At 53.0% G+C, this 141611-nt stretch overlaps 2 protein-coding genes, 1 long non-coding RNA gene and 1 pseudogene across 3 annotated transcripts; 2 read left to right on the top strand and 2 right to left on the bottom strand.

The window, feature by feature from the left end:
- Nucleotides 1-19212: 19212 nt before the first annotated feature.
- LOC120237320 lies at nt 19213-20231 on the bottom strand. The gene is made up of 2 exons (XR_005529921.1): nt 19803-20231; nt 19213-19377 (listed from the first exon to the last, which is right to left on the bottom strand). It is a non-coding gene; the product is annotated as an uncharacterized LOC120237320 (long non-coding RNA).
- A 7603-nt stretch (nt 20232-27834) lies between these two features.
- On the top strand, nt 27835-34513 carry PPIF (peptidylprolyl isomerase F). The gene is made up of 6 exons (XM_039240546.1): nt 27835-28125; nt 29366-29396; nt 29935-30023; nt 31743-31839; nt 32342-32417; nt 33580-34513. Exons 1-6 carry the CDS (start codon nt 27931-27933, stop codon nt 33713-33715), a joined length of 624 nt encoding a protein of 207 aa, XP_039096477.1. The 5' UTR covers nt 27835-27930; the 3' UTR covers nt 33716-34513.
- A 22888-nt stretch (nt 34514-57401) lies between these two features.
- On the bottom strand, nt 57402-116621 carry ZCCHC24 (zinc finger CCHC-type containing 24). Its single transcript, XM_039240559.1, has 4 exons — nt 116376-116621; nt 104106-104306; nt 65862-66026; nt 57402-59118 (listed from the first exon to the last, which is right to left on the bottom strand). The coding sequence occupies exons 1-4, from the start codon at nt 116619-116621 to the stop codon at nt 59005-59007; spliced, it is 726 nt and encodes a 241-aa protein (XP_039096490.1). The 3' UTR covers nt 57402-59004.
- A 20079-nt stretch (nt 116622-136700) lies between these two features.
- LOC120237298 lies at nt 136701-137256 on the top strand (annotated as a pseudogene).
- Nucleotides 137257-141611: the final 4355 nt, after the last annotated feature.

The following is a 141611-nucleotide window of genomic DNA, read 5'->3' as shown; positions in this document are numbered from 1 at the left end:
CCAGCATCCCAGCCCTGAACTTCACCCTCTCTTTAGCCATCATTGCATACCACCTTGGCTCTCCCTTCCATATCTCTGCCAATGATTGTCCCCTGTCTCTGAACGCCCCATTAGACTTCTGCCTGCCCTACTCCTCCTTCCCTGGAAACCACCACCTGCTGCTGCTGAAGGGCAGCCATGTTTGGCCCACACGACCAAGCCCTCCCTTGCTCTCAGCCAGCTAGACCAAGACGGACACACAACCCAAAGGATTAGCTGGCCAGTGACCCATCACATTACCTCCCTCGCTCAAGAATTTGGCCTGAGATGAAAAGGCTGCAGGGTGGCCGCCTGTGGCCCCAATTGGGCTGGAAGCCCAGCCTCCTCTCAACTCTTCCTGCTTAGAAAGGCTCTCTGTTGTCAGGCCCCGTCTTTGCCTGGAACTTAATCCCTCCCCTCCAGGCTGCATGAATTCCTTGTACCTTCTTATGAATTTTCTGGTATCAAAAGTTAAGTCTTCTGACCCCTGTCACTAGACCAAAAGGAGCTTTCTAGCTTTTAACTGAACGGACACCTGTTATAATGAGAATACATGTCCAACAAAGATAAGGTCTCAGCTTTCCTGGGCTTGAGAGTTTCCGAGGTCCAACCAGTGGCCCTTTCTTCTTCTTATTACTGCTCACCGTCCAGGACCCAGTGGCGCCCCCGTGAGGCAAGAAAGAGCACCCCAGTCAGAACACTGCTGGCTCCTGGAGAGGACGTTTAATGTCCTGCCTTACAGCAAGCACCCCTCCCTTCTGGGCACAGTTCCAGCTTATTTTGGGGAATCATTCTCTTCCTCTTTCTGCCCCTCTCTGATATGCGAGCTGAGCTATGCTGCTATAATAGATAAGCACCGCACAATTAGTGGCTTAACACAATGCCCCTGTCCTAGCTCAGAGTGTGTATTTCTGGTTGGATGCCATCTGTATGGTCACTCAAGAACTCAGGCTCTTCCTCCCTTGTAATTCTGCCCTCTTTCAGTCCTGGAGCTCTCTGCATTAGGCAGAGATGGGAAAAGACAGGGATGTCCCACAGGGAGTGAGTTTGTGGGCCAGGCCCACATTCTGTTGATCAGGACTCAATCGCATGCCTATACCTAACTACAAAGGTAGCAGGAAGGAGTTCAGACAGAAGGGAACAATCTGAACAAACCTAACCTAATTACAGGGGGCTACAAGAGAGAATCCTCGGGACGGAGTCTGCTCGGTCAGCTGGGCTCTGTGCCCACTCCCTGGACCAGTCATGTGGACTGGAAGGCAGGGTTGAGTCAGTACCCATGGGTCTGATGAACACTTAGTCAGTATATCAGTTAACCTCTGCTGTGTAACAACAAGCTATTTATTATTCATAGCTTAAAACAACTACTTATTTTTCCCATGAGCCTGTGGGTTGGTTGAGCACTTCTGCTGATCTCGGCTGGGTTCTTCTAATTTCAGTTGGCTGGCTCGTGTATCCACAGTCAGCGAGCGGGTTGACTTAGGATGGCCTCACTCACAAGTCTGGTAGTTGGCTTGCAGTCACCTGGGGTGATGGGGTAATCGGGCCACATGTGTCTCTTCACCCATCCGGCTAGCCTGGGCTTGTTCAAATGGCAGTGGCAGTTTATGTGAGAAGAACAGGAAGTAGGCAAGACTTCTTAAAGCTCAGAATGGGGACAAATATTATTTCTACCTCATTCCTTTTGTCAAAACGAGTCACAAGGGCAGCCCCAATTCAGGGCATGGGAAAATAGACAACCTCTTGACGAGGAGAACTTCAATGTCACATTACAAGAGGTGTGAATAGAGGGAAGAAATCGCAGGACAGACAACTGCAATCTACCACAGCCACTTTCTGCTACAGGGTTCCATGGAAGTTGACAACAGCCCTACTTTCCAATCTGTAATGACTGGTCTAGGGGCGGGCCCAGAACCACACAGGACCTATCAGAATCCTTCCTTGGATTTTCCATTCTGGTGCTAGAATGGAGAAACTCTTTTCCTCTGGCCCCAAAGTTCTGAGGATGTGAGTCTGGAAGTATGTGGCTGTCACATCTCAGGCCACATGGAGAAGGAAGCCTGTGGTGTGGGACTGTGAGACAGCCCTGCAGCACAACAGAGAAAAATGACACAGAGAAAGAGGCTGGCTTTAGTATTTCCCAGTCACGCCCATGCTTTCCTCAGTTATATGAACCAGTTCTCTTCTCAAAGCTAATTTGAATTGGGTTTCTGCCAGCCACCGCTGCAGCTACTGGAGAAACACTCTGACAAATGCAACCTCTTCCTTTTTGATTGGCCTAAACCTGGGTATAATTGCTGCAGGATGAATTCATGAAGGGGCCCTGAGAGAGATATGGACTGGTGCCAGCCGTCTCTCCCCACAGCTATGGCATCCCACCCCAACAAGGGTGAGTTTCCTGGGTTTCCACAAGAGAGAGGACCTGGGGACTTGGAACCCCCAAGGTCAAACTGGGTAGTCTCAGAGCCTGGAACCATAGCATCCATCTCAGGGCTGAGGATCATAGGGTCCAGCATCCTAGGCTTCTCTGAGTTCTTGCATCCTTAGAAAATTCCACTGCGGCTGGACAAAGTAAGACAACTAGCGTGTATGTGCGTGAGCAAGCTTTGTGTACCGGCAACAGAAACAAACGCTGATGACCTTAACGCAAGGATAAAGGCATTTGTTGGTAGGATGTGGGGGAGTTGAAAGGCTGGGAGGGAGGAAGGGAAACTGAGCCTGTAATAGGCAGGAATACCACTCCAGACAAGCCTGGGAGCAGGAACCAGCACAGCTTATCAGGCACAGCTAGAGGAAAGAATGAATGAATTCCTGTGGCATTTTGTTTCCTGGCCTGGTATCACATCCTTCTAGAGAACATCTGGTTCTTGGTCAAGCCGAGGGCACAGGCAAACCTATCCCCCACTTCTATCTACACAGACCTCTGAGGAAGAGTCTAGTAGACGGTGCTTCGGGGACCTCTTCACTTTATACCAGGAGCTCGTAAACTGTGTGTCCAGAGCCAAATCCCAACCAGGTTCTTGTTTCCAGAGCCCGTAAGCTGAAAATGGCTTTCATATTTATTAGTGGTTACATTTTAAATGATTATATAAGTACTTACATACAGTCTCTATTTTGTCTCTTGGCCCACAAAACCTAAAATATGTATTAACTGGCCCTTTAAAAAACATTTACAGACTCCTCGCTTACACAGTGGGGCTCAGGCATCCGGACATATTGATCCAAAAAGACAGAAGCTATAGTAGGAAAAAGATCTCCTCCAAAGGAAGTCAGAGTGTTGGTAGCAAGGGGAACATTGTGGGAGACCAGACAGACAAATGTCTGCTGTGTGTGTGTGTGTGTGTGTGTGCGTGCGCGCGCACAGGCACGTGTGCACACATGTCTTCAAGCTAGGATGTTCTCCCCACCAGTTCTGTGGTCTGGGACGAAACTTGGGAATTAAAGTGATGTGATTTGGACAAGATGCCCTTCGTTGCCATTGTCAAGTCAACAGGAGAGATACACTGCAATGCAGTTCAGAGCAAGGAGGAGTGGGAGCTCTTTATGCATCAATCAACATCGAGGTTACCGTCAGGAAAAAGGTTGAGTTTATCTCAGATAGAGACACATGGATGTTTCTTACAGCTTTGGGAGCCTTCAGCGACCATGAACAAAGTCCAGCTATCTGAAGCCGCCATGTGGAAAGACCATGTGGAGTCCCACAGAGAAAGTGAGAGCATCCCAGAGAATCCTGGCTATTCCAGTCCAACCTGTCTGTCTCTGCAACCTCAGTGCAAGGCATGGGAGTAAGGAAGTCTTCAAGATGACCCCTGCCCGGCCACCATGTGACTGAGGTTGCAGGAGACTCTGAGAGAGAATGTGAAGCTGGGTCCAGTCAACTCCCAGATCCATGAGCATAGCCAGTGGTGGTTATTACAGAAGCTGCTCTTTGGGCCTCTTTGTCATGTAGCCATAATGGGTCACCAAGCCAACAGCACAAAGGGAAGTCATCTTTTCCATGTAGATGTGCTGGATTTCTATTTTAGAAGAGCATGAGCTTGGAGAATGGAGGGATGGGGGTAACCATTCACCATCCTCCCCATACATGACTCCCAGGGCCAATCCATACAGGCCCCCTGGGATCCAGAGTGGTGCAAGGACTCCAGAGTGATGGCAGCTTCTTCATCAATGTGACCTCTTAGGTGGGCAGAGCACCTGCCCCCAGTGGTGTGCAGATGGAGAAACAGAAGCAGATTCTGTGAGCCCCTTTTCTCCGGGTTCAGGAGTCCCAGGTTTGGGAGTTCCCTCGCCTCTTGCCACAGCTGAAGAAACAGGGATAGTGATCGGACCCCAGACAGGCGATCCCATCAGCCCTTGGGTGCCTGACCCCGGCAACTAAAGAGAAATGGGCTGGAAAGATCCAAGGATGGAGGTCACATAGAGATCTCAGATACCCCACACCGCCTACTGAAGACCCAGGCAAGCCCCTGCTGCCACCAGAACAGACCAGAAGAAACAAGCACAAAGAGCAGCCAAGTATCCACAGGGTCTTGAAGAAGATGTCACTGTGAAGGGTGTTCTGAGCCACCATCCACCTGTGAGCATTAATCACATCATGAAGGAGGCATACTTGCAGTTTCCTCCCCTGTGGCTTTCCTTGTAAAGTGCCTGTCTCCTGGGAGAGGAAGCCCAGAGGACAGCTTCATGCTCAGGTGTTTGTGGCTCACCTGAGTCGGGCTGAGGGCTGGGAAGAAGGCTCAGATGATACACTGCCACCTCTTGGCAATCCTGCCACAGGTTGCCCCAGCTTGAGTGATGGTAATGCCTACAGACAGTGGCTCACAGCACCAGCCCCTCTTCCATGATATTGGTTGGGCCTGGAATCACTTCTTGGTGTAGGGACACCAATCCAAAGCCTTCAGAGCTGGCCAGACCACAAAGAACCTTCCCAGGGTGGAGAGAGAGAGAGAGAAACCAGCACTCTGTCCAAGTATTATAGACAGCTTTGTGACCTTGTACAATCCAGCCATTCTCCAGGACCTCAGTTACTTGATCCAGGTAGTGGGCATTCTGCCTTCTCATCTCTTCTTCACGACTCCCCACTTGAAGTTCAGGACAAGCTGGTGGGCAGATAAGGCCAGGGCTGCACAAGTGGTCTATGAGCTGTGGAGGGCAGTGCACATAGAGGAGGTCTCATCCTTGCTCTGATATCAGGAGAGCTGGTCCTGGGCTCCCACCCCATGGAGTCTCCAACCTTATTGGGAAGGCAGATCGCCCTGCCCCCCTTCTTGTGAAGGTCCAGAGGGGTTAGTGTTCAAACAGAAGAGCATACGGCACTATGGAAATGTCAAGAAAGCCAGCAGGGCAGGGGCTGGGCATAAGTTTCACCTTTACTAACCATTCAATCAGTATTTGTTTATACACACAGTCACAAAAGAGCCATGAGAGATACAGTGCCTAGAACAGGCATCCCCAGTGTATCCCCGGTGCCTAGAATAGAGACTTGGTATCCAGCAGATGCCTAATAAGTACGTCAATGAATGAAGGAACAAACAGAAGAGAGGTAGGAGAAGGCTGTCAGGTGAGCAAACCACAAAGAATGAGTCAGAAGTGATGCGGAGCAACATTTCAGGAAGAAGAAACAGTACGTGCAAATCAGGTGTGTGCCTGTACATAGTGTATCTGGAAATGGAAGAATCCCCACTGTGCCTATAGAAGAGGGAGATGATGAATCTGGGTCTGAGAATCTGGGTCTTTACCTTGAGGGCACTGGGAGCTACAGAGGGTAACTGCCTAATTAAATACGGTTGAGTTTTTTAAACAACTTTACAGAGATACAAACCATACAACTCACCCATTTAAAGTGTGCAATTCAGTGTTTTTTAATACATTCAGAGTTGTGAATCACCACGGTCGATTTTAGAACATTTTCTTTACCCCACAAAAGAAATCCCATGCCCGTTAGCTATCATCCCTCGACCCTCCCATTCCCCCCCCCACCCCCCCCCAGCCCCAGGCAAGCATTAATCTACTTTCTGTCTCTCTAGATTTGCCTATTCTGGGCATTCATATGAAGAAGATCATATGCTAGATAGTCATTGGTGACTGGCTTCTTTAATTTAGCCTAACATTTCAGATTCGTCTGCGTTGTAGCACATGTTGGTACTTGAATTCTTTTTATTGCTGAATAATATTCTAATGTGTGGATTGATTATATTTAGTCTATCCATTCATCAGCTGATGAACATGTGGTTTTTAAAAAGATTTTCTATCAGGGAACCTGGGTGCCTGAGGGGGTTGAGTGTCCAACTCTTGACTTCAGCTCAGGTCATGATCCCAAGGTTGGGGGATAGAGCCCCATATCAGGCTCTGTGCTGAGCATGTACTCTGCTTGAGATTATCTCTCTCTCTCTCTCTCTCTCTCTCTCTCTGCCCCACTACCCCACTCCCTTCCTCTCTCAATCTAAAATAGAGATATAGACAGATGACTGATAGGTAGATAGACAAACAAATTTTTTAAAATAAAAAAATTAAAAGATTCCTCTATGGCTGGAATTACAAGACTTGACAATATCAAATGTTAACATGGATGTGGAGCAACTGGAACTCTCATACATTATTGTTGGGAGTCTGCAATGGGACAACCACTTTGGGTAAGTTTAGCATTCTTTTTTTTTTTTTTTAATTTTTAAATGTTTATTCATTTTTTGGGAAGGAGAGAGACAGAGAGCACGAGCAGAGGAAGGGCAGAGAGAGAAGGAGACCCAGAATCCAAAGCAGGCTCCAGGCTCTGAGTTGTCAATATAGAGTTTGACGCAGGGCTCGAACCCACGAACCGTGAGATCATGACCTGAGCCAATGTCAGATGCTTAACTGACTGAGCCACCCACACACCCCTTAGCATTTCTTATAAACGTGTATCTACTACATACCTGAGCAATTTAACTTGTAGGTATTTCTACAAGACAAATGTCAATATATGTCAAAACAAACACTCGTAGTATTTTTCATAATAGTAAAAACTGTAAACAGCCTCACTGCCCATCAGTAGGAGAATGGATAAATAAATTCAGCTATTTTTCATAAAGTGGAATCTTATCCAACAAATCACAAAAGATGGATGAGGGTGGAAAACATCATGTCAAGTGGAAGAAGCCAGACATAAAGGATTATTATTGTATAATTACTATGAAATTCCATTTTTTGTGAAATTCAAGACCCACAAAACTTATCTGTGGGATAAATCAGAACAGAGGTTATTGTACATGAGATATAGGTGATTTGGAGGGAGTACAAGAGAACTTTCTAGGGCAATGGAAATGCTTTATACCTTGATTGGGGTGTTGGTACACAAAGATACACATTTGCCAAAACTCTTCAAAATCACATACAGATGGCCAACAGATCCATGAAAATATGCTCAGTATCATTCATCATCAAGAAAATACAAATCAAAACTACAATGAGATATCACCTTGCACCGGTTAGAATGATTAGTATCAAAAAGACAAGAGATCACAAGTGTTGGTGAGGATGTGGAGAAGAGGAGGCCCTTGTGCACTGTTGGTGGGAATGCAAATTGGTGTGGCCACTGTGGAAAACAGTATGGAGGTTCCTCAAAGAACTGGAAATAGAATGACCATATGATCTAGCCATTCCACTTCCAGGTATGCATCTGAAGAAAACAAAAACATTAAGTCAAAAAGATATAGGCGCCATTATGTTCATTGTAGCAATGTTTACCATAGCCAAGATACAGAAACAACCTAAATATCCATCAATGGATGAATGGATTAAAAAATGTGGTACATATATGCAATCAAATACTACTCAGCCATAAAAAAAAGAAGGAACTCTTGCCAATTCTGACAACATGGATGGACCTCAAGGGCATTATGCTAAGTGAAATAAGTCCAACAGAGAATGACAAAGACTATATGATCTCACTTCTATGTAGAATCTCAAACAAACAAACACTCTATGATTCAGAGAGTGGATTGGTAGTTGTGAGAGGTTGGGGGTTGTAGTGGGAGAGAAATGGGTGAAGGGAGTCAAAAGATTAAATAAAAATCAGGACCCAAAAAGTGCTTGAGGTTCTGAAATAATGAACTGGAATAAAGAAAAAAATATAAGAAAGATTTCATAGCAAATGATGTCAAGTCTCAATATTAGGTTAAAACAAACATCGGACCAGAAGAGGCTTAAGGATATTTGAATCAGCTCATGTGAAATAAAATAAAACAAAACCCCCTTTACACTCGGGGCACCTGGGTGTCTCAGTCCATTAGGCATCCAATGATCTTGGCTCAGGTCATAGAGAAGGTGGGATCAAGCCCCACATCGGGCTCTATGCTGACAGAGTGGAGCCTGCTTGGAATTCTCCCTCCCTCTCTCTGCTCCTCCCCTGCTCCCTTGCGTGCACTCTGTCTCTCAAAATAAATAAATAAATGTTTTTAAAAAAACTCTCTTTAAGGTCTTAAGGTGTGTGCATCTTATTAATGTCAGTTATATGTGAATAAAGCTAGGGTTGGGGATCATGCCCTGAAAGCCTGAGGAAGAAGGACCAAGGGGACCTAGAGCACACGGAGGAGCCTCCTGCAGCCTCTAAGGCAGGGTTGTGGCCTGGGCACAGGGCAGAACGGGGAGAGATGGTAGATGAGCAGGATGCTTAGGAGAGGGCACTCCTTATTGGCAGGAGGGGGGACAGTGGGGAGAGGAGGAAGGTGAGGCGACTTACAGGCTTCTCTCTCTGCCCCTGTGATGGGTTAGCCCTCAACCCGTTCCTGCTCCTCCCCGTGGCCTTCCTCCTCAGGCTGATCCACTTCTGGGTGTTGGGAGCATCCTGCCCCTTCACCTGTGTCGGTCTTGTGATGCTCCCTGACTCATGGGAGAAGCAGCACAGGTGACGTCTGCTCTGTGAGGTCAGCAGAGTGGAGCAGGCTTTCTAGCTGTGCTTGCTGCTCTAAGGGACAAGGGCGTGGGCCTGGCAAGCCACCTCACCTCCTGTGTGGTTGGGGGCACTCCCATAAGAGCCACCTGGGAGGGGTGCCTGGGTGGCTCAGTCAGTTGAGCGTCTGACTTCAGCTCAGGGTATGATCTCACGGTTTGTGGGCTCAAGCCCCACGTCGGGCTCTGTGCTGACAGCTCGGAGCCTGGGGTCTGCTTCAGATTCTGTGTCTCCCTCTCTCTCTGCCCCTCCCCTGCTCACACTCCCCCCCCACCACACATCAAAAAAAAAAACATTAAAAAAACCCAAAACACCTGGGAGGTATCACCCAACCTCTCCATGTAACAGAGGAGAAGTCTCAAGAGGGCAAGGGAGTAGCTCAAGGCCAACACACCCCTGATTTCGCTGGGGAGGCCCTGTTGGGACACAAGGACCCTTCCATCCCAGTGACCCCGGGTGGGATGCTCCTAAGAAATTACTCTCCCCTCAGAATTGGGGCAGGGAGGCACAGAAACCCCCAGCCAGCTCTCCGTGTATCTCAGCAGGTGAGGTGTGCAGTAGCCTGGGGCAGAGGTGGCAGGAAAGCCCCAGATGTGTGTCACCTTGTCATCACCTACCCTACCTCGTGGACGTCCCCATAGGCGCATCCTCTCTGTGACATCTGATCTGGTTCCTGGTCCCTGGCAAAGACCTCTGAAATTCCTCTGAAATGTTTCATACTGAATCCCAAGAACTGTATATCTTGGAAGGGCCACGGTAATGCTCCCTTTAGGCTCCTCCCTTGACCCCACTCCTATGCCAGCGCACTGCATTCTTCCAGAATGAGGAAACTTGGATGAATTTTTTCATATGTTTTGGGTACCACAAATGTATGCGATAGAAGTTTAATGACGGCACACATCACCGATACAGAGTGCTAGAGCAAGATATAGAGCATTTCCAGAACTCCAGAAGACTACCTACCCCCTTCCCTCCAACCCCACCCCTGAAAATCACCCCTATTCTGACTTCTCTGACCATAGATTAGTTTTATCCAGTCTTGTACTTCTTACAGATGGAATCATACAACATATACTCTGGCTTTTTCTGCTCAGGGCACCATCTGTGAGATTCACCTTTGCTGCTGTGTGTATGTACCAGTATCTGCTCCCTTTGTCTTGCTAAGCAATGTCCCACTGTATGGATGTATCACAACGTGTGTATCTATTAGACTGTTAGTGGCCATTTGGGTGCTTTCCAGTTTGAAGCTCTTATGAGCAATCCTATAAAGTATTTGCAGTTAGACTCACATACTCGTTCCTCCTGGAGATATGCCTAGGACTGGAGTTTCTGGCTCACAGGAAAGCATATTTTTAGCTTTAATAGAAAACTATCGGAGCACCTGGGTGACTCAGCCAGTTGGGCGTCCGACTTGGGCTCAGGTCATGATCTCACAGTTTGTGGGTTCGAGCCCTGTGCCAGGTTCTGTGCTGACAGCTCAGAGCCTGGAGCCTGCTTCGGATTCTGTCTCCCTCTCTCTCTGCTCCTCCCCCATTCTCTCTCTCTCTCTCAAAAATAAATAAACATTAAAAAAAATTAATAGGTAACTACCAGTTTTTTAAAGTGATTGTACCACTTTGCACTCCCACTAACAACATATGAAAGTTCCTGCCAGGCTACATTGACTCCAACCCTTTTTAATTCTAGCCCTTCTAATAGCTGCATAATAGTCCCTCCCTGGGGCTCCAGCTGCCTTTCCCCTATTGAGTAATGGTGTTGTGTGCCCTGTCATATGCTTATGGTCATTTGGACGTCCTTTTTTGTGTGCAAAATGCCTGTTTGTGGCTTTTGACCAGCTATTTACTGGGCTATCTTTTCGTGTGATATACAGGAGTTCTTTATATCTACTGGAACTGAACTTTTGTCAGATCTATGTATTATGAGTATCTTCTCCCAGGTTGTGGCCTTATTTTTCATTTCATTTCCTAATGATGTCTTTTGATGCCCAGAAGTCACTGATGTTGATGAAGTCTAAGTTTTCCACCTTCGCTGTTATGTTTTGTGCTCTTTGCATTCCCAGTAAGAGATCTTTGAGAAGCCTAGGTTTTGTGCTGCTGGGGGTCCGGGTTCCTTTCCGGCCTCCTTCCTGTGCGGGTATTACTCGGCTGAGGCAGGCCGAGGACAAAATACAGGCCGGCACCCTCACCCCCACCCCTGACAGGCGGAATCTGTGTGATATTCCTCAGACAGCTACCCAACAAAGGTCCCAGCTACCCAAGAACAAAGGAAAGGGTTTTGAGCCCTTGCCATGGTGATGTGGGAAACTGAGGCAAATGAAAACTTTAGTCCCTTACTGCCTGCAGCCCACTGACAAGTCCTTGAAACTGGCAGAGTGACCTCCCTCTAGGAGCTCAGCTTCCTCGATGATGACACTTTGCTGGGGGCAAAGGAGAACCCTGACTTAACATTGTCCCAACCTTGAGGATCCTGTAAGTCTACTTCCTTTATCTCAACTGCCCCAAGATCTATGCTGGCTACTATGCTCTAGGCCGTACGCACCCCACCCACCCACCCACCACACATACACACATATACATGGAAAGGGTCTCATGACTGAGGTTTTATTAAGTGGTAATAAATGGCATTTCCATAGCAACAGCTAGCCTCTCAAGGTCCTGGAAACCTTGCTTCCAAATTTCCTTAGAGCCTTCCTCTATCTCTAACCCCCTCCCAACCTGGGTCTTGTCAGGACCCCATGCAGCTCTTCCTGTCCCCGGTTCCTGTCCCCATGCTTTAATAAAATCACCTTATTTGCACCAAAGACGTCTTTAAGAATTCTTTCCTGGTCATCGGCTCTGGACCCCACAAATGCCCCATCACCCCCAAACTTCATCAATCCACCCATTCACTCCTCTTCTGTCCTTCACCACCGTCCGCACACTCATCCATCCATCTACCCATTGATCCACCAAGTACTTACTGCCATCACCATGAGCTGAGTGATGACTGGCGGTGAGATAAGAGATGGTAGGAGTTACTCAGATGAACGGCACCCCCAAGACGCTTAGGATCTGGTGGGAAAAATACAACATACACAGAGGCCTTGACCGCTTTCTATCCAGCCTCGTGTTGTCCTGGAGTCTGTAGCTTTCATTCAGTATCCTCCAAAGCTGCCATTCATCTGTCTTTTGCTCCATGACCCTCCTTCCAGGACTTGTAGATAGACCAGCACCCATGGCTCCGACTACAAATAGCAAAGGCGATTCTCACTTTCTTCATTTTAGATATTTTTAAAGTTTATCTATTTTGAGAAAGAGAGAGAGAGAGAGAAAGCACAAATGGGGGAGAGGTGGAGAGAGGGGGAGAGAGATGATCCTAAGCAGGATCTGTACTGTCAGCACAGAGCCCACCTCGGGGCTCGAACTCATGAACCGTGGGATCACGATCCAAGCCGAAGTCAGACGTTTAACCAACGGAGCCAGCCAGGGGCCCTCCTGTTAGGTAATTTATTGATGTGGCCTGAGATGGTCGGCAGCCCTGGCCCGGCTCAGATCCTGCCTGTGACTAGCCCGCACTCAGAGAAGTGGCCCCCCGCTGGGGGTGGGCGCACACAGCTCCCTGGGGGCCCACTGGGGCAGCAGTGGATGTTGAAGGCTGGCCTTGTGGGACCAGCTGATGGTTTGATCTGGCAGTGGGCCTCAGCAGGAGCATCAGGGGGCTGGTGGAGCGGGCTGAGAGCGAGGTGGGGGTTCCAGGGGGAAGGGTGGGCCACAAACTCCCATGTTGAACGGTGGCCTCCGGCCTGGCTGAAGGAGGTGGACTCCGTTCTCTGCTTGTCTCCTCTCTGGTCACGCTGGGACCGAAGGCCTGAGAAGGCGCACCCCTCCTGGAGGCCCCTCATCTAGCCTCTAGCCTCTAGCCAGCAAATGCTCCGCTGCTCCCAGGCCCAGACCTCTGCCAGCCTGCCTCCCCCGACTCTAAGGGCAGTGGTTCAAAACCAACAAAAACAAAGAAGAGCCTGCCAGCCCTGACCCTAAGCAGCCGGGCCCTGGCCACTCCTCTGTGATCTGACCGCCCAGAGTCCCTGGCAGGCCTGGTCGCCATCCTGCCTGCACAGCACCTGCCCTGTTGAGGACACTGGTCCTTTGTTGGAGGAGACGACTTGTGGGGACTGCCTTGAGGAGGGGCTCTGCCTTGTGGGCCGGGCTGGCGCCAGGCTGGGCCAGGATCCTCAGCAAACAAGGCCTCCTACATAGCAGCCCGCTGGGTGGGGGCAGGACCGGGCCTCACGATCCAACCGCAGGGCCTGATGGGCCTGAAGCAGGCGTGGAGGACGGCGGGGGGGGGGGGGGGGGAGGGCGGTCCCCAGCCTCAGGACCCGCACTGTACACTCACGTGCACGCCAAGTCCCCTCCCCGTCTCCCCACCTCTTCACCTCCGTGACCCTGCCGGGTCCGCCTCAGGGCAGGCCACACCTCCCAGGGGTGACTGAACCCACCTCTCTGGTCCTGCAAAAGGCAGAGAGAGCCTGAGAGTGAACCCAGAAGCTTCGGGGTGACAGAGACCCCCTGCCTGACGTGACGGCAGCCCCTCGTGGCTTTGTGGCCGTGCTGATTGAGAGGCAGGTCTGAGCTGGGAAGAAGGTCATTCTCTGTGCCGATGCCTTACCTGCAGCTTCTCGCTAGATGCCCACAGCTTTCAGAGGTTGTACAGATAAGAACAACCAAAGGGACTTCCCTGAGGCGGCCTAGTAGACAATTGGCCGGGAGACCTGGTGTGAGCCCAGGCTGTCTGATTCTAGATCCCATGTCCCTCCGTGGTTGGTGTGGTGGTGGAGGGCGAAGGCCACGCTGGTCAGCCCAGGAATCTGTTCCTAATCTCGCAGGACGTGCAAGTTATCAGTGGATTTCACAGGCGAGAGATGTGTGTTTTGGAATGATGGCTCCAGACGGTCTGCGCCGAGGGATCAAAGGGGAGGCTGTCTCAGTAACCCGGATACAGCCACGGAGGACGTCCTGGGCTCTCCCTTCGGGAAAGAATTTGAGGTTCGGTGGCCGGGAGTGTGTGAGCCTGCACGATCAGACTGGTCAAGGGCTCACTCCTCTGGGCAGCCCTAGTAAGAACTGCACACGGTGGGGAGACACACTGGCCTGGTCTTTTCAGCCACCTGTGCCCAGGGGCTCCCGTGGGTGCGCCCAACAGACCTGCCCGGAAGCCTGGGGCCCTCCCTGCCCAGTCCCACTCCCGGCTCTGTCTCTCACAGACACAGTCCCCCCAGGGAAAACTTCGTCTCGGCTTCTGCTTCCAGAGAGCCTGTAGGACCTCGGCAACAGCAGCAGCAGAGGGGGAGGAGGGGTGGGCTGGAAGGAAACTCCAGCTCTGTGCTCCCACTTATTATTGCCATCACTTCTGGGACCCCACTCAGCCTCTCGGGACCCCGGTCTCCTCCTCTGAAAAATGAAGTTCATGATCTCTGGAGCTACTTTCTCATTTAGGGGCTTCAGTGATTGAAAGAACAGGAAGGACTTGGCACTGTGCTTAGACTAATGAAGGCACACAGGTATTAAGCTATTAGTGTTTGCTCCACTTGCAATGAATAATTTGCTTTCCTGTAAGCTTCCAGAGAGCAGGGACCTGGTTGGTCTTGTACTCTAGCACATGCATGAATCTTGACGCCAAGTGGCTGCTCCACTAAGGTTTGCTAAATGAATAGACGGGTGGCATGGAATGGGTCAGGTAGAGGGAGGTATCAAAGGCGACACCCAGTTTGCAGCTGGGGGGCCCCGGGCAGATGGCAGCGCTGTTATCTGACATCTAGGAGAAGGGGTGGCCAGGGCAGAGACATAATGAGTCCTCACTTGGCCATGTCGTCTGAAGGTTCCGTAGATCCACGAGGTTAGGTGCCTAAGTAGGACCCCTGCCAGCCGGCCCGGTGTCCATCACAACTCCCCACCAGGCGTTCTGGCTAACTCCAGCTGCATAACAAAGCACCCCAAGGCTAGTGGCGTGAAACAATAGCCATCATTCATTATTATCAACTCTCATGGCTATGACAGGCTGACTGTACTCAGCTGGGTGGTTCTCACTCTGGGCTCCCAAGTGATTGCAGTCAGAGCGGGGCTGGGGCTGGGGTGCTTGCAGGGGTCCCCCTCATGCCTGTGTGTGGCAGTTGGGACCTCAGCATGGACTGTCAGCTGTAATGCCTTCAGGTGGCCTCTCTGTGCGGCCTGGGCTTCCTCACGGCACGGCAGCGAGAGTCAGGTGGAAGCCATGTTGCCTTTTGGCCACGCATAGCAAGACATATGCAGCCTTACTTGTGTCACATTCTGGCAGAAGTGAGTCACCCAGGCCGGTCCATCCTCAAGTGAAGAGGAAGAAGACTCCACCCCTTGATGTCAGCAATAGGAGTGAGATTCGAAGACATATTTTAAAGCTACCACATCAAGGAATCACTGGCAACTCAGCTCCCTCAGACTCCAGGATGAGTCCTGTTTCTTTTTATTTATTTTGAGAGGAAGAGAGAACACAAGCAGGGGAGGTGCAGGGAAAGAGAGAATCCCAGCAGCTGTGCGCATCAGTTCAGATCCCAATGCAGGGCTCGAACTCACAAACCAGGAGACCATGACCAGAGCCGAAACCAAGAGGTGGCTTCTTAACCGACCCAGGTGCCCCTAAGTCCTGTTTCTAATGGGTGCACTTGAGAAGCTCAGGTGATAATGAGCCTGACCAGAGAGCTTAGCATCTGTGTTGTGTGATTGATTCTTAATAATAGCTGCTCAGTGAAGAAGTGAATGCATGAGTACAGAAAAGAAGAGAGAGAGAGAGTGACCCAGGGCCAGGGCAGCCTGGAACCCAGCCCCACCTGACCTTGCCAGGTCACATTTGGACCATGGGTTGTCCCCCAGGCTTCTGTGTTTGAACTTGGCTGGACTATTTGGGCTATTCTGGTGGGAACCTGCCTCCCTCTCCCCAGAATCTGGTCCTGTCCCAGGCCCACATCCTGCTGTCAGAAACTCTGTTATGGAAGACCTTCATTTGCCAGTGGAGGCTCCAATCAAGTCTTCTCCAAGACCCTAGCACAGGTCAGTCAGGACCTCCTCCTCTGCGGGACTTCTCAGGTGCCAGCCAACAGTTTAGACTCTCACAAAGCTGCCCATCCAGAGACGTTCAGCCCCATGCCAAGGCCCCTCCCAGACTGCCCCTTCCAAGCCTAGAGCGGTCCTGGGATTGGGTGAGAGGCAGACAGAGAAGAGAGAGGGCAAAAGATAAAGCCCTGGGAAGTCCACTCAAAAGGTCCAGGCAGGTGGAGGCAGGACCGGGAAGGTTGACAAGAAGGAGCGATCAGAGGGGACAGTGGGATCCCAGGAAACACCCAAGGACAGCCTGGTGCCGGAGAGAGCACCTCTGACGAGGCTGTGTTGAAGGGCACTGGTCAGTGGCTACAGTGATGGCCTGAGGAGCAGCCACTGGAGCCAGGAGCTGTCGGGGAGATGAGTATGGGTGGGGTGAGGAGGGCAGTGAGTGAGCTGAGTGGTGAGCAGAGGTGAGCACACAGAGGTGTTTGGCAATAATTTCATCACCGTCTCAGAGCCTGCCCACAGCGTCGCAGCCTGGAAACCTTTAACTTTCAAGGGCAGCACCCCAGGAAGCTTCTCCAGTTGATGCAATCACAGCCCAGGACATTCCAGGCTGTGTGGGTGTTTCTCCAGAACAGGCGCCAACAGAGGTCAAAAACCCTCTGTGATCCGGGCACCTCGGTGGCTCAGTTGGTTAAGCGACTGACTCTTGGTTTCGGCTCAGGTCATGATCTCACAGTTGGTGAGTTCGAGCCCCTCATCAGGCTCTGTGCTGACAGCACAAAGCCTGCTTGGGATTCTCTCTCTCTCTCTCCCTTCTCTCTGTCCCTCCCCCTCATCTCTCTCTCAAATAAATAAAACTTAAAAAAAAAAAAAAAACTTCTGTGATCTTCTAATAACAGCCCAGGTCCTCAGGTAGGAGAGGCATGCAAGGTCTCCAAGCCCACCCACTGCGCCCCTCATCACCTGATGGGGTCCTGGGTGCTCTGAGCAGTTCCAGACTAGAAGTTTTCAGTTTGCCCCAGCGGGGATCCACAGGTGCTGCACACACTAGGGGTAGAGAGGTGAGGTGGTGCCTACCCCCTGAGGAAATGGCTAGGCAATAACAGTACCAGAAATAGTAGTGGCCACCATTCACTGAGTGCTTAGCATGCCGGACAAAGCGCCTTACCACGTGGCCACATAACGGCCCCGAGGTGGAAAGCAGAGTGTAGTCTGCAGGTATGGAACTGAAGTCTGGGAAGTGGGCTCCCACCTGGAGTCTGAATGGGATTTGGCACATCTGGGACTGCCCGGTGAGCTGGTAGCCTGGCCCACCAGAGGCTTGCGGGAGCTGAGGAGTCTCCCGGGTGAGGACTGGAGCCAGCCCGGTCCAGGAACCAATGTCTGTCATTGGGGGGGGGGGGGGGAGACAAATCCAAATTCGTTCCGGCCTCAGTAAACAGAGCTGGCCCCCCAGTCTTGCCCCTGGGAGGCTCCTGACTGAGTTTTACGGGGTTTAGGAGGCTGACCGTACAAAAGGAGGGGAGACAGTGGGGGTTCGCTAAAATCTCTGTGAGATGTTGAGGCCCAAGGAGCCGCAATAAGGGTTGAATGGGGTCCTTCTCAAATTCATAGGTTGAAGTCTTAACCACCAGTACCTCAGAGGGGGACCCGACTTGAAAATAAGGTTGTTGCCATTATAGTTAAGATGAGGTCATCAGGGTGCACCCGGCTCCATTATGACTAGTGTCCTTTTAAAAAGGGGAACTTTGGACACAAACAGGCATGGGGGGAAGATGGTGTGAAGGCACAGGGTGACGATGGCATCTACAAGCTGAGGAGATTGGCCTAGAACAGACCCTACCCTTGCGGCCCTCAGAAGGAACCCACCCTGCTGACAGCTCGGTTCTTCTGGCCCCCAGAACTGTAGGACAGACTTCTGTTGTCGAAGCAATAGAATTAACAATAAACTTGATAAAAGGTGCAGATGTTTAAAATGTGGATGCCACTGGGGCGCCCGGGTGGCTCAGTCGGTTAAGCGTCCGACTTCGGCTCAGGTCATGATCTCACGGTTCGTGGGTCCGAGCCCTGCATCGGCCTCTGTGCTGACAGCTAGCTCAGAGCCTGGAGCCTGCTTCAGATTCTGTGTCTCCCTCTCTCTCTGATCCTCCCCGGCTCACGCTGTCTCTCTCTCTCTCAAAAATAAATAAAACATTAAAAAAAATTTTTTTAATGTGGAGGCCACCAAAGAGTTTCATATTTTTCTTTCGTTCCTTCCACTGGCTCCTATGCTTCACAAACTTTTGCACATTTTGGACCTAGTAATCGTGTATACCCGTGTCTGCTTCCAGCTGTTGCAGTTTCGCGTTGTATCTCACTCACCAATACGTCGGTAAATGAATTGGAGGCTGTGCCCTGCTCTTTCTGTTTCCCCAAGCTGCCTCCCCCTAGCAGAGCCAAACCATAGCTCAGAACTGGGAGGACCCTCATGGGTCACCTGGGCCCATCACCCACCCCAAGTAAGAATCTTCTCCGTAGCAGCTCTCCAGCCACGGTGAATTTACTATGTCAAGGTACCCCTGTAGGATATCGCTGACTGGGAGAAAACTTTCTTGTCTAAATAAGCCCAGATCTGGTTCCTGCTGCTATTGCTTCAGGCCTAGGGAGTCCCACTGCGTTCCCCGCCCATGATAGTCCTCATCTCCCAGGAAATGGCATCGCGCCCACCCTCCTCTCTTCCCTGGTGAACAACCTCGATTCCCAGCATCCCCTGCTCCCCCTTCCAGGCTGGCTCTTCTGCTGAATTTGTCGGGCGTATCCTCATATCCCTGGGGCCTCCACCGCGATCCCCTGACATGTCCAGACTAGCCCAGTCCCAGGGCCTGTGGCGCTGACATGCTCTTTCAGGAAGAGAGCCTACGAGTCGATCAATTTCCAGAGCTTCTGCTCATCTTTGTTATATAAACTGACACCTCTCCCAACCTGACCTGCACCTGCTGACCTTTTGTGCTAAAATTCGGCAACAGTAGAGGGGAGGGCAGCTGAGTTCTGGGATTAGGCAGAGCCAGGCCAAATATAGCTCAGCCACTTAGTTAACCCGAGGGAAGGCCCGTGTAACCACAGACAGCTTACATAACCTCTGTCAGCTCCAGAGACCTCATTTATAAAGAGCAGTTAACGCTACTACCTGTTCTCAAGGGCTGCAGGAGGATTTAGAAATAACGTAAATTCTGGCTGTGTGCAGTTTATTAAGTATGCAGTAAATGGTAGCAGTTCATACGGTCATCAGGCACCAAAGACTGTAGCTCTTATTTTAATTGGAAGAAAAGGCAAAAGCCTCGTCGTCAGCGATGGGCAACCTCGATCAGAGGGCAGGCAGTTCGCAGGGGATTTATTCTAATAAAAGAGTGAGAAGTATTCATGTGAGTAAGGAGAGATCGACGGTTAAGCCAATAGATGCAAGAAAATCACACAGGTCAACAGGAGACGCAAGACCAAATAAGGAAAAAGAGACTGCAGACACGCAGGCATTCGCCTCCTTGCAACCACACGGCAGAGAGCCCAGGGTTCAGACGAGGTCGGCCCGAGCCGCAATTTCGTCTTGGCAAAGGCTCGAGTCCCACTCCTAGGAAGCCTGACAGCAGGGCCCTCTCCTTGGGACAGCTATGCCATCAGTACGTGGTAAACAAAGGTGGGGACAGGGCATGCACAAAGGCCAACCTGGGCTGTGCTTGCGAACCTCTCATGTCCTACCAGCCAGCTCCTTTGCCCATTGACTCTAGGCAGGGACTGTGTGCATAAGCCCAGTGCATGATTCTCACCTCATCCCGCAGGGCTGGAAGGCAATGGTAGATTCTCTAGGACAATAAGGCCCAGCCGGTTGCAGGGGCGGGGGGGTGGGGGATGGGGAGGACAGTGCAAGCTTTGCAGTTAGCCGGAACTAGGTTCAAATCCAGCTCAGCCATTTGGTATCTGTGTGGCCTTGGGCAAATCACAGGCTCCCTTTGGCCTCAGAGCTATCATCCATCATGGGGAAGGGCAGCCTGTCCTTTGCAGAGTTATCACAAGGACTAGACGGGACCGTGAATCTAAGTCACCGAGCAAGGGGCCAGGCCAGCTGGAAGAAAGGCCACCTAGAGAGAATGATACCTGGCATAAGCCATCTAAGAGCCGCTGCTCGGAGCCCATCAACTCCGAGGAAGACACACAGCCCAGCACAAGTGGGAAGTCACACTAGTCACACGAGTGTGACTTTGTTGTTGTTTTTATTAAATTTATTTTTCATGTTTGTTTTTGAGAGAGAAACAGAGCATGGGCAGGGGAGGGGCAGAGAGAGAGGGAGACACAGAATCTGAAGCAGGCTCCAGGGTCTGAGCAGTCAGTACAGAGCCCAACGCGGGGCTTGATCCCTTGAACTGAGAGATCATGACCTGAAGTGAGGTTGAACGCTTAACTGACTGGACCACCCAGGCGCCCCTCCATACCAGTGTGACTTTGGACAAATCACTTACCCTCTCTGGCCGCCCATTCCCTCATTTGTAAGATGGGGATAATTTTCCCTGTGCAGGGTCCTCCTGAGGATCGGGGTGATGCCTTAGAGCAGAGTTGCTTTGTGCAGAGCTCGGCACGGAGTCACAAAGTGAGGTACTGTCCCTCCCCAGGGGCCAAACCCAGGCTCGGGCCCTCTCCCTGACGACTTCCTCCCAGCTCCCTCTCTCTTGCAGCGTGCATGTGTACACCTTCAGAGGAACCGATATAAAAATAGCCAGCCCACTGCACGTCTTCCCCAGGACAGGGCAGCTCTGTCTCTTAGAGCCAGTTCTTTCCAACCGCACCTGAGAGGTCTTTGCCAAGAGCAGCTGATGACACGGGCCTGCTGAGACGGCGGATCAATGACTGGCTGTGTGTGGAGCTGCGGAATCAGAGCTGGCCTTTAAAGGGCCCTGGCTGGGGGCAGGACGCGTGTGTGTTAGTTATCTGTTGCTGCACGACAAATGGCTCTGCTACCGAGGGGCTTAAAACAACACAGATGTATTATCTCACGGTTTCTGGGGTCAGGTGTCCAGGTGGGGTTCAGGTGGGTGCCTCCGACTCAGTGTCTCAGGGGTTGCAATCAGGCCATCAGCCGGGGCGGCAGTCACCTCAAGGCTCCAGTTGATCTGCGCGATCCACTTCCAAGCTCTCTCACATGGCCGTTGGCAGGCTGCACAAGGTTCACGTCCAACTCCCTCATGTAGCTGCCAGCCAGCCTTGGTGCCTCACCATGGGGCCTCCATAGGCTGCCTGAGTGTCACACCATGACAGCCAGTGAGGAGGGAGAGAGAGAGAGAGAGAGAGAGAGAGAGAGAACCCAATGCAGAAATCATAGTCTCTTTGTAATCCAATCCGGAAGCAGCATCCCATCACTGATGCCTGTTCTGTTTACTGGGAAAGACTCATTAAGTCCAGCTCACATCTAAAGCGAGGGTACTAGAGCAGGCTGCGACTATCCAGGGGACGCTGGGGGCCATCTTAGTGACTGCCTCCATGGGGGTGGGCATGGGGACAGGCAGAAATGGGGGGAAAATCATAACTTTTTTTTATAGTGGAAAGAGCCCAAGCCCAGTGACCTTGCCTCAAATGCTGGCTGCTCTGTGTAGCCTTGGGCTGCCTGCCATCTCGCTGCCCAGAGTGCCAGCCTCCCCTCCTAACGAGCGAGGTAACAGCCCAGCCTCATACACTGTTTGGCGGATCAAAAGACGCAGTGGCTGTGAATATACTTAAGGAAGCTTCCGTACGCGGTTGGTGTGAGCATGGCATTATGATATCATTGAGGGGAGTCCTGGGCAGACGGTAGTGAAAACCCACTCATAAAACTGCTATGGGCACACCTTGGGGCACATATCCACCGCTTACGATATCATTCCCTCAAAATCACCCGTTCTACCTTGACTCTGACTCCTCAGCTGGCCTGAGCTAGACGGTATGCATGCGTACATTCATTCATTCATCCATTCATTCATTCATTCCCTGAGGCCCTAGTATAGTCAAAGCCCTTCACCACGTCATTCTTAATATGGACAATTCTGTGACATAGGCGTTATTAACTCCTTCTTTACAGATGAGGAAACGGAGGCTCAGAGATGCCAAAAGCAAACTCCCTGAGCTCACACAGCTAGGTGAGATTTGGTCCACACGTGTCCTCCTTGGTCAGGCCACACTGGTCCCTCTCATGAAGTAACACTGCTCTCCCCACCCCCCTCCCCGCCCCCGGCCCTGCAGAGCACAGCACCTGGCTTCACCCGTGTGCAGGGCATATCCTACCTCAGAGCATCTTTGTTCCCCTTTTCTTCTTTTTTTATGGTTGTTCTCCCTCTTCCCCATGAAAACATAAGTTTGCTTTCCTGCCTAACAACCACCATATCTCGCATCCCTCGAGAAGCAGTCGGGTACACAGCAAGGGTGCAGAGAAGAGCTGGGGGGTGAAAGAAGGAAAGGGGAAGCCAGGTTGCTAGCAGAGTTCTGCGGTCTCAAAGCCCACACTTTCGGGCCCCCGGAGCTGGCTGGTAGTGACCCCGTCCCCCAGGGCCTGCCTCCACCACCCTTCCAAACTTTCCCCTCTGGGGGCAGCTTCTCAGGAAGACTTCCTCAGCCTCCAGGGCCGCCCACATCATGGCAGCCAGCCCATACATTCAGCAGGTGTGCTTCTTCCATTCCACTCCTTTCTATTCTGTTCTATGGCCAGGTGGCTTGTGCAAGAGCCAAGCAGCTGGGGAGGTGGGGCGGGAGGGTGGGGGTGGTGGTAGTGGTGAGCCAGCCCCGTCGGCTGGCTGCCTCTCCCTGAGGCCCACAGAACCCACATGTGTGACATTTAAAGCCCAGCTGGACTCCGGAAGGGAAGTTTCCCCAGACCTTCCTTGTAAGCCTCTTTCTGGTCACTGTGCCCACCACCCGCCCCGAGCCTTGAGGGAAACCTCCCCTGCCCATCTTTCCCTGCTTCCCATCATGCTCTGCTTCACAGAGTGCTGGGGAGCAGATCCACTGTGCTTCCCCGAAGCCAGCAGAGAGAGGCTGATGCATTCACACTGCTTGGTGAAGGCTGCGAACACCACAGGGAAATGCCCCAGAGTGCAGCCAGCTCAGTGGCCTGTGAGCAGGGTCTTGCTCACTTTCTGAGCTTTCAGCCAAGCACCTCTCTTCCGGGCTCCCTGTCAGCTAACTGCCTGTGACACATACGCTCAGGGATCCCAGCCCCCTCAAATGGAACCAAGAGAAATGAAGTCCAAGGCTTCCTTCTACCTAAGGTACATTGTCCCAGAGATTGATCCTGGCAATAATCATTCATGAAAATCCACCCCTGGCCCACAGCAGAGCCACGTCCCTCCCAGCCCCTCCTGGAAAGGTTTCCAGGACCACCGTGACGTCATCCCTCACAAAGGCCACACCATTCACCCCTGCCATGTACACGGGCTGCCTGGGGAGGCTTACCCGGTAGCACTTACCATCACGTGGCACTGTAACTGCCTGTCCCTGACCTCTTCCTGAATCCCCAGGGCAAAGCTCAGGCCTGACACAGAACGGGTGCTCTGAAAACATGTGTGCTGAGTAGATTTTGCAGAAGGGTCCTAGCAACGGTGAAGAGAGGGGTCTGTCCACCGTCCCAGTACTTCCAGGCTGTGTGACTGTGGGTAAGTCCCTGACCCTCTCTGAGCTCCACTTCTCTCCTCTCTATAGTGGAGATCACAGCTTACAAACTATTAGCCCAGAGGACCCATCTAGGTTGTGGATGTGTGTTTATGGCTCGTTCAGTGCTTAACTTTATTTTAAAAGCAGGTCCCAACATTTAAAAATTGGGAGATTTCATGGGGTGCCTGGGTGATTCAGTCGATTAAGCATCTGACTTCGGCTCAGGTCATGATCTCATGGTTCATGAGTTTGAGCCCCACATCAGCTCTATGTTGACAGCTCGAAGCCTGGAGCTGCTTTGGGTTCTGTGTCTCCCTCTCTCTCTGCCCCATCTCCTGCTCTCTCTCTCTCTCAAAAATAAATAAATGTTAAAAAAAAATTTAATTGGGAGATTTCTACAGAACCTAAATTTTTCAGCTTTTATTGAAAAATGAGAAGATCTGGCTATACTGGGTTCATGGTCTCACATACACAATTGGCTGGCCCGGGCAGCAGCTGCCCCTTTAAGTGGGGTGTTTGGACACAGCACCGCCTCCCCTCACTCCCTAGAGCCTGCCCAGAATGCTTTATGTGTACATTTCACTGCCTGGCCCCCACTCCCGCAGGCACCTGAATTTGCCACCTCAAATGTCAGCATGACCTGGCTGTTCTTTGGCTCTGTGATGCCTAAAGGGTTCCTTCAGGATCCCTAGGTGACAAAAACCGTTCACACTCTGGGTGAGAAATGACTTGGGCTGAGTGGAGAGAAACTGCTGTTTCTGAGGATGACACAGAGTCTATAAATAGCCTCAGAGCCAGGTGAGTGCTGACACTTGCCCAGTGTCACCTGGGCTGGGAGTCCTCGAGGGCTGGCCGTGTTTCAGTTCATGCCTCAGCCCAGGCACTGTCCCTCCTCCTGATGCCACCAAGGGCAGTAGTCCGAGTAGGGTGACTTCACAGCTGAGCCCGTGGAGAAGGTGGAACTTTTCTCTGGCGTGGGCAGGAGGTAGTGACAACACCTGATTTTCCAAAGAGGGTAGAGTAACATGAGTGGAAGGGGCTGGTTCTCAGTCTGGGGTGCTAGAGATGGGGACACAGCACCATCAATGGTTCCCCAGTGCTATCCAACTATGTTAGAGCTCAGCCTGGCCTTCAGGACCCTCTGTGATTGCCCCCCACCCCCACCCCAGCTTTTCAGCTTATGGTCTGTCATAGACTCTGGGTCTGGAATTCTCTGTTGTCCAGCCGGAAAGTGGGACACATGATTAAAATGTGAGAGAGGCTAATGTCTGGGAGGAGACCAGAGCCCCAAGTAAGGATCCTTGCTCCATTTTTACTAGGATCAGAAGGTTTACAGGGTGATGGACATGCACAGATAGACAATGAGCCTATGAACCTTAACTCATGGGTGCGGGGAAAAGGGGGTTTTGGAGATATGTGGTTAGGGGTTGGGGTCAGTGCAAAATAAGATTCTGGTGCTGGGTGGAAGACTGTTTAAAGCAAACATGAGGCCCTACCTCTGTTTACCTAAACTGGCCTAGGGGACAAGAAAGACTGAGCAGTGCTACCTTAGGGTCAACAAGGCACCTTTTTTTGCTAATTAGCACTGCTCTGGGCAACTTCGCCCCACTGCTGTCTATAGCCCTGTTTACCTATTTACCTAATTTGGTCCTTCCTTCCTGTGAAAGCAGCTTTCTGCTCTTGTACTAAATTGGGGAGGCTTTCCACCCTGAATACCTAATCTGGTTTATCTCATCTTGGATGTTTTCATCCTGAGATTCCCTATCCCCTATACCTTTGTGCTATACTGGGCCTCTGCACCGTTTACCTAATCTTGTTTACCTAAACTTGGGTGTGTTCATCCTGTGGCTTTCTAATTCTTTATGCCTTGTTTACCCATCCATGCAAGTTCAGGGAATTCCTAAGCTTATTTCCCACAATGGTCCATGTTGTAGTCTTTCTTTAAAGGTACCCGGCCTGGCTCTGGCTCATCCCCGTCCTGGAATCTCCTTTCGGCATCTTTGTGTCTCTGCCCCTTCACTGTGGTTGTCTCCAGACCAATCCCCTGGGGCAGAAACCATCTACCCTGTCCCTTGAGCTGCACAGCCTCCCGGCTAACTCCTCAGCCTCCCTCTTACTGTGCGGTCTGTCCCTCTTACCATCCCCACCCCATTACCAGCTCCTGGATGGCAGTGAGAAGGGTCTGGCCCAGGCAATAAGCTCTGGCCCTGGGGTCAGACAGATTCATCGTAGTCCCAACACTCCACTCCCGGGCAATTAATTCACTCTCCCGTCTCTTGGGCCTTTCCTTCCCCATCTATGAAATGGAACCGCTTCCCAGGCTACAGTGGGGGTGTGGACAAACTATGGGCTGGGGAAGGGCTCTGAGGACTGAAGTGGCGGAGTGAATGAAGGCATCTCCCCTGGGTGACGGCTGCTCATGCCTCACCGGGGTGGGGGATAAACAGAGGCCCTCCAGGGGCAGACTTGAGGGACAACAGGGCACCACCAATCCACCTGGCATGGCGAAGGGCTGTGTGAGCCGAGGTCCTGGCACTGACGCGTGGGCTGATTCCTATTTCCTCTTTGCATTCTACAGGATGCACTGATACGGGGTGGGGGGGTGGGTGGGAGGGGGACCTGGGAGACTGCTGAGGGCCCGGATGGGGCAGGCAGCAAGCTGGCTGCCCACTCAGGCCTGTTCTACATCAGGGCACAAGAATCGTGAGAAAGGAGCCATTCCCCAGGACAGAGTGAGGCTCCCATCCTGAGCTGGAACCTGGGAGCCTCTGGGCTCCCGGATGCAGCTGGAGCATCACTGAATGACCAGGCTCCTCCTGGGCCAGGAGAGAAGGGGACTATGAACTTTCAGAAAAGGTCCAAGCCAAAATTTCAATGAGCCTAGGACAGTCTGCTCTAACCTCATGAATTTACTTGGGCCAGCATTTTGCTGCCTGACGCCTTCCTAGGAGCAGATTCAGGTCTCAGCTCAAGCCCACCTGACTCCAACGTCCAGCCCCTCAGGTGTTCCCTGGACCTCTGAGCCCCTGCAGCTGAGACCCACTGCTGTCTGAGCCCTGAAACTGAAGCAAAGACTAGAGTCCATCTATCACTGATGCTCAGGGCCCAGTCCTTAACAGCTGACACATTCCTCTCTCTCTCGATCATTTTACTCTTGAAACAGACCTGGACACAAGCAGGGTAAGGATTGCCATCACATCCTTATTCTCCAGAGGGGAAACCGAGGCAGGATCTAGGGTGCTCATAGCCCCAGACAGTGTCTTCCTTACTCTGGGTCCTTGTTTTCCATTTGGAGAGGGCAGATGTTAGCCGAGATGCTCCCCCAAGGCCCCAGCATTTACTTACCGTGGGCCTCCCATACCTACCAGGCTCCTAAGAGGCCCCCCTCAACATGTGGGGTCAATCCTCCAGACCATAGTTCTCAGTTCCCCTTCTCTTCTGTCTTGCCCTTTCACTCACTCATCCCTGCATTACCTATGGAATGGCCCCCATATTCTGCTCTCTGCAGCTGTGCCCTTGGCATGACTGGGGGAGGCACAGAGCCAGCTTCCAGCTGCTCTAGTTGCTGGAAACCAGACCTGTCAGTCTATGGGGTGGGGAGGGGGTAGTCAGACCGAGTCCTGGTGGAGGGCTGGGACCTGGCCAGAGCTCACCGGCCCACGCCGGGTTCCAGTCGTGTGGGAAGGGGATCTGGTGTATAGAAGCATCTGGAGACAGGGCCAGGCTAAGACCAGCCGCCGGAGGTGTCTCTGCCTGCGTCCTCCTGCCATCCTTCGCTCTAATACACCTCTCATCTCCACCTTCTTTGTCTCTCACCCACCGTCTCTCTTGGTCTCCCTGTCTGCAGGGCCTATAGGTGGAGGGGCGTCTAACAGAGGGCTCGAATGTAGCCTTTTGTGATCTTCAAATAAAAACACACGGGTGCTCATCTTTTGGAGTTAACCACGTTTCAGCATATTTTCTGTCTCTCTTTTTTCACTCTGTTGGGACTCTTACAGAACGGAACCGGCCCCCTTTTGCTAGGCCGCGTCTGTCCTTCAGGTCCCTGGCATCGCGGGGGACGCGTTGAGAGCAGCTCACTGGCTGCGCTGCCCGCTGCGGCCGGCAGGGGTCGCCCGCGGACAGGCCCGGAGGGGGCGGGTGGGGGCGGGGCCGCGAGGCGGACCCGGCCGATAAAGGCGGCGGCGCGCGGCTGGGGCTGACTCGGCCCCCAAGGCGCGCGTGACCGTCGTCGTTATAGTCTCTGCCGGGACCGACGCTCTCCCGCCACGACCTGCGGCCGCGATGCTGGCGCTACGCTGCGGCCCCCGCCTGCTCGGCCTGCTCCCTCTCCCGCGCTCCGCGCCGCTGCGCCTCCCCGCGGCCCGCGCCTGCAGCAGCGGCGGCGGCGCCGGCGACCCGTCCCCCTCCTCCCGGAACCCGCTCGTGTACCTGGACGTGGGCGCCGACGGGCAGCCGCTCGGCCGCGTGGTGCTGGAGGTGAGAGCACAGGGCTGGGTCGCGCCGGACTGCGCGTCCGGGATGGTCCTGGAGAGCGTTGGACCCGGGCCCGGCGCTGTACCTGACTTCCTGGGTGACCTTGCCCCCTACACCTGGGCTCTGGGCCTCAGTTTCCGCATCCTTAGAAAGGCGCATCAGATTGGTCTCTTCCGGTCGCCCCTCGGAGGCAGAAGGGAGGGCACGTGTGAAGGTGAAAGCTCAAGGTCAGGTAGTAGACTAGGAGAGGCCGGCCCTGCTGGCTGGCCCCGGGGTAGGGGAGAGGTCCTGAGACTTCGCGAGGTCAGCACCCAGGTCCGGAGCTCAGAGGCGGGTGTCGGGGGGGCTCCGGGGTCCCGGCTGCGGGCCGGTGCTCACGTGGCTGCCCTTGCTTAACGCCGCCCGCCCCGAGCTTGCCCGCCGCCCCGCCCCCTCGGTGGGACTCGCCCCCTGCCGAGCGTCTGGGAGGGAGCCCGGGAGGTTCTGGCCGCCCTCCCGCCCTCTCGTGCGGGGCGGGCCTTGGGCCACCAGGCTGACCCAGGATGGACTTCCTGCAAGTCGGGGGCAGTGTGCCCGGGGGCCCTTCACCCCAGTTCCACCCCCTCCCCCCTCCAGGGGGCAGCACCCCTGTCCTGCCCCTGACTCACAAAGAAACAAACAGCGGGGTAGATAACATCGGGAGCTCAGGTGTAGCCTTCAAGCCCGACCCCATTTTGAACCCAGAGGCCCTAGTTAAGCCTCAGTTTACTTTTTTGGAAAATAGAGAGCACCCTCCTTACTCCCATTTATTTCAATGGTTTGGTGCCAGGGTAGCCCTTGAAGCTGGGAGGCAAGAGGTGGGCTTGGATGGGGCTCTAGCCTCCCCTTACCCACCCTCCCACCCCCCTGCATCTCTAAGGGACTGGGCCTGGCTCCTCTCGGGGCCTGAGTCTTCGTGCTTGGGGCCCAGCTGTAGTAGCTCTGCCAGTTCTGCCCGTGGAAGTAGGCCAGGATGGCATCGTCATCCCTTCTGATAGATTAGGAAATCGAGGCTCCTTCCTCCCAGTTGGGGTTCCGGAAGCATCTGGCAGACATGATAGCTGCCTTGGCCGCCTCCTGCGGAGGGCTGGGACCAACAGGAATGGAGTGGCCCATGGTGCACCCTCCGACTCCCAGGCCACTGTGGGGGTTGGGTGGTCAGGAGTTTCCTCCCGTCACCTGCCTCTGGACTGACCGTGTTCTCTTGTCCCTCCTCTCCCCACAGCTGAAGGCAGATGTCGTCCCAAAGACAGCAGGTAAGATGAGGCTTGGGGCCTTCTGAGTGTGGTGTAGGTGGAAGAGAGGGGGGCCCAGGGGGGTGGGATGGCGAGAGAAGTTGGGGCCCAGAGACCCCTGACCAGATGGGAGTTCCACATGAGGCTCAGCTGCTGCGTATCCTGGGCCAGCTTCCTGTCCCTCTCTGAGCCTCAGTGTTAGCCCTGCCCACCTGTCCACTGTAGCCTCAGAATCAGTAGAAGGCGCATGTCAGTTTCCCCGGGGACAACTTCCTGCCTCCTGGTGGCCGATGGGACAGGGTGGTGGCTACGTGGCCCAGGGCCTCGCTGCCAGGAGCCTGTGTTCTTGTCACAGGGCTTAGACACAGCTTCGAGAAGGAGATGACTTGCCCTGGGTCACACAGCCAGAACAGACTCGGGGGCAGGCCTGGGGTCTTTCCACACATGCTCCTGTCTGGGGCGGGTGGGGAGGGGGTTGAAGAGGCGCTGGCTAGAATGAGCTGTGACCCTGGGGTTGAGGGAGGCCTGGCTCTTGACCTGCTCTCCCTCCAACCCTCAGAGAACTTCAGAGCCCTGTGTACCGGGGAGAAGGGCTTTGGCTACAAAGGCTCCACCTTTCACAGAGTGATTCCGTCCTTCATGTGCCAGGTACTGTGGCCCTGCCTCGGTTCCTCTCCTGTGCGTGGGGGTGGTAACGGGCCACCTCATAGGGGGGCTGTCATGAGGATTAACAAGGGAGCACCTGCCTGGTGTGTGGAGTGATGGGTGACTCTGCAGGCCTGTCTTGTCACCCTGATGGCGGCAGAGCGTGTCTGGGCCGCCACAGCCCTCCCCTGGCCCGGCTGGCGGAGCCTGTGGGGTGGGGGGAGCCGACACTGAGGCCCCGATGCGCGGGGGGGGGTCGATCTTCAGGCTTTGGAGAACCAGCATATTCAGCCTCTGACGGTGTCGCCCTGAGCGCTTGGCATAGGACAGGAGGAGGAAGAGAGACGGCAGGGATGAGAACGTGCAGGTCTGAACTTGGAGCTTCTCTTTCTAGAGAAAGGCCACTTTCTCGGTTGGATGAGTGTTAATCATGTGGGCTGCCTGGCTTCCAAAAACATGAGTATTGGCGATGCCAGAGGTTTGGGGACAGATGTGGACAGCAGGAACCTCCCCAGGGGTCAGGACCCGAGCTATGTCGGCAATTGTCCTCTGTTCGGTCAGACCCAGCTAAGACGGGACTTGGTGTCCTGAGGCCAGCGGACGACAGAGGCAGGCGCATGAGTGTCATGGCCTCTTGGAAGTCCTTCCGGCCCACAGTTCTGTCCCCCATTCCCTCCACCCCGATGTGGGGCTGTCATCATCTTGTGGTGAGCAGCAGTGGGTCGGCTCTGGGTCTGCTGACGTGGTGACTGCGGGGATGGGCGGGGAGGCCGTGGCTGTGGGACAGGCCTGGCCAAGCCTGTGGCTTTCTGCTGCAGAGGCCCTCGCAGCCCTGCCTGTGGCCGGCTGGGGATGCAGCAGGAGCTGATGTGGAGGCCCAGGGCTAGTGCCTTCCTCTGAAGGGCAGCAGGCAGGGGCGGGGCTGCCAAGGCCGGAGGGCTCGCTGAGGCATGCGTTGGGGGCACCACGCCCGGGGTCCTGGGTCTCTGGCACATGGGGAACCACTGGGTCAGGTGAAGGGGAGATGCCGGTCAGGGAGCGGAACTCACCATGTGCCAGCTGCTGCCGCTCCCTGCAGATCAGACTAGGGAGTGGGGACTGCTGGCCCCCTCCCTGTCTACCCTCCAAGAGTTGTGGGTAGAAAATTGTAGGTCACTAGGGATCTTCTCAGAGTGGCCATGAGATCCTTCGAGAATCATTTAAAACCTTGCCCAGATTTAAAAAAAAAAAAAAAAAGGTGAATCAAGGGGTGCCTGGGTGGCTCAGTCAGTTAAGTGTCCAACTCTGGCTCAGGTCATGATGACATGGTTCGTGGGTTCAAGCCCCGCGTCGGGCTCTGTGCTGACGGCCAGCTCAGAGCCTGGAGCCTGTTTCAGATTCTGTGTCTCTCTCTCTCTGACCCTCCCCTGCTCACGCTGTTTCTCTCTCTGTCTCTCTTAGAAATAAACAAAACGTTAAAAAAAATTTTTTTTTTTAAAAGGTGAATCATTTGGAAGGCGCGGTAGTAATGGCAGAAAATACTTAGGCTTTATTTTTGATTATTTTCCTTGTTATTTTATTAGTCCTTATATCCTCGGATGTTTTGTTTTTTGACCCCTTGTGCTTGAGGGGCTTCTGGCTGGGTGGGTGCGAGGTGCGCTCGGGGCTCCGTCCCAGCGCCGCAGCGGTATCCCCCTGGCGGCCCTGGGTGGCCGTGGCTCAGAAGGTGCCCTGTGCTTGCAGGCGGGCGACTTCACCAACCACAATGGCACCGGGGGAAAGTCCATCTACGGAAGCCGCTTTCCCGATGAGAACTTCACGCTGAAGCACGTGGGACCAGGTGAGCAGGGTAGCCAGTCCCCCAGCCCGGAAGCCCTGAGCTTTGATGCCACCACCGCCGTGCCTACTGTGCCTAACACCTGCTTGCTCCCTGTCCGGCAACGCACTTCCCCGACCTCAGCGCTCTGGGTCGGGGTGCTGGGTTTTCCTGGAGCTTTTTCATTCTGAGCTCACAGTTTAAAAAACAGGCCTTTCTTTGAGACACTGGGGGAAAAGCCTTTAAGCAAAACCCAGCATCGTGTCACATTGAGGACCCAAGGGACAGTGGGCACAGTCCTGTTCCAGCTCCGCTATGGGAGCTTCCGCCAGGCCTCCCTGTGGCAGCCTAGGTGGACAGGCCCTGGGGAGCTGGTCGTCCTCCGGGCCCTGCCTCTCCCCTTCAAGCTCCAGGATTTTCAGACTTAAACGTCTTTGCAGCGGTGCGAGCTGTCCCCTCTTGTGAGTGACTTGGCCGCTGAGCTGCCTCCTGGGGCAGCACACCTCACCCCTGCTTATCTTTGCAGGCGTCCTGTCCATGGCGAATGCAGGCCCCAACACCAATGGCTCCCAGTTCTTCATCTGCACCATAAAGACAGACTGGTGAGTTCCCTGCCCCTGGGGGGCAGCCTTGCAGCCAGAGGAAGCGTCGGGTGCTTCTGAGGGGAAGGTGGTGTACGGTGGGACTGTAACCCTGTCCCAGGCTGTGAGTCTATATGGGATAAAGTTCATGGAAGGACTAAGGGAGAATTTGGGTTGTTGTTGGAAGTGCGTCTTTATCAGGTTTGCATTGTTGCTGTCCGCTGGAATTTTCTCCATGTGCCATGCACGCATGCACGCACAAAAGAACTTCTACCAAATATGCTTGGGAAAATTCAGCAGAGCTTCCCAGGCCTCCAGATGGCCTGGGGTAGAAGCCTCTTTGCTTAGTTTAGCCTGTTGTTTCCGGGCTTCACGTTGAGCATGGAACGGCCCCTGGAGCCCCTCTTGCCCACAGGCCCGTGGATTTCAGGGATGTCTTCCCTGGGAGATTAACCATCACCTGAGAAGTTCCTCTACCCAAAGCCCCCTGTGTCCCAGCCCTGAGGCATGGAGGGTTAAGGGCTCAATAGCTGGCCCAGAGCTAAGACTTAGTAAAGCCCATTTTCTGGGACTTCAGGGAGACCTGAGTGGTAGGTGGATACTAAGCTGTCTCCAGCCCCCAGGCCGAAAGGGACGCAGAAGTCTGGGCTGGGCAGGTCACTGCGGCTCTGCCTGCCCTTTGCTCTCTCCGCGAAACCCCTAATAGATCCTACATTGCTGCCCTTGGCTATAGCCAGTGTTGGCCTTGCTGGCACTGACTAGGCTGCCTTTTGAATTCATGGAACTCTCTGATCGAGAGCCTCTCGGGACTCGTTTTCACTGCACTTGTTATCTTGGCTCTTACCTTGCCACTCGTGACCACACACGGACCTCTGATTTCTTGGGACTAGTTCGATACCCTGTTATCTCCCTGTGCAGAATGAGAATAATTCACTTTTCATAGGCAAGGTGACCGGGATGCAGGTTAAGTGGCCCCGGGCAGAGGTCACAGGGCCCGTGAGGCAGAGCATAGGCCCTGGAAGGGAGAGCTCCTCCGAGGAGCCTGGCAACGCTTAGTACTGGAGCTTTGAGGGGTGGGCCCAGGTTGTCAGTGTGGGTCCCCCACACTGAGCTCCCTGCCCAAGCGGCCATGGTGTTGGTCGACCCCTCACTACCTCTCGTTCTTACCTGGCTCAACTCACAGGTTGGACGGCAAGCATGTGGTGTTTGGCCATGTCAAAGAGGGCATGGATGTCGTGAAGAAAATAGAGTCTTTCGGTTCCAGGAGTGGGAAGACGTCCAAGAAGATTGTCATCACAGACTGCGGCCAGCTGAGCTAAGCTGCCGCGAGCAGGGCGTGAGGCTGGCGCAGCCGTGCCTGCGTGGGCCCCCTTGGGGGGCCCCGCCGCGGGCTCCCGCGGACTTGTCTGTCCTTGTCCCACATCGCTGTGAGGATGTCCGATCTCCACGGGGCCCACCCTCCCCCAGCACCCCGTTTCTGGCATCCATCACGGACGTGCTGCCATCCAGCCTTACCTGTGCTCTCCCCAGCCCACGTTCACCTGTGCCTTGGACATTAGGGGTGGCGAAGGGTTAGCTTCAGGTTTCTGCCTTTTCCTTGACCGACGGGGGAAAGGCAGCCACTGCCAAAGGGCCACTGTATCTGTTTCATGTCCTCTTCTAACTGGGATAACTCGATTAACGAGATCACCTGGAGGTGAAGCTGTGACAGCCCTCTCTGCTGTGGAATGACCTCACTCGGTGGCGGAAGCCACCCAACCCCAGAGCTTGGCCTTTGGAACGTAATCGGGGCTTTCGTGAAGGGTCCTCGGCCAAGGCCTTTCGTCCCGGCCACTGTGAATCCTGTTGTTCGCTGCCGCGGTTTCTGAGGAGAGTCCATGAGGGGAGAAGCAGCCAAACCCAGGACAAACCCACTGCGAGCTGTGCCTAGTTGGTGAATCGGGGACAGTGGAGATGGCGCGTCGGTGCCCGGTGCTCCGGAAGACCGTCGGCGTGTATTTCCTAGAGGGCTTTGATCTTTCTGTTTAATAAATCTACTGATGGTGTATATAATTCACTTCTGGGGCATTTATTTGTGTTCACTCTAAATGTGAAAATAAATCCTATTTTCTATAAAAGATTGGTGTCTGGTGGTTTTAGGAAGCAGCGTTTGTTATCTCCCCAGCAGCCACGGAGGGTCCCCTTGTCATCCTTACAGATGAGATGGGCTCAGACAAGCTGTCTTTGCACCCATGGGCTCTCTGTGAGCAGTGGTGTCGCCCTAACCCCCAGACTCCTCCCCGAGTCTGTTTTCCTCTGCCGCATGCTGTAACAGCGATGCCTGGGGTGGGGAGAATCAGGTGCGATCTGCGTGAAGTGCGTAGCGTGGTGCCTGGCACATCATTGTAATAAACTCTCTGGAGGGACCAGAATGATGACGTTTTCCGTGTGTCGAAGTCTTAGGGAAGGATCTGTGATGATCTGAAGTTAGGTGTGGACTTTACCATCCTAGATTGGCCGTTCAGAGGTGGAATTCTAGGGGTTTCTGAAGTCTCAGGGAAGGCAGACTGGGGGCTGGGAGAAAAAGATTAAGAACTCAAACAGCCAGAGCAGGCACCGTCTGAATAATAGAAGAGTCACATTTTATTCGCAGCACGAATGCAGTTATTTCACATTGAGATTCCTGGAGTCTGATGATGTGTGCTCCCTGTCATTCTGAGGTCACAGTGGCTGCAGTTGGGTCCTTTGGAGTCACGGACGGTTTCCATAGTGTCAGTTTCCAAAGTTCAGCTGCATGTATTGGGAGCTTAGCTGGCCTAGCAGCTTCTAAATAATTCTCAAGAGCCGTGGGGGTCCTCAGCAAGGGGGAGACAAGGGATGTGGGTCCCTGAACCCCATTTTCAGGCAGATGCCTTCTTTTTTTCTTATCAGGGCTCTGCAAGGGGTTTCATTTGAAGAATGGGCTCTTGGGGCACCTGGGTGGCTCTGTTGGTTGGATGTCAGGCTTTGGCTCAGGTCATGATCTTTCCATTCCCCAGTTCGAGCCCCATGTCGGGCTCTGTGCTGACAGCTCAGAGCCTGAAGCCTGTTTTGGATTCTGTGTCTCCCTTTCCCTCTCTCTCTCAAAAACAATAAAATAAACATTAAACAAATTAAAAAACAAGGAATGGATTTTTGAGCCAAACAGTATTCATGATAATGGTGATGATAATAATAATTGATCCAAAAGCTAGTCCAACATTTTATATGTGGGTGAACTGAGGCCCTGAGCAGGGTCACGATTCCCTAGGTGACCCTGGGAATCAGCCGGCAGAGCAGGGGCTGAAACTCGGACTCGCCAATGTTGGGGGCCTCTCAGAATGCCCAGGCCCATAGGTCCTCAGATGCCCCCATTCAGAACTCGTGATTTCTGAGGTCAAAGCCACAACTTCTGTCCTTGTGGAGTCTTCTCTTGACCTCTGGGGGATTCTAGGGAAGCAGGGGTGCTGTTGACAAGTTTGAGGGGCAGCCCCTTGAGTGGTGACCTGCTGGCTCCATGGTGATTTCTGAGGGGTCTCAGGTCAAGAGCTGTGGGGCTTGTGTTTGGTTCACAGAGGCTTTCCTTTCCTGAGGGGAGGATGTGAGGGAATGAGCGTGTGTGTGTGTGTATGTGTGTGTGTGTGTGTGTATACACACGTGTGTGCGCATGTACATGTACATGTCCATCTAGCAGAGTCTGATGTGGGGCAGAACTTCCTAAAACCAGTTTCCTGAAGATGGGGCCACTCGCTCCGTTCGCTCCCACGCGCCTTGCTCAGGGGCCTGCGCCTGGTCTTTCTGTATAAAGCGGGAGTCCAAGTAACATACAAAGCAGACAGTGACTTGCTGGCACGTGGCCCCTGATGCACCAATGAAGCGGTGACTCATGCACGTGCTCTCAGATGTAATTGCTTGACGCCCGGGAGGCACGAATCTTGAAACATCTGAAACGACATTTTTCTGAGACAACAACACATGATACCTTTCCAAAGGGACTTCGCCGAGGTGGAATTCACGCAGAACAAAACTCACACGCTTTGAGCGTGTAGCTCGATGACTTGGCAAATTCACACACCAAATGGAGTTCTAGAACATTTCCGTCTCTCTGGAAAGTCGCCCCCGGGCACCTTCCCAGGGCACCCCTGAATCCTGTCGCTGTAGATGAATCCTGCCTGTTGGGGGACTCGGAGTCATTCAAGGTTGACTCTCCGTGCCTGGCTTTTCTCGTGGAGCACGTGGGAGAACATGGGAGGATAAACACACCTCCGGACTCCGGCATGTCGTTCCGTGGAAAGGAATGTCTGTAAATGTTTCCCGGGCCAGGTGAGGCCTGAAGCAATGCTGTTAGGAATGCCGGGGTGCTGGCCAAGCGTGCAGAGTCCTGGGCCACAGCTGAGCCCCTGCTGAATACAGATCTTGTGGGTGAGACCTAGGAATCACAAGGTAAAAGCAATTCTAACTGTTTGATAATCTGAGCAGAGGCTGAGGTGGGCGAGGTTCAAAAGCAAACCACTAGGCCACGAGAGTCGCTGGTTACTTCCAGAAACAGTTTTTGTTCCCGGGAGCTCTGGGAATCTGGAGCGAGCCCTCCACTTTAACTCTTAGATGGTGAGGTGGGGGTAGGCTGTTCGGCCCAAGCTCTGTGGGCTACGGCTCCTCTTAGTGCTGGCTCAAGCGGCTTCCCAGCACCCCAGCTTGGTGAGGTGCCTCTGAGGGGAGGCTCCCTTTGTGGTGGTGTCAGCTCTTCCTTTGTCACTAGGAGGAGGGTGTGGCCTGGGTGGCTCCAGACTAGAGAGCATCTCTCAGTGAGTGGCATCTGGGAGCCGGAACTCAGCTGGGTGGCCCGGGCCAGTGGAACAGGATGCATAGAGAAAGTCTCGGTGCCACTGTGCCTCCCAGATCAGTCTCGGCCTTAAGAAGCTGTCCAGAATTATGATGGTGTTATTATTATTGTTATTACCCCATTGTGATGGTTAATTTTATGTTTCAACTTGACTGGGCCATGGGGGTGCCCAGATAGTTGGTCAGGCATTATTCCGGGTGTGTCTGTGAAAGTGTTTCCGGAGGAGATTAACACTCCAGTTGGTAGTCTGAGTAAAGCAGGTTGCCCTCCCTGGTGTGGGTGGGCCTTGTCCAATCAGTTGAAGAGCAAAAAAGAACCAAAGGCTGAGGAAGAGATGCTCCTCCTGCCTTGCTGTGCTGGAACGTGAGCCTTCTGCCTCCCTACTGAAATAGCTGCTTTTCTTGGGGCCCAGGTCTGCTGGCTTGGGGACTGGAGCTTACACATCAGCGCTCCAGGCTTTCAGACCTTCAGACTTGCACTAGAATTATACCCACAGTTCATCTGGGTCCCCAGCTTGCCAACTACAGATCTTGGGACTCCTCAGCCCCCATCATTGTGTGGGCCAATTCCTTATAACAAATCTCATTTTACACATACATACTATGCACACACACACACACACACACACGCACACACACACATGCTATTGGTTCAGTTTCTCCAAAGAATCCTGACTCTTCTATTTGTAAAAAAACAAAATACACTTGTAAAAATTCAAATGTTACGTAAATATATAATATAGAGAACTTATTTTAAGTTTTATTTATTTAATCTCTACACTCAGCGTGGGGCTCGAACTCACGGCCCCGAGATCAAGAGTTACACGCTCTCCCAACTGAGCCAGCCAGGCACCCCTACAATATAGAGAATTTACACCATCCTTGACCCTCTCATACTAATAGTATGGGTTTCTGCGTTTTCTTAGGATATAGAACACTGCAAAATTATTCCTGCTTCAATAACAAAAAGGCAAATAAACTATAAAGACATGACTTTTCTTGAGTTCATCAGAAAGGGAACTAGGTACTCTGAGTTCCAAGGAGAGAGGACAGCCAAACTATCTTGCCTGTGGCAGGGCACTGTAGAAAGATTTAGCCACAAAACCAGTGAGGAAGATGAAATCAGGTACAGTTTTACTGAGTGGGTAAGGCAAAGAAGGGACTAGTTTGTCTGGAATGGCTAGGGGCCCTCCACACAAAGCAAGTTCACAGGCACTTCCAAGGTCTTTTCCCTAGGCCTTCACTGTCTGCTCAGGAAAAGGGCCCCCGAGACCCGCCTCGCTGATGCAGACCTGCGGTGATCTTTAGCTTCGGGCAATGGATCCTTGCTCACTTCCTCAGATGTTCTCCTATGAAGCAAAATTCTGAATCCACTAGCGGAAGGGCCGTATTTCCTTCATCCCCAAGGAGCAGTAAAAGCTCACCCTGGCCAGGGGAAAGGTAGAAGAAAAAAATCCGATAACCCTCTGGGAGTGGCAAGAAGCCATCCAAGGCCCATGAACCTGTACTGGTAGCAAGCAGAAATCAGCTACCACTGGGGAGGAAAAAAACGCACACCCAAGACGTACCTAAGACTGAAGCCAGAGCAGGATAATAGCATTCCCACCCCCACCCCAAGCGTAGTCTACTGCTATAGGGGAGAAGGAAAGGTGTGGAGAGAGAGAGACCTTCCATGTTGCACAAAGCTGGGAGTGGAGTACGAACATGGAGAAAAACCCTTCTGCACCTTCTGCACCCCTACTCCGCTGCAAGCAGGGCTGGCCCCCACTACAGGAATCTGCACCTGTGGGGCCTCGAAGGTAAGGACAGCAACTGCAAAGCCCAAGCCCAGCTCACCTCCGGACGGCATCCACCAATTTCCCACAATAGATTGGAAACAAGAAGCCACATGGCCACTTCCCAGAGTGCACGCTATACCGCTGTGCCTTCTGTCGCACGGATAATGTGCACCATTCAAGGCAAAAACACTGCTAATAAATAAAGCAGTCAATAGAAGCAGGCTCAGATATAACCCTTCCAGATGGGAACATTAAAATAATTGTGATTAATACGTTAAAGGTATCTAGTAGGAAAGATGGACAGCATGAACAGATGGGGACTAATTTTAGCAGAGAGAAATTATAAGAAAGAGTCTAGTGGAGATCCTGTAAGAAAAAAATATATGCCAAAAATGATACCCACAATGCAGAAGTCCTTTGATGAGCTCCACGGTAAACTCAGTACAGTTGAGGAATATATCTGATTTGCTGAAGGATTCTAAGTACAATCAATAAAAGAAAAAAGAGATAAATTGGACTTCACCAAAATTAAGATTAAAAATGTTTGTGCTCCAGAGAACACCACAAAAGTGGAAACACACCACATGAGGGGAGAAAATAATGACTACTGCTAGCAGGTGAAATAGTCCAGCTGCATCTATGAAGAACTTATCAAACTCAACACCCAAGAAACAAATAATCCAGTGAAGAAATGGGCAAAAGACATGAATAGACATTTTTCCAAAGAAGACATCCAGATGGCCAACCAACACATGAAAAAATGCTCAGCATCACTCGTCGTCAGGGAAATATGATTCAAAATCACAATGAGATACCACCTCACACCTGTGAGATTGGCTAACATGAACAACTCAGGCAACAACAGATGTTGGCGAGGATGTGGAGAAAGAGATCTCTTTTGTAATGTTGGTGGGAATGCAAACTGGTGCAGCCACTCTGGAAAACAGTATGGAGGTTCCTCAAAAAATTAAAAATAGAACGACTCTATGGCCCAGCAAGTGCATTACTAGGTATTTATCCAACAGCTGTGCTGTTTCAATGTTTATAGCAGTGCTATTCACAGTAGCCAAAGTATGGGAAGAGCCCAAATGTCCGTCAAGAAATTAATAGATAAAGAAGATGTGGTATATATATATAGCGTATATATATGCGGCATATATATATATATGCCGCATATATATATGGAGTATTACTCAACAATCAAAAAGAATGAAATCTTGCCATTTACAACTATGTGGATGGAACTAGAATGTATTATGCTAAGCGAAATTAGTCAGAGAAAGGCAAATATCATATGATTTCACTCATATGAGGAATTTAAGATACAAAACAGATGAACTTAAGGGAAGGGGAGCAAAAATAATATAAAAACAAGAAGGGAGACAAAATGTAAGAGACTCTTAAATACAGAGAACAACTGAGGGTGCTGGAGGGGTTTGGGGGGATGGTCTAAATGGGCAAGGGGCATTAGGGAGGACTCTTGCTGGGATGAGCACTGGGTGTTATACGTAGGGGATGAATCACTGGAATCTACTCCTGAAATCATTATAGCACTCTATGCTAACAACTTGGATGTAAATTAAAACATAAATTAATTAATTAAAAATAGTCCAGCCTCTTTAGAATGAGTCTGGCCCTTCCTCACATGGCCACACACAGAGAGTTAACATATGACCAGCAATTCCACTCCTTGGTGTGTACCCAAGAGAAATGAATGTCTACACAACAACTTTTATGCAAATCCTTAGAGTAGCATTATTGATAACAGTCAAAAGGCAGAAAGAACTCAATTGTTTATCAGTGAACAAATGGATAAAAAGTGATATATCCACACAGCTGAATATTATTTGGCTATAAAAAGGGATGATGTGCTGATACATGCTACAACCTGGGTGAACCTTGGAAATATTCTACTCCGTGAAAGAAGCCAGTCACAAAATACACAAACTGTATGATTTCACTTCTATGAAATGTCTAGAACAGGAAAATCTATAGAGACAGAAAGAGATTAGCGTTTTCCTAAGCTGAAGGGGTAGGTGGGGGGTAAGTGGGTGATAGGTAAAGTGTATGAGGTTTCTTTGGTAAACACTTAGGTAAAGTGTATGGGATGATGGAAATCTTATAACATGGACTGTTCTGGTGGTTGCATATATCTGGGCATATACCAAAAACCATTGACTTGTGCACTTTAAATGGATGGCTTGTAGGGCATATGAACCATAGCTCAATAAATATGCTTAAAAGTATGGTGCTTGCTTTGATAGCGCATATAATGTGCTTAAAAATATGTATTAGCAAAATCTCACGATTGTTTGGGTGTAAAGTCTGCTTTCTGGAATTCTCTTGTTCCTCTGGACAATGCTGAGATTTGACTTAGTTATGGGAGAGGCGGTGGTGTGTCTTAGGCACTGCCTCTCAAAGCATCTGCCCTGGGTGAAGTTCTCAGTGTCTGAGCCAAGAAGTCTGTTCCTCTCTGACACAGAAGGGCAAGCTACTCCCAATGAGCAGGGAATGATGGAATGATGTGAGGGTTCAAGTTGCTAGTTTTATGTGGGTCCAACCAGATGTCCCTGTTACACAGTTCAGGATCCCATTCTTTCCCTTTCGCATGAAAAACTCAGTGAGGCTACGAATTTGAATGCTGTAATTCGGCAACCTACACAATTAAATTTTTGTTTGATTTTAAGGGATATCCATCTAGTGTCTGTAAGAATTGAGAGAAACTTTTTAGAGTGGTCACGGAAGGTTTCTGGTTCTTGACCGGAACGTAAGCTGAGAATTTGTCATTTTTCTTTTGGTAAACCATCAGGCATGCTCGAAAGAATTCATCCTACATCCCAACAGTCAAGTGGGGCAGCCACCTGACCTCCCAAGGCACATGCTTCTCTTGTTACTTAATCACAGGAGATAACGTGATTAATTGTGATGTCACTGCATGCCATGCATTTACCAGCATCCCATTTCCCTTAGGCAGGTAGTTGAGCACTGCCTTCAACCCCAAGGGTACAGCCAAACAAATCTCTAAATCCCATTTTTGTGGGGTTATCTCTTAGGACCACTGCCATGTTAATTCTATATTGGTCAGGGCTCAAACAGGATACAGAAACAACACAGCTAATCCTCATAGGGAAAGCTGAATGTAAAATTTATATACTGGCACAAAAATAGACACATAGATCAATGGATTAGAGAGTCCAGAAATAAACCCACACTTTTATGGTCAATTAATCTATGACAGAGGAGGCAAGAATATACAACAAGTATATAAAAGACAGTCTCTTTAATAAAAATGTTTGGAAAACTGGATAGCTACATGCAAAAGAATGAAGCTGGACCACTTTCTTACACCATACACAGAAATCAAGTGAATTAAAGACCTAAATGTGAGACCTGAAATCATAAAACTCCTAGAAGAATACATAGGTGGTAATTTCTTTGACATTAGCCATAGAAACATTTTTCTAGATGTCTTCTGAGGCAAGGAAAACAAAGCAAAATTAAACTATTGGGGCTATATCTAAATAAAATACTTTTTTCACAACAAAGGAAACCATCAACAAAACGAAAGGCAGCCTACTGAATGGGAGAAGACATTTGCAAATGACATATCCGATAAGGGGTTACTTTCCAAAATATATGAAGAACTTATACAATTCAACACCTAAAAACATAATCCAATCAAAAAATGGGCAGGGGATCTAATTAGACATTTTTTCCAAAGAAGACATACAGATGACCAACAGGTACATGAAAAGATGCTCACCATCACTCATCATCAGGAAAATGCAAATCAAAACCACACTGAGATCTCATTTCACACCTGTCAGAATGGCTAAAATCAAAAACTTGAGAAACAACAAGTGTTGGAGGGATGTGGAGAAAGGGGAACGCTCTTGCATTGTTGGTGGGAATGCAAACTGGTACAGCCACTGTGGAAAACAGTATGGAGGTTCCTCAAAAAAATTAAAAATGGAATTCTCATATGATCCAGTAATTCCACTACTGGGTATTTATCCAAAGAAAATGAAAACCGTCCTTTTAAAAGATATGTACACCCCATGTGTATTACAGCATTGTTTACAATAACCAAGATATGGAAACAGCCCCGGTGTCCATTGCTAGATGAATGAATAAAGAAGATGTGGTGTGTGTGTGTGTGTGTGTGTGTGTGTGTGTGTGTGTGTGTGTAATAAAATACTCAGTCATAAAAAAGAATGAACTTTTGCCATTTGCAACAACATGGTTGTGCCTAGGGGGTATAATGCTAAGAGAAATTAGTCAAAGAAAGACAAATACCAGAAGTTTTCTCTCGCATGTGGAATTTAAGAAACAAAACAAACAAAAAAGACCAAGAAAACACAGACTTTTAAGAACAGAGGGTGGGCAATGAGTGAAATAGATAAAGGGGATTAGGAGAGCACTTATTGGATGAGCTCTGAGAAATGTATAGAATTATTGAATCACTATATCTTACACTCGAAGCTAATATAACACTGTATGTTAATTATAATTGAGTAGAAATATGTATTAAACATAACATGAGTTTATCTACTAAGGGAGAAGGGGAGCTCTGAAGCATAGTGTCTCTCCAGGTACCCTCTACTGATGAAGTTTAATATAATTCCAGAGGGTAAGGGAACACTGTTAGAGGATCACAAACAGGGCAAGGAAGAGAGATTGTAGACCTAAGAGACCATGGGTCATATGTGGTGCATTGAGCATTGCTTTCTTATCCAGTCTTACGATCTCTGCCATCCAATTAAATGTCTGAATCATTTATATTTAATGTAATTATCAATACCGTTAGATTTAAATTGACCATTCTGCTATTTATTTTCTCTTTGTAGCATCTGCTTTTTGTTCCATTCTTATCTTCTTTTGGTTTGAACTCTTTTCTCCCAAATGATTCCATTTTTATCTCTACTGTTGACTTCTTAGACTTAATTCCTCATGTTATATTTTTAGTCATTTCTCTAGGGTTTACAATACATAGCTTCATTTACGACAGATTACCTGCAAATATATTGTATCACTTTACATACAGTATAAGAATTGCTGGATCAGATAGTAACTTTATGTTTACTATTTGGAGGAACTGCCAAACTGTTTTTCAAAGTGGCTACAAAATTGTACATCCTTACCAGCAGTGTATGACAGTTTCAGTTTCTCTGGCAACTCACCGCACTTCATTATCTACCTTTTTGATTCTTGCCATCCAAGTAGTATCTCATTTCAGTTTTGATTTGACTAATGATGTCGAACGTCTTCTCATCTGTTTAGTGGTCATTTGTATGTCTTCCTTGAAGAACTGCCTACTCAGGTGCTTTGTTTTTAAGTTGGATTATTTGTCTTTTTATTGTTGAGTTGTAAAAGCCTCTTTATATATTCTAGACACAAGTCCCTTATCAGATATGTGATTTGCAGAGATATTTTTGCTGGGTTAAAATTCTAGGTTGGCAGTTTCTCCTTTAAGTAATTTAAAGATACTCCACTATCTTCTGGCCTGAATTTTTTTTCTTCCTTATGAGAGGTGTGCTACCATTTAAATCTTTGTTCTTCTGTATGTAATGTGCCCTTTCCCCTCTATCTTCTTTTAGGATTTTCTCTCTATCCTGATTGTAAGCAATTGAATTATGGTACAATATATGGTTTTCTTTATGTATTTCTTGTGCTGGGTTTATTGACCTTCTTGGGTTTATAGATTTCATCAATTTTGGAAAATTTTATTAATTATTTCTTTGAATATCTTTCTCTTTTTCATCTCCAGGGATTCTTAATTTGTACATTAACCCAACAGGAGTAGCCGCACAACTCATTGATGCCCCTTTCTTTTTTTTTTTTTTCAGTCTTTTTATATTGGTACATTTCATTTTGTATAGTTTCTGCAACTATGTCTTCAAGTTCACCAATCCTTTCTTCTTTTCACTTGCTGTTCATCCCATTCAGTGTATTTTTCATATCAGTGATACTTTTCCATCACTAGAAGTTTGATTGAGGCATTAAAAAATATTGTTTCCGTGTTCTTTTTGACATAGTCATGCTTTCCTCTACCTTCTTGAAAATACAGAATACAGTTTTAGTAACCTTAATACCCTTGTCTACTTATGCCGTCATCTGGGTGATTTTCCCCCCCTTCTTACAGATCACATTTCTGCTTCTTTATATGCCCAACTTTTAATGGATTCCAGATATCTTACCTTATTAAGTGTCAGATATTGTTGTGCTCCTGTAAATATTCCTCAGCTTTGTTGTGGAATGCAAGTAAGTTATTTGGAAATAGTTTTATTCCTTTGAGACTTGCTTTTGAGCTTTGTTAAAGAGACCAGTGCATCCTTTAGGGAAGGACTAATTTTGTCACTACTGGGTCATAGCGTTCTAAGAATTCTGCCTTATTTATTATGAGGTCTCCCAATCTGGCTGGTGGGAACTCAAATTATTTCTGTCCTCTTGTGCGCTTTGGGGACTTAGCTCTGCCTGTTCTTTTCATCGGCATTAGGTAGCTTCCACACATACATGTGCCCGTCCATGCTCAGCTAACTAGGGCAGGAACCCTCTGCACATGTCTGGAGAGCTCTCTTAGGAGAGAGCTCTTCTTTATGTCATTTTCCACTCTCAGTGCAGCCATCTCCTTTCCAGTGCTCCAATCCGAAAATTCTACATAGCCTCTGCCCCCTAAGTTCCCCAGTCTGTCTCCTCCTGTAAGGGAGCACGCCGGGCTGTGTGGCTCCCCCCCGCCCCTCCTGGGACCTCGAAGTTCTGTCCACAGGACGCATCATTTACTTGCATTTCCTTTTCTCAGGAATCCTTGTTCCCTGCTGCCTTTGTCCACCAGCTGGAAACCTTTGTGTCACATATTTTGTCTGTGGATTTAGTTGTTTAAAGGGAGAGGGTGACTCCAGTCTGTTTCCCCCCGGAGGCTGAAACCTTCCGTATTGTTTGAGCAGCCTGCAAGGAGAATATTTTCTCTTCGTACTTGGGTGAAATACAAGTCGGCCCAGGGTGGGGAAAGCAGCTACAGATGCCCACGTTCCCCTCCTAGAGAAATCAGCCGGCCCAGCTGCCCTCTGCGAGCTGTAGGAGAGGAGCGTGGGTCAGAACCCACTTCCTCGGTCAGCCTTGCCCATTAGGGGGTGTCTCCACAGCTGTCCAAGTCCCCACGGGGCCCCAGGTCTCCTCCCCGCAAACTGTATGGACGATCCCAGTGCCGCCTCGGGGTCACAGCTCGGAAGAATTGTCAGAGTGAAGGATTCTAGGTGGAGCCTGATGCCCTAAGTGTGTGTGTGTTGGGGGGGGAGGGGGACGGGCTTGGCGGGGCACAGCGGTGAGATCAGTGACACTGGCCTGAGACCTGACAGGGCAGACTCTGGCCCTCCTGACCCCAGAGCTTCCTACTTACCATGTAAAACAGAAAGGCGGTTAATAAAAAAGACTGGCCGGTCAACGTGTTACATCACATTAATAAAAGAAAAGATGAGAAGCATATGATCATTTCCATAGAGGCATAAAAAGCATTTGACAAAGTACAACATCCATTCATGATAAAAACCCGCAACAAAGTAGATTTGCAGGGAACATACCTTGACATGATAAAAGCCATGTATGAAAATCCCACAGCTAACATCCTCTTCAATGGGGAAAAACTGAGAGCTTTTCCTCTGAGATCAGGAACACGACAAGGCCGTCCACTCTTACAACTTTTATTCAACATAGTACTGGAAGTCCTAGCCACAGCACTCAGACAACAGAAATAAAAGGCATCCAGATCGGCAAGGAAGAAGTCAAACTTTCCCTATTTGCAAATGACATGATACTCTGTATAAAATAAAAAAAATAAAGGACTCCACCCAAAAACTGCTACAACTGATACATGAATTCAGTAAAAACACAGGATACAAAATCAATGTACAGAAATCTGCTGAATTTCTATGCACCAATAATGAAGCACCAGAAAGAAATGAAGGAATCAACCCAATTTATAATTACACCCAAAACAATAAGATACCTAGGAATAAACCTAACCAAAGAGATGAAAGTCCTGTATACTCTGAAAACTATACAACGCTGATAAAAGAAATTGAAGACAGCACAAAGAAATGGAAAGTCATTCCATGCTCATGGATTGGAAGAACAAATATTGTTAAAATGTCTATACTGCCCAAAGCAATCTAGATATTTAATGCAATCTCTATCAAAACAGCAAGTGCATTGTTCACAAACAATCACAAAATTTGTATGGAACCACGAAAGACTGCAAAGAACCAAAGCAATCTTGAAAAAAATCAAAGGTCAAGGCACCACAATCCTGGACTTCAAGTTATATTACAAAGCTGTAGTAATCAAAACAGTATGGTACTGGCACAAAAATAGACACATGGGTCAATGGAACAGAGTAGAAAACCCAGAAACGAACCCACAATTATACGGTCAACTAATCTTCAACAAAGCAGGAAAGAATATCTAATTGGAAAAATGAAGTCTCTTCAACAAATAGTTTTGGGAAAATTGGACCACTTTCTCACACCATACATAAAAAATAAACCTCAAAATGGATTAAATACCTAAATGTGAAACCGTAAAAATCCTGTAAGAGAGCACAGGCAGTAACTTCTTTGACATTGGTTGTAGCAACTTCTTTCTAGATATATCTCCTTAGGCAAGGGAAACAAAATCAAAGTTAAACTATTGGGACTACATCAAAATAAGAGGCTTGTGCACAGCAAAGGAAACAATCAACAAAACTAAAAGGCAGCCTATGGAATGGGAGAAGACATTTGTAAATGACATATCTGATAAAGGGTTAGTATCCGAAATATATGAAAAACTTAACAACACTGAAAAACTGAATGATCCAATTTAAAACTGGGACAAGGATCTAAATTGACATTTATCCAAAGAAGACATTCAGATGGCCAACAGACACATGAAAAGATGCTCAACAGCACTTATTATTGGGGAAATGCAAATCAAAACTACAATGAGAATCACCTCACACCTGTCAGAATGGCTACAATCAAAAACACAAGAAACAACCTGTGTTGGGAAAGATGCGGAGAAAAGGGAACCCTCAGGCACTGTTGGTGGGAATGCAAACTGGTGCAGCCACTGTGGAAAACAGTATGGAGGCTCCTCAAAAAGTTAAAAATAGAATTACCCTGGGGCACCGGGAAGACTCAGTGGTTTAGCATCTGACTTCAGCTCAGGTCGTGATCTCACAATTTGTGAGTTCGAGCCCCACTTTAGGCTCTGTACTAACAGCTCAAAACCTGGAACCTGCTTTGGATTCTGTGTTGCCATTTCTCTCTGCCTCTTCCCCGCTCATACTCTCTCTCTCTTTTTTTTAAAAAAAAAAAAAAAAAAAAATTTTAAAAACTGGAACTACCCTACAATCCAGCAATCACACTCCTAGGTATTTACACAAAGGTTACAAAATAATAACTCAAAGAGATACACACCCCCAATTTTTATAGCAGCATTGTCTACAATAGCCAAATTATTGAAAGAGCCAAGTCTGCATCAATTGATGGATGGAAAAGAAGATATAATGTATATATATACAATGGAATAAAAAAGGATGAAATGTTGCCATTTGCAAGTTCATGGATGGAGCTAGAGAGTATTATGCTAAGCAAAATAAGTCGGTCTGAGAAAAACAAATAATACCATATGATTTCACTCATTGTGGAATTTAAGAAACTAAACAAATGAGCAAAGTGAAAAATAAAGAGGCAAACCAAGAAACAGATGATAGAGAACAAACTGATGATTATCAGAGGTGAGGTGGGGGGGGGGATGAGTAACATAGGTGATGGGGATTAAGGAGCGCACTTGTGACGAGTGCTGGGTGACTATGAAAGCGTTGAAGCACCATCCCGTACGCCCAAAACTAATATTACACTGCATGTTAATTAACTGGAATTTAAATACAAACCTTTTAAAAAGGAAAAAAGACTAACTTTAGAAAACAATAATGCTTCAAATCCTTCCATAAGGAATGGACAAATACATTATTGACCAAAGTAGTGCAGTCAGCTGTTAGACCAACGAGGCAGATCTCTGTGCTTACAGGGAAAGACGATGGTATAGACAAAGCTGGCTACAGAACAACATGTCGAGTATAATCCCGTTAGCGTGTGTGTGTACATCACACACACAGAGATTTGTGCAAGCAAAAAGGCTGTGGAATGATATGGTCAAACCGCCGACAGTAGTGATCTCTGGGGAAAGTTGGACCACTGGGTATTTTCACATCCTGCTTTCTGTTGTACTCACTTCACATTATGCATGAATGATTTTTTTAATCAAAGGGGGAAAACTCAGGTATTATTACTTAACAGTATTGCTCATAGGTACGTAGGCAGTGAAGCCTGTAGCCCTGTGCAGCTGAGGTCAGGACTTAACCTGGAATTTGGGAGGAAAACAATTCCCCAGCAGGAAGTTGCTGTTTTCAGACATGGCCACCAGAGGGCAGCAGAGGACCGGCCAATAACTGCCAGAGGCCTGCAGGGTGGAGGTGTTCCTGAACTGGCAAGGATGTCAGGGGAGAGGGAGCCTGGCCACAAGGTTTGAAGCCTCCACTGTGGGGTGAGCTGTCATCAGGGTCCAAGGGAGAAGGGGACAAGTTACATGGTAGGCACAGGTCTCTTGCCTCAGCACTGGGGGGAAACTGAGGCAGAAGCCCAGCCAGAACTGAGCTAACAGGATGTAGGTGCCTGGGGAGGGGAGGGAAATGGCCTACTGCCCAAGGAACCGACAAATCCAAGTCCCTTCCCGGAGGCAAGGCATGGGCTCCTCCTCTGCCACCTGGTCAGGGTGAAGGTCTCAGAACCCAGAGTTTAAGGGGCCGACAGGTAGGAGGCAGAGGCAGAGGGGAATCATGGCTGGGGGGGGGGCTTCCAAGGCAGCACGGACCCAGGGGACTGTCACCCCCTCTGTGAGCACTGAAGTCACTAACAGTTCTTGAGCATGCTCTCGATGTCAAGCACTTTGCCTCCTTATGTCCCTTCATCGTTAATAGTGACCCACAGCTAGACCGCCGGCAAGAGAGGACGCCGGGGCTCGGAGCGGGAGGCCGCTTGCCTAGGATGACAGCTGACGAGCGCGAGGCTGCGGTCCAGTGGCCCTTCCGTCTGACCCAGCACCTCTGCCAGGATGAGGGCGGCAAGCAGAGACGGAGGTCGAGGCAGGTGCCACAGCCCTGGACTTGGACCCCGGACTGCCCCGTAGGCCGCGGGAGCTGTGAGTGACCCCGGACTGCCCCGTAGGCCGCGGGAGCTGTGAGTGGAGGGGCTGTGGGGACCTCGAGTATGGCCAGAGGTGGGAATGGTGGCACGTGCAGAAGGCAGTAGAGGAGAGTGCTGCTCGGCTCCCGGCGTGGGTTACGGCGTGGGTTACGTGGCGTCAGGACAGAGTGCCCCTCCTGGACCAAGATGCAGGACGCAGGAAGGTACGTGGCCTGAGTGCATGGCTCTGGGGAGAAGGAAGCGCAGCGTGCGGGGACAGGAGACGGGCATGCTGGGCCTGGCTCGCCCTGGAGGCAGAGGAGGCAGAGGCAGGGCTCCCCCTCTCCCAGCACCTGGGAACGCCCCCCCCCAAACTTTTCAAAGACAGAGAGGCGGAGGGTGGTGTGGGGGCTCTGCGGGGGCGGAGCCGGGGCTCTGACTCGCACACAGGCCTGCAGTAACACCCAGAGCCCGCACGAGATGGTTATTGGCTCTGAGCTACTGCAGGAAGCCTGGTGGGCCAGGCGGGGAGGGAGTGGGGCTGCCTAGGGAGGCCGGACGTGGGGCTGGCCGGCCCGGAGGACACACGGCTGCAGGAGGCAGGGATCATCATCCGGGGGCCGATGTCTCTGGGACGGGGTCCAGAGAAGGGTCAAGTCCTGATGATCTTGGACAAGTCACTCAACTTCCCTGAACCTCCCCCGGCCATCCATCATGCTAGATGCACCTCACAGGGCCGCTGCAAGGATCATAAATGATGGTGCACGTACGTCACAGAGTCCGGTGGCTGGCAGCCAGAGGGCTCGGTGCATGTGGGCTGGATCTTACTCATTTATTCCGCGTTTAACCCTGCCAGGTGCCAGGCCCCGCTGGCACCGCAGATGCATAGAGAAAACCCCGGCTGCCTGTCCAGAGGACCGTGGAGGGCACTGGGTGTGTGTGAGGATGCTGTGGGAGCCACCCCCATCCCTACCCCCACGTACACTTCACCTTGGCCCGGCTCCCCCTGGAGCTCATCCCCGGCCCCGGAGTGGAGAGTGCGGTCCGTCAGGCCCCAGGCTCCCACCTCCTCGCCCCAGCCCTCCTCACCCCCTTGCCCGGCCCATCCTCTGGATTATTTGAATAAAACAAGACAGCGGGCGCCATCTGACTTGGCCCATAAATCCTCCGGCACCTACGAGATGAGGACAGCGCTTTCCCGCCCCGGATGCCATCGTTACACCTTACAAAATGTGGCCTCTATCAACCGTTTGAGATGCGAGAACACGCTTTTGCTCACTGTGTTGGGCTGAAGGCTGGGACTTGGCTTCTCTCACCTTCCAGCTCACGGAGAGGGGCTCTGGGGAAGGGGATGGGCAGATTCCCATGGAGCCCATCACCCTTCTGGGCTGGGGCTTCTTCCTCCCTAAAAGGGGCCCGTGGGTAAGAGGGTCAGGGAGAGGGGCCGCCCTGGGGGCCCCCAGCCTGCAGACACTGCCGCAGCACCTTCTGTCTGGAGAACGTGTCCCAGGGCCCCCCACTCCCACAGGACTCCCCAGGGGCCACAGCCACGCGTGTTGGTAGGTGGGTGTGAGTGCACGCTTCTGAGTACCTGTGTGGCGGGGCGAGGTGAGCACAGGGCCTCTAGCGGCTCTGGATAAGGTGGGTGTGTTTAGAGGGGCCTTTGGGCCTGAGGACAGATTGCTCCTGGCTCTGGAGAGAGTTCTAGAGAATAGCCAGATGCCCGACTCTTGAGGCGGCCGCCGGCCCCCAGCGGATCGCGCCCCTCGTCACACCTGCTCCTGCCCGTTCTCTCTCCCAGAGGCCTGCGGGAGCCCGGCCCCGGGCAGCACTGGCTGGGGAGCAGCCGGGGCCGGTATTTGGATGCCTGACCCTGGGTTTCCCGGGGCCGAGGAGAGAGGGGTGAGGGTGTCTGCGAGCAGGCGGGGGTCCTGACTCCCAGCTCATCGTGGGGCCCAGCCCCAGCTCAGGGCACCGGACCCGGCGGCAGGCAAATCCACTGGGAGTGTGTCGTCAGGATCAGAAACTGCACAGGGTGTGGGGGGCAGAGGGCCCGGCAGCAGACCCCGCTTGTCAGTCTGGGGGCCACAGCGTCTCTCTACCTGCCACATTGGCACTTGTGTCCCCTGTCCTGCTCCCGCTACGACTGTTAGGAACACACACGAGGCCACAGAGCCAGGGAAGACACGGGCCTGTGGCTGGAGGGTTGCCTGGCCCGGCCTCCTAGCGTGGGGGCCCGGCCGGCAGAGAAGCAGCCATCACAGAGCCTGTCCGCGAGGTCTGCAAGTGCATCTTAAATCCCCCCAGCACACAGATAAGGACACGGGGACCTCACGTCACACATTCTGAGAAGAGGGGGGGTTCCAGGAGCCTTGTCTAGGTCACACGGCAGATTGGCGAGGGGGGCGGTCTAAGGTCTCCTAGTGGATGCTGATGTCAATATGGGAAGGGGGAGGGTGGTTGAGCCCACTGGCCTGGTCTCTTTCCCCAGTGTCTGGAGCAGGCACCGAGGGGGCACTGGGCACCAAAGCCTGGGTGCAGGGTGATGCCTTGGGCTCAGACCCAGTTCTGCCCCCACAATCCTGCCCTGGGAGCGAGAACTCGGGGTTCGAACGCTGGCACCACCACGTGCCCGCTGGCTGACCTCAGGCAAGCCTTCCTGCCTGGGGGCCTCCACTTCACCCAGAAAGAAATGTGGGGGGTGCGGGCGTGGGGGAGGCAGGGGCAGGCCCAGAGCCGGGCCGTCCCCTCCTGTCCCCCGAGGTGGACTCTCTCCCCGGGCCCTCACAGCCGGCTGCCTCTGGATGCGGACATGAAGTCTGACCGGAAACCCTTCCTGTCCAGGGGAATTACTGGTTTCCACAGCTCCGGGAGATGTTGAAATGCAGGCTGTGTTTGCCTTGGGTTTGTTTTCTTTCCGCGGAGAACAAAACAAAACAAACACATGGGCGCATGCACCCTGACACACAGGGCAGGTACCCGAATGTTAACCTTGAAGCCTCAGCCCCGGCACACAGCAGGGGCCCAGTGAGTGCCTGCTGGGTGAGCAAATGAACCCGGGGGTCCCGGGGGGGCGGGGAGGCTTGGTTGCCCCCTCTGACTTCCTGTGTGATCTCTGGCAAGGTGTTTCTGCCTGAGCCACAGACAATGGGAGGGAGTGATCCACGTTCCCTCCCCCCACCCCCCGCCCACTGGCCTGGTGCTCACTGGGCATCTGATCTGCACACTATCCCTGGGGAAGCTGGGGCTCAGAGAGGCAGAGGAACTTCTCAGCTTTGCACAGCCGAGGGAGGCAGGGCTGCTGGGCACGGGGCACTTTGACAGATCAGGACTCTAGTCCCCGGGCCTGGACAGATCTGCACCGGGGAGGCCAGCACCCCCTGTTGCTGCTGGCAGAGGGGGGTGCCCACTGCCCAGGAGGTGCTCACAGCTGAGAATTCTCTCCTCCTCCTGCCGGGTTGGGGTTGGGTCCCCTCTCCAACCACCTGCCAGGTCAGGCTGACTCCGGCCCCGCCTGCCACTTCACCCACCCGGAGGGCAGGCATCTGGGGGTGAATGTGCCAATAAGCGGCGAAAGGACTTGGTGGCTTCTGGGACTCACAGTACGCTCCCAATAACATGGGGGGGGGGGCACAGCCACTCTCTGCTTCCGGAGTTCGGGATCTCTGTTCCTGCATGTTCCCCGTCCCTCCCCCACTGTGGTCCCTGACCCCGAGGACCCACACTTTTCCTCTGCTCTGTCCCAGAGGCTGCGGTCTGGAGGCAAAGCCTCACCCACAGATGCATGGCTTGACCTATGTACTATGTAAATTTTTCGTGAGCTAGTTGCAAAAATTTAAAGTTAGAAAAATTCACAGAACAACCTGGGTTTCCAGCCCAAATGGTGTATTCTCAGACAGCAGCAACTGGCGGAGCTCCTGCCCACCGGCCTCCTCACTCACATCCCCCCGGCCCCACAGGGCCACAAGGGACCGTGGCTGACATTTCTTGGCTTTGTACATTGGACTCATCTCGGGGCTTTAGAATCCTGAGGCCACAGGCCAATTTCTCAAGCATCTCTGGGGTGGGACCACAGCTCCCGTAGGGATTCTGGTGAACGGCACAGGGCCCCCATGTGCAGGTGGCTTAAGAGCCGTGACTTCCTGTCCGTGGCTCTCAACAAGAACCCCACCTTGTGACAGCCCGGCCTCATCCTGACCTTGCTCAGAAGAGAGACCCTCTGTCCGCTCTCCTGGGGACTTGCCCAGAGGCCCAGGACACTTCAGATTTCTCCTGGTGTGATGCCCAGTGTGTGAGTCCCGCATCCTGGTCTTGGCAAGAAGGCCCAGTGTGGCCACAGCCGTGGGGCCCGGGCTGCTGCCTGCAAGGGAGATTCACTCCTATATATGGTCACCCGGGAGTCCCATTGCTGAGCTAACGTGTGACCTAATGTGCTGACAATCTCGCCCAGTCTGGGGCCCAACTCAGGGAGGGCCCTCCCTCTGGAGAGAGCATCCGCTTTGGGGCAGAGGGTCTGGGAGAAGGCAGATCGACAGCGTGGAGTGCAGGGCGGGGACAAGATGACCCAGACCCACTACAGCAGAAAGGCAGCTCCGAGACCCCCTACCCAACTGTGAAAATGTCCGGCTCCCCGCCGATGCTCTGTGTCAACAAGGAAACCCACGAGCCTCTGTCGCTTTTAAAAGTTCTTTTAATATAGCATGAAAAGGCTATATTGCTATAGGCGAGCTGTATACACATTTCCAGGAATAAGGCACACAACGGAATGCCATCCCGAGGGCGGCCGTTCGGAGACGCCGGGAGCCTTCTCCACGTACCCTCCGAGCCGGGCCCACGGGTTCTGTTTGTCTCTTTAGCTGGACACACACATACTAACAGATACAGACACGGACAGGGTCACCACCCGGGAGTGGAGGAGGTCCAACGGCGAGGCTGGCGACAGGCAGCGACGAGCCCTTCTGCCACCAGCCCCTGGGGGACGGCTCAGCCACCTCCCTGAAGGCCGGAACGCCTCCCAAACCTCAGGGTTAGTTGTTGCACTGGGCTACAATGTAGTGATGTTGGATTAAATATTCACTTAGAGGAGATTCAAGTCTATTAGATGTTGGAGGGCAGGTGTAAGGGCTCCGGGTGACAAATCCAAGTTCAAAGAGCACGGGGCCCAGAGGCGTGGCTCAGATGGCAAAACTCCGAGGAAGGGCCGCGGAGAAGTCTGCCTCCCGTTTCTTCTTCCCTGCTGGGCCCTGCTGACCCGAGCCCCCCACCGGGCCGAGGAGGCCATCTTTGGTGCTGGCCAACCATGGAGGGGCCAGTTAGCGATAATACGCTGGCTCTGTAACACTGATAGGCCCCTACTTCCCCCGGCCGCTCCCTGCCCCACTACAAAGTTAATAACCATAAAAAGAAGATAATAATAAGAAGGTGCAAGAGAATGGATTACAATGCTGTGTTTGTTATCCTCAGCCAAAGAGGCTCAAAGGGGTCACTATTCCCTTTTTGGCTACGTATCTAATAATAGCTTCCCTTAAAAAAAAAAAAAAAAAGCAATACTTTCCAAAATACACATACGTATAAATACAGGACACGAACATATTAATAAGTCTAAGCACTTTGATAATATGCTTGGCTACTTAATACTGATATTTTCATCCAAGGAAAACAACACAGAATAACAACAATATGGCTTAAAGAATTGCAAAGATTTTTTTTTCCTCATCAGAATTATGTACCAACTTCATATAATATTCTACGTAGACAATATTTCCTTCTTAATGTAGTTCAGTTGCATACTTTTTACAGATCAAAGCATAGTAAAAAAAAAAAGAAATCAAACCCAAAACAAAAAGAAACAAAAAAAAACCCAACAACAGGAAGAAAGAGAAAAGTTCTCACCATAAATATTTTCTTGCAGCTCAACCAGAAAGGTTTGCAAAATACTTCCAGAAATCTTCATTTGATATTCTACCACCCTCCTGAAATCTCCAAAGTTTTGAAAATGCCTTTTTGTTTTTTTAATCTCAAAGATCAAGCAATTATATTTTTTCTTTTTTCTTTTCTTTTTTTTTCTTAAAAAAAAGGCCCCTCAAATATATACAGACAAAAATCACTGTGAAGACTTTTCGGGAGAAGGTAACAAATTCAGTGTCGTGAGAAAAATTGGTAACCGGAAGAAATTTTAACATCTATGACTTTTCTTTTCAAAATACACACATAGTATTTTTCTTTAAAAAAAAAAAAAAGAGGAATCGTGTCAAGTATAACTCAAAATAAATACAAATTCACAAGTAGAGCTATCGAATACTTCGTATGGGTTAAACACTGTTATCTCCCAACTAGACCACTAGATCTACTAACTGCCAGCGATTGTCCCTTTTGAACATACAAACCACACGCTTTCTTGTCTACTGGGCTCCCAGGCCCTCTGAGCACTCCGTCCTCACAGTACCTGGCCTGGACAGCGGTGGCTTCTGCCGCCCACAGACAGCTCCACAGTTCAGCCAGGGCTGTGCCGGAGCAGGGGGTACATGAAGAGGCTGATTCAGGGCAGGAGGGCCTGGACCCCACACCAGCCAGCCCTGCACGGAAGGCAGGAGTAACGGCTGCCAGCTGGACAAGCCCACTGGAAAGGTCACTTTGGGGATGATATCCCATCTCCTACTGGCCCGTGGCAGGCTCTTGGACTCCAGGAGTCTGGAGCCTGGGTTCTTTTTAGGGTGTGGGCTTCCCCCACCGCTGCAGGACAGTCGGCAGGCTCGAGCATCCTGGGGCCAAGATTCCCCACCTCCCCTCTGGGGCCAGGTCCCCCGCAGGGCTGGGTCCCGGTCCTCCCAGTGGAGATGAGCAAGTGCACTGCGCACCATAGCGGACGCTACCTTCAGCAGTGCACTAGGATGACTGACAGTAACAGCTCCTCCGTGGGGACAGAGAGCCTCGGGCCAGGATGGTTCCAGCTCACCCTGACACCATGGAGAGACAGGACCCTGCTGGGAGGAATCGCTCGAGGGGGAGGGTGTTCACAGTGGCTCCCGGGCATTCTGCCCCTGTGGGTGGCAGGGAGGCGGCTCCGGGGCTCCGGCTGGAGCTAACACACTCTTGGTGAGTGCTCAGAGCGCATGGGCCCCTGAAATCTACCCTGCAGCCCCCCTCTACCCCCCCCACCCTGCTGCAAATACACTCACTCCATCTCATCGACGTGCTCCCTGGACCCCTGGTTAACACTTCACGGTAACTCCTCAGTTGTACACAGCATTTTCATTTGAAAACAAAAGGCGATCGGGCACCCATTGGGTGACCTTGAGCCATGGTAAACACTGAACTTCAGGCCCATTTCATGGTCTGATTTTTTTTTTTTTTCCCACAGAGGCATAATGTTGGGGCAAAATCAAGTGACCCAGTCCTGACAGTTGGCATTCTCCCTCTCCCTGGGAGAAAGGATGATGGGACAATAAAATTAGGACTTCTCACAGGGGAGAGAGAAGAGAGGCGAGTGCGATCCCTCCCGCCGGCCAGGACAATGGTCTGACCAACGTGACTTGCCCAGAGGCCTCCCTGCTCCCTTGGGAGGTAGGAAGTCATTGTCCCCATTTTATAAACGAGAGGTTCTGTAGCTTACATCATGTGTGACAGGGGATCCTTCTCCCTCACTTTTGCAGGGATGGGGGGCATTGGGCAGGGCGGGGCTGACAGGAGGACTGGCGTCCCTCAACTCTGTCCTAAGTGATGACTGATGGGTGGCGGTGTGCAGTCTGGGACTTGGATGGCCTCTCCGAATACGGCTCCATGTGAAGCCCAGCACTGAAACGGGCCTCTGGTCTTTGGATCACGCAGTCACAGAACTAGCGGGGAAACTGAGGGCCAGAGATGACGAGTTCTTCCCAAGGCTGCGTAGTGTGTCAGCAGCAGGGCCAGCACGTGAACCTGTCTCCAGGACACCAGGCTCGCGTCCCTCCTGACAGACTGCCTTCCCCACGGGGCCTCGATCGGGGGAGGGGGGGTCCTAGCATTGGGGGGAGGTGACGGAAAAGGGTAGGGAATGGGCCTGACCAAATCCAATCCCAAGTGGAAAATGTGTGGCGGGGGGCAGGGGAGGCATTGTCTGATATGCTCCAGGTCACACCGTGGAACACTGTCCTTGACCTCTGGGTCTAGGGTATGCAATGCGAATGATGTCCGAGGCCGTCGGGTCTGGGGCTCATGATGGGCAGCGGGCAGAGGTGCCCACTCCCAGCAGCTGCTAGAAAGGGTGTCAGCTCGCCAGGAGTGCTGACACAAACAGGACAGAAAAGTAGGGCTTTCTGAGGGCGGCTTTGCACTCCAGGCACACTAGAAGGTTCTGGGTACAGAAGGAGGCCTGGCTGGTCTTGGGGAGACTGTCCCCTGCAGGCTTTGGGATTCACAGTAAATTTAGTGCACTTGTGGCCAATACAAGGCTGCTCAGCCCAAAGCGAGTCTCAAAGGAAGGGAGCCTGCAGGGGATGCCAAGGGCTTTAGAGGGTCCTGGTGCTGCCCTCTCCTCACCCTTGCCCCTTCGTGCAGACCCCAGGCCGCCCTGTAGAGGGTCCCAGAGACCCGGCTTTCTGTGGGAGCAGCTATGTCAGTAACACTGTTTGTCAACACACACGAGACAAGAACGTAAGACGCCCCCTGCCTGGGCCGGTGAGGCTGCCCCCACGCATACGCGGGGACACCAGGCAGCACGGAGGGACACAGGGAGGGGGCGTGGTCTCTGGCTGGCGGGAAGGCGGCGGTGGGCGCAGCGGGCTGGCAGCCGGCTCATTGCACTCGGCGGCAGTAGTAGCCCAGCACCTTGCACTTCTCGCACAGGTGCTGGGGATGCTCCTTGCTCTGGTCGGACACGTCCAGGCCATCGGGCTTCTCCAGGGGTCTCTGCAGAGAGGAAGGAGGGAGTGGAGAGAAAGACAGAAACACAAAGAGAAGCAGGGGGAGTGAGACAGACGCAGAGAGAGACAACACCAGACAGACGTACAGACAGACAGACAGGGTAGGGATGCCCAGAGAGCGAGCCTGTAGTCACAGGCTTTGCCTAGGTGCTTGGACCCTTCCTGCCTCTGGCCTGTTGCAGGTGCGTGTCCTGGGCGGGGCCCCGCAGTAGGAGGGGCTCCTGGACCCGAGCAGTCTGGACACTCTGAGCAAGCCCAGGACAGAGGGCAGGCAGTGGGGCACAGACATTACCCAGGTGAGGAAACAGAGGCCCAGAGCAAGGAAGATCCAAGCCCAGTCTCCTGATTCCCCACACACCCAGAGCTCCTCCCCAGGCTGCTTGTTACCCCCGTGCTTCGGGGTGGGGGCAAAGGAGCCCTCAGCTCGGTGAGGTTAGCAGCCAGCGCCCCTCAGCCCAAGGCCCGGTGCTTTCCGTTGAATGGCCACATGAGCAGAACTTCACTACACGATTTTAGGGAGCCTCAGTTGCACCTCGTCTGTGGGGTAGCGGGGGGGAATCAGGTGTCTGGACGTTTGTACGCTAAGCAGCGTGTGGCATGTCCGAGAACTCTTCTGTGACATGGGGAGCTTCCTGCTCCCTCTTTCTCTCCTGTCCTGGTTCTCAAAAGGCAGGAAAGACTTATTCCCCTGGAAATTCTGTGGAGGCTATTAGGCACACCTCCTGAGGCAGTTTTGTGGCTGGCAGTCGAGGCCCCAGCCCAGAACCCCCACTCTGCACGGATCTGGGGGGACTCAAAGGAAGCTGGTCAGGGCCAGCCGGGACCCACATGCTAAGGAGAGGGGGCAGGAACTGAGACTGGTGTGAGGCCAGGGAGCCTCGGTGCCAGTGACTGTGACCAGGGACAGCCCTGGAGGGAAGCTGAGGATGAGTGCTGCCTCCTGGGCAGACCAAACCTCTCAAAAGTAGTGCACTGGCTTTACGCGATACCTGGCCTGAAGCCAACACTCACAGCTCTCTGGGACGTGGAAGAGTCACATGGGGTCTAGATGAGCCACAGGGACTGCGGATGGGCAGGGTTCTGATCCGAGAGTCATACCCATCTCTGTGCTTTCAAGCCTAAAGCCACACAGAGACAGCCTGCAATAAAGGACAGGAGCCTTGGCCTTGTCTCAAGAGGCTTTGAGATGACCGGCATTCCTGGCCAGAGCAGAGGAGAAAGAGTTTGGCTTTGTGTCGGATATGGGCTTGAACGACCTACAAGCTGTGTGGCCTTGGGCAAGTCACCAGATCCCTCCGATCCTTGGCTCCCCGTCTGCAAAAGGGGACACTGATCACACTTTTCTCACGGGGTCATTACATCTCAGTGAGTAGAAAGCGCGTAAGCGCGTAGCAGATAAAAGCTATTAATGTTGCTTGTAATGAGTATTCATGGGAGGGGGTACCACCAGGTAAAGGGTCACTGAAGCCACGATCCCTAGCTTGAAGGCCTCTGAAGGCCCCATCACCTGCTCCCCCAGGCATCTCATGAACACCGACAGCAAGCCATGGACAATCCAGGGCTGAGGAGCTCCCTGCTGGCTGAGCTCCCTGGCTACCTACTTGTAAGGTGGTTGTGAAGAGTACATCAGTTAATAAATACACGCAAAGCAACCTGGCACACGAAAACCAAAGTGTTGGCCAGTATTAATGTCACGTATCCTTGCTGCTATTATTAGTATTATGTAGGACTGGGGGCAGGCGGGGAGCGGGAAACCAGCTGAGTCCCGGTGGAAATGCCCCTGCAATATCCTCTCCATCCCTCCTCCTTGGCCGTGACCTTGTCCGTGTCCCTCCCCCTTCCCTCCCGGGGTCGGGCTCTGCTGAGCGGAGGAGCACAGCATGGGCGGGGCGGGGGGGGGGCGCCAGGATGAGTCCCCTCCATCCCTCCTCCCTCCGTGGAAGGAAAACATTCAGCTGCTGGGATAGATCATCCCAGGGCCGCCCCCACCCCCTGCAGGGAGGCAGAGCCCTTCAGTGTTTTCTTCTCCTGGGGCGCAGGGGAGCTGCAGCTGGAGCCTGACGGGAAACAGATGTGGCAGGGGAGGCAGGAGAGGGACGTGGAGGGTCCTCAGGGGGTGGATGCCGCACAGGTCAGCGCTCAGGGGGCAGGAGAAATGAAGCAGCCCCTCTCCGCCGTGGGGGACTGGACGGCGAGGGCTCCGAGTCTTCCTCTCAGCTCTTCAAAGGCCCCTGATGGCTGGGGAGTGGGGTGAGGGCACTCCCTACCTCACCCAGCCTGTAACCCCCCAGAGACAGAAGAGCCAGGGGAGCAGTTCGTGGAGCCCGGGAGAGGAGACCGGGGATGCTAGGTGCTAGGAAACTGGGTCCTAGGCCCCCTTCACACTGCCTGGCTGAGGGGCTAGCTCAAGCCCTATGGTCTCCCCGGGCCTCAGTCTCCCTGCTGCACACAGTAGGGCTCAGCAAGCAGAGCTGACTGACAGAGAAGGGAGGAGCAAAGCCCATGTTTCAGAGGCTCCTTCTGGGATGGGTACCCCTTCCAAAGCACAGTTGGCCTGGGGATGGTGGCACAAGGCACGAATGGGCCTCTTTGTGGAAGGGGCGCGGCGAGGAGCCCTGCACTGCCGGATGCTAGGGAGCCACTGCAGGGGAGCAGGCACCCTGACCACAGCCTGTGGGTGGGGCCCTGTTTCTCCACTCAGGTTGCAGAGGGTATGAGTGCTCTAAGGACTGAGCGAGGCTCCCAGACCCCCAGCACAGACCCAAGCCCCAGCCCGCCTCCACCGGCACACCTGAACTCCCTTGGGGGGCCCCTCCCCAGCCAGCCTCTGTGACGTGGCCTCCCTGCTCCCCCTTCCCTCCGGCCCCAAACTTGATCCTTCTTCATGAATCCCAGCTTCTCCTCTGACCTTGGGTAAGTCACTTACACCCCCTGCCTCTACTTCCCCCTCTGTAAAATGGAAAGACAGCAGTGCTGACCTCGTGGGGTAGCTGAGAGGATAACAGGTATGAAATACTCTTAACTTTCCCATCCTTGCCCTCTCCCATCACCAGGAGCCGCCTGCAGCCTCCTCTCTCTCCCCCACCCCCTCCTGCTCCCGGGAGACCAGTGAAGACTTCTCGCGGCTGAGCTGAGACACGGACTGACACCTGCCTGGCCTCCGGCCTGGGCCCCCAGCACTTCAACAGACTGTCTCCACACACAGTTGCAAGTTCAACCCCATTTCCCACCTGGGGACCTTGGGAAGAGCAGGGGGCTTCTCAGGGCCCTGCTTCCTCCCTGTGAAACACTGATGAACAGAACACCCCATTTGAGGACAGAGTATATATGAGGGGCATGTAGGGCTCAGCACATGGCGCCCAGAGGATGATTCAGGCCAGGGTTTCCCTAAAGGCCAGTTGCTAACCCTGTCCGATTGAATCCCGTCTCTGCAGGTGGAGAAAGGAAGGCCTGGCACCCCTGAACTTGGTCCTGCTTCAGCACCTGCACAGATCTGGCTCCGGAGTAGCCCTCAGCCAAGTGTGCCCACGAGAGAAGGAGTGAACCCCCCTGAACAGCACTGGCCACACCCAGGGGCCCTGGGAGCACGGAGTTCAGCCCGAAAGGCAGTGTGATCATAGGCACACGTGGCGGGAAAGGTGTTTTGGACTGGGGTCTCCCACCTCAGAAATTGCCGGGAAATCAGGAACCAGGACGCTCTGTCTCCTACTGCTGGCCCCATTCCCCGGATGTGCTCCCAAAACACTAGGCCCACCCACTGGGTCATCAGGCCTGTCTTAGCCCTCCTGAGCCTCGCTGCCCCCTTAATGCCATTAGGATGTGGGCCAGGGCCCACCTCTAAGGAGACCCCCGTCTGCTGGACCACGATGGCCCCAGCTTTGAGTCTGTTTGTCCTCCTGCCGCTGCGTGGTTGATGGGAACCACGGAAACCCCGTGGGGGGGGGGGCGATGGGGGGGAGGAAAGGTCTGTAAACAGAGGCAATGGAGGCCAGCAGGAGGGTCATAAAATCACAAAATGTTTCAACCAGGAGAATCCTCCCAGATGGCTCCCAAGTGCTGCTAGCAGGATAAAGCCCACACTCTACGCCATGACCTCTGAGCCAGTCCCAGGTGGCCCAGCGCCCACCCCCCACCTCTGCTTCGCCCCTCAGCTCCCCCAGGGCTCTGTGCCTGACCCTGTCCTCCCCACTTCGCACAAGCTGTTCCCTCCCGCTCGGCCACCCCCACGCAGCCCCCTGCAAATCTCCATCACAGCTCAGCCAACATCAGTGCCTCGGGGGAGCCTTCCCCAAGAGCCTCAGTGGCCCCCCCTCCCTTCCTGGCCTGCCTCCTCCACCCCTCTGCTCCTGTTAGCTTCTTGGTGACTTGGCCCACACAGGGAGGACTGGCCCCCACCCTGCTCCCCGGTGCCCCCACGCCATCGTCAAGGTGATCTTCTCTCTCACTGCCCCCCTGGCCGCACCCTGGACTTGTTCTTCAGAAACCTGCTTTCTGTGCAGCTCCACCTGGTCTGGGCTCTGCCTCATCCACTCCTCCCATCAGGGCCCCTCTGGCCTCTCTTCCCGGTCACCCAGCTGACATCCCAGGATCATGCGTGATCACACTCCTCCAAATATGCCAGCTCTTCGGCCTTCCTCCCTTGGAATACCATCCTGGCAAACCTCTGCCCCATCCACTGCCTCCAGCCCACTCCTGCCCCGTGACCCTGCTGGAGCAAGTCACCGAACCAGGCTGGCGGCGCCAGTTACAACCTCACACCTCCCCGGGCCTGGGACGCAGCTAGGGCCATGTCCTCCTCCGTCCTTCCCCAAGGCCCCCACAGCCCTCCTCACTCTCATTTGTAGCTGAAGACCTCCTGTCCTTGGAAGGGAAGCTCCTCTTCCTTGCACCATTAAAGCCACCTTCCTGGCCACCCCAACGTCCTTCCTGCCTGTGCCCATGGTAAGGCATCGCCCTCTTGCTCCTGTATCATCAGCCCTTTGCTTTCTTCTGGATCCTTCTCACTTGCCTGTGACATGTTCCAGGACTGCCCAGCTCCGTAACACCCACCTCAACGCCACCTGCCCTACTGTGGTGATGGCCGCATCTCTGTGCTCCTCTCTACAGTCAAACCCCCTTGAGCGAGTAGACAAGGAAGCCTGGCCGCACCAACCCCTCCAGCTCCCGTCATCACTGCACAGCCACCGTCCCAGACAACAGGTCCGCTAGGAATCGACATCTCCTGATGTCTGACCTGCAGAGCATCTGCTTAGTGGTTCTCAGATCTTAGTTGCAGTTCAACGAGATATGCCTGTAAAAGTGGTGCCCTGCGAAATTTGAGGACTACCTCCATGCTGCCAAATCTCAAGGGCACTCAGCCATGGCCATTATACTGGACATCTTTGCACCAACCACATCTGCCCACTTGACCTCCAGGACTCCATGCTCCCCGGTCCTGTTCCTTGATGGATCTTTCCCTCTTTCTGAGCCCCCAGTGCTGGGATTCTGCAACACGTGGACTGGGGAATTCTGTCTCTACTTTGTCTACATTCTGCAGGCAATCTCATCCACTCCCTAAGTGCCTCTAAGTCAATGATACCCAAGTACGTAGGAGACGCTGTGATTTCTCATATGAGCATCAAAGCAAATCCAACTGCCTTCTTGACATCTGGACTTATATTTTCAGGAACATCTCAAAGGTAACGTGTATCAGAGAACTCTTGCTTTTATTTGGGATACCTGGGTCTCACCCTGCCCCGCCCCCAGCCCAGGCTGCCCACCTCCATCCACTCAAGGGTGATAGTTCTGGATTCCTGCCCCTCCCTCCTCTTCCACATCCAATCCGGTGACACTTGTGTTGGACGCAGGTCCAAGGCCACCTCCTAGGTTCAGACCTGTTCCAGCATGCATGGGATAGCCTGACTTTCCCACTGGTCTCCTCGCTTTTGATCAGCCAGCCCCATCAAGACGAATATCTGCACACACCCAGAATAACCATCTCAAAATAAAGCTGAAAGTTCTGTTGCTCATGGGTTTCGAGGGAGCACCCACCCCATCCCACCCATTCCTCTCGCTCTGCTCTCCTGATTCTTCACTGAGGTTTGGGCCTTGAGCAGCCAATCCTTAAGACCACAGGGCATTTGTACCTGCTGTACTGTCTTCTTTGGATGGCTGTTCCCCACCTGGGACAGGCCTGGCTTCCTCCCATCCTTTAGGCCCCAAAGTAAACGGGCTTCCCCTTTGTAGCCTGCAGTGAGTAGATCCTCCCTGGAACGAGCTGCCTCAACACCTCTGTCCCCCAGCCCCCAGCATGCCCAGGTGCACCTTGGCCACCAGCCCCGTGCCCAGTGCCCGGTACACTGGGGCTGTCCTGTATACACGAGTCAAATAAGCGAGCAAATGAATGAGATACGTGTTCTCTGGAGCGAGTGCCCTGCTGCTCATCTCACAACAGCACCCCCAGCTCATTTATATAATTTCACCTGGGCTCTGAGGTCCCAGGGTCTTGGTGAAGTTGCTCCTTTACCCTCCTTCCCGGGGAAATGGCGCTCCCTCACCCCTATTTCGGACGAGATAAATGGGGCCCAATGTGGAGAGCTCTAGTCTCATCCTTGTCATATGTAGGAGTAAACCAAGGCCCAATAGGGAGAAAGTCACCCTCCCCGGCAATGTTCTTCAGAGAGCCCCTCCCACTCCCCTGCTCCCGGCACCCCCCCCACTCCCCTGCTCCCGGCGCCACCCCCCCCTCACCTGCTTATGCGGGTACACGTTGATGTGGCACTTGATGCACTCCTGCCCCATGTTGGCCCAGGAGTTCCCGCTCATCCATTTTCTCTTGCACTTGGGGCACTTATACTCGCCAAAACAGCGCTTCTTGCCCTGGTACGGGGTCAGACCTTCACCTTTGGGGCGTGCCTAGAGGAAAGGAAGCAAACATAGCGCATGGGGGTCCACCGGCCCAAAATGATGTCCCTACACCCCCCACCCCGCCCTGGTCTTCCCCTTCAGCCTTCATACTCCATGTGCAGGCACCTTTCGTCCCCATCCGGAAACACCAGGACCACCCCCAGGGCGCACCAGGGATCCCAAGGCTGGGAGACCCTCCCAGGGACACAGAGAAGAGAGGAGGTGCTGGAGGCTACACATCCTTTCTAGATTTCAGGGACCAAACTATGTGATGGTGGCCAGGAATTCCTTCTCTGACTCAGACGTCGTAAAAAGGCCGCCAGAGGCAACATGCACCTGTCTTTGGCCACACGGTGATGTGGCTTAAATGGTTATTGGAGAGGGGCGCCTGGGTGGCTCGGGCAGCTGGGTGTCCGACTTCGGCTCGGGTCATGGTCTCATGCGGTTCATGGATTCAGGCCCCACATCAGGCTCTGCACTGGCAGTGCAGAGCCCACTTGGGATTCTCTCTTTCTCTCTCTCTCTCTGCCCCTCCTCCACATGCACTCTCTTCCTCTCTCAAAATAATAACTAAATAAACCTAAATGGTTATTGGAGAGGCAACGCAGGCACAACGCATGCAACCTGGTACCCGTGAACGTGTGTCTCCCCTCCCCCTGGTCCCGGCCACGGCTCCCCTCCAGGAGGCCAGCTTCGCTTCCTTCGCGCCACCCCGGGGACGGCTCCGCATTTACAAGCACACACAACACGTACACATGCATACTCGTCCCCGTCCCTCAACTGAGGGACACGCTGTACATTCCATTCTGCACCCTCCCTCTCTTACTGAATAAGCTATCTCAGGCTTATTATGATGGTGAGATATACAATAACCCATCTCTTCCCTGCCATCAGTACAAACAGCCCTGCTGCATCCTGTCTAACAGCTCACAGCACGGCGTCTATGCCAGCTCTGTGGGGCGTGCCAGGCGCACGACAGACTGTCTGGGTTCTCCCGCTCTTCCACTATTACAGACGGCGCAACAGTGCATAATTGTGTGTGTGTGTGTGTGTGTGTGTGTGTGTGCACGCGCGCACATGTGAGGGGACACGTGGGAGATAAATTCCCAGAAATAAAACTGCGGAGTCAACGGGTATGTGCACTTTTAGTTTTTGAGGATAATGATGAGCAGCCCCTGGCCCCCGCCCCCACCCCACTGCAAGGGTTCCAACTTAATGTCCCACTTCCTCCCCAGAATAGCTGTCCCTGTTGCCAATCTGAGAGGTAGAAAGTCTTCTCAGAGTAGCTTTGTCTTGTATGTCTTATATTACGAGCAAGAGAGAATTTCCCGTGCATTTAAGAATCACTGTGCTTCCTTTGTTAATGTGTGATGTGTGTGGGTGTGTGTCCTCTGTAATCTTTTCACCGCTGGGGTTTGTTATTTTTCTTCTTGATTTGTAACTGCACTTTATCTATTGAAGGGACTGATTCTCCTCTGCATGGCATTTTTGGTTTTGGGTTTAGCAGCTTTGTCAAGGTATGATTCACATACCCCGCATTTCACCTGTAAAGGTAGAGCATTCAGTGGGCTTTAGTATACTCACAGAGTTTTATGTTACCCTTCACCACAATCTAATTTTAGAACATTCTGTCATTGCCCCCCACCTCAAAAGAAACCCTATATCCATTAAGTCACTTGACAGACTACCTCTACCTTCTCACCCTACCTAGCCCTGGGCAACAATTAATCTACTGTCTGTTTCTATAGATTTCTCTGTTCTAGATAGTTCATATAAGAGGAATCACATAAGGGCCACCTGGGTGGCTCCGTCGGTTAAGCCTCCGACTTCAGCTCAGGTCATGATCTCACAGTTCATGAGTCCAAGCCCTGCGTCAGGCTCTGTGCTGACAGCTCGCAGCCTGGAGCCTGCTTTGGATTCTGTGTCTCCTTCTCTCTCTGCCCCTCCCCTGCTCACGCTCCGTCTCTGTCTCTCAAAATTAAATAAACATTAAAAAAAAAAGAGGAATCACACAAAAATTGTCTCCTTGTGTCTGGCTTCTTCCATTCGGTGTAATGCTTTTAAGGTTCATCCATGCAGGAGCATGTATCAGACCTTTATTCCTTCTTGTTGCCAGATACTATCCCATTGTGTAGACATGCCGTATTTTCTTATTCATTCATCACGTGATAGATGTTTGGGTGGTTGCTAATTTTTGGCTATTATGAATTATGCTGCTATAAACATTTACATACAAGCTGCAAGGTATTTTATTTTATTTTATTTTTTTGCAAGGCATTTTATAAAGTTGGATGAGTTGCCTCAGTATTCAAAAATGGGAGATTTCAGGGGCACCTGGGTGGCTCAGTCGATTAAGCGCTGACTTCAGCTCGGGTCATGACCTCGCAGTCTGTAAGTTCGAGCCCAGTGTCAAGCTCTGTGCTGACAGCTCGGAGCCCGAGGCATGCTTCAGACTCGGTGTCTCCCTCTCTCTCAGCCCCTCCCCTGCTTGTGCTCTGTCTCTCTCTCACTCTCTCTTAAAAATAATAAGCATTAAAAAAAAGTTTTTAAAAAGAAAATGGGAAATTTCACCTAGAAATAGGACCACATTGGTCCAGAAATCTTGCTGGTGACTATCCGCTGAGGCTGGGGAGTGGCCCCATCACACCGACTACACATCCGCGGCGTCTGTTCCGACCAACTGCTCCCTGCATTTACATCACATACCTGGCACTTGCAGGCTTTGGTCTGAGACAGGCTTACCCACAGGTTCTCCACTGCGGATATTCAAAATGTGGGCACTAGACTGGCATCCACAGCATCACCTGCAAGCTTGTTCGAAATGCGTGGACTCAGGCTCCGCCTTAGATTGATTGCATCAGAATCTGCATTTTAACAAGAGCCCCAGGGAATCCCTGTGCCATTAAGTTTAAGAAGCTCCAATCGTCTGGGCTCCAAGGCGATTGACCTCTACAGTCCTGCTCCTCTCCAGCCCGTTCGCGCATAAAGGTCAAGAGCACAGACTCGGGACTGAAATCCTAGCTTTGCGATCTTGCGCAAGTTACACAGAGATAATGACAGGAACCGCCATCCGACTGTTTTGAAGATCACACGAGATAATGCATGTAAAACACTTAGAACAGTGCCTGATACATAAAACGGCAGTATTTGTTATGATTATTGTTTACTAGTATAGAAGAACAGCAGCATACAAAGCAATGATTTCTTCCTTCAGGAACCATGTCTCTTATTCCCAAGAGCCAATACCGCCACTCGGTGACAGCCTGCTAGGATTTCAGGCAACACACTAAAAAGGGACACAGGTACTGAGTGTGTAAACCTAAACTTAGAAAGTGACAACAATACTGTCCTGATCTTTCAGGCCTGCTGCCTAATGTGTCTAGATCTTTACTGGCCTTCCTGGCGGCCGTAATATCCTGGGGAGGAGGTTCAGCCCGAGCTTGGAGGCGGGGCTGGCTCCCAGCACTGGCAGGTCTGAGAGAGAGGCTGGTTGTGCCAAGGGGGACACTCGGCAGACAGTCAGCGTCAGGCTCCAGCCAAATTGCAGCGGAGGGGTCAGGCGTCGAGCTCTGCAGGTGTGAAGACAGCGGGTGCGCAGTGAGCCCTCGACGCCCTTCTGGTGCCCCCCTTCCTCCCTGGTGCCTGGTGCCCACAGCGTCTAAGCAACCCTAGCTTCTCTGGCCTCCCTTCCCAGCAGTCCCGAAATAAATACTAGGTGAACTCCTTCCCTGGCATCTCCATTCATAATGGCACCTACATTTAAAAGGGGGGTGATGGTAGGCATGGGGTGCCTCACCAAGGGTAGCCCTTGAGACTCCTTGATTGAAGGGGGAAATTGGGGGACCACCACCAGCCAGGCCCACTCTGGGATCTGGCTCTACAGGCTTCTTGATTCAGAAACCGACAGGCCGTGCAGCTGGGGTGAAGGGCCGGGGGGCAGGGCACCAGAGGGAGGGGGCCAAGCCATCCTGGGGGTCACTCGACAGAGTGAAAGGTGAGGACGGGGGCAGAGCCGACAATTTGGTTCCCAAAGAGTCTCTGCTTCGGAAGGAAACCCACATGAAAAAGATGATACAGAATGTGCGCCAAAGAGAGAAGCAGGCGGATGAGAAGAAGGACCGAGGTGGGGGGGTCGGAAAGCATCACCGCACCGTGTGAGTAGAAAAGCACTGTCTGGAGGTGCTATCCATCTAGTAGGGAGCGTGCACCGCTGGGCAGGGCCCAGGGACGGGGGCCAGGCCTCCTGCGGGACCAGATGTCCTCAGCACTTCCCCACCCGGCCCTCAGGCCAGCCACGCACACCCCGCTGCGTGGGACATGGCGCACACCCTGGGTGTCACGGCCAGGTGCCGGTGGTCACATTCTGCCTCTGCTGGGATGATCTGGGGGACTCAACCTTTCTGTGCCTGGGTTTCCTCATCTGGAAACCAGGATAATGGCAAGGGCCCAGCTCCCCAGGCCGCTGGAAGGATGGGGTGCACTCATGCACAGGAAGGTGGTAGCTGACGGCTGGACATTACAAGTGCTCAGTGACCATTAGCAATTTCAGTGTGCTTCTCTCCCGGGGCTGGTGCAGGGAGGGGTAGCAGCTGCATTCTGGTGATGCAGAGGCTGCGGCTGTGATTTACACAGGAGGAAAGCCCCTGGAGATGGGAGGGCGCTGGTAGAGGGTGAGCTCGGTATCCCCCAAGATGGGGTAGGTGGCAGGCAAGAAAGGGACTGCGTGAGGTGTTTTCACCTTCTGAAATTTTCAGGGAGGAACCAGGAAAGATAGGGGAGGGCCACGGAAACTCTGGGTTGCTGCGGGCAGAGAGCAAAGGGAATATCATCAGCCCATTTAACAGAAGGAGAGACTAAGGCACGGGGAAGGGGGCAGGACTTGCCAAACAGCTTCTGATGTGTGAGAAGCAGGACTAGGCCCAGCGGGCTTTTCCACAAGGCTACGTGTGGCTTCCCTTTTCTGTCTGTCACCCCCCGAGCGTGTCCCCGCCACAAAGCCGAGGCCTGTACTCAGGAGGAGAAACGCCCCCAGCCCCTCTGCTCAGCCCAGCTGGGCGGCTCTGCCCCGCTGCGGGTCAGAGGGGAGAACTGGCCTGCAGGGCAGGGGTAAAGAGGCAGTGGATGCCGGGGAAGACGGGCCAGTGGGCAGCTCTCAGGCTCAGCAGCGAGGAGCCGCTTCCTGGAAGGTCTTACTCCAAAGCTGTTTATGCTCACAGAGGAGGGCAGGGCCAAAGGGAGGAGGAATTTTTGACGGAACAAAGACTTCTCTACCCCCCACACTTTCCCCCTGCCTCCTCCCAGAAAGGCCGGCCCCTTCTCATAAACTTCAACATGAAACAGACGCTGACTGCCGACGGCTCTGCAGGGACCGCCACCCGCCCAGGCTGGGAAGGATGCCAGGCCTGACCTGCTCTCCTGACCCGGGCCCCTGCCCACGTACCCCTCTGGGGAATCGCATCAGCCCCAGGCAAAGCTCACTGACGCTCGACACGCCAGCCCTCGAAGCACCCTTGACTCTGGGGGCCAGAGAGGCAAGATGCCTCGCTGCAGGACACACGGCAAACCAGGCACTGAGCGGGCAGGTGGGGGTGGCCCTGGACTCCAGACTGTGGCCAGAATCCTTGCAGAGGGCGGCCTGGGAAGTGGGCAGCTGCTGCGGGGGTAGAAAGGAGGACCCTGGCCAAGCAGCAGCTGAGGGCAAAGCTGGGCAGGTTGTGGGAAGGGCCATCCAGGCAAGCCTGCCGCTCGGGAAGAGACGCAGATGATGTTGACACTATCTGGGCACGGCTCCCTGTTTTCTTCCCAGCCGCTCATGAGATGTCTTATGGGTGATGGTAAGATGGTGAGCTGCCCGTCACCGGTGGTATGCAAGCAGAGGCTGTGTACACCGCTCTCAGGGAGGCTGCCGAGGAGACTTCTGTCTCGGTCAGACAGCTGGACCAGATTACTGTGAGGGCACTTGCAAGTCTTGTTGCTGGAGAAGGCCAACCAGCAGGCGCGGAGAGAGGGCAATCCCAGACGCTGCTGCGAGGGGAGCTGAACAGGTATATTTCCTGCTAGATTCCTACAGCACGAACTGGCCACCAGCCTTCCCCCAGCTTTTAGAAATGTCCGTTTCCCCCAGCAAATCTATTTCCGGGCAACCATCCTAAGGAAATCATCAGAGATGTGGACCAACAGGGTGTTCCAGAATGTTCAGCATTGTTTACGATGTGAACACCAATGCCCTCGTTCCCTCAATGACGCTACACCCATTGGATGAATGACAGCAAAGCCGTGAAAATGCTTACGAGGAATTTTTTAAGAGTTTGGGGAAACGTTGGTAAAGAAAACAAGACAAGTGATAGGATATAGGCTGCTCCCCGAGTAAAACTGTAAAAAAGAAAAGTGTGCACGGAAAGGGCCGGCAGGAAGACAGAAGCTTTCAGAAGTTGCCTCCGGGGGACAGGATTCTCTATTCTAATTGGGGAATTGTCTTTAATAAGTAGGTGTGACTTTGGTGGTTCCTCCTCCGACTCCCAGGCCTGGGAGCCCCTCCTGCCCACGAGGGGGCGCCCTATGCTTCCCCAAGGTGGTGGCAACCCCTCAGATGGCAACTCTGCCCACACTTGTCCCCCTTTGCCCCTGCAGGCGTGGCCCCTGGGACTTGCTAGACATTAGCCGAGCTCTGGGCGCTGGTTCCGTCGGCCCGTGCCATGTCCATAGAGCGGCCCCGCCCCGGCCGCCGAGCAGACTTCCCACCTCTTAGATTCCATCCACTCCTTCGATTTTGAGGGCAGCTGGGAAGTATCCACACCTGTCACATGACATAAGAGCTTGGCTGGTCAGTCTGCCAGTCGATTTCCCTGCCCCTGTTTCCTGGAGTCCCACCCAGAGTGAGTAAGCCTCGAGGGTGAAGCCTGCTGTCCTCTCGGCCCCTTGTGGATGGAGTCCCTTCTGCGGGGAGAGGACATTGTCGCCTCCAATAGCTTGTGGCAGAGAGTCCCAGGGACCCTGGGCCCCAGAGGGAGCGGCAGCGTGGGCCAGCTGATGCTATGTCCCCTACATGTCAGGACTCTGCCGGGTTCCGCCCCCAGGGATGCACAGGCTCTGCTCTCTGGATACAGGGTTCTGGCTGTGGTCCCGGCCGCGGGCCTCACCCCAGCCCCGGCGGCCCCACCTCTGCCTGCCTGGAAGAGAGCAGCCTGTGGCCAGCCAAGCTCTGGGACACAATAACAGCCACACTCTGGTCAGGGCTCTTGTACTCCTACAAGCACTACCTTATGAGCTAAGTATGATCATTCCCAGGTTTCAGACAAGAACACTGAGGCACGAAGAGGTTAAAGTAACCTGCCCAAGGCCATGCTGCCAGCAAGTGGTGGAGTCTAGATTTGAATCCAAGCCGCCTGACTCAAGCCCCTTCTCGAGTGGCCCTGCAACATGCCAGGATTGCACGAAGATAAGGAACCCTCCTAGCCAGGATGGGGAGACACAGGAAATGGCTGTTACTGTTATGGGACCTGGCAAGCTGGGTGGCCCTGGAGGCGTCCCATCCCGTCTCTGGGCCTCAGATTCTCCACCTCCAGAGGGAGGGTGGCACTGACTGCTAGGCAGGGCCACTGTCCTCCCCGAGGCCCAGAAGTCAGCGTGTGCCCAGCAGCCCCACTCACGCGCCCCTCTCTGCTGAGGAGCGCTGGGCGGTCCACAGTGCATCAGCTGAGAGGTGAGCGCTAGAGCCAGGAGCAGGGGAGGAAATAAGGAGCAGATGGGCTCCTTGCTGGCTCTCTGTCCCACCCTGTCTGCAGGCTGTCTTGCAGCCAGGTGCCTGGGTGCTCCTGGCCCACAGCTGGGAGAGAAAGAGCCCCACGCGTCAGGACTTTGAGATGCCCTTCCCCACAGAGGCTGACGGGGCAGGGGCGATCATCCCAGAAACCCTTGCTCGGCTTCGCTGGCTCCGCCTAGAAAGTTTAAGAGGGTTCTGAGGACTCGTTCTGGATTCTAGGGGCCCTCCCTGGAGGGGGCGCTGCCCCTCTCCTGGATTCCCCTCTCTTGAGCGCCCCGCTTCCCCCTGCCTTCCTCAAGCTCACCCTTTTGCCCTCGGAATGAACAGCGGCTGTGGCCCGAGGCCCAGGTTCGGGTCCTGGTTCTCCCATGCATATCTCCCATCTCTTCACCTGCAAATGAGGGGCTCTTCTGGAGAAGCTCGGACATAGACATTTAGTGAGCACCTACTATGTGCCAGCTGCTTCCAACCACAGTCTCTCCATTTGATGGAATTGTAAACCGAGGCCCAGAGAGGCCAAGCAACCTGTACAGCCCCCTCCCCCCCGCCATGGAGTTGAGATATGAACCCAATCTGCTAGCCCCAAAGCAATGCTTCTCTCCTGCACAGCCTCTCCATGAAATGGCTGTGAGAAAATTCGAGAACAAGTCTGTGCCCAGGAACATGACCCCACCTCTGATCCCCAGCCCCTGGCCAGCAGATCAATTACTCAGTCATTCAACTAACATTTACTGAGCACCTACTCTGCACCAGGCTCTGTGGAACATTCCAGGAAGACAAGCAAGGAATGTTCTCACAGTGGGGCCTTCCAACAAGGTCAGCCCTGTGACCCTTTCTCCAGCTGCAGTCCACACCAGTCACAGATGCCGGCAACCACACACTTTCAGGCTCTGGCCCAAGTGGGGTTCACACTTGGAGAAACAGTCTTGGACCCACGCCTTTGGGCAGAGATGACACTTCACCCTCCCAGGCGACAGGCACGGCGCCAATGTGCATGACACTGGAGATGATCTCCAATCGATGCAACAGCCCTACAAAATCATCACTCTTAACCCTAATGACAGAGAGGGAAACTGAGGCTTGGGAGACGGGCAGTGAACTTGTGTAAAGTCACGTAATTAGTAAGCAACAGGGCCAGGTTCTGAGATCAGGTCTGTCCAGTGCTGACACCCACGCTTTCCTTCCCCCGTGCTCTGGGACGCTGCTTTAGGGACCCTCCAAAGCCCCCCGCACTCACACGGCCCGCGGAGGAGGCCCCAGAGGAAGCAGGGATCAGCGGGACAGGTGGGCTGGGCCACGCAGCCTGTGGGCTGCCGGGAGGGAGGGAGGATGAGGCCAGAGGCCACCCTGGGTTTCCTCTGGAGCCTCAAGGGCCCCCTTGTCTGAGCACAGACGTCCTGGCCACCTCCCCCCGGGGGCCCCCTCCCCTTTCCTGGGTTCCTGCTGCAGCCCAGCCTCCTGTCACCCCTCCCACCCCGTTCCCAGCCCAAAGCCACCGCAAAAATGCCATCCTGATTCCACAACACTAGGGTTTGTCAAAGTGCCGGGGAACAATGGAAGCTTTCACAGTGCCAGGAAAAGGTCTCAGGAAAACCCTGGGGAGGGGGCACGGAGTGGGGGGGGGGGTGGAGAGGAGGGGAGGGCCAAGAGTGAGAGAGAGGAGAAAGCAAGGGGGAGGCAGAGAGAGGCGGAGTGACATCAGGAAGAGGGACGGGACGGGGAGGGTGGGGAAGGCTGAGAGCCGAGAGTGAGCAAGACAGAGCAGAGTCTGAGAGAGGAGTGACCGGCGAGGTGAGAGAGAGGGTGGAACTAAAGCAGAAATGGACACCCGGACCAAGGAGCCCCTCCAGGCCCCCCCAACGCCCCCCCCATGGCCGCAGCCCCGGTGCCTGTGCCCTGAGGAGCCCTGGCAAGAAACCCCTCTTTCCAAACCCCACCCGAGGCCAGGCAATGAGAAGTGCTTTGGGGCTAAACTTTTTGGAAAGCAAAGACTTTTTAATCACATGAACAACCACTCCCTGAGTTATCTGTTTCCTGCTTCTGGCTTTCCTCCACTAGCAAACCACATGGATCGGAGCTCAGGGGCGGGGAGGGGAAGAGGGGCCAGTCCAAAGGGGTGAAAAACATCCGAATCATAGCGATTGCAAAAGTTCTGGATTTTCCTCCCCTCCCGTGGCTGCAGGGAGCACTACAATCCCACGGCCGCTGCAGGAGATGGATGTCAGGTCTGCAGCCGCCCTGCGGTTCACCCACTGCTGGGTGCTACTGAGTCCGAAGACCATTTGCTCTGGGTGGGTTCCCAGGTCCCTGCACGCCCCTGTCTAGGCGGCTCATTTGCTCTGCAAGCCCTTCTGAGTGGCCCCTCCCTCGCTCCAGCCACAACCGGGGTTCAGCCAGGCAGTCTCCCCAGGTAGTTTAATGACCACAGCAGGCTAAGACACCCCCCCACCCCTGCCGTCAACCTGCAGGACTGAGGCAAAACACCAAAGGCTCCTTCCCCATCGGGCCCAGATGACCTTCTTCTTCTTTTTTTTTGAAGGTTTACTTTTTTATTTTTGACAGAGAGAGAACGATTGTTGAGTAGGGTGGAGGAAGAGAGAGAAGAAGACAGAGGATCCGAATCAAGCTCAGGGCTGATGGCAGCAAGCCCGATGCAGGGCTAGAACTCATGAAACATGAAATCATGACCTAAGTCGTGGAGGCTTAAGGGACTGAGCCACCTAGGTGCCATTCCCCCCAGATGACCTTCTCACCTTGGTAGTAGCCACTCCCTCCTATAAAACTTAACACTTGGAACAACAATATCATTTTCTGCAAATGCTGTGTCCTTCTTGTTCCCCGGACCCCCAGGCCCATGCCTTTCCTCCTACTGTTTCCTCGGCCCCAAACGTCTCTCTACCTAGTGAATGCCCAGATATCCTTTTTTTTTTTTTTTTTTGTCCAGGTATCCTTCAAGGCCAAGCTCAAAGGCCATGCCCTCTGGCCTCCCTCCTCCTAGACAAAGTTAACTGCTCTCCTTGAGGTGCCTACTCCATCTTCTGAGTCCCAGGCTCCTGCGCTAGCTGACAACCCTCCCCAAGAGAAGGCCCCAGCTCCCCAAACTCCCAGGGGACCCTGCGGTCTGCACTACTTGCTTGGCTGCGGGTCATGTCCTGCCCTGACCCGGCCTCTAGCATGCCAGGGATTTCATCCCAAACTTAACCATTTCTGCCTTCTTATTTCCCACTAGTCTAGAAGTGTGCTGTGGGGGCACCTGCGTGGCTCGGTCGTTTAAGTGTCCGACTCCAGCTCAGGTCATGATCTTGGAGTTTGTGGGTTCAAGCCCCATGTCTGGCTCTGTGCTGACAGCTCAGAGCCTGGAGCCTGCTTTGGATTCTGTGTCTCCCTCACTCTCTGCCCCTCCCCTGCTTGTGCTCTGTCTCTCTCTTTCTGGCCCCTCCAAAACAAATAAACATTTTTTTAAATTTTAGAAGTATGCTGTGGTCACACGGAGCACTCCGTATCTCCTGCTTCCCTCTGAGCACCCTGGGTGGGTCTTAGAGCATGTGGACCGCTGAGGGGACACTGGTATGGGCAGTGCCTGTGATGGGTGAAGCATGCAGGCCGGGGCTGAGGTCACATAATGCTGGGGCTGGGGCTGGGCCTGGTGTGGCCTCCCCCTCTCCCAGGGTGTCCCTCTGGGTTGCACTGACTGCTCTGGCGGGCTGCCTCCGGCCGGCAGCACCACTCCCACAGGCTGGCTAGTCCCTGGCTCTGCATCTGAGGCCATCCCTGGTGAGGCCAGGCCACATGGGACCAGCACAGCCCCACTTTGCTGGAGGGAGGCTCTGCACTAATCCTAGGGGTGCTGCTGGGGACAGGAAGGCAGTAAGGTACAAAGTGGTGATCTTGACCTGGGATGAGGCTTTGGTGCAAGGGCCACAGCTCTGGGAGGAGGGGACAGGGGAACTCGGCTCAAAATAGCGATGGGGAAGGGTGTGGAGGGTGGCTGAGAGCCAGAAAAGAAACCTGATCTACCCTGGCCAGTCAAACGCTGAGGTCAGCAGTCTGGGGCCATGCTGGCAGGGGCCAGGGCTGGGGATCCCTCGGTTGCCTGGAGGGGGTGCTGCAGGCCGGACCTCCAGCCTCACCTCTGTCCTCACATCAGCCCCTCCTCTCTCTGGGCCTCAGTCTCCTCGTCTGACCACTGAGGGGTAGAAAGAGAAGCAAGCTGTCCATCTCTGAGAACTCACAGCAGGTGAGTGCTGGAGCTTGAGTCGCTCCGGAGACCGCAGCTAGCCACAGCCAGGAAAGGACTGTGCTAAGCACCCGCTGTATGCCAGCGCTGGCCATGTACCTGACTTGCAGGTAAGCTTCACCGTGACCCGTTTCCAGATGAGGAAATAGAGGTCCAGAGAGGTTTAGTCACCTGTCCGAGGTCACCAAGCAAGTAAGAGGCAGGCCTTGAACCCCAGTCTTGCTGGCTGCTGTCCAATTCCCTCTTTGCCTGGTGAGGTCCAGGAGACCATGGACTGGCTGGCTTCAAGGTCACCTGTGGCAACCGTGACTGGGCAGGGCAAAAGTTAGGAGGCTTCTGCGGGCCAGCCCAGGTATCTGCCAGCTTTTACTGTGATTCCACTGTATCGGATGGTGCTAGAAATCAGAGAATGGGCTGCGGGCAGGAGGGTGGGTGTGTCTACAGACACACGTGCCTCTCACGCTCGCTGCAAGCATCAGACCACAGCACAAACTGACCTGTGTTCTACCTCTTCAGGGCGCGGGCCTAGCAGAGGAAGAGCTGCTCTTATGTGACTTTTCCAAAGGTTTGCGAGGAGGCAGCAAGCCTCCCATTGCTCACCCCCCCCCGGCTGGGCTGCAGTTGACCGTGCTTCCTCACCGTCCCTTCCCCACTGTCCCCAATGGCAAGGGTGCTCAGCGCAATGTGGCTCTAGGAGCTCTGCGTGGTGCCCCCAGATGCCCCATCCCCCTCCCCGGGTCCCAGGTCCCCCAGCTACACAACCCTCACAGTTCCTGCCTATGTGTAGCGTAGCCTCCACCGGCGACTCTATCCTCACTATAGCCCCTATCGATGGGGAATCCAAGGCACAGAGAGGTTGGAAGATTTGCCTAAGGTTACACAGCCAGGAAGCAGTCAATTCAAACCCAGGCCTGGCTGACTCCCACAGTGCCACATGCCTTCCAGATGGCCTCCAGCTCTGACTTTTTGGGGTGGGCATTGGAAGAGTCCTCGCCCTTGTCTGCAGGCAGCCCCACATGACTAATAACCCTTCTGGTGCCCTGAGAAGGGAGGAAAGAGAGTGTGTACCCATGTCAGGAGAGGGGGCTGAGCTACTGGTACTCCTTCTCACATTCACCTCTGTACACGCCAGTCTTACCACCTGGCGTACCGCATCTCCTAGCCCACTCTGGTAGAAGCTTCCCCCTGGAAGCCTTCCTTGATTGCTCCCAGGCATGGGGACCCTTTTCTGGTCTCTGCACCCGGTGGGGACCCTCTTGTCGCTCTGTGCCACAGACCCCTCAGGTGGCACCAGGGCCCACTTCACACCTGTGAAGGAAAGCAGTGTCCCTGTGTCCTGCGCCCTGGACCCGGGCCCCTCTGCTAGGGTTCCAGGCCAGATCCTTGAAAGTGTGGACATGGTGGCATGGGCCCGACAGACGAGGGCCCTGCCTGCGGGGGTGGGGGTGAGGGGAACCTGCCTGACCAGTGTTAACTGTCTCACTTAACCCACAGAGAGGTAGGCCCATCGATCCATTTCCCTTACCAAGGAACTGAGGCTTATTTCCAGGGCCGCACAGCTGCATTCCATTTCCCTGAGTCTAGATACCCAGGATCATAATTCTAGAATGAAGGTAGCTCCTCAGACTGAGCATGCGTCAGAACCGGCGGGGGTAGGGGTAGGGGGTTCGTTAGAACACAGGCTGCCTGCCCCACCCGTGGAGGCGCAGAACCGATAGGTCTGGGGTGGGCCTGAGAACCCGCATCTCTCATAAGTTTGTGGGGAGACGCACTTTGGGAACCACTGCTCTAGATGCTACTGCTGCCAGTCTGTTGAAGTAGCAGTGTCAATCAGACACCGTCTTCTGTCCTCTGGCCCCCTCCCCACACGCCCCTTCCACAGCCCTGGAAACCGAGGCACAGAGAGAAGGCAAATGACTAGCCCAAGCTGTACAGGAAGTCAGGGTCAGCGCCGGGAATAGAGCACCGGGCTCCTGACGGCCAGAGCTGGGCTGGCTGCAGGGCAGTGGGGCTGCTGGGCTGCAGCGGGGCGACAGCTCTTTGAAAACAGGACTGGCGGGGAGGTGGTGGCGGGGTGCTGGGGGAGGGCTGGCCTGGCTCAGCCCCAAACCCGGGGCTCCTCGGCATCTGGAAACCATCACAGGGAACAATGAAGGGAGCAGGGGGCCTGGCTGCTCGGGGCTCTGGCCCCGTCTGTTCAGGAGAGTAAAGGAACTCGGGGCCTACAGGCGTCTCCTCCCCCCCCCCCACCACCCCGCTGTCTGCCTTGGCCCTGGCACACACAGCTCCCAGGGGGCCCGGCTATCAGGGAAAGTCAGTCCCAGAGCTACAGATGTGGGGGCCGGAGGCCAGGTTGGGTGCCCAGGAGTCAGGAGGTTTCTGGCTCAGCTCCCTGCCCAGGTTGCATGAGTCCTCTGTAAGCTCACTACTATGGCTCTCGGGGCCTCGGTTTCCCCACCCTGGCCGGGCTGGCCGCTTACCACATACTGGCACGTGTGTGACCACCTCGGTGTCTGGGCCCATGGTGCCCCTGGGGGGCTCACTTGTCCTCCGCAGCCCAGTGGGGGCCAAACAAGCAGCCCTGGAGTGGGGAAGGGACTGAGGAGGAATGATCTCCGCGTGCATTTACCCCTCTCACCACAGGGGTCTCCATTCAAGCCCCCAACGCTTCACATGTTGAGTGCCAACTATCTACAAGACACTGGAGCAGGGTGGCTTAGAAGATGGATAGAACTCTGGCCCCAGGAGCTCGCGGTCAGGTAGGAGAGAAAAGACCAGCCATCTTGTTCAAGTAATTACATTTGTGAGAGAGCTCTGAAGCAGTGGGGTGCCCCCACAGGCCGGCGGGGGGCTCTCCTTCAGAGGGGGGCCACACGCCGCCGGCTGTGCCCCAGCCTCTGAGGCCTCACGACTTAAAATCATCATCCCAGCCCCGGCATGCTGCGCAGATGCTCAGCTGTGACCTGAGACTGGTCCTTTCCCTGCCCGGCTCTCGGTCCCCACCCCCGCCAATGGCTACGAGAGGAGGGAACAGAACCAGGACAGGCCGGTGTTTCATGCTGTGTATCCGCGCCCATGACCTGGCCCCAGAGGACTGTGCTGAGAAGGATTCTCCAGCTACCCGCTAGCTCCGCTTGGCAGGCAAGCACGGTGTGACTGGGGAGAGGCCCGCCTCACGATGCCCGTGGGCTGGGAGCGACAGGCACACATGGCCCGTGATGGCATTCCTGGCCTTGGCAGTCCCTTAAAGATCCTTCTGGTGCAAATGTTCCACGAGGAGACAGCACACAGGCTGAGGGAGCAGACGGAGTTCGAGTCCTGGCATAGGACACCACTTCCTTCCACCTCTGGGCCTGTAACAGATGCTAGTCCTGTCCTGCCTGTGCCACAAGGCTGTTGTGCCTTCAAAACGTGCCCCTGGGTGCAGAAGCACTTGTTTTTAATGTTTATTTATTTTGAGAGAGAGAGAGAGAGAGAGAGAGAGAGAGAGAGAGACGTGCAGGGGATAGGCAGGGAAAGAGGAAGAGAAAATCCCAAGCAGGCTCCATGCTGTCAGTGCAGAGCCTGACGTGGGGCTTGATCCCATGAACTTGAGCTGAAATCAAGAGCTGGATGCTTAAGCGACTGAGCCCCCCAGAGGCCCTGAGGCAGAAGCACTTTATGACTCTTCCTCCAGGAAGCCTTCCCTTCCTGCAGCTCTCCCTGCAGACACACCCCTGCCCACTGCAGGGCTGCTGAGCTTTGCACATCTCTGTAGGAGGTATTTAGGATGCCCCACTTGGCCGGTGTGCCTGTTGCCCCCTCCAGAGTGCCCTCCCCAGGGACAGAGACCGTGTGGGATTCTTCTCTGATCCTAGGGCCCAGCATGGTTCTGGCACAGAGCAGGGAGCCTCTGGGGAGGAGGTGAAGGACAAAGTGACCATTTTGGACATTACTGTCAGCCTGAAAAAAGTAGCTGGAGGAAAAAGTCAGAAGGGGTTGGGGAGGCCTGGGGCGGGCAGCAGCCTGGCGACTTCCTGGACAAGCATGCCGGCTGATGTTCCTGGTCCTCAGTGTGGCTATTGTCTCCGCCGGTCCAGAGACTGAGCTCAATAGAGCCTCTGTCCCTCCCTGGGCAGGCCGGCCCGCTCGGTGGCATCCCACCCGTGCAGCTGGGAGGCGAGGGCCGACACTTCCTGTCCCCACTGCGAGTGTTCAGAGGGGCGGGGGAGGGGAGGGGGCTCTCGAGACAAGTGCCCATCTATGTCCCCCAGAGGAAGGCTGCCCAGCTGGGGGAGGAGGTGGGAGAAGGGGCACCAGTGCGGGGGACTTGCTCACTCCTGCGTCTCAGCCTCTGTCCTCCCAACCAGCCTCCCTCTGAGCTGGAGCTGTCAGGGGGGCCACTCTGGCCTTCCTGCTCTTCCTTGCAAAGCCTGAGCACTTCCCACTGTTCCCTCGGGGCCTCTGTTCCTACTGTGCCCTCAGCCAGGACCGCCCTTCCCACAGACCTCCCCCATCACCCGTTCCTTGCTTCCTCCGTCCCTCAGCAAGCCGTCCCTTCCTCAGAGGGGCCGCCCTGACGCCTTGTCTGAACCTGACCTAACCCCACAGCACATCCATTCGAATCGATTTCCTTCCTGTCTGTCATCCCGCAAAGCGTGAGCTCCATCCTTCTCCGGTGGTTTCGCCACCGCCGGGTCCCTAGCGCGGGAACAAGGCCCGGCACCCACGAGACGCTCGAGCACACGCCAAGTGAGCTGATAAAGTAACACACTTGAACAGTGGTCGGCACGTCGAGAGATGTGCTCCGCAAGGGTAGAGCCCCGTGTTTGGGGAGCTCGGGGCCGGGGTGGCTGGGGAGGCGGCCGCAGATGTAGCGGAGTGGGGTCCCCGTGAGAAAGGCCGAGGGCCGGCGGGGCAGGACGCGCAGGGTCTTACCCAGAGCCAGACCGCACAGCGCCCTGGGACCACATCACCCAGCCGGACAGGAGGCCAGGAGCCACGGGGCTCCAGCGGGGCGCATGGAGAATGGATTGAACTGTGGGGGGTGGGGGGAGGGACCGGATGTGGGGACACCAGTGAGGGAGGGGCTGCAGCCTAGTGCCAGTGAGAGGAGCAAGCGGCTGATAAAGGCTGGGCAGGGGCGGCAGAGAGAAGGGTGAGGGGCTCTGGAGACAGCCAGGAGACAGAGCGCCCCCGACTCAGCCCTCGGGAGGGAGAGCCAGGAGTCAAGAATGGCTCTGAGGTTGCTTGGCCTCGACCATCCGGTATGACTGTGGGGGTCCACCAGGGGCCTCTCCCTGAGGGTGGTTGGGGGAGGGGGGAAGGGGAGGGTGATGGCAGTGCCCTGAGGCTGGCAGTGACGGATAGAAGGGGGACTGCGCAGTGGACAACAGTGGTAGATGGCACAGCCTCAGGACAACTACCTGCCCTGGCTCTTTCCCGGGGGCCTGCCCTTAAGAGCTGCCTATAAACCTGTCACCCGAGCCTGTGTACGGTGCCCTCCAGCACTGCACAGCCTGTGAGCGCCAGGGCAGAGAGCGGACCCCCGACCCGGTCCGACGCAAGGGGAAAGTCTGAAGCAAACACAGAGGGGGAGGGAGGAAGGGCAGCCACTTGCGACAGCCTTCCCAGCACCTCCTGGAATGTCCTTGTCAGCGCTTGGGACCCCACCAAGCTCCCTGAGAGGGCCTCTCCCTGAGAGTCGCAGTGCCACGGGAGAGGGCTGTTCAATCTGACACTGGCCCCCTCACCGGGAGGGCACGTCGCCCTGCCCAGGGATGACAGCAGGGCAGTAACTCGGTATAGGCAAGGCTTCCCGCCAGAAGCCCACCGCCCCTGGAGCCTGGAGCTCACCCACTGTGCTCCTTCCTGGTTCCAGACCAGCTTTCCCAGCCTCGCCTCACTCCCAGGAGCCCAGAAGGCTCGAATCACAGGAGCGGAAGGAACCTCTGAAGAGATTCTGGCACATGGGAGCCCTGGAGCAAAGCCTCCTTGCTCTGTGCACAAAGGGACATCGACCCTGGGCGCTGAGCTGGGCCCCGGGGCTTGGTGGCAGCGCCCGACAGCATGAGCCTTGATGAGATCGTGTGCACCGGCTTATCGGTGAGGCGTGTCCGTGCCCATGCACACTCGGAGCCCTGCGTATGTGTGCTGGGCGCAGGGCTGCACTGACCCCCTGCTCCACACCCATCTCCACAAGCTTCGGTGGGTCTGGGGTAGCTCCAGCAGCAGGCAGCTCTGGTGACCACAAAGATCTGCACGGAAAGTCAAGAGAACCCTGCTGAAGGAAGGGAAAAGGCAACCCCTCTTCTCTGTTCTGGAAAAGGCCTTTCTGCTCCCCGGCTGCATGACGAGGCAGCCGCAGTCTATCTCATGAGCCGGCCAAGGGCAGAGTGAACGAGGGCTCTGGCCGTGCAGCTCCAAGCCCTGAATTCGAATCCTGCCTCTGCCACGGCCGGCAGCAAGAGCTTCGGGAAGTTTCTCAACCTCTCTAAGCTTTGGTTTCCTATCGCTCAAGTGGAAATAATGACATGCTTTGGGTGGGGAGTTGAGAAGATTTCATGAGCTTCTGAATGCAAAGTGCTTGGCCCAGAGTTGGAACTCAGTGACGAGTAGACCTCACCACCTCGTCATCACTGTATGGACACCTGCCTAAAGCCTCATGTCCAAGGCCTTTGTACTTTCTTCCCTATCTTGCTACCTTGTAAAAACCCAGGAGAGTGTCTGAAATCCAAAATCACACTCCCCCAAGTGAATAGAAATAAGCCCACTCAGTCTTCCTTCAGCAAACACAAGAAACGGGCTGGAGCCAGACTCTGTGCTGTGTGTGAGGAGCCGGCAATGGACAGGGCTGCCCCCTCCCTGCCTATCAGATTTTCCTGTATAGAATCTCACTTAATCCTTTAACCAAACCAAATCAAACCAAGCAAAAAATAAATAAATAAAAAACAAAACAAAACAAAAACCCAACTCAGTTAATCTGTGAGTTAGGATCCACCAGTTTCTTCCATGGAAAGGCCCAGAGAGGAGCAGGGACTTTCTCAAGGTCACATGGCGAGTACACCCAACCCGCTCCCAGCCCACCACGCTCTCTCTGCCTCCTGGTGTCCGAGCCTGCCGCACGCTGGCACATGCCAGCACCAGTCCTGGGGGAGTGTAACGGCAGACCGTATGGACTGGCAGGCAGGAAATGGCCACGGGAGGTCACGTGGGGCAGGGAGAGCCGCTCCTGGGCCTGGTGAAATCTGCCACGCAACAGGCCATAAACGTGTGATACTGAATTCCTGGGCTGGTCCCTGTTAGCTCAGAGGGACCCAAAAGTTGCCTTTGTTGTATAGAAGGTCAATGGTTCTGTACAGAAAGCGAGCCAAAGAAGGGCTGGCTGGAAGGTACCTGGCAGTAGCTGGATACTCAGAGGAGTTCAGGTTGGGGGCACCAGCTTTACCGAGCAAGTCACCTCTTCTTCTGGGCCTGTCTTCTCCTCCAGAATCAGGGTGTGTGCCTGTATGTGTGTGTGTTTAGGGGAGATGCTTTGGAGGTGACAGACTCTAATGTCCGGGCCAAAGCTGACACTATGGGGAATGACAGGTCACTTTTGACATGAGGCCAACCCACTGGGTGAGGAAGAGATGCTGCTATCCACATAGCCCGCTGCCCTTTCCACTGCATGGTCAAATACGCCCTCATACCTGCCCCGCCCTCCACTCCCCTACCACGGTGACAGAGCAGAGAGAGCTGTGGGGTCTCTGCTTTCCCTACCCCCCTCTTTCCCCCCAAGAGAGGCCGTCCAGGCTGAGCAGGGGAGGGGCATGCGTCCAAGCCTGCACAATCATCACCTTGTCTTGGGGAGACAAAGGCCAGGCTCCAGGCCCTGGCGGCCAACTGCATGGATGGAATGACAGATCACAGAGTTGCTGAATTTAGAATATTTTTAAAATGATAGTACCATGATAGCTTAGATTCTTAAACTCTTGGAAAGTCAGTATGACAGTGTGTGAGAATCAGAGATGCAGAGAATCTTCATTTTCAAGGACAAGAATAACAGCACATTGAAACACACACAAACATGGATGAGTTTGGAATGACACCGTTCACAGACAGACTGCAGAGCCTCAGACTCTTAAAGTCATACAATTCAGAACAACCACCCTGCGTGGAAGCCTAACTCCACAGAAGAGTAAAACTCTGCGATCATGCGATCCAAGATACTGTGTTATTGAACATCACACAGGGTTGGAAGGGGACCCCTGGAATGTTCGTTTCCGAGTTTCCTGGAATCCTGTCATCTCACATCCCTAGGGCCTCAGAAGGACGATGATGGCCGTCTCACCTGCAGAAGCCCTTCCCTGGCCCCTGCTGGAGCTCCACACCGCTTCACACCTGGGCAAAGGTGCTTTTGCTCAGCTACACTCCAGAATCACCCAGAGAGCTGAAAAAACACCATGGTAAGGCCTACCCCAGATTTGCTGAGTCAGAATGTCTAGCACCAAATGTTAAAAAGCATTCTTGGGGTGTCTGGGTGGCTCAGACGGTTAAGGATCCGACTCTGGATTTCAGCTAGGGTCATGATCTCATATGAGATTCACGGGGCCGAACCCCTCGTCAGGCTCGATGCTGTCCGTACACTGCTTGGGGTTCTCTCTCCCTCTCTCTCTCCCCACTCCCCAACTTGAGCAATGCACTCTCTCTCTAGCTCGCTCAAAATAAATAAATAAACAAACAAAAATTCTCAAGGTGATTCTAATGTGAAGCTCAAGTGGAGATCCACTGATGTGGCCAACCTCTCTTCCACACTACAGACGAGCAAACAGAATACGAGTAACTGGACCAAGGACACTCACCTTGTGTTAGACTTGATCCCTACACCAAGGTCAAGTCCCTGGCCTTCACTTGCTTCCTCCACGTGGACCCCTTTGTCTCCAGGGCCCCTGTTGCCAACTTGCTGTGTCTACCTCACAGCCCCTCTGCTCCAGGGGTGCTCCCAGTTGTCCTGGGAACTTGGGGTCTCCCAAGTGGGCCAGGGTGCAGTGAGACACCTGGAGGCTACTAGGCTCACAAAACCAGCCCTCCCTTCCCCCTACCCTCAAAGCCCTCCACACTGGTTCAAAGCAGGGCTGCAGGGACATGTCGAAGGTCACCAAGGTCAATCCCCAGCCTCCAGAAAGGCCTGTAATAAAGAAATGCCACAGGCACAGGGAATCAGAAGGCTGGAGTCTTCTAAGTCACTAGCCTGCCGTGTGGCCTTAGACAAGTCACCTGGCCTATGTCAAAATGGTCTAAGGCAGAAGCTGGACTTCTGGAAATCCCTTTCAGCTCTGCTTCTTGACCTCACACAGAGCTTGAGGCTTCACATTCATGGCTTCACATAGAAGGGTGCGAGAGCCTTCAGCATCCTGTGCTGGCTCGTTCCCAGTTAGTAAGTTCTCTCTTCTGTCCAACCTGAAACCATTCTGGCCACCGTCTCAGCCCTTTGCCCTTCTGCAGTAAGAGAGAGACCATCTGGGCACAAGTGCCCTTCACCTGCTCACAGGAAATCCCCAGTCCTCGCACCCCCGCTGAGATGCACCTCCTCCCCTCCTCTGCTGCCGGTGTGGCCGCCCTTGTGGACTCAGATGGGGGCTGTGCTCCCAAGCACACAGGGATGGCCCCCTCGGAGGGCTGCTGGAGCCTCTGCTCATTCCCAGTTGTAATCTGATGGTCTCATGTCAGGAGTCCTGCTCGGCCCAAGCGCTTCCTACAATGAGATGGGGATTTCCACCCAAGAACCCCTATCAGGCTATGGGAAGCAGGCCCAAGAGGCAGCCTCACAAATGGGGAAGCAGGAGCCCAGATATTCCTTAGACCAAACTGTAATGTGCCTAAAAGTCACCTAAAAGCTTACGAGAAAAAAATGCCAATTTCTCATTCAGCAGGTCTGAGGAAGGGCCTAAGTTTCTGCATTTCTGGCAAGCTCCTGGCCGTGCTGCTGCTGGTCCGCGGACCACACTTTGAGAAGCAACCTTATAGTTGTTCAAAAATAAACATCTCCTTAATCCTAAGACCCCCTTGCTTCTGTTCAGCTCAGCCAGCCATTCCTGGTGGCTCATGAGATCCACACAGCAGCTCTGCGAGGCTGACGGGATGCCTATCACTGGGTCCACTGTGCAGAAGGGGAAACTGAGGTGCAGCAAGAGCAAGGGGCTTGTTGAAGGCCTTCTACGCTCTCTCCTCTAAACTCCTCCTCCCGTGGTTGGTTAGAACCACACACCTTAGCAATGAGTGGCCTGACCCAGAGACTCCCTATACAGACCTGCCATGCAACTGTAGAAACATGGAGGGGGAGAAGCCAGCTCCTCTGCCCTGAGACTGCTCGGGGGTCCCCAGGGGCCCTCACTCAACTGTGCTGACTACTGATCTAGTTCCCGGTGGGCTCAGATGGTGGAAAAGAAGCTTAGGAATCAGCAAGACTACAGAGCCACGCTCCTTGGGCTCAAGTCCCGGCTATGCCCTTGGCTCCTGTTGTGACCCTGAGGGAGTTTCCTGAGATCTCTAAGGACAATGACAATGTGCAAGGACGCAGCTCGGTCCCTGGCACATGGAAGGTACTCAGCCCCCGTTAGCTCCCTGCCTGCCTTGCCTTCCCCACATTCAAGGGGAGTCTTGCCCATTTCTTCTTCCTCACAAATTTATGGCTGCACAGCCTCTGAAACAAGACTATCTGGGACAGCATCTGTGCTGTGTGACCCCGAGCAACTCACTTAACCCCTCTGCACGATGGGGAAAATAGGCTCCCCAGCCCAGAGGGCCGTGGCAGGAAGCAGATGAGTCAACATGTGTAAAATGCTTAGAGCGGCACCTGGACATAGTGGAAGCTTCCCGCACACGCAGCTACTGGCTTTAATATCCCTCCATGTGACGGCCCAGCTCTGCAGCAGGTGCTACAGTCAGCGGGGGGTGGGGGTGGGGGGTCGTACAGTGTGTACTCACTGTGTACCAGGACTCCCTGGACCCACCCACCCCTGCCTCGAGATCATAATCAGAATACAAAATACTAAGCAGGTTTTGTGAGGATCCTTGGGGAACACAGAGGAGGGAGTGACTGACAAATGGGGAGAGCTCAAAAGGCCTGTGGGAGGAGGGGCCCCCTGGCCCAGTTTGAGCTTCGTGCTCCCCAGCAAGGGACTTGGCCTTGCCCGAAGTCCTTGGCCCGAAGAACTCAGGCTTCTGTCAGCTTTGACTCCCTGTCATCACGCTCACCGCCTTGGAAACCCCCTCCTCACCATGACCCCCAACTTGTGGGATGAGAGACACCTGCTCCCAAACAAAGCCTCCCTCCATAGCTAAAGCCAGGAAGTGCCAGGAGGCAAGGCCACGAGGAAAGCCCGGGGCAAGAGGGGGGCTCGATTTCTCCACAGCCTGATCTCTGCCTGGGTCATAGCACAGCAGGTGCATCGTGTGTCCAGGTGCACGGACCCGTTCTTATGGGCAGAGAAGGGCAGCGGGAAAGCCTGGGCCCCAGCCGGGCAGACTTGGCCTGATCCTCACCAGCTGTGACACAAGTTACTTAGCCTCTCTGTGCTGCTTTGTTACAAAACACAAGGAGAAAGAAAGGAAGTGATGGAGAGATGAAGGGAGAGAAGAAGTGGGCAGACGGACTATAGAAACCACCCAGGCTGGGGTGAGAATCACATCGGCCAGTGATGGAGGCGCTCGGTAAGCCAGCAAGAGGGAGGTCTCATTTCTCCTGGCCCTGCACCCCATGCCATGGGCATTCCTTCCCTGCGCCCACTGCCCCATTTCTCTGCAGCCCAAACCTGAGCACAGGGTGGGGGGCCTGTGGGGAGAGAGCCCAGCTCATACAGGCAGGCCAGCTCAGTGATGCCAAGTCCCCCAAACCAAAACCACGGGGTGCAGGAGAGTCCAACACAGGCTCTGTCCCTGGGCGCCACCCCAGATGTGGTAGGAAGGGACACTGCTGCCGTCCCAAACCTATCTCCAAGACGGGGCACAGAAGAGGGCAGGGGCCAGGACAGCCCCGGGCCGACACGCACCCAGAAGCCCACCTACCTCACTCACCTCTAATCACTCCGGCAAACATTCTGTGAATGGATGCTCACCGGGTGAGGGGCAAACGGCACACCTTTACCATTTTCAAAGCACGTTTGCCTGGATCTCCTAGAGGTCCTGACGCGGGCTTCCTGGCTGACCCCACTTCCGAGGCTGGAGCGGCGTGTGGGCTCGACAGCAGGACAGATGCGAGCAGCCGCCGAGGAGCAGGCCTGGGACAGAAGCTCAGGTCTTCCGACCCCAATGCCCGTGCGCGTCCCCTCTGCCAGCCAGACAGACACAGACCCTGCCTGGAGTCGGGCCCCGGGAAAGTAGGAGAGAGGGTTGTGTGAGGACTGGCCTGGGGCTAGGCAGGGCTCAGCAAGGCAGGGGGCATGGAGGGGGCTTGGGGGGTGGGAAGACAAAGGATGCTCCACAGGAGATGCTATGTTTGGGCCGGGCCGGGAGAAGAAGACGGAGAAAACGAGAGTGAATTAGCAGCTGAGGGCACGGCCCAGGCAGAGTCCCGGGGCCTGGGAAGGCTCGGCAGGGCTCAAGCGGCAAACAGACGGGGACCGCCTCCCGGGACCGCACTGGGGCCACCTTCCAGGACTGGGGCAGAGCAGAGGCCACATGATGAGGGGTGTTATCCGTCCACTGAAGGCCTGCACTGGGGAGCTCAGAGAGGAGAGCCCAAGGGTCTAGCACAGCTGGGGAGGCGCCTGAGGGAGGAGGGTTGAAGCTGGGCTCTGAAAGAGGGGTAAAACGGAAGAGATTTGGGAAGGCTGTGCCGCAGGGCCAGGGAGGGGGGAATGGCATGAGCGAAGGCAGAGGCTGAGAGTCCCAGGTGCGCGTGAAGACGTGCAGGTGTGGCTGTGCACCTGTGCGTGTGGTTAAGCGGTCTGGCAGGGGTGGGGCAGGGAAGAGGAAAGAGGAAGGTTCGGTGCCTGTTTCGTCGCAGGCTGTTTCTCATTGACCTCACATCAACCCTGTGAAGCCAGGCTCTTTACAACTGAGGTCAGAGAAGGCTCAGGAGGCCCAGCAACGTTCCCGGTTAATACTAACAAGAGCTGTCATTTATGAACGCTGGGTGACGCCGAGCTCTGTATCAGTTGCTTTGCCTACACATTTCCCACAAACACCCTACCAGGTAAGTGAGCCCATTTTACAGATGCCTGGGTGGAGGCGTGCAGTGTGCACAAGGACACGTGGCTGGGAAAGGGCAGGAGTGTGGTCTGGGCACGGCTCTGTGAAATTCTACTGCCCTGCACTCTTCCGTCCTCAAGGAGTTTGAGGGGGTCAAGGGATGACCTTGTCAGAACCTTCATGGGGCCCGGAGAACCAGCCTGAGCTACACCAAGAGGAAAACGACTGGATGGGAGGTGCAGGCCAAGGCCATGGGCAGGTGAAAATTAATGAGTGAGGAAATGGGGTCCTTTGGGTGTTCAGAGGAGAGTGGTCCCTTTGGGCTTGGAGGACGGGGAAAAGCAGAGAAGCCTGCCTAGAGAAAGTGACACCGAAGAGCTATTTAGTCCAAGGATGCAACTGCTTGGCTCCAGCCCTCCATCCGCCCTGCAGATGGTTCAAGGACCATGGCTGGATCCTGGCTCCCAGTTCTGCCAACATGCCTGTCCCTCAGGGCCTGGGGGCAGAGGATTGAGAAGGTAAGGCCAACCGACACGGCAAGATTGCTGGGGGCTCCGAGTCACCATCTGTGGTCCACTTAAAAGGAGAACTGACAGCTGAGGATGTGAAACTGGCCCCTCGGACTCTTTCCTGCCAGGCCTGGGACAGCAGGAAGGATGTACAAGTGGTTGCCCAGGGAGCCCCCACGCCCTGCACCCCACTCCTGCATCCCTCCCCGCCCCCTGCAGCTGCTCCCGCTTGTCTGTGCCAGGGCCAGCACTCGGCCGCCTGGGCCAGTGGAAATGACAGCTCCCAGGAGGCCTTGGGCACCTTCCGGCCAGCCCCAGCCACCTCCTCCTGGAGCTCCTACTTGGGCAAAATAGAGCTTCCAGGACCCAGTCCCTGCCTTCCTGCCCCTCAAGCAAACCTGGGTGACCCAAAGACATAAGAGCCTGCCCCTGCTCCCATCCCAAGGCTCCTGAGAAAGCATGTGTGTGACGATCACATGGCCCCTTTAGGGCCCATCCCAGAGGCAGCCCCCTCCGTGGGACCAGGGTGGGATGGGGGGACAGGGTCCCCTCTGATAAGCCCACACCCCTGAAGCACTTTCTCAGATCTGAAATAGCAGAGAAATAACAGCAACGACGGTCATTAACACGACCGCAACCGCTAACACTTCACAGTGTGTATGAGGTGCCAGGCTCTCTGTTCAGCATTTCAGATAAAGTAACTCACTTAGCCTCACAACATCCCACAATCCTCATCTCACAGAGGAGGGAACTGAGGCCCGGAGACATTCCGTTAACTTTCCCATGGCCACATGGCTGGCACAAGACGGTGCTGGGGGTTGAACACGGGAGGGCTGGCTTCAGGGGCTGTGCGCAGAACCACCACGCCACAAGGAAGGGGTCTCAGAAGGGCTACCTCCACGGGGTCTGGGGTCCTTCTCCAACGTCAGCACCTATGCCAGTTGGGAGGCCCAACACCAACCCCCATCCACACCCATCCCGGCTAACATTCCCCAAACGCCTGAGACATTCCAGGTCCCGTGCCAAGCGCTAGAACATCGCAGCCCAAGCCCCCGGCCGGCCAGCCAGCTCCAGGGCTTGGAGGAAGACACTGCGATACCTGTTAGGCGCGCACGCAGCCGCGGGCCAGCCCTTCCTCGTTGGAGTCACAGAATGACACTGTCTGCCATGCCTTCCTCCTTACTTTCCTTCCTTCCTCGCTCTTTTGATCTTTCATAACATAGAGTCCTGACCCCGCGCTGTGAGAAAACCTCAGTTTCCCCACCAGCACACCAATGGCTCTGAATTCCTCAATGGCCCCAAGCCCAAGGCTCTGCAGGGAAAATCCTGCATACCCTCAGTCCCTCTGGCCCCAGAGCAAACCCAGACCTGCAGCGAGGTCAGGGCTGGAATGGGGGGCCGGAAACCCCACGTGGAGATCAGACATAGGCTGGCAGCCACAGCCCTCCCTGCCTCCTTCAGAACCGCACAGGGACCAGTCAGCTCCGGCCTGTGGAGCAGTCCAAGGTCTTGGGTCCAGGGGCTGTAGAGGTCGGAGTGGGGGACAAGGGGGCCTGGGCCAGCCTTTGCCTTTCCCTTGCCTGTCATCCCTTGCCCAAGCAAGACCCTGAAACTATTCAAGTCTCGCCTCTAAGGTTTCAGCTGTCCTCGGATCGATTCTCTGCCTGCTCTATTTTTCTTCTTCTTTTGCAATCTCCAAGTAACCCGAGCCGCCAGATGGGTGGGGGCGATGATTGTTTTCTGTCTGACATCTGGATTTCATTAGCAGCCCTGGGCATGCTGACTCAGGAAAGACAGCTCCCCGGGGCTGAGGCCCGCCCCAGACCTGGTCCTTCACCGGACGCGGGAGGCACAGGAGATGGCCTCCCCCAAAGATATAAGCAGCGCCCCCCCCCCCCCCCCCCCCCCCCGCCACTACCAGGAACAACCTGGGAGTGACAGAGCCTGAGAGCCTGGAGAATTTCTGCTCGTAGCTCAGCACCTGATGGGAGCCCTGAGCGCCATGAGGGGGTGGACAGAGGGCTTAGAGACAGGATGCTGGTCCTGGCTGTACTGCCCCCATCCACACCGCAGCCTCCATGCATCCAGAGATGCTGAGCGGGCCACCAAGGCAGGGAGCCCTGCCCCGACCCCAATTCTCAGATACGTTTTGGAGATGAGGAATGGCGGCCCAGGGTGGTTGCCGTGACCCAGAGATGGCACTTTCTGACGGCGTCTGGAAGTGGTTCCCCCACTGCCAACCTTTGCTCGCCTTTCCTTGCCTAATGTGTGGCCTTATCGGCCGTCTGCATTACTGGCCCGGTTTTGTTTGCAGTCTAGCCTCCTCCAGCCCGGCCTCCGGCCTGCCCCCAGCGAGCTTTCAAAATGCCAATCCAAGCATGTCACCTAAACCGTTGGATGGCTTCTCCCTGCCCTCCAGATAAAGTCCAAGTTTATGCAGCTTGGCACGCAGGCCCTTCACCACCTGCTGTGGCCACACCTCCCGCTCCTCCCCTCAGGCACCCGGAGCGCCAGCCATAGCCAAGGGCTCGCGGTTCCCGGAAAGCATGCCCTCTTTATTTACACGCTTGCTTGGAAGCCTTCTCCGCCCCAGTTCCAGATGCCTCCTCCCTGGGGCTTCACATGAAGCCCCAGGCCGAGCTGGTCCTTCACTGCAAACCTCAGCCGTGGCCCTGATCACCCTGAACAGCCAGTAGTGGTTCTGTCTCTCCCACTGGGGGCAGGGAGAGCACCTTATCAAGCACTGGCCTGGCATACAGCAGGAGCTCAGAAAGGGTCAGGCGATGGAAGCGTGTCCTGGGCCCCGCTCTTGTCCTGGACAGGTGATGTGTCCTGCGGGGCAGCAAGCAGAGCCCCCACCACAAACATACATCCCCACGCTGCGTGCGGCTGGCTCCGAGCAAAATGCTGCCACTCACAGCCTGTCCCACTGGTGTCTGCAGGTGGGTCCGGCAGGCAGCAGCCGGCTGCTGGGAGTTCTGCTGGCACCAGAGCCGCAGCCCTAGCCCCTCCGGCCTTCCTGACCCCACTGCAGGCCACAGACACCCTGGGGCGGGGCCAAGTGGTCCGATACTGCAGCCACAACCACTTGGCCAGACCAGGGCTCTCATGGCCTCTGCCCACCTCATCCCTATGCCTCTTTATGTCCAGCAACCCATCTTTTTCAAGAACCCGGACTTTCTGAGAATGTGGAGATCAAAGTCCAGGCGCTAAGGCCGAAAGATCATAAAACCTAATTTAAAACGCGTGGGCTCTGGCACGAAGAAGGCCTGAGTTTACCAGCTGTTTACCAGCCATGTGACCTTCAGCAAGTCATTGGACTTCTCTGGGCCTCAGTGTTATCATCCGGCAGTTGACCTGATGGAGTTTCTGAGAGAATGAAGTGAGGTAATACATACTGGACACCTAGCCCCGTGGTAAACGCAGTGCTCGGACTATTATCATTGTTGTTAATGTTGTCGTTGCCCTTGAACTGGAGGCCTGGGGCAGCGTGGAGACAGCAGCAGGGGCAGCTTTTTCAAGAACTGAATGGTAGACTTTCTTGGGCCAGTGCTGACACTGTCTGGAGAGGGACTCTGGCCCAGGCACAGCCCCAAAGCACAGAGAAGGGCTGCCCTTCAGCATCACCAGTGATCAGTTTCCAGCACCTTCTTCATCCGCTTCAGGGGGCTCCCAGTCTTCCCGTAGCACCTAGTCCCCCTCACACTGCCCCCTGGGGCATATGAGAAGCCCCATCAGTCCGATGGTTGAACCCGAACCTCTCTCAACCCTTAAGATTGGAAAGGAATCAAAGACCAGAGTACCAGGTTCCTGCATGCTCAGTAGTGTGTCCTGGGCCCAGCTCTTGTCCTGGGCACAGAGGGGGCACTCGGCCACAAACACACACACCCACGCAGGCTCACGTGCAGCAGGCTCAGAGCAAAATGCTGCCATTCAGGTCTTCCCAGTGTGCGACACTGGTGTGCAGAAGCCAACGTGGGCTGCACAGATAACGCTGCGGGTGGGCCCAGCAGACAGCGACCATGCCTCTCGTACAACCAGCTGGCATTTTTGCTGCCATAGAGCTGCAGCCCCAACCCACCCCAGCCTTCTTGACTGCACTGGGGGGCCTCAGAGTAGCTCCTGGTTCCCACTTCACTGTTGGCAGTGAATGCTTTAACCACACTCTCACTGCTCCCTCCCTCGGAGACTTGAGTTCCACAGGCGGCCTCAGGGCCTAGGCAGGGCTGCCTAGAATTCTCCACATTCTATGCCAGTCAGACCGTTTAAGATCCTAACAGCACATAGGCCACTTAAAAACCAATCCACTAAAGGAGAGGAGAGAAAGGAGCATAAGAAATAGTTGAAGAAATAATGGCTGAAAACTTCCCAAGTCCAGCGAAAAACTTGAAGCAACACATCCAAGCCGCTCAACGGGCTCCAGGTGAACACGAAGGGATCCCCAAATAGACACATCATAGGAAAACTGCTGAAAGCTGAAGCAAGGAGATGTTGACAGCAGCAAGAGGAAAGTGACATGTCATTTACAATGGAATCCTAACGATGTTAACAACTGACTTCTCATCAGATATGATGGCAGCCAGAGGGCAGTGGGGTACCATTCAGTGTGGTCAAAGATTAAACACACACATACACACAACTGTCAGCCAAGAATTCTATACCCTGCAAAGATACCTTTAAAAAAATGAAAAGAAGATAATGACACTCCCAGATAAACAAAAACACAGGATTCATTGCTGACACACCAGCCTTTCAAGAAACACTAAAGGAAGTTCTTCAGGTGGAAAGCCAGTGACCCCAGACATAATGCAAATACACATTAAAAAACCAGGAGTTCTCACAAGATGGTTATGTAATTATAAAAGATGGAATGTACACATATTTCTTGTCCTTCCTTCTCTGATGTAAAAAGCAAATGTAGGGGCCCATAGGTGGTTCAGTCAGTTATGCATCTGACTTCACGCAGTTCGTGAGTTTGAGCCCCGCACTGGGCTCTGTGCTGACAGCTCAGAGCCTGGAGTCTGCTTCAGATTCTGTGTCTACCTTTCTCTCTCTCTGCCCCTCTGCCACTCACGCTCTGTCTCTGTCTCTCAAAAATAAACATTAAAGTGATGCGTGGGTGGCCCAGTCGGTTAAGCGTCTGACTTTAGCTCAGGTCATGATCTCACGGTTGGTGGGTTCGAGCCCCTCGTCAGGCTCTGTGCTGACAGATCAGAGCCTGGAGCCTGTTTCAGATTTTGTGCCTCCCTTTCTATCTGACCCTCCCCTGTTCAACACTGTCTCTCTCTCAGAAATATTAAAAAAAAAAAATTAAAAAAAAATACAAATAAAAGGCAAACGTAAAAAGCAATATGTATGTAATGTATTATTTGTCCTATAACGTATAGAAACGTAAGACATTTGCCACTAATAGCGCAGAGGAGGCAAGTAGAAGCAAATCTGTCCTGAACTAAGGAAATGACTCCAGGTGATAACCTGAGTCCACAGGGATGAATGAAGAGAGTGAGACACTGGAAATAAAAAGCTACCATAACAAAAACTGTGAATATATATGGGGCACCTGGGTGACTCAGTCGGTTAAGCGTCCGACTTCAGCTCAGGTCATGATCTCGCAGTTCGTGGGTTCGAGCCCCACGTCGGTCTCTGTGCTTACAGCTAGCTCAGAGCCTGGAGCCTGTTTTGGATTCTGTATCTCCCTCTCTCTCTGACCCTCCCCTGCTCATGCTTCTCTCTCTCTCTCTCAGAAATAAATAAAACATTAAAAAAAAAACTGTGAACATATAATTGCTCTCTTTTCTTCTTCCAGGTTCTTTAAGACACATAAAATTACATAAAGGGGGAATTATAACAATTATCGTTGAATTACAACCTACATAGATGTAACACGTAGAACAACAAATGCCACAAACATCTGAAAAAGAGAATAGAGTTATAAAGGAGTGATAGTTCTATAGTTTATTGGAATTCAGTTGGTATAAATCTGAAGCAGATTTTATAGGTTAAGATATGTAAAATAAGCCTGAGAGCAGCTAAGAAGGAAATAGCTTTTTTAAAAAAAAAAGTGAAAAAGGGGTGCCTGCGTGGTCCAGTCAGTTAAGCCTCTGACTTCAGCTCAGGTCATGATCTCACAATTCATGGGTTCGAGCCCCACGTCTGGCTCTGTGCTGACAGCTCAGGGCCTGGAGCCTGCTTTGGATTCTGTCTGTCTGTCTGTCTCTCCCTCTGCCCCTTCCCCACTTGCGCTGTCTCCATCTCTCTCTCAAAAAGTGAATAAACATTAAAAAAAATTTTAAAACAAAAAATACAGTAATAAACAGGGACACTTTATCACAATAAAAGGACCAATTCATCAGAAATTGATAAATGTATGTGTAGCTAACAAGGGAGCACCAGAATACATGCAATAATAACTGGGAGAATTGAAGAAAAACAGTCAGTTCAACAATAATAGAGATTTCAATACTCCTATACTTACAATAACGGATACAAGAATGAGGCAGATCATGAGCAAGGGGACAGAAGACATGAAGAACTCCGTACACCGCTAGACCTAACAGACACCTAGAGAACCCACCAACAAACAACGTCAGGATTCACTGTCTTCTCCAGTGCCCACGAACTGTTCTCCAGGACAGCCCGAAGGCTGTGAAACAAACTACAACAAATTCAGAAGCACTGAAATAATACGGAGTATCATTTATCCACAGTAGAATAAAATGAGAAATTATTTTTAAAAGATATTTGAGAAACTCACAAATAATGTGGGTATTCAACAACACACTTCTAAATGAGCAGTGGGTCACGGAAGAAATCACAAGGGAAATCAGAAAATACTTTGCAATGAATGAAAATGAAAATACAACATATAAGATTATGAGATGCAGCTCAGAGGAAGCTCCGTACCTGTGCATATCAACACTAAAAACAGAAGAGGGGCGCCTGGGTGGCTCAGTCAGTTAAGCTGCTGACTCTTGATTTCAGCTTAGGTCATGATCTCATGATTCGTGAGACTGAGTCCTACATCAGGCTCTGCGCTGACAGCTCCCTCTCTCTCTGCCCCTCCCCCACTCACATGTGTGCATGCACACACCTGCTTTCTCTCAAAATAAACAAATAAACATTTTTTACAACTGTAAGAGAAAGACTATACTTTCAGGGAACATTTCTATGATTCATTACAAATAGAAGAAAGAGGGGCGCCTGGGTGCCTCAGTTGGTCCAACTCTTGGTTTAAACTCAGGTCACAAACCCTGGGGCATGGGATCAAGTGATCCCTGCATTGGGCTCTGTGCTGAGTGTGAAGCCTGCTAGAGATTCTCTCTCTCTCTCTCTCTCTGCCCCTCTCCCCTACTCATGCTCTTTCTAAATTAAACTAAACTAAACTAAAAGTTTAAAATAAAATAAATACAAATAGAAGAAAGAGGGAAAATCAGTAACGTAACCTTCCATCTTACAAAAATGGACAAAGAGCAGACTAAACCTAAAACAAGCTGAAGGAAGGAAATAATACAAATTCGAATGAAGAATTGAAAGCAAAGACTCAAAGAGGTATTTGCACACCCGTGTTCAGAGCAGCATTATTCACAATAGGTGAAAGATGGAAGCAGTCCAGGATGGAAAAATAGATAAACAAAATGTGGTCTACACACACACACACACACACAAATACTATTCGTCCTTAAAAAGAAAGGAATTTTGAAACTTGCTACAACATGAATGAACCTTGAGGACATTATGCTAAGTGAAATAAGCCAATCGCAAAAGGACAAATAGTGTGCGATTCTGCTTATGTGAGTACCTAGAATGGTCAAAATCATAGAAATAGAAGGTAGAATAGTAGTTGCCAGAGGGGAGGGGAGGGAAAAAAGTGGGAAAGATTACTGCCTAATGGGTACAGAGCTTGATAAAATAAAGAGAGTTCCATTGATGGATGGCTGCAATGGTTACCCAACAGTGTGGGGGTTCAGGTGCCAACCCCCAAAGCAGTCAAAAATATGTGTATAACTCTTGACTTGCCCCAAACTTAACTACTAATAGCCTTACCAATAACATAAATAGTCAACCTATATTTTGTATGTTACCTGCATTCTCTACTGTATATAATAAAGTTTGCTAGAGAAAAGAAAATGTCATTAAGAAAATCATAAGGAATTAAAAATACGCTTGTTGTACTGCAGGGTTTTTACTAAAAAAAAAAAAAAAAAAAATCGGTGTATAAGTGAACCCACACAATCCAAACCAACGTTGTCCAAGGGCCAAGTGTACTTAATGCCATTGAATTGTACATAAAAATTGTTAAGATGGTAAATTTTATGTTGTATTTATTTGACCACAAGTTTTAAAAAGATTACAGTGGAAGACAATGTAATAAAGAACAGAAAAAACAGTACAGGCAATCAACGCAATCAACTATACCAAAAGTTGGTCCTTTGAAAGGTTCAACAAAACTGACAAACATGTAGCTAGACTGACCAAGAAAAAAAAAGAGAGAGAGAGATAAGGCTCAAATTACATGAATCAGAATTAAAGAGAGGGACATTATAACCGACTTCAGAGAAATGAATAGAATTATAGGAGGATATTATGAACAAGCGTATGCCAGTAAATTCAATAACTTAGGTGAAACAGACAAATTCTATAAATATACAAATGACACAAACTGACTCAAGAAGAAACAGAAAATCCAAATAGACCTATAACACAAAAAGAGACTCAATTCATAATTTAAAAAATCTACCCACAAAAAAAAGCCCGAGCTCAGATGGCTTTACAGGTGAATTCTACCAGACATGAAAGAAGAATTAATATTAATTCTTCCCAAGATAGTGCAGAAAATAGAACAAGATGGTACACTCCCTAAATCATGGAACTGATAAATGCTATTATGTGGATGCACCTTGAGAGCAATATGCTAAATGAAAGAGTCCAGTGACCAACGACCACACATTATATGATTCTCTCTGTATGAAATTTCCAGAATAAGCAAACCTATATAGAGAGAAAGTAGATTATTAGCTGCTAAGGGCTGGGGAACCAGGAGATGGTGACAGCTGAAAAGTGTGAGGCTTCTATTTTATGATAAAAATGTTCTCCAGGGGCACCTGGGCGGCTCAGTCGGTTTACATCCAACTCTGGATTTGGCTCAGGTCATGATCTCACCGTTAGTGAGTTCAAGCCCCACATGGGCTCTGCGCTGACAGCATGAAGACTGTTTGAGTTTCTCTCTCTTTCTCTTCCCCTCCCCCACTTGAACTCGCTCTGTCTCTCTCAAAATAAATAAATAAGCTTAAAAAAATGTTCTATAACTGGGGTGCCTGGCTGGCTCATTTGGTAGAACAAATGACTCTTGATCTTGGGGTCCTGAGTTTGAGCCCTACATTAGGGGTACAGATTACTTTTAAAAAATACCACCTTTTAAAAAAAATCTATAATTGATTATGAAGATACTAAAAATCAGTGACTTATATACTTTCAGTGGGTCAATTATATGGTATGTGAATTATATCTCACTAAAGGTGTTACACAAAAAGGAATTCTCATTCCACTTTTAAATATTATATATGCTGAAGTCATAGTACTCCGTGTGACAAAAGCCTTGTCCACCATTCTGCCATTCTAGAAGACCTGTATGGAGCACCTGTGTGTGACATCTTGGGCCAGCATGGGGGTACAGAGATGAATCTAGCCCAGCACCTGCCCCTGTGCTTGTGGTCAGGTGAGGGATGCGGCACATCTCATTATATTCCAGCCTGCCAAAATACCTAGTACCTTGCCAAATACTTTACCTGGGACCTCTCCACTGTGACCCAAGGGAGGAAAAAAAAAATACTGCTAACCAACATTTATTGAGTGCTTACTGTATGCCAGACGTTGTGCTAAGCACTTTCCATGCATTACCTCCTTGAATCTGCACAACAATCCTATGAGTTAGTTAGTGTTCTCATTAGCTTCATTTTCTAGGTGATAAAACTCTCATGAAAAGTGAAGGGAGGTCCTTGGGTCCGCAGGAGTCTCTGATAGAATCAGGTCTGAGATGAGGCTGGAAGAGGGCCTCGATCCGCTCAAGAGAGAAACTGAGGCCCCCACAGGGGATGGGCATCCCAACTGGATTGGTACGAATGCCCAAGGAAGGAAAGAGCACCAAAGTCCCAAGACTGCGGTTCTCACATATATTCTGCCCCCTCCTCGGCACTTCACCTCTTTGATACTTTGTTTGTTCAACTATAAAATGGGTACTCCTGTAAAACGGGTGCTCCTACTAACCTGTAAAATGCAGTACGCCCACTTCTGCGGGCAGAGTTCAGAGCCCTGCGCGAGCCAAGTGAACATGCCGTACAATCCCTATAAAGGAATGAGGAGGAAGACCCGGGGTTTTCACTGTGCTGGAAACTGAGAGGCACTGACACAAGGTCAGGGACACTCTGCTCCCTCATTTAGAAGAGCTCTGGCCCCTTCTGGAGAGAGGGGCAGGCATGTGTGTGGGTGCTAGCGCGTGCACACACACACACTCTTTCCCCCTTCCTCCACCTCTGCCTCAACATCCCTTGCCTTTGGATACTGGCCACCCTTTTTCCACCAACCTGCCGACCCCACCCAAGCCCTCCTTCTCCTGGAAGCTTTCCCAGGCTGCTGGCTCAGCACTGTCACACCTCCTCAGAGCCCCCAAGGACCCCTGTTGCGGTCTGGATGTCACTGGCCTGCCGGGGTTAAAATTCCAGCTCCTCCACTGCCTGGCTCAATGATCCCATGTGAGTGCTTGATGCACACATAGCATCCCGTAACATGAGGCTAATGAGAGGCCTGACGCACTGGGTAGTTGTGAGCACGGGCTGGAGGCAGGAGATGATGAGGTGTGGTGACTGCCTGAGAGTCCTCTCACAGGGGCTCAGCTGGGGAAGTGACAAGGGGCTACTGCCTGGGTGGGCTATGGCCGTATCCTTGAGGACCAACCAAATCCTTGCTGCCCATTTGCCCCTGGACCCATCCAGAGAACCCCTAGGGAGTAGGGGCCTTGCCCTCTGCTGAGAGCCCCTGATGCCAAGGGCCCCCGGCTTGCTGAGCACACTGAGGCAGATGGGGCCCACTGGAGCGTGGGGCTGGAGAGCAGCCATCAACAGGCCAGCTCCTATACTCAAGGTCCGGGTGGGCCTCTCTTGCTCAAGGGTGGGAGGCGGTGGTGGGGGTGGGGGGTTTGAGATCACCGTTATCCACAAATCACTGGGGATTTTACTAAAATGCAGTTATGGGGGGGTGGGCACCTGGGTGGCTCAATCAGTTGAGCATCCGACTTCGGCTCAGAGCCTAGAGGCTGTTTCGGATTCTGTGTCTCCCTCCCTCTCCGCCTCTCTCTCTCTCTCAAAAATAAGTGGCCATTTAAAAAAAATTTTTTTTAATAAAAGAGAAAGATTCTGCATTTCTAACAAGCTCCCCAGAGACACCGATGCGACCGTGGCTGGCCACACTTTGCGAGGCAAGGACCTGATGCGGGGCCCGCTGTTCCGGGGCAGAGGGAGAGCAACCAGCCGGCCTGCGCCTCCCACGGGTCTGAAGGCACCCAGCCCCACGCAGCCCCACCCCAGGCTTCCAACATCTGGAGGGCAAGGCTGAATGGGTTTTCTGAGTTTCCAGGATCCCATTTCCATTACGTATGTAAAATTAAAGTAAAAATACACATTATAAAAACATTAGAAAACAGGAAAAATAATAGGAAAACAAAGTCACTGATCATCTCGTAACGTATGTCAAACAACGTTAACCTCTCTCTCTCCCCAAGATGCCAAAGCCAGGGTCCTCTCAGGAGTGGGATCTGAGCCGCCCCTCACAGCAAAGCGCTGAATGGGAGACGGGGGGCCCGCTCCCCACTCTCTCCGTTGCCTGGCAACCTTCCCACCCCGAGAGAGGTGCCCAGGCCGCGGCGCCCGAGGCCTTCACCCAGACCTACCCTGGGGGGCACAAAGGTGGGGGCAAGGCCCCCTCTGCTCCCCGCTCACAGGCAGGAGGCTGAGGAAGCACGGCCTCAGAGGACGGGAGAGGTGGGGTCTGGGGGAGGGGGTGCGCGCACACATCTGGATTCCTGGCCCAGAGCCCGCATTCCTTCCCTGTGAGTGTGAGGAGATGGGGTCTCTCTCGGGAGAGCCGCGAGGAGGCTGTTGGCCCCGGTCCTGCCCCACTGTAACAGGACCCACCCTGGCAGGAAGACTGGGGACGTGAAGGCCCAGAACCTCATTTGGGGGGCCCCTTACCCAGACGGCTCGCTAGCCGGTCGCAGGCTCAAGCTGGGGCTCTGTCCCCGTCCACGCCAGCCAGCCCTGCCTCAGAAATACCAGAGGGGACAAAAAGGCGGAGACCTGAGGGCCACTGGAAAAGGGGCTCGGGGCTCGGGGTGGGGGCAGGGCGCTGTTCTCCCCACAGAAGCTGGGCCGCCTTACCTGGGGGCAGTCCTTGATGTAGTGTCCTTTGTTGAAGCACAGGTGACACAGGTAGTTGGGTGGGGGCCGCTTGCTGGGCTTGCGGGTCTCGGAGGTGAGCGTCAGGTCAGAGAAGTGCTCCGTGAGGGAGCTGAGGCCATCGGCGATGTTGTTGAGGGAGCCGTAGGGCGAGGCACTCTTGTACACGCTGCTGCCCAGCGCCTGTGGGGGACAGAGGCTGTGAGGATTCCCAAGGCCTGGGCACCCCCGTTCGTGGCCGCGGCCTCGGGCGGAATTGCCGTGGGCACGTGCGCACACATGCACACTCGTGATTCCACACTGACTCTTTGACTGCCCCTGGGCTCTGGCCTCCTGGAGCCTGGGTTCCGTGGGCAAGCCTGTTAACCGCTCTGGGCCTCGGCGGCCCCGTCTGGAAAACAGGAATAATGATAGCTCCCTCTGAGGGTTTCTGTGAGGCTAACTGGAGGCCACCAATGTAAAGCACTGAATCTGCCACCAGGCACTTAGGAACCACCGAGTACTGATGATAATGACGATCAGCATCAGTGCTTCACGCACCGCCAGGACGTAAGGAGGCGTAGCAGAGGGTACCCTGTTAGATTTGGGGCCTTGCCACCTCCTGGCAGCATGACATTAGGCAAGTCACTTAGCTTTGAGCTGACTCAGTTTCCCCTTCTTACAGGAAAGTGGAGCAGCAGAATGCAGCACTGTTTTCAGTGTGCAAAAGAGGAGACTGAGGCTCGGTGCTCTGCCTGGTCTCCTGGGGCACGAGGCCTGGGCAGACCGTGTCCGGGGAGCCCTCAGGCCGGCCCGGCCCGCCCTTTGGGAGCCTGGGAGGAAGTGGCCCACCTCTCCCACCTCCAGCTGACAGGAACCAGATGTCTTGCCTGGCTTCAAAGCAGACATGGCCCAGGCCCTCTCCTGGTGTACACGGCCTCTATTTATAGGAGTCACGGGCTCTAGGCAGCAAGGCACACTGGAATTTAGCAAAGGTAGGGCCTGTGGCGAGGCTGGCACGGAACAGCCGTGGCACCCCTTTCCTGAGGCAAGGCCGGAAAGAGGTGGCTTTCCCAGGAGGGTCACTGGCAAACCTGGGCATGGGGCTCAGGGGCCCCCAGACCCCGGCTCAGGTATCAGGCTCTCCAGGAATGAGCTACAGACCTTGGAGAGCCTTGGATCTAATAGGAAGACAGCCTTGTCCCTAGAAGTCCCCAGGCTGCCAGGAGAGGAGAGGCCAAGAGGATGTTGCCTCAGGCCCCCTTATGAAGATGGGGCAGATGGGGGCCCCGAGTGGGGACAGTCTTTTCCATGTTCCCTCAGGTGTGGGCAGGGAGGGAGGCGAGCTGAGCACAGGCTTTAGGGGACTGGGCACCCCTCTCCCCAACCAGGACAGACATCACTCCTCACGCACGTGTACCTCAGCCTCCCTACTCAGTCCGTCTCTGGGGTCTGGCACCGCCCGCTCATAGAGGACCCAGGCCTCACCATCTGGGGGCCACCACTCTTCTTGGCTCCCTGGACACCCTGCTATGTGGACTGGGGCCAGTCAGCCTGCGGTGCCCAGGCACGGAACGCCAAGGTCCTGATCACCCCCTCTGCTCCGCCCCTGCCCAGTGCTACCACGAAACCCAGGACCAGTGGAAGATACTACGCAAACTTAGGTTCGGCGTGAGGGTGAGTCTCCGGTTCTCGGATGAGCCAAGACAGAGTGGTTCATCCTGACAGGCAGAGGGCCCCCATCCCCGGAGGTATGCGAGCCAATTTGGAACAATCTTAAGGGGTGTTGTCCCAATGGCAAGGGGGCTCGATGGTACCAGTCACATCTACTGAGGCCTTACAATGTCCCAGGTACTGAAAGCTTGACACATATTAAGATAGCTAATGCTCACTGCCATCCTATGAGTCCCTGTTCCCATCTTACAGATTGGATGAGTATGTCCAAACTTGCGTTGAATGACTTGAGAAACTTGTAACAAATACGGTGTACGGGGCCCCGCCTCGGACCTACCAAAGCAGTCACCTGGGACAGGGGGACTGGAATCTACACCATTTTATTGTGGTAAGATGTGCATTACAGAAAGCTGACCATTTTAATTATTATTTTTTTCCTTTTTTTAAATGATTATTTACTTTTGAGAGAGAGAGAGAGAGACAAACAGAGTGTGAGCAAGGGAGGGGCAGAGAGAGAGGGAGACACAGAATCCGAAGCAGGCTCCAGGCTCTAAGCTGTCAGCACAGAGCCCGACGCGGGGCTCGAACCCACGATCCGTGAGATCATGCCCTGAGCTGAAGTCAGACGCCCGACTGAGTGCCATCCACGTGCCACCACTATAGTTATTTCTTAGGTGTCCAGTCCAGTGGCACCAAATCCATTCCCATTATTGGGCAACATCACCACCATCCACTCCAGTACTTTTTCACTGTCACAAATGGAAACCCTCTCCCCAGTAAACACTACCGCCCCACTCCGCCCCCCCCACCAGCCCAAATCTGCTTTTTAAAAGCTCCCCCAGGCAGTTCGGTACAGACAGCCCACCCCGACCTGGCCTCGGGAGCACCTGGACTTCCCAACCACCGAGGGCCCTCCTTAACTTGACTCGAGGCCTCTCCCCACCCGCGCTGGCCTGAGGGAGCACAGCACCACCACAGCCGCCCAGAGAAAAGTTCATCCAAACAAGAAACTGCAAGCTCCAAATGGTGTGACTCACCCTCATGGCTGGGAAATGCAATTTCACAAATAACAACTCTCTTCATTTTTTCCCCCCTGTTCTTTCTTTTCTTTCTTTCTCCCCTCTCCCCGCCACCACCACCCCTCCCCACCCCCACCTCCCGATAAGATTAAAGCTAGTCCACAGGAATCAGGACTGTTTTGGCAGCAGACTGTCCAGAGGAAGGGGAAGTTTGGTGGGTGCCAGAAAGTGCATTAATTACACCCCGAACAGCCTCTCCCCGCTTTGTGGCCACACCGCCCTGCCCACGGGTGACCCAGGGGGCGTCCCTGGGCGGCCAGGGGCCTCTGAGCAGCCTGTCCTGTCCCTGACAGCTCGACGCCCCCACCCACCACCTCAGGAGCTCACAGCTTGAGTCGCACCGGCAGCTCCGGGTCAGAGAAGCGAGGTCAGAGCTCCGCACAGCCCCTCTCACCCCTCGGGCGCCCTGGCCTGTCCCTCAGGGCGGCTCCAGCTCCCTTCCCCCAGCCCCCGTTCCAGATGACACCACCTCAGAGCTGAGAGGACAGAGCAGGCAGCTGCCCCGACCACTCTCGCGGTCCAGATGGAGAAACTGAGGCCCAGAGAGGCCCAGGGGCACAGGGAGGGCCCGCGGCCAGGCAGCTGGCTGAGAGGCGGGTGGGGCGGCAGGCTGTTTCCTCTCCAAAGCCCCAAGGCGCTGGGGCTTGGAGGTGAAAGGCGAGTTGCCTCTTCCACAGCCGATGGCTGGAGACTGGATGGAGCAGAGGCTGGGGGACACGCAGCAGTCCCCCCGCTCCGGCTGCCGAGTGAGGCCTGGCCTCCTGGGCCTCCCGTCCGTCAAATGCAACACGGGAAGGAGGGCAAAACCGGTGACCCCTGCAGTCCTGCCTTCTTAAGGTCCAGACCCCAGCTACTTACTGAAAGACACCCCCAGAGCCCGGCACACAGAGGCCACTCCGTCACCATGGGCGCCGCCTGTTCCACGTCCTGCTGCCTGTAGCTGGAGGGCAAGGCCTGAATCCCAAACAGCCCCGGCGTCCCCGGGAGCACCCGCTTTCCCCCTCTGGCTCTGCACTTGCTCCCTGCCCCCCCCACCAGGATGCCCTCTCTGGGTCCATCCAAACCTCCTCCAGGACCTGGCTCCCGATCTGGTTATAACCTGAACAGTGTGGCCTTGAACCCACCCCCTCCTCTTATTCAGACCTTGGGCTTCAAGGGACAGTGTGAGAAGCACAGACTTGGGTGATCCTGAGAGAGACCCTGCCTCCTCCGAGGGCCTCCCGGACCTCCCAGTGATCGCCCTGTCCGCCAGGACTAGGCCAGGTAGGGATCACTCAGCTGCCCTTGGCTGAAGGAGCTCTGAGATCTCTCTCTAATCTCTTCAGGCAGTAGCCTCTTCGCTTCCCCGCAAGGCTGGGCGTATCCAAAGGCAAAGGTTCTGCAGCATCCCATCAGCCCAGACCCCAGACTGTTTCTGACACTGCTCACATCTGCAACCATCCTGGGTGCAGATAATTGCAGGTACAGAAGGGCCAGAGAGCCCCACTTGACAGATGAGATAATGAACTAACACCTTAGAGATATAGGTTGGGGTCTCCTAGTTGCCATGGACTAAGCGAGAGGCACTCTCACCCCAGATTAAGCTGCTCAGGGCGCTGGTTGAGGGCAGCCCCCCTACTGTGCTGAGTGGAAACCTCTGGGCCCAGATCCCCATCCTGGAGGAAGAGGCTGCCTTTCCCTCCTCCCTCTTCCCAGCAGCTAGCAGGTAGTGTGGGGTATTCCCACCATATCTGGGGGATAGAGCATCTGGCTCCTGCCCATTGCTGGAACTTCTCCAAGGCTCTGGCATGGCTGTTGGGGAAAGATAGAGGGGAAGACACTAAAAATCTATTCTGATCCTGCTTGTTTCATACACTCGACTAGATCCTTTCCCTTTCTTAGTTTTCTTCTACTTATAAGAACACCCTTTGGATGGGCATTACTGGCTCCATTTTACAGAGCTGGAAACTGAGGCTCAGAGAGGCTGAGTAACTTGCTCAAGGTGAAACAGCCACCATGTGGCTAAGGGGAGATTCACACCCACATCAGTTGGCCTGTTCTATTTCAGCTCCCACATGGCCTCCAAGGCTTAACGCCTCCTATAGTAAGGAAAGCGAGCCAGAGGAAAACAACAGGTGTGGACCACCCTCCTTGGACCTGTGACATCGTATTGCCAAGCTTCTCCGCCCTGGTGAGATGCGGCACCGGCTTCTCTGGGCTACGTGAGGGGGCTGAGGGTTCTGCGGAGGGATCTGGGGTGTGGAGGCAGAGATTTCCAGGGCTGTCTCCCCACTCCCAACCCCCCAGGACAGTAAGAGAGCATAGCAGGACGGGGGCAGACGGGAGTTAGGACAGGTGCATAGAAGTTTCCAAAGGCAGCCTAGAGGGAGAGGAAACCAGTGCAGAGAAGAGAGGAGAAACAGCTAGCAGAGAGGAACTATGCCCACAGAAAACAACACGATGGGCAAAGCGATGGAAAGGGGGGCATCCGAGGAAGTCCTGCCCCTCCTGGGCCAGAGATGGCCCTGAAGCGGGGGGTAGGGGGGTTGTCTGATCCTAATCCCCAGCTCTGTGGGGGTTCTTTCATCAGCTGGACAACTGCCTTCTCATCCCAACAAGTCACCCCTATCCCCCCCTTCCGTACACACAGATACGCACACGCACACACGTGTACACACCCACAACCCCCTCTTTAACACAAGAAACCACTCCTTTCACAAGTGACTCCACCCCTTCTCTAAGGGGATCTGCACTTCTACCCCTAGGCTCTGTCCGGGGCTCTAGCCCCCAGAGTCACACACGAATGGGAAGAGGAGGCAACCTGTGGAGAGGGTGAAGACGGCCAATGGGCGAGTGAATTCACACCTTGACTGAACTCCCAGGTGTGGTCAGAGCCCAGCCCTGCTCCTGTTTCCAGGCCTAGCCGTGCCAGAGGCAGCAGCCCCTCACCCAGACCCTCCCAGGGCGCCAGGCCTCCTGGAGGCCCATCTACCCATGCATGCAAAACACGATTCCCTGTATACAGCCAGAGCTCAGTGAATGATTCTAACTTAAGGAAACACTCCATGCTCTTTTTGGTAGGGGAGTGGGGAGAGAGAAACAGGGAAGGGACCTGGAGAGGGAAGAACACAGCAGCAGCAGCAGCAGCAGGGTGCAGCTGAAGACCCAGGAAGACCTTCCTTCCCCATCCGGTCCCTCCTGCTCCCGCCCAGGTCACCGCGCACCAGAGAGGTGCTCCCATCCTGCGGCCATATGCACTCTATGCAGCTAGACCGTAAGCACTAGGGACCAGCTGCCTCTCACTTCTAGAATGTATTCGTGGAATGAATGCAGAAAGCATGAATTTGACAACCTAAGGAGTGAAAGGGACCCTGACATTTAGCCTGTCTGGGGGTACCACTGAGGTTTGCAGCCTCTACAGAAGAGGGCCTTGATTTGAGGATCTATTGTTGACATGCGGACACTGTGATCTCCTTGAAATCACATGCAAAGTTGTGCGTCTGCGTGTGCATGTATGCCTGTGCTCTGTGCACTCTCACCGAAGAGAAGAACTTGCGCTCTCAGATTCTCGAAGAGACCCACAACCAGGGAAGGCAAAGAACCATGAGCACCCCTAAGTGTCTGCTTGGACCCCTCTAGCCACAGGGCTTTCCTATCTCCCAAGTCAGCTCTTTCCAATTAATCAAGCAATCCATAAACATGGCCCCGGTGAGATGAAATAGGAGACGAGGTAAGAGACTGAGGGGAGCGCCCATGTCGTCACAGGTCTGGAGAGGGAAGAGAGGGGAAGCCAGGGGCAATGCAAGTCATCCACCCACCCATGTGCTCAGGACCTGAGCACCCAGTATGTCCCAGGCACTGCCGAAGTATGGGCAGTGCAGGTGGGGAAAGACAGGATTTCCACTCTCGGCGCTCCGACAATGTAGCTGTCGAGACACACACACGTACAGAGTATGTCCCTCAGCAATAGCAATGGTCATGGCACGCCTCACCGGAAGCATGCACGGTGCGTCTGCCACAGGCCACAGAAGCCGAGGGGAGGTGTGCTCCCCCGTGGCAGCTGGGGAAAGCCTCTCGGAGAAGGGGCAGCCACGTGTGCCAGAAAGAAGTTGGAATCTGCCAGTCATTCAGGGCAGGCAACCCTCAGGACAAAGCTTAGCGTCTTCCCTAAGCTTCCCAGTATGGCTAGAGGACAGAATAAAAGATTATACACCACCACAGCCATGCCCGCATATATACAGCCCAGATCAAGCCTCCTGAGACCTGAGTTGGAGCCCTGGTCTGTCACTGATCCCCTGACAGTGTCATCCTCCTCTCCAAGAGCCTTATTTCCCCACCTGGACAAGGGGGGCGCTGCACCCAGGCTATGACGTGAGACACAAGTGTTGTCAAGTGCTCAGTGGCCATTGTATGGCCAGGGATCCCTTGGACTTCCGTCCCATGGAGGCCGGTGCTCAGCTTCTAGATCATGGGACACAGCAGGGAACCTGGTACCCGTGACCAATGCCTACCACTTCTCAGAAGGTTCAGGATCTGGGGCAAAATGTCAGAGAACTGCAGCCTGACAGAACGCCTCTGGAGACTGGCTGCCCTGCACCGGGACCCAGAGAATGATCCAGGTGACAGCCAGCAGGACAAGCCACAAGGGACAATCGCAGCTGGAGTATGGAGGAGTTCCAGACGCAGCTCTGCCGCTGACACGCTGGGTGACTCGCCGGGCCTGTTTTCTCTTCTGTAAAATGGGAGCTATGAAAGAAGAGATGCCAAGAAGAAAGCACTCTCCTGAGAGTACGGGCTTGTTGCTCGGGGCCATTTCTCGGGAAGGCACCCCTTTTGGGCGCAGACAGAGCCTGGCCCTCTGCCGCTGCTAATTACAAATTACTAATCCTGCCTGCTTTCCTCCCTCCCACCTGACTCAGAAGGTCCGTGAGGTGTGGTCTCCCCTCTGAGCCCGGGCCTGCCCAGTCAACTGAATTTGATGGAGGGAGGGCCACAGGCCATCTCAGCCTACAGGCCCTCGAATGACGGTCCTCCTTGCCTGAGTCAGAGCTCAGCTTCCCAGGGCTGGCCAAGGGAGCCAGGCACCCTCCCAAGCTCTGCTGGGCTGGAATGGCCACCCCTCCCAGGCCTTGGCACTGCCCCCTCCCCCCACCAGACGCACACAAAGGCCACAAATTGTTCACAGGAACAAACTGCAGCTCCAGGAGCCCACTCTCGGCCCCACGGAGGCAAACCTCCATCCTCACACAGATAGGTGGCTTTCTTCTGTACATCCACACTGGTCAGGGAGCCTGGGCTCATCCACACCTGCGGGCGGCACAGGTGACACACAGAACCTTCAGAAGACTGTCAAGACTGGGGGTCCTTTAAAGCAGGACACCTCAGGGGCGCCTGGGTGGCTCCGTCGGTTAAGCGTCCAACTTCGGCTCAGGTCATGATCTCATGGTTCATGGGTTCGAGCCCTGCATCAGGCTCTGTGCTGACAGCCAGCTCAGAACCTGGAGTCTGTTTCAGATTCTGTGTCTCCCTCTCTCTCTGACCCTCCCCTGCTCATGCTGTCTCTCTCTCTCTCTCAGAAATAAATAAAACATTAAAAAAAAATTTTAAAGCAAGACACCTCAGTCGCTCCTCTGACGGTCTAAGCCTGTCCATAGAGTCTTGTGATCACTTTACTGCCGACCTCCAACCTCCAGCGGACAGATGACAGACCAGGACAGTGAACAGCAGCTGGGGGAGGGGAGGGGGTCTTTAGTGCTGCAGAAGATAGTGCTGGGACCCGGGGTGGGGGGGAGGAGGAAGGCCTGGGTTAACAGCCAAAACCTCCTAAAGGTTGGAAGAGATGTCCCTCAACAGAGCAGTCTCTGGGCCTGGAGGTGTTCAGAAGGACGCTGTCAGACGTTCTAGGCCAAAAACATTCTCTGGTCAAACAGTGATGGGACTGTTTGTTGGCCTGAAGGAAGGGGAACAAGTCTCACACCGCAGGGCTTGCTCAGAGCCTTCATGGTGCTCGGGGGACACTGTGTACCTCCAAGGGAAGAACAGTCCACTCTGCTTTCCAAACGTAGTTGAACCCAAAGCCCTCCCCCTGGCCTCCACCAACCATCATTTGACTGTAGGGCCACATCTATGTGTCCCTGGAGAAAGAGGGAGAGATAACAGCTGCCCTAGGACTCTGACCTGGAGGGGGGCCGCCATATCTCCTCTTGAGGGGGTGCAGGGATGACCCAGGAGGGGTTTAGGACGTCCCTCTATGGGGACCAAGAGCTAACGCTCAACAAGGAGGGGTACCTCCCCATTTCTGGAGCTGGGATCCCATGGCCCCCACACCACTGTGAATTTAAATTCCAAGCTATACCTGGCAAGGAAGACACCCCCCCACCCCCCACGCCTCCACCAACGCCACCCATCCCCCACTCCCTCTAAGAACGGCCTTCCTCAGGTAAGAGAGGAGAGGCTCAGACAAGAGCCTCAGGGGTCTCCCTGCAAAGACATATAGTTGTCATTACAGATCAGGGTTTGGAACGGAAGCTCACTGGGCCCAGACTCTGGACTGGGGCCTTTTAAAAAAAATTGCCCCAAAGTGCCGGTGCCTGCTTTGGCCTGGCATCCATACTACGAGCTGAGATGCTGAAGAGCCTCCCTCCCCCAGGTCACCTCCTGGGGCCCATTCCTGCACTTGTACATGAACTCTGCCATCTCTCTCTGCTCCCAGGGCCACTGTTCCACTCGGAACCCTTGGCTTATCTTCAGCTTCCAGAGCTGAGGTTCCAGGGGCACAATGGGCTTCTGTGCCCCCATGTCCTCAACCCCCCCGCCCAAATCCCAGCTGCATTCATGGTGTTTTGCTATTGTGGTGGGAGCAGCCTGGGGGTGGTGCTGGAGGGGGTGGGCTCTTGGCACAGGGGCCGGTGCAGACAGGCCGTGGTCAGCGGTCAGCATGCAAGTCACATCCGCAGGCACCGCCACCAGGCCTGCCAGGCCTTGCACAGAATGGCGATGCTCCTGAGTCCCTGGGTCCCTTCGGAGAGTCCCCTCTGGCCTACCCATGATTTGCTTCTTCTCCAATCAGCCCCTTGGTGGCGTTCAGGTGGGGGGTATTTTTTTCATGCCTTCTCTCCCAGTTGCTATTTTGGAGCCATATTAGGTCACTGGCTAAGCCCTGGACGCAGGAAAGCCCAGCAGCACAGCTGGGGCTCCAAGAGGGTTTAGGCGGCAAAGCGGGTGAGGGGTGAGAGCCAGTGAGTCTGAAGCCAAGAAAGCCATCCGGAAGTCAGCAGGCACAGCCCCTCCAGCCCCTCCGAGGGAGCCACTGGCCTTCGAGTGTAGGAGAAGCCCCTCTCACCTCCCCTAAGGAAGGCTGTCCATTTGCATATCTCTCAAATCCCATGCATACCACCCTAAGGGACAGCAGAGACTAAATTCAATGGATGGGTAAACCGAGGCCCAGACCAAGACAGAAGGTTCCCCAAAGTCAGGTCATAAGAGGCTTTTTCCCACCACTGCTCTGCGTAACTTTTACCAGCTCCTCTCACACTGGCGCCAGAGAAGGAACGGACCGCTTCACGGGGAGCCTGAGGTGAGTAGTAATGAAGGGACTGGAGAGCAGTGTCACTCACATCCAGCTGGGATCTTGGATGTTTAGACATTTCCAAAGGAAATGTCCTACTCCTGCAAGAGACTGCGGATGGCCCCCAAACTCCCAGGCCTCTCAGCAGGGACCCACATTTGGGGAAGAAAGCCACCAACAGTAGGAACAGAGGGAGGCCTTTTGAGGCTGACTAGGGACCCCCGCTTGACCTGTGAGAGGTGAGAGGTCATGGTCCTGTGGGTCAGAATCACCCTTCTCCCTTGGGATTCCCACAGCATCCCCATGAAATCGCCTGCCTTTCAAACTGAATCATCTCAGCTGTCTTCTAATCTGCTCCTCCCCCCACCCCCCAGCCCGTTCCTGATTCCTAAAGGGCCCACACATCGCTCAACAAATGTCTGGTAAAATTACAACTAAAAAGGCCCAGGCACTGAAGAAACACCCGCACCCTGTACCCCAAAGCCACTGGTCACCGAAGCCAGTTCCCTGAAGAGATGACAAGGTCTCTTATGAGAAAGAAAGACTCCCAGCCAAGAATGATTCCTCCCGTGGAGAGCGTGCTTACAGTTTACAAAGAGCTCTGGTATACAAATGCTTTTGCCTGGCACCAAGGGCTGCCTCTTCAGACTCATCTCCCCTGACTATGCCCAACGGGCCCAACACAGGCCAACCAATCCTTCTCTCGGCTCGCCTGGTATTGGCCCACCTCTAGGCCTTAGGCCAGTGTTTTATTTGCCTGTTTCCTCCCTAGTCAGTACTGGCAGAGTTGAGCACATTAGAAGACCACAAAGGGAGACCCTCTGATCCCCAGCACACTCACTCACACACAGGCCCTTCTCCCCCACCCATTCAGAACCCTGCCGCTCCTAAAACTAACTGCAGTGCTCGGGTCTAGAAAGAAAAGGAACCCTCAAGTGTGTCCTCTCCTCCACCCCTTCCCCCTGCACTTTTGCAGGGAGAGCTGCCAGAAGAAGGATGAGTGAAGGCTACAGAGGGGTATCGGCAATTCCCAAAAGAGGCACAAGGAAATGGGACTGGGGGAGGAGGAGGAGCCCCGCTGAAGGGGCAGAGGAGGGGTATCTAAGAAAGTTCCGGAGATGACCTCTGAAAAGGGACTCGTGGGTCCAGGCGATCTGTGTATTTATCTGGCTGGGGACGATGCCCTGCCCCTTCCACTTTGTAACTGAATCCACCCAACAGGCAGCCTTTGCAAAGCAGCCGTCCCAGGTTTCTGGAGAAGGCACTGGGCAGCTGAAACCTCTCCCCCTGGCTAGCCCCCTCCAAGAGCTCAAGAGGATTTCCCTTTCATTTCCTTCCAGGCTGGGAGGGCGGGGGACAGCGCAGTCTGTGGGGTCAAGCCCTCAAAAACCACTTCCTATGTGGCTGGGGGAGGGCAAGCAGCTGGAGGATATATCTGGGGGTCCCCGTGTAAGAAAAGCAGGAGAAGCCCTGCTCTCCAGGGTGCCCTCTGGTCGGCCACCACCGAGGTCGGAGGAGAAAAGATTTTTAGGCCCCTGCGGAGGAGCTCAGAGCAGAATCTGCACTCCTCATCCCAGCAAGCGGTGGCCAAGAGGGGGATGGGGTTGGGCGTGGGAAGGACACTTGGAAGGGGCTCTCCGCCCCGGCCGCGCCCCGGCTGTCTGGAGAGAATCCGGAGCCCCCCGCCCAGCCGGGACTCCCCCCGGGCCTCTGAACAGGGCGCTCCAGGCTGGGAGATGGGGCAAGAGGGCCCCGCCCGCGCCTGAACTGTTCCGAGCCGGGCTCAGCCGGGAGGTGACGCGCTCTCGGCGCCCCGGGGACATCGGGCGGCGAGTTTGGCAGAGCTGAGCGAAGCCAAGCCAAGCAGGGCCGGGCAATACGGAGCCGGGCCGGGCCAGGCCAGGAAGAGCCTGGATAGGATAGGAAAAGGCCCCGCGCGGTCGACGGAGGGCGGGGGCGCGCGGGAGCACCCACCTCTCCGCGCTGCAGCTGGAAGAAGCTGTTGAGATAGCTGGAGTGCAGGGGCGAGCCCAGCTGCTCCGGGCGGCCCTTCCCGAAGGCCAGCTCTGGGGGCGCGGCGCCGGCGGGCGGCTCCGGCCGGAAGGCATCGAAGGCACTAGCCTGGTGCGTGTCCTGCAGCGACAGGTAGACCCAGTTGAGCAGCTGGGCGGGCTGGTACACCGAAGCGGCGCTCGTGTCGATGGCCGACAGCAGGCTCATTTTGCGGCGGCGGTGCCGGCCCCTCCCCGGCCGCCCGCTCGCGCCCCCCCTCCCCCGCAGCGGAGGGGCGGGCACCGGGGAGCCTGCGCCCACTGCCCACCGCCGGAGCCCCGACGGCGATCACCCAGTGCCGTGCGCCCAGCGCGCTGCCCGCAGCCGCCGCCGCCGCCGCCGCCGCCTCCCCCCGACTGCAGCCGCAGCGCGCGCGGGCGGAGGAAGGAGGCAGCGAAAGTTGGGCAGGAAACTTTTGGGCCCGCCCCCTCCGCGCCGCCCGCCCCGCCCCGCCCGGCGATCCGCTATCTGCCTCAGTGCTGACCCCTCTGGCGGCCGCTCCGGAGGTGGGGCCCACGGAGGCCCCGCCCCTTCTGCCCCGTCCTCGCCTTCCATTGGCCGTCTCATTGAATATGGAGTAGCGGGGCAGGGCGAGGGGGGAAACCAGGCTTCCCGGCGTTTGCAGTGCCCCGCTGGCCCGCCCGTGGGCGGCGCCCTCCCAGGCCCCGCCCGCTCGGCGCCCGGAGCCTTCGGGAGCTCAGGGCACCCCCGGCCTGATCCGGCTGCTCTCGCTCTGCTGGGCGCTCTTCGGTCTCTCGCTCTTTCCAAATCTTCTGCAGTTACTTCACTTGTACTCGTTTCTCCTGTCCTGTTTTCCTTTCTTTCTCATACTCTCTCCGCGCTCTCTCAGACGAATACCTCGTGCGCCCCAGTCTCTGTCCGGCTCGTCGCCTTTCTCTGTGGTTCTGTTTGTCTAAGTGTGTGTGCGCGCGCGCGCGTGTGTGTGTCGTCTTTTCTATTTCCGTCTAGTCTGATGTGTTTCTCTCTCCCTCCGCTCCCAGACACGCGGGCACACACACACGCCGCCCACCCTCCCTCCGCTCGCTATCACCGTAGGACCCTCCCCCTCCCACTTAATTCCTTCCATCTGCGGAATCGCTTCGCGGGCCGGCTCCGCCTAGGGGGGCCCGGGTTCCTGCCCCAGGAAGGACTCCCCGCCTCCTTCCCTCGCGTTCCCCCCTCCCCCTCTCCCTTCTCCTATTTCTGCTCTGGGCCGGCCTTTTCCTCCGCCCCGACCCCCGGCTCCAGCCCAACCCATTGCTTCGGCGGGACGCCAGGACCCCAGATGGGGCTGGGGGAGCTTGGGAAGACGACTGTCACTCATGGTCCAGGATGACCCAGCTATTCCAAGTATGCCTAGGGGAGCCTCCGCCCTGTCCCCTCCTCCGCCTGACACACCCCGAAGCCCAGGGGCCTTCACCCTCTCAGTCTGGGGTAGTCACCCGGCGCCTGCGCTGTGCCATCGCTGGGAACCCTGCGGCGAGGCGCCTGGAGGGGGACCGAGGCACTTCTACCATCTCATCCCTAGCTCTGGAGCCATTCCACTTGGCGTTCAAGTGTCAGGCTGGCCGCCTCCCAGCTCAGTAACCTCGGGATGGCACCTAACCTCTGCGAGCAAGCCTATTTTCTCTTCTGTAAAATGAGGACCGTAAGCGTCCTACCTCTGGGTTTGGGAGCTGTTTGTGCGCTGACTAGTGTGCATTTGCTAAGCGGAAGACGTGCCATAAAAGCTCTCCGCCACTCGCCTCCTTGAAGAGTTCTCCCACTACCTGCCCCGACAACCTCTGCGAGTGGGTGCTTGGACCTGAAAGGCCTTCAGGGTTGTGCACCCCTTTCCCACCAACCAAAACCCCTTCCAAGTTTCTGTCTCAGATCATCTATGATGTTTTCAAAGATTCTATCAATTTGCAATTACTAATACAAATGAGAGTGCATATGCCTGTTATATCTTAATGTATTTTTATTTATCAGAGACCTATGTATCCCATATGCTTTATATTTTAAATAAGTATTAAATCTATTTATTTAAACAGAGGGTACACATTTATTAGAAATAAGTGTGATAACCATTTTACTACTGGAAATATTTGGGATCATCTCTGCAACCCTGCTACTGTCTTAGAGGTTCCGAGATGGGAAGAGGGGGAATAGGATTTGAAACCACCGATTTAGATTTTCCCTGGACATTTTAGAGACATGTCCAGAGAGAGGGACATCTTCCCATTGCACAAGCAAGCAGTTGGAGAGCCAGATGAGCCTACCCAGGCCCGGCCCAGAGCTCTCTGTCTCTGCCCCCCACTCTCCTCCTGGGTTAAGTAGTCCTGTTATGTCGCGATGCTGGCATTTTCCCCTCGTGTGGGGTGCAAATTCACACTGCTCTAGGGGTCAGGCAGGTCCCACCAGGTAGAAGGCGATAAGTAGAAGCAGTGGGGCCTGTGGAGAAGCTCAGTGCTAAGCTACACAAAACCTTTCTGTCACTCGGCCTGAAACTGTCTCCGTCAACTGCCTTGAGAGAGACATCTGCTCTGGGGTTCCCTGTCCCTTAGTGATTTCATGCTGTGAGGGTTCTTGTCATACGTGGCAACCGTGCTGGTGGCCTCCCCACCCCTGACCCATAGTTCCTGCTGCATAAAAAGGAGATGGTCCAGAACTGTTAGCTACATGGATGGCTGGACGGAGGGTTAGAGAGGTGGCCAGATTATGCTCCTCTTTGGAGCCTGCATGGCTTTCCTGGCTTTACACTTTGCTTCCTCCTCTTGCCTGCAGCACACCTGCCTGACACGTGGGCTCTGTACCCAGTAAGTAATGAATACATTTGAACAACTGACAGTTTGCTCGGGTAGCAGCTGACTGACCTGAGGTCAGCCCCTCAACCAGTCCCTCAAGGTTCCCTGAAACCTTCCTGTGGGATGGGAGGTGATGGGGTGATGGGTGCGAATGACCAGATGGGTGTCAGGGGCCTGGGTAGTAGGCTTAGAAGACACACCCAGGCTTAAGCTCTGTGCACAGCCCCCCCCCCCCATCCCCATCATGTGCACATTAAGAAACCTTGCTTTTTAAAAAATTTTTTTAATGTTTTATTTATTTCTAGGAGAGAGAGAGAGAGAGACAGCGTGAGCAGGGGAGGGTCAGAGAGAGAGGGAGTCACAGACTGAGACAGGCCCCAGGCTCCGAGCTGTCAGCACAGAGCCCGATGCGGGGCTCGAACCCACGAACCGCGAGATCATGACCTGAGCGAAAGTCGGACGCTTAACAGACTAAGCCACCCAGGTGCCCCAAGAAACCTTGCTTTTAAAATGCCAGAGGCCCTAGCCCAAGCCTTCTCTTCCCAGAGGAGGGAGGCACCATGGCCCAGTGAAGGAAAGGGACTTGCTCAAGGTCACCCAGGAAGCCGAATGGCTAAGCCACCTGCTCTTGATCAGCTCCACATCCTCACTCTCCCCTCCCTGGTCCTCTTCTGGCAGTTCACTGGTGTGGCAGCTCTGGCCCCGGAAACACAGGGAAGGGAGAGCTTCCAGGAGAGGCTTGGGCCCCTGCCCCTTCCCTTTCCTGTAACTCCCCCCGCCTCATGGTCCCGAGAATGGGGCAATGGTGAGAAGACAGGATTTGGAGAAAAGAAAGCTGGCCCAGTGGCCTTGGGCAAGCCCTGCCCTCTCTGTAAACCTCCATTTTCTCAATCACTGACGGACATGGTCAAGTAAGGACATGAACAGAAGGAAGGGGCCTTGCTAACTGTGATCAAGCAGTCATTTGAAAGGGAAGCAGGGTTTTCATAATTTCAACAAGAGAAATACTCAATTTACCTGGAGTGGTGGTTGGGAGGAAAAGGGCCCATGTAGGGAAGTGTCTCTTCCTAAAGTCCCAGACAACAGTCTGATGGATGTTTGGGGGTGTTTCAGACAAGAGCTTTGAGCTCAGAGAAGCAAGAGAAAGTCTGGAAGGAAGAGCAAGCGGACATCTTCATGGGGGATTCAGCCTTCGGTCTGGGCTTGAAAGACACCAGACACGAGCAGAGGAAGAAGAGGAGGCTTCACAAAGCTGTGCTAACTGCCGCTGCTTATGTCTTTAAAACACATCCTGCGGTGACTTACAATGCGAAAGAATCCTTCACCCTCTTGAACCTGCCCACACTCCATGCTGCAGGAATAAACAGCCAAGTGCATCCTGGGAAGGTTGAGTTTGGCCTCTCCTCTGGGCCAAGGCTAGGCATTGGGTTCCTTTGGGCTGTGTGTTGACACAGAAGGTGTCAGCTTACAGCAGTGATAGCAAAATGGCAAATACTCTCCCTGCACGCGCCACTGCCCCCTCCCCCACCCAGGACAGAAATCACCGAGTGCTGAACTCTTCCCCCTCCATGACTTCAGAGTCCCTCTCAACACAGCGCTTGCCTTCACCACTTAGGGTGGAGTTGTCCCAGAAGGTGAAAACTATTTGCCATCTTTTCCTCCTCCTGGGGACATAGTGTCCTTGTCATCGAGGCATAGGGCCCAGTGACCGCTAGCTGGATTTCAGCATCTTTGTGCAGTGCTCTGATGGTAAAGCCATAAGGGGCTGCCTGACCCCTCCAGGCCCCACCCACAGACTCTCGACCAGAAGAGAACCACAAGAGGTGAGGAGATCTATGAACCTTAAACTCAGCCAGCCACTCCATGTAGGTTCTGAGTGGGGCAAAGTGCCTCGGCCTTTGGAGACTGTCCCTTCCTTACCTGTGACATTGGTGAGTTGAGTATCCTCTGCTAGACAGTTCGTTCATGTGTCAAATCTTCCCACTGTTGCTTGAGTCTCAGGACACAGGAGGTCATTGGACACTCTGATGACCTTGGCCTCTAGAAGGCCCTCAGAGACTGCTTGTTGGTTTCAAGGCTGGACACTGTGCATGGGCATGAGGGGCACCGGCCTGGATGTCGGAGGCCTAGAATTCTCTGCCCTACCCTTGTTCATGGCCCAGGGCAAGTTTAAAGAAGGCCCTGGACCTCTAATTCCCAGAAGTCATAGGGAGCAGGCCGAGCAGGCCCCTGCTCACTGGGGAATGACCCTCAGAAAAGTGCTGGGCCCTTCCTCACACAGCAGCCATGGGAATCCATGACTTGCCTCCTCTTCTCCCAATTTCACCTCCACCAGTTTTAAAAAAACAATCCATGGGCATTTTGTCAATAGCCCCTTAGCAAACCTCAACCATGTGAGGATACCCCAGGGCTTCCAGGGCTGGAAAGGAGATGGCCCGGTCACTTCGGACCCTTTTGACCTCTGACTGTTGTCTACCTCTCTACACTAATTGCAAGTAAAGCTACCTTCCAGCTCCTGGGCCACATGAGTACCCCGCCCTCCAGCCAAGTGAAACCACTGGCCTTTCCTACTCATATGGGGCCTTCCTTGCCTCATGCCTTCGCACATGCTGTTCCCTGCCAGGAAGAGCCTCCTCTTTTGCCTCCCTGGCAGTCAGTCTTCTCTCACCTTTCAAAACCTCACTGAAAAAAATGACTTTCTCAAAGCAGCCTTTTGTAATCATAACCCCACTCCCACCCTCATACCCGTCCATTCAATATTCTTTTTTTTATTCTGGACTATGGGGTGTTTGTGGGGCATCATGATATTTGTAAAATGATCAGTCCTCCCTCCCACTCCCTTCCACCCAGCACCACCACTGGGCCATGAGCTCCTTTGGCGGACCCAGGCCGGGAGCAGAGCAGGCTGCCTATTTACTTAAGGAATGAGTGAATACACTCTAAAAGCCTTTGTGGTTTATGGACTCGGAGACAGGAGACTGTCAAATCTGGTCTGGAACAACTCAGGCTCGAGGATTGCCGAAACGCAGGGGGCTCTGGCAAGGAGGGTCACTGCTCACTAAGCGTCCATGTCCTCCCTCCATTTCCCAGCCTCCCTTGCAGCTGGGGACTGCATGGGACTTGCTCTCAACAACGGGATCATGAGGAAATGCAGCGTCTCTCTGATGAGGTGGCAAGAGCAGGCGTGGGTTCTCTGTGTTTTCTCCCTCCCGTTCTTGAGGTGGGAAGTGAAAGCCTCCAAGGCCGAAGAGGCCAGATCGCTCAATCAGCACTGCAGGAGATCTGCGGCAGAGAACCTTCCAGTCTGCGACGTGCACTACAGACAAGCTTTCTGGTGTTCAGCCCCTGGGATTAGGGGCTTATTTGCAATAGCGGCAGCTCCTGCTCTGGCTCAGCCAGGAGAGGGGCTCCAAGATGGTCTCGTCCCCAAACCTCATCTCACCCATTTGAAAACTAACATTAAGAAGAGCAAAATCACATAGCCACTGGTTCTGTGACTTTGAGTCGGCCCCCTGAAAAATGAGCTTGACAGCAGTCAAGTCTTCTGATGTCCAGTGCCAACATTGTCCCTCTTCCCCAGCTCTGGTGCATTGAAGGGCTTTGACCATAATCCTCGCTTTGTCACATTAGTTTGTGATTAAATATATATGAATATAATAAGCTCCTGGGAACAAACCAGCCCACATAAAAATTAAAACCTTGGCAATAATTTTTATCTATCTATCTATCTATCTATCATCTATCTATCTATATCATCTGTCTCTATATCTATACCTACACCTATCTCTCTCCCTCTCTCTATATATATAGATATAGAGATAGAGATAGAGATAGAGATAGAGATAGAGATAGAGATAGAGATAGATAGAGATAGAGTTATACTTATGAGGTCTACCCCTACCCAATCACCCAGGACCCCCAACCTGACATAATCACCTTCTAGAATCTTCCCCTGCTTTCTTATGTGGATAGTTTTGTCTCGTATATGTGTAGTCTAAAAACGTATCTTTGATTTGTTGTTGAACATTATTAAGGGGCGCCTGGGTGGCTTAGTCGGTTAAGCGTCCGACTTTCGCTTAGGTCATGATCTCACGGTTCGTGGGTTCGAGCCCCGCGTCGGGCTCTGTGCTGACTGCCTGCTCAGAGCCTGGAGCCTGTTTCGGGGTCTGTCACTCTCTCTCTCTCTGACCCTTCCCTGCTCACGCTGTCTCTCTCTCTCCTAGAAATAAATAAAACATTTAAAAAAAAAAAAAAAGACGTCATGCTGTTTGAAATCTTTGTGACTTACTTATTTCACTTACCATGGTCCTGCTCAATTTTAATCATCCTGAAGTTATGCTACCACCATAACTTCATTCGTTTGGACTGCTGTACTCTATCCCATCGTGTAACTATAGCACGGTTTAATCAGCCACTCTCCTAAGATGGTCCTTACAACAGCGCAGTTAGGACCCTTCCTGACGTATACTCATCAGAGTTAGCTCTTGAATATACGCACTTGCTGCATTGTAGGACGCATGGGTGTTCACCTTTACCAGGTACTATAAACATTATCCAGAACAAGGGGTCCTGTGGGTCCGCACCCTCCCCACGCTTGATTCTAGACTATTTTATTTTGCCAAATGTGTATGCAGATAGTCCTCTGGACCCTGTGGCACGCTCCTTGAATTCCCCGGACCTCAGTTTCCAAATCTGCTAAAGGGAAGTGATGCTCTGAGTGCTCCCAAAGCTCCCAAATTGAAGACGCTTTGGAGACAGGGTGATGTCTGTGCCAGAGACAGGAAGCCAGGGAGCAGGAGGGTGGCCTTGCTTCGCAGCAGGCAGCTACTCCTTCTGACGCTGCAGGACCTGGCAGGATGTGCCATTTCAGAGAAGGAACAAATGAGACTTAAAGCTGTGTCATCAGCGTGCTGCAACATGGGAAGCAGAAGCAGGCAGAACCTGAGCGGCCAGGGCTGGGAGAGATTCAGGCCATCCAGAATGGCCAGCTCCTCAGAGGCCCATGTTTGGGGGAGGAGGGGGGTCGCGGTGGATGTTTCCTGTTGGCTCATGCAGTGATATTAAGTCAAGGGGATTGTTTTCCCTGGTCTCTGCCATTGATAAGACAGAGAAAAACAGCTCCAACAATAACACTGATGCCGCCAGCCCTTCCTGCCACTTGCCTTCCTGGTTGGAGTCCTTCTCTCCTGTGCTCTTTCCTCCCTCTCCTTCCAGAGACTGTGATACGGGTGCAGACGCCATGTGTGGGGCCAAGGAGCAGAGGGGGCGCTCAGTTCCCACTTTCATGACCTCAGTGGGCTCCAAGCCCCTTCTCCCCTTGGACCTTCAGCCCAACAGAGCTCAAAAGGCTCCAGGACAGTGGTGTTCTAGAGCCGACTGCTACATGTTTACGGATTTTGTGAGTCAGTTGTCAAACACAGCATGAGTAAGTATTAAATTATATACGATTACAATTAACTTACTTTGGAAAAAAGGTAAGAAATACTCAAAACTCACCAAGTCCTAATTATTTTGTTACATTTTACTGTTATCCATGCTCTCGAGGAGACTTATGTGTAGTAGTTTCATGGTGGAAATGCTATAAACACTGTGTTGCCATGCCTCTCTTCCCAGCATGCCTCTGTCACGTAAGTACGACCTTGAAACTGCTGGCAGTATTTATACCATGCGAATCATTGAATACTACAAATTAAGGATTTTTTTTTCCCCTGAGAGCTAGTTGTTAAACATTAACCAGGATGCCACTGCTCCTAGGCATTCCCTCAAATCTCCCTCTGAGGCCCTTATGGACCAGAGAGGGCTTGAGATTTGCCCAAGGCCACACAGTGAGTCATAGTGGCACTGAGATGAGAGACCAGGTCTGAGGCCTCCACCACAACACACACCTCACTTGTCCTGTGGGTCTGTATTAAATACTCTCTAGCTGTGCAGAACACTGTATCAATATTTTTTTTCCTATTTTTAAAAGGAATTCTTTTACAGGGGCTGTATATTATCATTGCTAAAAATTTTAGCCACCTGGAATTCCACCAGCCAGTGATAACCAATGTTAACTATGTGGTATACATCAATACACACACACACACACACACACACACACACACGTGTGTGTATATATATAATTTTTACCATAAAAACAGATCAAAAACTGCATCTGCTTTTTACTGTCTGAATCCTGCCTTTGTGTTTCAACTCTGCAATATCTTGTGGACATCTATCCAAGTCAAGATTCACCCTTCTCCAAAAGATAGAGTACCTCTTTCCTTAACAGAGCTACATTTTGCAACCAGGCAGACTTGCTTTAAATCTCAGCTCCGGCAGGTATCTGCTATGTGACTAAGGACAGGAAAAGTAACCTCTTTGTGCCTCTTCTATAAAATGAAGACAATAGTAACACCTATTCCATTGCATTAACCTGCAAATTAAATGAATATGTGTAATGCTCTTAACACCGCCTGGCACTGGGTAAGCTCTGAGTAGCTATTAATGAAGTGTGTGTGTGTGTGTGTGTGTGTGTGTGTGTGTGTGTGCGTGTGTGTGTGCGTGCGTGTGTGTGTGTGTGTTGCCTTAATGTTTCACCATGGGTTGCTTTCTACCTGTTGTGATCTTTCTCTGGAGCGGATGCTAAGCCTGGAGCAGGAACAATTAAGAGGAGTGAAATCGTGCTGAAATTAACATCGCCCAAACAGAACTCTTGATTACCTGCGAATCTGCTGCCTCCCCATGGTAACCCCTGTCAGTAATCAGCACTGCTGTTCCTGGCAATCCAAGCCAAAAACTAAGTCATTACTAATTCCTCTTCCTCTCTCCGTTTACATCGAAATTCATTAATAAGTCCTGTCCATGCTGCTTCTAAAATATATCCCATGTCTGCCCATCTGCCTCTGTCTTCACTGCCAACACCCAGTCCAATCGTCTCTACCCTTTTGTGTCCAGATCTGTGCAACACCCTCCTCACTGGTCTTCCTGCTGCCCCTCTTGCTTCCCTCTTCCCCCTACAAAGTATTTTATCCCTAAAGGCCTGAGTAATAGTCGAAAAGGAGTGTAACCTATAGGTTACAACAAATTAGTTGGTATGAAATCAATTTAGTGAGTCATGATCTGATTTTCATTTTAATGAGATAGAAGAATTGGGACTATCAAAACGCGTTGCACAAAATATCTGTTGCTTTGTAATACTTTTGTTTTATTTTGATATGTTTACAAAGCATATGTTCATATACACATCTGCTGTACCTGGTCACTGTGTAAGATGTATTTCTTTTCTTTTCTTTTCTTTTCTTTTCTTTTCTTTTCTTTTCTGTGATAGGAACACTTAGACAGCAAACTTTTAAGTATACAATATAGTTAACTGCAGGCGCGCTGTCTGGTAGACCTCTAGGACTTAGTCATCTCGTATACCTGATGTACCCATGTCCCCCTCCTATCAGCCCCTGGCAACCATGGTTCTTCTCTGCTTCTATACATTTGACTATGTTAGGTTCCTCGTGTAAGTGGTATAAGTAGTACTTGTCCTCCTGAGCCTGGCTTATTGCATTTAGTACAATGTCCTTGACATGTATTTCTGAAGCCACTGCTTTAAAACATCTATCGGATGCTGTTACAGTGCTGTTCAAAATCCGTCCATAGCTGCCAGCCCACTAGAACAAAGCCCAGACTCCTTACCCTTCGCTCAGGCTCTTAACGACTGCCCTCTGTCTTTCAGACAGGAGCCTTCGTTTTGTTCTTCTAACACCCTCAGCGTGTCTGTACTAGCCGTCTCCACCGCCTGGACCTCTCAGCCCCGTATATGTGCCTGGCTGCACAGTTCATTCGGGCTTCCATTCCAGCATTGCCTCCCTGCTCATGTATTTGTTCGCTTATTCATTGTCCATCTACCCCCACTCCGCCCACCTGCAAACCAGGATGTGAGCTCCATGAAGACAGACACCTTGCCCAGCAAACGGCACGCTGCCTGGCACATAGTGGGGCATCACTTCATGCTGGTGAGTCAATGAACTGACCCCAGCACCTCCTTGCAACCGGAAATGAGCTAGAGCCCCCTCTGCAGAACCGCCCTTGTGAACCTTTACCTAACTCACCCCTTCAAAGTGATAAGAAATGCCCTAAGGTCACTGAGGGAGTGTACAGAGTGAGGAGAGCATGCCCCTGTCCCCTGCTGCCCCCGGGCTCGCCGGCCTGGCGCCAAGGGCTTTGTCCTTGAGCCTACCTCGGGCCCCAGCCCCGTGGGATTTCCAGCTCCTCTGAACCTTTATCAGGTGGTTTCGCACCTTTATTCCTCTTAGTTTTGTGATTTTATTTTGCTTTATTGTATTTCATCTTGTCTGTGTTTCATTTCACTTCAGTATTTTATAATAACAGTCCACAGCTTCTGAGTCCTGGCGAAGGCTAATGATTTACTAGCAGATCCTGAGCTTTGGTCATTTCTCTTCTCCCCGCATCTCCCTCCCTCCCCAGTGAAGGCTCTCTCTGGACCGATTCCCCTCTCCCCTCCCCCTCCCCCTGCACCTGCTTGGGAAGAAGACACCATGCTTCCCTGGGCCTGTGGAGTGAGATTCCGGGTTTGCCACCGCTCCCTCACCCACCTTGCAAGAGCTGATGCCCTCCCCCAAGACCCCTTCCTTTCTGAGCCCCAACTCCAGAGCCGCATTAAAAAGCCTCCCCAACCTCCACTTTCTCCTCAGCAAGACGATCCGATTAGAATAACAGGTGTGAGCACCATTTGTGGGCTCAGAGGCTCCAGCTGATTGTGAGCAAGTGTGCATAAAAGCACTCTCACTTACCCTTACCCCCTGATGCTCCTGTCCAGAAGCTGACTTTGCTGTTTCTTTTATTAATTTTATTTAAATCCAAGTTAGTTAACATAGAGCGCAATCATGGTTTCAAGAGTAGAATTCAGTGATTCACCACTCACCTACAACACCCAGTGCTCATCTCAACAAGTGTCCTCCTTAATGCCCCTCACCCATCTAGCCCATCCCCCCACCCATCACCTCTCCAGCAAGGCTCAGTTTGTTCTCTGTATTGAGTCTTCTATGGTTTGCCTTCTTCTCTGTTTTTATTTGATTTTTCTTTCCCTTCCCCTGTGTTCACTGTTGTGTTTCCTAAATTCCACATATGAGTGAAATCATGTGCTACTTATTTTTCTCTGACTGCCTTATTTCACTTAGCATCATACACTCTAGGTCCATCCATATTGCTGCAAATGGGAATCTCATTCTTTCTGATTGCCCTAGGTCCATCCGCACTGTTGAAAGAGTGACTTCATTCTTTCTGATCATCCAATAATATTCCATTGTACATATAAACCACATCTTTATCCATTCATCAGTCGATGGACATTGGGCTCTTTCCATAATTTGGCTATTGTCGATAGTGCAACTTCCCTGGTTTTGAGTCCTTTCCCCAGTCCTTTCCCCACTTTCCTCGGGCGGATACTCTTCTCTCTGCCTGGCTCAGACCTGGCCCTGCCCTCCCTCCCTCCCAGGTCGTGAACCAGGCTCTCTGATTCACATGGCTGTGCTGGCCTACTCACCTGCCTTCTGGATCGCCAGGTTTAGCAAAAACAAAACAAATAAACAAATAATAAAAAAAAAAAAACGAGGCTGCCCAGCTCAATTTGAATTTCACATGAACAATGAAAAAAAAATGTTTGGTATAAGTGTATTCTGTGCAATAACTACTTGTTGTTTATTTGACATTGAGTTTAACTGGGTGTCCCGTATCTTCTCCGCAAGCCCATTTTGGGGGGGTTCCTTAATTTGCCATGGGGTCAATCAACTACATCACACCCTGTCTTGGTCTCAGTTTCTGAAAGGGAAACACAATAGATAATTCTCAAGAAAGCTGTGAGGCTGAAAAAGAAATGCTTGAGAAAATCCAAAGAAGTATGACTCATGTATGAGGTTGAGCAAATCTCATTGTCCACCTGGTCTGGAGGTGTCACCTGTGTCTTCCACTGTCCCCAGACAAGCTTCCCATCCAGACTCCTCTACCTCTGTACAGCGCCTGCCCAGTGACCTTCTCGGCGTTGGTCATGCCACCCCGCCCCACTTGGTGCTCAGCTGCCCCCAGGCCCCATCAGGCCCTAATGACTTCCCACTGGGCACGTCCTCTCCATCCTGAGGCCTGCCATCAGCCTGAGTGGCTGAGCATTAGAATGATCACCTGTCTCCATTTGCCCAGGACAGCCCTGGCTCATGCCCGTTACTCCTGTGTAGATTCTAGAATGAGAAAGCCTCCTTTACCTTGCAAAAGTACACAGTAAATTATCTGCTGCCCCATCACTACCCTCCGCACCCAGTTCCTTGACTGCTTCATCTCCAGGGACTGGCCACTTCCACTTCCAGTCACTTCCACTGCCCTCCGGTCCCCGGACTCCCCCCAGCCACACTCTGGCCATGTCACCTGGGACCACATGGCTTCTGACATTGAAAACACAAACATCTCTCCTTAACCATAACTCGGTGGCCAGCATGGGAGAAAGGACTCATAACCAGCAGAGTTGCACTATTGCTATCTCCTTCTGATTGGGTGATAGCTGAGCTTCTCTTCTTCCCCTTTTTTTTCTTTTTTCTCCATCTACCTTCCATGTCTTGTCACATCTTGTCAATTACTCTTGTAAACAACCCTCTAGTCCCATTGGCCTGCCATCTCACCCGGATGAGAAATTTCCAGTAGGGATCCATCCATCATCAGCCTTCTCTGGACTGGCCTGGGCTGCCAAGGGATGCTAGAGAATGTCACATGATCACACAGACTGAAGCCACTAAATTCTTGGTCTTGGAAGTGGAAATGGCAAGGATGTGGTTCTGGAGGGACGCCCTGGCTACAATGCAGAGCATAGACTGGAGGGGAGGGCTTAGCAAGCAGGAACCCAGAGAGGAGTTACTCATTCTCCAAGACTTTACTAAGTACCTGCTTTGGGTCATTATCATGATCATCATTAAAGCTTTAATTAATTACAAGGGCCATGGGGCAGAGAGGGAAGGACGCAATCATGAGTTGTCAAGGAGGAGTCGGTAGGATGTGGGGAATTTGCAAGAGCAAAGCTCTAGGAAAACACCAGGCTTTCTGGCTTAGGTCACTGTCTGGATGGTCAGGCCTACTGAGGCCACAAATATGAGGAGAGAAGAGAAACAAGTTTTCAGGGAGGGATGAGGAGCCTGGCATGGGCAGGCTGAGTTTGGGGCACCCCAAGGCCCCGGGTGAATGGGTGGACAGGCCTGGGGCTGATTGGAGAGTCAAGTCATTGGGTGAGACATCTGGGCTGAGGTGCCAATGTGGGCAATTAAAGAATAGATTCAAGCAAGATCGGACTGAAAGTTGGCCCTGCAGGAATTGCCTGCAATGCCCTCCATTTATCAAGCCCGTCCTATCAGACGTTAGACACGTGCAGACTTCACTTCTTCCGTGCAGACCTCACTTCTTCTAGTCGCCCAGCCACCCTATGATATTAGCGATGACATTTCCCCAGCATCCAACATACAAGCTGTTCTCATACCAAAACCCAGGCTCTTTCCATTGCCCCTGAGTGCAGTAGGAACAGAAGATGTATGATCCAAACACCAGCCCAATCGCTCGCAGCGTGCCAGGTCAAGAGCCGAGGTTCAGGACAGAGAGCCCTGTGTGGCCTGCCACCGGAACACAGTAGGAGCTTTCTAAATGATGCCAGATTGGAATGTGCTAGTGAGGCTTGCCAAAGTCCATGGACGTGGGCAGCCTGGAATCTGAGGCTGGTCAGCTGTGGTCCCCATGCACTGGCTCAGAGCTGGTTTGCCCTGGCACATCCTGGGAAGATCCCCAGAGATAAGAGTCCCGCAGGGGTCAGCTCCAAGTCAGCTGACCAGAAAGAGCCGCAGCCACAGAGTGTCTCCAGCGACCGGGAGCTGAACAGCCACCCTCTTCCGTTCCCTTGTCTGCCTGACTCAGCTGTGTTATGCCCTTAGCCTGAGCTGAGGGCACTAGAGACTCGATCTTGCCTGGGAAGCACAGTTTACCCTCCTGGAGTGGGAGAGGCCAACTCTCAGCTGCCATCATCTTCCCAGCACAAACCACTGCCCCTGGCCTGGTGCAAAGGCAGGCTTAGCAGAAATTCTTTCCACAGGTGGACGTGCTCCAAGTAGGTCAGCCTCTCCGGACCCTCTCCATCACATACGTCCAAAGGCCTTTCCCTTCTCTGGGGCCTTCGCATCAAAAGTCATCCTCAGGGGCACCTGGGTGGCTTAGTCGGTTAAGCGTCCGACTTTCACTTAGGTCATGATCTCGCGGTTCGTGGGTTCGAGCCCCGCGTCGGGCTCTGTGCTGACTGCCAGCTCAGAGCCTGGAGCCTTTTTCAGAGTCTGTGTCTCCCTCTCTCTCTGACCCTCCCCTGCTCACGCTGTCTCTCTCTCTCTCTCTCTCTCCTAGAAATAAATAAAAAATATTTTTAAAAAATTCAAAAGTCATCCTCAGATCCCAGGAAGGGAAAATGGATTTATTCTGCAACATGAGGTTAGGAAGGGACCCAAGGGAAGACTTAACTGGCCCCTGGATCATTATCATCACCATCGCTGAAACTTTAATTAATTGCACAGTGTGCACTTGTTTGTCAGAATCAGTCCCTGCCCTGGGGATTTGTAATCGGAGACAGACTTGTTCACGATGCAAGTAATAGAAGAGACATTTACAAACCTCAGACAGAAATCAAAACTATGCAGATGAAAGAATATGAACTTAAGGCTGAAGACTGAGTTTATCTTCGATATGCCACCAAAAGCGTAAGTAACAAAAGAAAAAAATGGATAAAATGGACTTCATCAAAATTAAAAATTGTTGTGCTTTAAAGGGCACGATCAAGAAAGTGAAAAAGGGTTACCAACAGAATGGGAGAAAAACATTTGCGAATCATACATCTGATAAAGAACTTGTATTCAGAATATGTAAAGCATTATTATAATCTATTAATAAAAAGACAAATGCTGGGGTGCCTGGGTGGCTCAGTCGGTTGAGCATCTGACTTCAGCTGGGGTCATGATCTCACGGTTTGTGGGTTCAAACCCCATGTCAGGCTCTGTGCTGACAGCTCAGAGCCTGGAGCCTGTGTCAGATTCTGTCTCCCAATCTAACCCTCCCTTGCTTGTGTTCTGTCTGTCTGTCTCTCTCTCTCTCTCTTTCTCAATAATACACAATAAACATAAAAAATTTTACAAATAAAAAAATAAAACATAAATGCCACCTGAAAAAAAATATGCAAAGGATCTGAATAGACATTTCTCCAAAGAAGAGATACTCATGGCCAAAGAGCGCATGAGGAGATGCTCGACATCATTAGTCATTGGGGAAAATGCAAATCAAAACCACAGTGAGATGCCACTTCACACCCACCAGAATGGCTGTTTTAATAAAAAAAGGAAAATAATGAGCGTCAGTGAAGGTGTGGGGAAATTGGGGGTGGGAATGGAAAATGGTGCAGTTATTGCAGAAAACAATTCGGTGGCTCCTCAAAGACGGAAACACAGAATTACCGTAGGACCCAGCAATTCCACTCCCAGGTATAAACCCAAAGCAGTGGAAAACAGGGACTCACACACATCCTTGGTCACACGTGTTCACAACAGCCATATTCCCAATAGCCCAAAGGTGCAAACAACTCAAATGTTCATCAGCTGATGCGTGGATAAGCAACATGTGAATAGTACTGGGCCATGAAAAAAGAATGAAGTGATGATTCATGCTACAACGTAAACCTTGAAACGTGTTTCTAAGTGAAAAAGCCATAGATAGAAGACTTCATTTTGTGTAATTCCATTTGTACGAAATGTTCATCGAAGGAAAATGTATAGATATTGAGGAAGCAGCTTAGGGATAGCCAGGAGCTTGGGGAGAGCAGGGGCGAGGATGGGGAATGATCAGTAAGGGGTATAGGATTTCTTTTCCAGGGATGACAATGCCCTGAACTAGTGAGAGGTGATAGTTGTACAAACCTGTGACTATACTAAGAAACCACTAAATGGTATACCTTCAAGAGATGCGTTTATGTTTGTGAACTATATCTCAATGAATTAAAAAGGCTGAGTGTGGGGCGCCTGGGTGGCTCAGTCTGTTAGGTGTCCAACTCTTGATTACAGCGAAGGTCGTGGTCTCGAGCGTAGGATCAAGCCCCACCTCTGGCTCTGTGCTTACAGCTTGGGATTCTCTCTCTCCTTCTCTCTCTCTCTCTCTTCCCCTCCTCTGTTTATTCTCCCCACTCCCTCTCTCTCTTTCTCTCAGTCTGCTTCTCTCCCTCTCTCAAAATAAATACACTTCTAAAAGGCTCAGTATAAACTGCCAGGTCCTGTTGGGGGTGAACCTGGCCTGCATTGAAAGATCAAGACAGTGGAGGAATAGGGACCCTCTCAAAGTAGCTTGAGCCAAAGGGAAAATCCTCCAGGGAGATGGGACCTGAGAGCAGGTGACACAGGGCCCTGGAGGAGTGAAAACAGGAAGGGAAAGCTGTCAGGAACCAAGCCAAGCTCTCTCCCAGCCTCCCTGCGAGCACTGCCCCAAGCTTCACCTCTGCTTCTTTAATAATCCTCATGACTGCCTTAATAGGCTCTATTTACCTCAGGGGCTTCACACCGGCTAATATCTGACCCTGACAACCTATACTCCAATTCTAGGAGCACAATCGGGTTGGACCAATCCAGCCTCTGGATTGATGCCCCCAGGGGTCAGATGTCCACCCACAGTCCAATCGGTTGGACCTCAGAAGAGGCTGGGAAACGTGGGCCGTTCCTTTCATATTCTGAGGATGATGCAGGCCGCTAAGCAGTGGGACAGGCAGGGCTGAAGAGCTCCTGACCCAGGGACTCAATCATGCTGTGTCTTTTATCTCTGCTTCTCTCTGTGTGTCAGCTTTGTTCTCTCACTGCACGCTGGTGCTTCCCACGTGGCTTCCAGCAGCTCCGGATCTACACACATTGGAGAAAGGAAGACTCTTCAACGTCCAACGCGATGAATCCCAGGGAAGAAGCCTGGTTAGCCCAGCTTAGGTCACAGAGGAGGCCAGGAGGTCAGTGGAAACCCAGGGGATGAGTAGTCATCTAGCAAAGTGCTCCTTCTACACACATGTGAGTGGGGTTGGGACAGTTCCCAAGAAGACAGCGGGAAGTCAGAACCACAGATGTCTTCCATAGGGTCTATAAAAGTTGGAAGCTGGGGAGAGGATAGGACCATTACCCTATCTGATCAGTATGTGGGGGTGTCTTGGAGGAGGGCAGGAGTTCAGGAATGTTTCCATGGTAAGAATTACCACCCGGCATCTTCAAAGTTGCAGCGTTACTAGAACAAGAGATTAGTAACCATCTCCACAGAGTGCGACAACGTGGGGCGCATCAAGGGAAGCTTTCACCAATGACGCTCCATGACTTCCATCCGTTAAGAGCCTAGCGTATGCTGGGTACTTCCCCACCCCCAGAGCACCTCCACAAACAAGTTCCTTTCCCTGTTCTTCACATAAGAGAAACTGAGGCTCTGAGGGGCAAAGCCACTCATCCCTGGTGGAGCAGGACCTTTTGAAGGACTTCTGAATCCAGCTTGGATTCTCTCCATTGCTGTGTGCTTCTCTTCTCTCTCTGCAGACCCCTGGGGTGAGGAGAGGTCAGGGCTGGGGTGGGGTGTGGGGCCTTGTTGACTGTGGCCCGATGGGAGGAGCCTAGACCTCAGGGGCTACAGCCACAGGGCACGTGGCCATCACCGGGCACTTTGGAGGTCCTGTGGGAGCTGCTTGGGTGGGAGGCCAGCAGAGTGTTTGTGTGTCCGGGAGGTCATATCCTCTGCGTAAACATATCCATGAGGGAGCCAGGGCTCCTCCCTGTGACTGAGACCGTTTGATTTGCTTCTGAGCAGTAAACTGTGGCCAACCTGGAGATGGGCTGATACTTCTGGAGAAGAAACCCATCTGACGCTCAACTGCCTCCAAGATGCCTGCCCGATGACCTCCCCCGACCCCCCAACTCCAGATGTTGGGGCTCTTCTGTGGCTACCACCTTGGAGGTGACAGGCCTGGCCATGGTCAGCTTGTTCCAGAGAAGTCGTGGGGGAAATATAACCACTGTTTACACATCCCCATGGAACTCCGATTTAGGGCAGACGAAGCAGATGTGTCCCGGAAGCCTTAGAGAAAACACAGAAAGGAAGATTCCAACCTGGCATGATGAGAGACTCCTAGGGGCTAGAGATGCCTCTAGAACAGACGTGGGGCGCTGGGCGAGTAGCGGGCTCCCTATCATTGGAAGGGTATGGGCTGAGATGGAATATCACCTTGGAGGGCAGACAAGGAGCAACACCAGTGGAAGATTCTTTGTGACATTCAAAGCCCTCTCCAGGCCCTGAGCTCGCAGCTTTCTTTACTCCTCCTCTTCCAAGCTTGATTTCCATTCCATTCCTTTTGTTCTAGAGAATACTCATGTGATGAACATTGCCGTTTGCTCCTCGGCCTCCTCCCCGCCCTCCCAGCATTCCGGAACAGCTGCTGTTCTGTCCTGGTGGGACTGGCCCCTCCCCAGCACTGGGGAGAGACCCTGGTTCACCTCAGCCAATCAGTGGGCCTCCATGATGCCACGAGGATGGGCTGCTGGCTGGGCAGTAACTGAAGACAAAGGTCATCAGGACGGAGTATTCCCCCCGGAGAACAGGTTTAGGTTCAGGGGTGGGCATGGGGGCCCAGCAGGACAAACCTGAGTGTGCCCCAGGACCTTGGCACGGCAGCTGTGGGAAGGACTGCTCCCTCCCGGGGGCATGACTGAGCAACACACTCTTGGGATGACAGACACACCCAGCGCCCTCCCAGTGTCCCCTCCCTGTCCCATTTCCAATTGCCAGCTCTTGCTTGTTTGGGGTTGGTCTGGTTTGGCTCTGAGGCTCCTTTTTTTGGCTGCTGGAGCCTACTCTGCCTGCTCCCCAGGGTGGGCCAGCAGTACCAGGGCCACTCGGCTGGATAACCCCGCCATGGCTCCTCACTGTTCCCCCGAATCCCTCAGTGGGACTGCCCTCCAGCCCTCTACAGTTTTCTAGATAACGCTTCATGGGTTCTTTCCCTTCCCCATCTCAGTTTTGCCATTTTCCTGCTAAGCGTTTCCTGGGATCACTTCCCAAATAAACTATGTCATCTTAAGCCCTCATCTCAGGATCTGGGGGAAATCTAGCCCAAAGTTCCTGGGCTGCTGCTGACGACCCTCCTGAGGTCTCAGGGGAGCCAGTGTTAGTAAGAGACCAGGATCACTAAGAAGGAGGGGCAGAAGAACAAAGAAAAATTGGTCCCTGCGGACAACGGTGAGCTGTGGGATCCATCCGTGCGTGAAGTCTGCCTTTCCTCTAGACGTTTCATTTCTGTGACCCGCACATCTTCTTTCTAGTTTAAGCCAGCTGAAGTTGGGATTTCTATCGTTTGCACCCAAGACCGTTGTGACCTACATAATTCGTAACACGGAGAGCCCCAGGCATGGCCTCGCAGGTGGAGGTGGCGGACAGGGAATGCTGTGTGACACGGGGAGAGCGTGCCGTGGAGGACAGAGCCACTTGGGGCTCTCAGCTGGGCCACCTAGCACAGCCGCTTCCCTGTCCTCTGCAAGGCTTGCTTCTTCATCTATGAAACAGGAGGGTCCGGGAGGAGAAGCCGGCTTGGAGGCCAAGCGTGAGAGAGAGCCAGAAACCGGCTGGAGGTCTGAGCGGTCCTGTCATTCTAGGAGGATTCTTCGGTCACTTTGTCAACCGGCACAGATATTTCTCTTTCTTCAGATGATGAAAATCAGGGATCTAAACTTCTCCGGAAAAAAGCTAGAGAGGCACTGGCTTGTCCTCATTGGGATGGTGGGGTTGCAACGGTCATTTCGTATGGACTACATACACCGAAGAGCAGGGGAAATACTAAAATATCCGTTCACCTGATGCACATGCACGTGGCAGCCCACGGCTTGGTTGTGGGTGCGGTGCCTCTTGGTATGGGCTATTCCGTGTGTAAGGAATTCTAGGCAAAGCCCAGAAGAAAAGAACCTTGATTTCATTGGTGGTGCTTGCTTTAGACATCTCATGTGGTGTTTATATGTTTATGTTGAAAACAAATCATTTGAGGGGCTCCTGGGTGGCTCAGTCGGTTGGGCGTCTGACTCCCGCTCGGGTCATGGTCTCGCGGTTCCTGGGTTCGAGCCCCGTGTCAGGCTCTGTGCTGACAGTTCAGAGCCTGGAGCCTGCTTCCGATTCTGTGTCTCCCTCTCTCTCTGCCCTTCCCCTGCTCATGCTCTGTCTCTCTCTTTCTCAAAATAAATTAACATTAAAAAAATTTTTTTAAGAGAAAAGAAAAAAATAAATAAACATTAAAACATTTTTTAAAAATAAAATAAAAATAAATTATTTGAATGGGTCAGACAACAGCATGGTAATTTAAATATTGACTTCCTTTTCTGCAGGTTTGATTTGCCTGGTAACCAACTTCCTAGTGACTGGATAACTAGCTAGGTCATTCAGGCGAGTCAAATTAGCCCAAAAGAAACATGTCCCTTTTAAATACACTTGATAACAGTAAAACATGCGCTTCTTAAGCTCTCCTGATGAAATTAGGTGTAAAAGAAGACAACTTGGCCATCGTGAAGTCCTCCCCATTGCTGCTGACTATCACATGCTTTTGAGGTTATGTAGGAATCCTGCTTAATTTAACCTTTTCCTGCCTGTTTCGCAGCCTGATTGAGTACTTCAGCTTTTAGGGCTGGTTGGCTCTTCAAAGAGTCGTTTCAGAGCAGTGCTTGGAATATAACATTATAAGCTTCCCCACAACCGAAAATGTATGTGTGTGAGTGTGTGTGTGTGTGTGTGTGTGTGTGTGTGTAAACCAAGCTTAAAAAGCTGATAACAGCTGCTTAGAAGCCATATTTACTTCAGAATCATACGTAAACGTGAGAATAACTTAAGCATGGGTCCTCGTTCATTTTTTTTCTGTGATTGCAGAATTATATTTATGCTGCTGTTGCACTAGAAAGCTTTTTTTCAATGTCATCTTGAAATAGAAATGTGTATTTTAAGTACTAAAGCAAAGGTAAATGAAAAACACTTTTTAAATTTTTTTTAATGTTTATTCATCTTTGAGAGAGAGAAAGGCGGAGTGTGAGTGGGGGAGGGCAGAGAAAGAGGGAGACACAGAATCCCTGATGTGGGGCTCGAACTCACAAACTGTGAGATAAACCTGAGCCAAAGTCAGACGCTTAACCCACTGAGCCACCCAGGTGCCCTGAAAAACCCTTTTTAAATGTATGAAATTTGTTTATTTTTCTTTGTAAGAATTATAAATGTTAACAAATTACCTAAAATCGAAGTCATTAATGATTTATAAGCAAGGTGGTTTGGTCAGACGTTATACACAAAATAAGAATGTCTTATTGCACTTGTGAAATATTATCTAACCTGAATTTACATTCCATGATGATGACATGGTAAATGTAGTGTTATTAAAGTAAGTGAACACGTCAAAAAATAAATCAACAAATCAATAAATTACTTACTTGAAATAAAATAGGAGGGTGTTACCAGCCTTTGAGGATTATGGTGAGTTTTGAAAAAATAACACTTGAAAAGTAGCCAATATGTAACGAATATTCAATAAACAGTAGTTATCACTGATAATAAGAGAAGGAGACGGAAAAAGAGAGAAAGGAGAAGGAAGCAGGGGATTTAATCTTGCCCTTGAAGACTCTCCAGCTCACACAGGTCAGGGCTGGGAGGGAAACCGGGAGGTCCTGTCTGACTGGAGAGGAGGCTCTATCTTGAGATGCACCAGAGGCAGAGACTAGGGAGCAGCCGCAGACCACTCTCTGAGCACTAGTCTAAGCCCTTTTCACTTATTAATTCATTCAATCATCATGAAAACCCAAGAGGCACCCGCTATGATGACCACCACTTACCACTCTCCAGAGAAGGAAACGAAGGCACAGAGAGGTTGCGTAACTTGCCCAAAGCCTCACAGCAAGTAACACTAGCAGAGTTGGACGGGAACGCAGGCACCCTGGCTGCGGAGCCTCCACTCCTCACTTCCGTGCTCCACTGACTACAGCCCCGAAATGAGAATCACACTGACTGGCTTTCACGACAGGACCGGGAGCGTGGGCTGTATCCCACGGACACTGCAGATTTATCAGCACAAGCCTGGGGGCTTGCATAAGCCCCCGGTCATTGGTGAAATAACTGTGGAGTCGTCCTAGGGACCGGATTTTCATCCCGTATCTTCCCATGGGAACGAAACCTCATGTGTATTTTTCACAGGGGCGCTAGGTGGCTCAGTCGGTTGAGTGCCTGACTTCAGCTCAGGTCATGATGATCTCATGGTTCATGGGTTTGAGCCCCATGTCGGGCTCTGTGCTGACAGCTCGGAGCCTGGAGCCTGCTTCGGATTCTGCGTCTCCCTCTCTCTCTGACCCTCCCCTGCTCACGCTCTGCCTCTCTCTCTGTCTCAAAAATAAATAAGCATTAAAAATGTAAAAACAAAAAAACAAAGCGGAAACTAGAGAGCTGGGAAACTATTTAACCCCCCTGAGAGATGAACTAATGATGTAGGAGAAAAAGTGGAGGGTGAAATAAACTCTAAGAAAAACTCGGACTCGTTTTGAGACCCTAAACTGTGCTGTCGTAAGAGGCTGGGAAACCTCCTTTTCCTGAGACTTCACTTGGCTTACGACGGCTTAGGGGCTGAAGGAATACCATGAGGCCCTTCCAGAAGGAAGGTGTCCCCAGGAAAGGAGGTGTGTGCTCTTTCAACTTGAAGTCACACAGCTGTCGTGTCCCCACCAAAGACCTAAAGCAGCAAAGACATTTCAAAGCTAACAAATAAATACATAACAGTTCTCAGAAACAAGAAGACAGTATGTGAGTGAACCAGAAGCTTGGACGGATCCTTCAGAAGCCTGAACAGATGATGGCGCCGAGCACACGCAGCTACATATCTGCGGCATACCTAGGGCAAGCCATCGCCACTCAGCCAGAGCGTAGGAAGGGGGCTGTGGCTTGAGATACAACTCGGGGCGTCCTCAGGAAACAGTACAGGCTGTGAATGAGGACACGGAGTAGAAGGGCTCTCCAGAGAGACGGTACTCCAGGCTCAGCGAACAGATATAAGGACAAGGTTACCAGAGGATGGGCAGTGGTCAGAGGGAGGTGATTCTGTTCAATGACCAATCATTCCATTTCGTGTCTATAACCGTGAACCTCACCACTTCGTTCACATCCCCGGAAGGCACTGCTTGCCGTGGAGAGGAGGAAGGATGTGCCAAATAGAGCGTACAAGATGCTTAGTGTCCATGGGGCTCTTGCTTTCTTTGCCCCTTCCCTGCTACCCAACACTGGTGTCATTTCTCCAGACATGACCTTGCTCTGAGGCCTCCAGCTCAGGAGGCTGAGTCAGCCACCGCCCTTCTGCACAGGTGTGGGCCTTCAAAGCCCCAAGGTAGAGATCAGCAAGGGTAGGGGCTGGGACCGAGGCCCTGGCAGGGACAGGCACTGGGAGACAGATTTGGAGCAAGGGGGGGTCTTCTCTGGTAAATGGATTGGTAGCAGCCATGACTTGACAAATAGTGGGTTCCATGTCCAAGGAACTCAAATCGCAGGGTAGGAAAGAGGAGGGGAACCCTGACAGTTGTCACTAGTGGGCTGAATGCTGACACCAGCTGTCACTCCCTCCTACTAAAATGACAGTGATAGGATCACGAGAAGGTAGAAACCCATGGAAATAATGGGAGGCCAAGAGGGGATTAAGCAACATCTTGGTCTGGGCTGGAAAGCTGATGGGCAAGTATAAGCTGAGTCTTATGTGGGCAGGTAGAGAGCCCCAGAGCCAGTGGGTTTACCCACGGAAGCCTCGGAATTGGAGAACCGGCACCTTCCCTTCCCCCCGGAAGTGGGTGTGAAGGTGGAGCCAAAACGAAGAATGATCGGTCACAAGTGTGCTGAATGGCCCAGCTGATTTGAAAACGGAGGCCCACACAAAACTCTGCGGGCACACGTTTATAGCAGCTTTATTCATCACTGTCCTGGACCAGAAGCCACCGAGACGCCCTCCCGCAGGTGAACAGATAAACGAGCAAAGGAAACGGTATATCCACACGATTGAGTATTATTCGTGATAAAAGGAAATGAGCTATGAAGCTCGGAAAGGACATGTGGAAACTTAAACGTGTATTGCTAAGGGAAATGAAATGGCCTCATACTGTGTGATTCCAAATAGAGGGCATCGTGGAAAAGACACAGTTCTAGAGGAAGTAACAAGGCCAATGATTGTGGGGAGTTGGGGAGGGCTCGAAAGGTAAAGTGTGCGGATGGGAGGGCAGGAGGCGATGTCCTAGGGCTGCGAACGCAGGTTGTATGATCCTGTAGT

This window comes from Hyaena hyaena, unplaced genomic scaffold (assembly GCF_003009895.1).
Source record: "Hyaena hyaena isolate Hyena2069 unplaced genomic scaffold, ASM300989v1 scaffold_176, whole genome shotgun sequence".
NCBI classification, from domain to species: domain Eukaryota; kingdom Metazoa; phylum Chordata; class Mammalia; order Carnivora; family Hyaenidae; genus Hyaena; species Hyaena hyaena.
This window is presented reverse-complemented; position numbering and strand designations above follow the sequence as displayed.

Excerpts from the sequence above, each read along its gene's own strand:
- ZCCHC24 (XM_039240559.1), bottom strand. The coding sequence starts at position 116,621 with ATGAGCCTGCTGTCGGCCATCGACACGAGCGCCGCTTCGGTGTACCAG. Across the intron at positions 104,307-116,375 it reads TCCAGCTGCAGCGCGGAGAG|GCGCTGGGCAGCAGCGTGTA; the intron begins GTGGGTGCTCCC and ends TGTCCCCCACAG. Across the intron at positions 59,119-65,861 it reads ACGTGTACCCGCATAAGCAG|AGACCCCTGGAGAAGCCCGA; the intron begins GTGAGGGGGGGG and ends TCCTCTCTGCAG.
- PPIF (XM_039240546.1), top strand. The coding sequence starts at position 27,931 with ATGCTGGCGCTACGCTGCGGCCCCCGCCTGCTCGGCCTGCTCCCTCTC. Across the intron at positions 28,126-29,365 it reads TCGGCCGCGTGGTGCTGGAG|CTGAAGGCAGATGTCGTCCC; the intron begins GTGAGAGCACAG and ends CTCTCCCCACAG. Across the intron at positions 31,840-32,341 it reads GCTGAAGCACGTGGGACCAG|GCGTCCTGTCCATGGCGAAT; the intron begins GTGAGCAGGGTA and ends TTATCTTTGCAG.